This window comes from Cervus elaphus, chromosome 28 (assembly GCF_910594005.1).
Source record: "Cervus elaphus chromosome 28, mCerEla1.1, whole genome shotgun sequence".
Lineage (NCBI taxonomy): Eukaryota > Metazoa > Chordata > Mammalia > Artiodactyla > Cervidae > Cervus > Cervus elaphus.
The window spans coordinates 26,838,881-26,983,059 of NC_057842.1; the positions used below are offsets into that span (position 1 = coordinate 26,838,881).

General features: G+C 39.0%; 2 protein-coding genes across 10 annotated transcripts; one reads left to right on the top strand and one right to left on the bottom strand.

Annotated features, from left to right (window-relative positions):
- Window positions 1–29,281: 29,281 nt before the first annotated feature.
- Window positions 29,282–88,514, top strand: ECHDC1 (ethylmalonyl-CoA decarboxylase 1). 8 transcript variants are annotated; one of them, XM_043889780.1, is made up of 8 exons: window positions 34,323–34,376; window positions 38,933–38,980; window positions 45,048–45,085; window positions 45,521–45,742; window positions 53,838–53,980; window positions 69,348–69,400; window positions 74,118–74,198; window positions 86,704–88,514. In XM_043889780.1, the coding sequence occupies exons 4-8, from the start codon at window positions 45,523–45,525 to the stop codon at window positions 87,110–87,112; spliced, it is 906 nt and encodes a 301-aa protein (XP_043745715.1). In that variant the 5' UTR covers window positions 34,323–34,376; window positions 38,933–38,980; window positions 45,048–45,085; window positions 45,521–45,522; the 3' UTR covers window positions 87,113–88,514. The 8 variants fall into 8 exon arrangements, with proteins under 8 accessions (XP_043745719.1, XP_043745713.1, XP_043745716.1 ...); XM_043889778.1 differs by lacking the exons at window positions 34,323–34,376; window positions 38,933–38,980 and adding an exon at window positions 29,283–29,582; XM_043889781.1 differs by lacking the exons at window positions 34,323–34,376; window positions 38,933–38,980 and adding an exon at window positions 29,283–29,559.
- A 282-nt stretch (window positions 88,515–88,796) lies between these two features.
- On the bottom strand, window positions 88,797–109,555 carry RNF146 (ring finger protein 146). Of its 2 annotated transcripts, none has more exons than XM_043889776.1 (3): window positions 109,429–109,555; window positions 100,279–100,381; window positions 88,797–90,522 (listed from the first exon to the last, which is right to left on the bottom strand). In XM_043889776.1, coding segments are annotated over exons 2-3 (1,059 nt in total). In that variant the 5' UTR covers window positions 100,281–100,381; window positions 109,429–109,555; the 3' UTR covers window positions 88,797–89,465. The 2 variants fall into 2 exon arrangements, with proteins under 2 accessions (XP_043745711.1, XP_043745710.1); XM_043889775.1 differs by having other exon boundaries at window positions 100,279–100,386; window positions 109,429–109,549.
- Window positions 109,556–144,179: the final 34,624 nt, after the last annotated feature.

The following is a 144,179-nucleotide window of genomic DNA, read 5'->3' on the forward strand; positions in this document are numbered from 1 at the left end:
GTCAAGTGGTTTTTGCACTGCTTTAATTCTTTTATGTTTCCTTTAACATTTAAAGAGTTTCAAATATTTTTTTTATAAAATAGACAAGGTATCTTTTAGGAGCTCAAATTAATGTGGCAGGTATGAAAAATATTCAGTCTCAACACTAATGGCAAGTTCAGTTTATCAGTCAAAAAAATTTTTTTGTTTCAGAAGTCATCTTCTGCCTTAGTTGACTGTAACAAGAGTCTCAATCTTTGAGGAGTTTGTAGACAACTCATATGGTCAACTTACTTCCCAACAGAAGTGTGGTTTGTTGTGTTTTCCTTAGGCTCACACATTAAACACCACAGGGAGCAAGGGACCTTCTTTCTACCACCTACCATCCCCACCTATATTTCTACGTGTATCCACCTTTGGAAAATTAGACCCTAAGGCTATGTGTGCCTTACCATCTTTTATTTAGTCTTTCCTGAAAAAAATATTCTCAAAGATATCCAAAAGCCAAAGAAAAATTATGCTTTTTGTTGTTGTCATTATTATTCCATTTGTAATCTTTCATCTCTCACCATTGCAAAATGTACATATTCTAGAATGAACTAAAATTTATTTCTAGATAACAAGAATTTGTCAAAGGCCTATGATATCCAGATTTGTACAGAGTATCATGAAATTTAATAAAGCAATTAATTAAGTTCAATAAAGATGAAAAGTATACAAAAATAAGAAACCCAAATATAATTCTAGAGGTGAAGATATGCAATATAAGCAAGATAAAGAGGTATGTTTCTGGGCATGAAGTAAAATGTCGATGGGTGAATTGGCATTAGTCAGACAGTGTAGCATTTTAATTGATAGTGGAAACGTAGGAGATGTCTCTCATTGGGAAAACAGGATGAACAGAGAATATGCAGGGGAGAGAGAGGGAGGGTAATCTCTCTGAGAAGTATGTCAGGGAACAAGGAATCACAGGCCATTGTAAGGTAAGGGGAGTGGACAGGGCCACAGCATAGTGGTTAAGAGGTTCAGCTCCACAGCCATGTAGCTTGAGATAGTCTCTGAGGTGTATGAACAGAGGACTTAAACTTCAGGCTGGCACTTCTGAAAGATCATAAGGGATAATATTTCACTTAACTACATTTCAAAGTGGGTGGTGGTTATATTTTCTGTTCGTCTACCGTCTTTTAAAACATAAATTGCTGCTGCTGCTGCTAAGTCGCTTCAGTCGTGTCCGACTCTGTGCGACCCCATAGACGGCAGCCCACCAGGCTCCCCCGTCCCTGGGATTCTCCAGGCAAGAACACTGGAGTGGGTTGCCATTTCCTTCTCCAATTCATGAAAGTGAAAAGTGAAAGTGAAGTCGCTCCGTCGTGTCCGACTCTTAGCGACCCCGTGGACTGCAGCCTACCAGGCTCCTCCATCCATGGGATTTTCCAGGCAAGAGTATTGGAGTGGGGTGTCATTGCCTTCTCCGATAAATTGCTACATTCACCTAAACAAAAACAGTTGGTGATCAATTTAAAGACAGGCGGCACAGCCATTTTACCCTCCAAGTGTGACTTTTTTCCAATTGTGATATTTTCTTTCCTGAAATTCAATGTTTAAAGCTCTCAGTGGAAACATTTCTAAAATATAAATGATGATGGCAGTGGAGAAAAATAAACATACTGATTACTGAGTTTAACTGTAAGAGCAAATGCATTGCTGTGGGGTATGGTTTGTGTGACGACATGAGACCTGGTCGTGAGGTCAAGAGACCACAACGTCAAAGCCACCCTTACTTGTCTGAAGAGTCACTGGCTGCTTAGGCAATATTTTCACAACAATTTTATTCCTAGGAGCATTCCACAACCCAGTTCTACCAGAACTTTACACAATGTTCCTGCAGGGACAACAGAAAAGGTGCCCGTCACTCAAAACAATCCCCTGTCTATAGACTGACTTCTGATGTCTTTAAAATTTCTCTAAAAAGAGGACTTTTAAGTGAAGATACTCTCTGTGATATGGGCTTCCCAGGTGGCACTAGTGGTGAAGAACCTGCCTGCCAATGCAGGAGATGTTGAGAGGTGGGTTTGATCCCTGGATTGGGAAGATTCCCTGAAGGAGGGCATGGCAACCCACTCCAGTATTCTTGCCTGGAGAACCCCATGGACAGAGGAGCCTGGGGGGCTACAGTCCATAGGATCACAAAGAGTTGGATACAACTGAAGAGACAGCACACACATATGCACTCTCCATGATATAAGGAGTTGGTTTACATTTACTTGAAGATACAAATGAATGAGGTGGTTTCAGTCATGCCCGTCTCATGAGTGCTCATTTTGTATCTAATGGGATAATCTGACCTCATATCACAGCACTCTTCCCAGGGTGAGTTTGCATAGTAAATTTACATACTCTGTATGGTGTGGAATAGCAGGATTCACTCTGGATCATTTATTTACTTATGTAAATAACTTACTGAAGTACATTAGCAAATGCAGCTTGGGTTTTTCCTACCACTCTTTACAATAGAATCTGTGTTTTGAGTAACATTTAAATTGCAACCCCATGCCTTCTGATTAAAAATATAACAATAACTCATGCATGTCCGTCAATTTGGGCTTTCCAGGTAGCACCAGCAGTAAAGAGCCCATCTGCCAATACAGAAGACTTAAGAGCCATGGGTTCGATCCCTGGGTCAGGAGGATGCCCTGGAGGAGGGCATGCAATCCACTTCAGTATTCTCACCTGGAGAATCCCAAAGACAGAGGAGCCTGGAGGGCTCCAGTGCATAGGGTCACAAAGAGTTGGACACGACTGAATTGACTTAGCCCATATGCATGTTCATCAGTTTGGCAACTAGCTTAGTATCTTGTTACAATGCAATCTAGTATATATTTTATGAGCAATACCTGTACTTTAAGTATTGCAGTTGCAAACATGAGTTTCTTTGTTAAAACTGAAGTAAACACACCCAGAAATTACAGAAGTGAGACAAACATGATCATGTACTGCTGGTGGAAGAGTAAATTGGTCTAACCTTTCTAGAAAACAAACTGGAATCAAGTATCAAATGCCTTTAAAACTTGTTCATGGGATTTCCCTGGTGGTCCAGGGAAGAATCCACCTTGCAATGTAGGGAATCAGGTTCAATTCCTGGTCGAGGAACTAAGATCCCACATGCCACAGAGCAACTAAGCCCACATGCCAGGACCAGAGAGTCCTTGCACCATAACAAAAGATCTAGATATGATACAATGAAGTTCCTGCATGCCACAACTAAGACCCGAGGCAGCCAAATAAGTAAACAAATATGGGGAAAAAACACACCTTATTCGTGATATTTTAACATTTCCATCACTCTATCTAAGGAACTTGTCAGTGATCTTTTAAAATGAGAATATGGATGTTTTGCCCAGCATTCTTCTGAAGAGCAAAATTTAACTCTACAACAGGGGAATGGCTAAATAGATTGCTCCATTTCCACATGTAATATTGTGGAGCCCATAACCATGTTTTGAAAACCTAGTCTTATCTTTAAAGGCTTATGAGTTAATGTTAATTTTTTGTAATATGAGTAAAATTTTACATATGTGACCATTAAAGTTTATAAAAAAATAAATCCAATGATGATATTTCAGTTCTTCATATTTTCCACTGCCAGGCAACAACAGCTGCAATATTCATTGATGGATCATCCTTAATCCTGCTTATTTATGTCACATAGAACAAATTTATTTCAACTTCACCTTTCAAATATTAGAAAGGTGAGAGAGCTAGGTAGAGAGAACTGTCAGATAATGTCTACTCATTCCCAATTCTAACAAATGTCACAATTTCTCCAAGTTAAATATTCCTGATACCATCAGCCATTCCCTACATGACATTTTCTATTTATTTAGTTGACTGTATTTATATGAAATGCTTTCTATCTGCTGGTCACTCTTTCGTGTGCTTTACAAAGGCAAGTTAAAGTAGCCTTTATGGTATTTGCTGATCTAGGTTACTAGAGATTTGTGTTTCAAGTTCAGGAGTGAAAAGACAAATGAGACCTGGGGACCATTCCAGGTGGAGAGTTAAACTGAGTCCTGCCCTCCCACCCCTGCATGAAGTTGTGATCTTTGAAGGGCTATGCCCTCTGAAAAATGATAAATGAGGCAAAGTCTGTACAGCAAGAAAATGTATGTCTTAACTTGAGCTATGAGTGAGGAAAGAAATCTCCCTTGAGAATTGGTAAACACAGGCATGAGTCAGGCCTTCTTAGGGCTTTACCTTAAACAACTGGGATGGTTAAGTGCCAAATTGAGAAATATACTTGCACTGGCCCTCTTTCAGAGCCCAGGCAACATGCCCTGACAGTATGTCTTGCAAAACATACTCCCTTAAGGATGTAAATTTAATCCAAATTTGAATTAAAGCCTTGTAGTCTCAGAAGCCCAAAAGTTAAGCAAATAAAGTCAGAGTCAGCATGACTTCACATCTCATAATTACAAAACTCTCAAAGTTAAAAGTGTTTCAAATGCTTGAAGAAATAGTAAGAAACGAAAACTGAGCAATTAGCCAGGTATTATGCATATACATATCTATATAATCAAAAAAGACAATTTTAAAGATAGCATTCGTAATAGCAACAAAACATAAAAAATAACAAGGAGGAGTAGACCTAATAATATGAGTGTATAACTCAGTGGAGAAAATATGAACAGTTTGCTGGAAGACATTGAAGAGATAAATCAAGTACCTGCAGGAAAGATTTCTGCTGAACAGGAATAAACAAAGCTGATAAACAAAGCTCTTCATTATCATAGCATAATTTATAAATCTAATGTGAACTCCTTTCAAAATTCCACACAAGTTTGTTACGCAATTTGACAAACTTCTGAAAATGCAGACGTAACAGCTAATAGCCATGCACAGCCCAGACAATTCTGAAAATGAAGAACTAGAGGAGGATTTGCCCAGTTATATACCAATGCCTATTACAAAGCAATAATAATTGAGACAATGTTGTGTTGGCTCAGAAGAAAACCCAAGATCAAAGGAATGGAATAGTAAGCCTAGAAATTGAACCACACATAAACAAACTTCACATATGACATGTGGCATTGCTAATCCATAATGTAAGTAGGGACAATTCAATAAATGGTGCCAAATAATTGGTTATAAACATGGAAGATAAATTATATGTATGTCACACCATACCCAAAACTCAATACCAAATTCTAGTCTTAAATACAATGAAAACATAGTACAATAAGGGAAAGCATAAGACTTTTGAATAACGAGTATTGTATGATTTCAGGACAGACAAGAATAAATAAAGACGTTTAACACACTTACGGATCTAAAAATAAACCTAACAGAGGAGGAAGACATTTGCAGCATAGAGGAGTCTGGCTCCTGGTTGAAACTCTGCGTGTGATTTTTCAGGCCTGTCCACAGGCTGCGTGGAGCTACCTACCCTCCCCACACCAGAGCTAGCACAAAGCCCTTTGTCTGTGGCTTCTGAAGAGGGTCTCAGCCAATGACTCAGGCTCCCCGGCAGGTCTGCTCTCTCCATTTGTGCCTTCGTTCCCAAGCCTCTTCATCCGAGGCTCTGGGTGGGGGTCTTCTTTGGGCACCTCTGCTGGGACCCCCTTATCAGGGTGAGGAGGTTTAATTGTCAGTCATTTTACATTGATAAAATTCACAATGAACTCTGTGTGTGTGTATGTGTTTATGTGTGTTTACGGAGAACGCTCTATGTACTAAAATATCACCTGGCAATATAAGAAAGCAGAACTATCTTAACTGAAAGGAAAAAAAATTCCCAAAACATATTAGTAATAGAAAATACAAACATAGTTTTCAGTCCGTGATAAAGTAGGCAAAAATTATAATGATGGTGATCTGATAATGTAATTAATAAAATATATTAGTTAAATTTTCTAAACTTGGCCTTACAAACAAGACAACTTATTTCTAAATGACCATGAAATTTTTACAAAAATTGACTGTTTATTGGGCCACAAAGGAAGGCTCAAATTACAAAAGACGTAAACAGCATGGGATACATTCTCTGAAAAACAATGCAATAAAACCAATGAAATAGTGAACGTATAAACAACAACAAAAATCAATCACTTGAAAAGTTAAAACTTAGAGGTCTCATCACATTTTCATCCAAGAAGAAATCAAACCTGTATTTTATTTAAACTGTAATTTTCTTTAAAATTATAGCAGAAATTTCTTTATAAACATACATTTTTAAACCCGTAAATAAAAATTAAGAAAGTGAATTGTTATATGCTAAAAGTAAGAGATTCCAATCAAGAAGTACTAAAATGGTTTAGTATTAGAAAATTTATTCATATAATTAATTCAATCAATACATAAAAGTGAAAATTTTTACATTAAGAAGTCAAAGTAAAATTTGATAAAATTCAGTATATATGTCTCCTGAAAGAATAAGATAAAAAGATATTCTCTCCATGTGTTCATTAATATCTATATGGTGTTCTTGTTTCTGGTATTAGCAAAGCGCTTTATTGTAGACTAGCTCTCTTACTAGAACAATGAGAAAAGCTGGATAAAAATATAAAATGCTCAGATATGCACTGCAACAACCCTGCTAAGTGAGATGGCTCTGGGTTGCATGGAAAACTGATTGAGTACACTTCCAAACGCCACTTGGAGGGATGCTCAGTTCGATGGTCTCACGGTTTCCTACTCAGACTGGTGAAAATAGAAGGCTTGTACTTCACTGAAATACAGCAAAGCATAGCTCCATTTATGGTTCTTGAGAGAGGGGCAAGAAAAATGTTTCTCCCATTATCCTAGGCCAGTTAAGGATACCAGAATAAATCCAAGCCTGCCACACAGACCACTGGTCAAGTCACAAGTCCCAGAGAAGGGAAATTAATATTTACCACTGTCAGGAGTATGTGTCCAAAAATCTGTCACAATATTTCAAATAAAAAGTTGCAAAAGTGTCCTGTGAAGTTTACACTATATCCAAATTTTTCTTCCTTTTGCACCTTCAGGCTTGGCTACATAAACCTGCCAGTGTTATTAATGCAAGTCACTCTGTTATTCTTCGCTTTACTAAATATGGAAAGATCAGAGAAGCAGGTCCTTAAGAGAAGCAAATGTTATTCCTGTTGTGGAATGAATGAATGGTTCTGCCTTTCCCTTCCTCAATGTTTAAGGTGCTGCAGGCCTCCCATAGTGTGTGAGAAAGAAAATGTAAAAAGACAGAAAGCAAGGTCCATTGAATGCTCAAAAATGATCTATAGAACAAAAATGTACTTTTCCCAAATCTTAGAAAATATTTCACCCCAATAAAGAGCCTTCAGAGTATGCTGAAATTTTCATGCTATTCAGCTAGGAAAATTGTTTTGTCTTCCTAAACCATTTTGTTTACTTTGCCAACAAAGGTCCCTCTAGTCAAGGTTATAGTTTTTCCAGTAGTCATGTATGGATGTGGGAGTTGGACTATAAAGAAAGCTGAGCACAGAAGAATTGATGCTTTTGAATTGTGGTGTTGGAGAAGACTCTTGAGAGTCCCTTGGACTGCAAGGAGATCCAACCAGTCCATCCTAAAGGAGACCAGTCCTGGGTGTTCATTGGAAGGACTGAGGCTGAAGCTGGAACTCCAATACTTTGGCCACCTGATGCGAAGAACTGACTCATTTGAAAAGACCCTGATGCTGGGAAAGATTGAGGGAGGGAGGAGAAGAGGATGACAGAGGATGAGATGGTTAGATGGCATCACCAACTCGATGGACATGGGTTTGGGTGGACTCCAGGAGTTGGTGATGGACAGGGAGGCCTGGCGTGCTGCAGTTCATGGGGTTACAAAGAGTTGGACACGACTGAGTGACTGAACTGAACTGAACTGAAACCCTTTTTGGATACACAACTTTTAAGTTATTTAGATTTTTCCTCACATCATTTTCTTTCACATTCAAAAGCTAAATAAGCTGGAAATGACAAGTGTAGATGGATCCAGAAGCTTTATAACTATCATCCTCAAGCAGACTCTCTGTCCGGCAGGTGGATCCAAATGCTCTGTGTGCCCCTACTCCATCACACTGTGGCTGCCCTTACCTCTGCTCAGGTTTCTCAGGGCTCTAAGCAAGTGGGACCTGTTGCCTCCTTGTTTTCTCATAACAGATAGGCTTTGTTCACTCCTTCTGTATTGCTATCTCCCTGTCAAGAAGCAGCTCCTGAATTTCTTCTCTCTAAAGCAGAGTATCTTTTCCAGATCCTTTACTCTGGCCAATGGGATGTGAGTAAATGTAAGACAGGAACCTGAAATGTGTTTGAGGAGAAAGAGTTACCCTCTTGCATTTCCTGAAGGGCGCAGTGGTAAAGAATCCACCTGCAATGCAGGAGACGTGGGTTCAATCCCTGTGTAGGGTAGATCTTCTGAAGAAGGAAATGGCAACCCACTCCAGTATTCTGGCCTGGAGAACCCCCATGGACAGAGGAGCCTGGTGGGCTACAGAGTCGGACATGACTGAGTAAACTTTTATTACGGGGAGAGTCTCTCTTGGTCAGCTGCTGTCTCCTTTGCCTGGAATCCAGAATAAGGACACAGGAAAGGACACTGCAGCATTTGACCCCTGGATCAAGGAGTAAAGTACATGTTTGTTGCTTCATGCTATTGAGACACTGAGGTTTGTTTTTCTATAGTGTTGTAGAAAAGGTTAGCTGACACGGGGGGGGCCAACCCATAATACCTCTTTTTGCACCCTAATTTCAGAATCAATGGAAACAGAGAAAGAGATAAATAGAGATAGACAAGGAGGCTGAGACAGAGAGAGTATGAAAATCAGTCAGACGGACTCACTTCGGAGGATGGGGCTTAGAAGTGCTTGAATCCTGGCTTCATAATACCAACCACTGAATCACACAGTGCTCCGGAGCCAGCTAAGGCAGATTTAGTACACAGAGCTGACTTTTCCTTGAAACTCTAACAGAAGGAGGAGGGCAGAAGGGCTGTGTTTGGAGGCAGATCCCCGTAGCAGAAGGATAGGAAGGGGTAAGAAATGCAAAGTTAGCTTCCACTTTTGGGAAATAGCAAGAAGTTGAGTACAGAGATGAAGAATAGGGTCAATAATTCAACCCAACACACTAAAATTCTCAACAATTGTAATCCAGAAAATAGAGAAATGCAGGCTGCCAGGGTCCAGCCTCGGCAGGATCCAGGAGGTACCCTTGGGATGCACGGCGTCGGCGAGTGAAGACACGAGAGACCAGCCTTGATAGGGCCAAGTCTGTGTTTTACTTTTTGACCACAGTTCTTACACCCTCACTCAGAACATTTCCAAGGTACAAGATGCTTACTCATGCTTACACAGGATTAGTATTACATCAGTTTGTTTTTTAAGGAAGAGAAGGATGTTTTTTGCTTTCTAATTCTACAATAAATCTTAGCACATTATCTTCTGGCCCTGGGGCCCATTAACATTTTATGCAGGTCAGGTGCATGTAAACCTATTTTCCGTTTCTGTGGTGACCTTAACTGAAAGGTAGCAGTCTCATAGGGCAACAGTACAGAGTAGAAGTATAACCTTGTTAACACAAAAATTAATCCTTCTGCAGAAGTTGTCAGTTGCATTTATCTAAGAAGTTAACCCCACATTGACTCTGCGACTTTGGTGAGGCAGCTCCTGCCTAGCACTCCTGACTAATAATTAACAACCATTTCATTGTTACCACACTAGGGCTAAGCTCTTATTTTTCTAGATCTATAACTATATTAACAATGGTTTCTATAACACAACCTTAGCACATTAAGAGCAAAAACACAGCAAGCAAATGTTAACCCATTAACCACCTTTAGAATAATTTTTCTTATGTTTTCTAATAGGACTCCTTCACCCCTCAAAAAGGCTCTATGTCTATTAGGGCCTTTATATGATCAGGTTTTTTATGCTGTTTTATGATTAGGGTATTATGAGCAGTCATGCATATTAGTACCAAGGGCATAAACGCATTTGCCAAACAAACTAAAAAACCAGCAAAGGAGTTTAAATTAAAACACTCCTTTCCCCCTGGATAATCTCATAAAATACCACCACCTGGGAAACTTACTGATTAAAGTTCTAAATTGATTCTTATTTGGGAAGAGATGGGGGAAGGCCTTCTGCCTGTGTCACAGAAATTAGGGAGTAGTCTATTGAAGCAAGCATCAGAAGGACAGATATTATCTTTAAGGTGAGCACTGGGGGCAGCTTTTCGGAATTCCTGAAAACCTGATCTGCCTTGCCTGTCAGGTTTTCTCCCTCATGAACTTGTCATGGATAGGATTTCGTGTGTTGGCTCCCGGCAGCTAAGTAGGCCTTGAAATGTCTGTTATTGTCCCCACTTTGACTGTAGAGCTTTATTTCCAACTCACTGCATGAACCATACGGCTGCATACTTCCATATCTTTGCACACATTGTTTCCTATTTGAAATCCCTTTCTCTCCAACCTTCAGCCTAGTAAAATATTACAAAGCTTTCAAGGCTTGGGTCACATGATACTCCCAATTTTAAGTTTTCCATGATTTCCTACCTTGGAGTAATTTGTCATTATAAATCAATTTCCTTTACTACGTTTGTAGCTCATAACACTTGGAAAGAAACTCCAACTCACAAGGTATTTTTACAGACTGTATTTCACTGTATTCCCGCAAGCACTCTATGAGGAAGTCCTAAGGTTAAAAGGATCACAGAGATCTCAGCAACTTTGATTGTGTTGTCATTTAGCTTAATGAACCCACCAGTGTGAATTTATCCTGTAACTTCTCCACTTGCTTTTGTCTGTAAGACACTCACCTTGTAAGTGTGTATACACACACACATGCACACTCGTAAATTATATATACCAACTAAAAAGAACCTGAATTTCCATCATCTATCATGTTCTGGGTATTCAAAAGTTTTTTGATGACTTTGTAAGTCAGAACAGTGAAAAAGAAAGTGAAGTCGCTCAGTTGTGTCCGACTTTTTGCGACCCCATGGACTGTAGCCTACCAGGGCGCCTCCATCCATGGGATTTTCCAGGCAGGAATACTGGAGTGGGTTGCCATTTCCTTATCCAGAGGATCTTCCCAACCCAGGGATTGAACCCGGGTCTCCTGCATTGTAGGTAGAGGCTTTACAATCTGAGCCACTAGGGAAGTCCAAAACAGAGCCAGCAGTTATTACATTACTTCAACACTTTAAATCTGTTCATATTTGTCTGTTTGTTGTATTATGGTAAATATGTAGTGGACGCTCTCTTTAAAGGACAACTTAAATGACAAGACAAAATATTAAATAATTTTTTTGACAGCCCTTCAGTTGCCTTATCCCTCCTGTTCTAAAAGGAGCCACATGAGGGCTTTTTGCATGTGTTATGCAATGGGTCTGCTATTCTCTGGGCTATATACAGCTCACCTATTTCAATTTTGTGTGGATATAGGCATACACTGGAAATACTATAGGGTTGTTTCTGGCCACCACAATAAAGTAAATGTCTCAATAAGGTGAGTTACATGAATTTTTGGTTTCCCAGTGCATATAAAAGTTATGTTTACACTGTACTTGCAGTCTATTAAGTATGTAAAAGCATTGCCTGAAAAAATGTACATACTTTAATTAAAAAATACTTTATTTCTTAAAAATGCTTTTAGTGAATTATTTTGCAATGATCACATCAAAGATTTCTTATCACAGAATCCCATACCCAGAGGAATCGGGTGGAGAGGGAGGTGGGAGGGGGGATTGGGATGGGGAATACATGTAAATCCATGGCTGATTCATGTCAATGTATGACAAAAACCACTACAATATTGTAAAGTAATTCACCTCCAACTAATAAAAATAAATGGAAAAAAAAAGAAAACCAAAAAATATATAAATATAATAATAATAAAAAATAATTTGGAAATATTGTGAGAATTAACAAAATGTGATACAGAGACACCAGGTGAGCAAAGGCTATTTAGAAATGGTACCTGTAGACTTACTTGCTTCACACAGGGATGCCAACAACTTTCAATTTGTATAAAAACACAGTATTTTTGAAGTGCAACAGAGGTGAAGCACAATAAAAGAAGATATGTCTGTATTTTAAATTTAGACAATAGCTGGAAGTCTTTTTCCCCCTCACCCTAAATTGAGCATAAGAACATCTCAGGGTTGCATTTCAGATATATTACTGACATAAAAGAATTTGGATTCCAGAAGGCTATTTAATGTTGTGCAATTTCTTTACAAAAAGAGATCATTTTCAGTTCACTGTTTGTTGATGCTCACCAAATGATTTTGGCTTACTTTAAGTATTGTTTCACTTTCTCCTACTTAATTTTTGTAGGAATGGGGTGACTTTTTCACAATCGTGGCCAGGAGAAGACTGAGTGACATTTCCTGTCTTTCTTGCATCATGAGGCCCTCGTGCTGTCCTTATAAAAAAGGAAAAGGGAGGATACAGGATCCTCCAAAAATGTCAGGAGCATACACAGTGAGCTCTGCTGTGATGAAAACAGACCTGAAGAATCCAGAAACAATGCCCAAATTGTACTTCTGGAGAGACCACGCATGACTTTGCACTCTGAAAAAGTAACATATCTTTTAAGATTTATGAAATTTCAAAATAAATTCTTCCTCTCTTTCCTGCTTAGTAATATCATTTCAAACTGTTTGAATCACTGGTATGATTCAATCAAATTCAAATCGTTTGAGGTAAAAATGGCAGAAAGAGATAAGTTCCATGTTAAAATAAAACTAGTTCAGTGCTCACTTGGTTTTCCTCGAGTCCTATAAAGCTACATCAAGTTAAGCTTTCTCTCCATCAGCTTCTCGAGTGAGTTTCATAAGGTTTTTCTTTTTCCTTTTGATACATTCAAGTAATCCACTCTCATTTTAATCATTTGGGCAGATGTTATTTGATTTTTATATGAACTGACTTTTCTAGGTGCTGGAAAGATATGAGGACATATCATCAAGTGTAGCTTTGCTTTGTCTATTATCAGTTTACTTCATTCTTCTAAGGGAAGAATAAGAAATGAAGGGGTGACTGAGAGGCTTTCAGGAGAGAAAAACTACTGCACATCTTATCCATCTGTTCATTCAACAAATAATTATCAAGCACATCTCATCTGGTGATACAATGCAGAGCTAAAGGAGACAGCCATGATCTCTGCCTTCATGAAACAGTTTGGCTAAGAAGACATTTATTAAATATTGCCGGGGTCCAGCCCCGGCAAGATCCAGGGGTACCCTCAGGATGAACAGCGTCGGCGAGAGAGAGAGAGAGAGAGACCGAGAGACAGACAGACAGAGAGAGAGAGAGAGAGAGAAAGAGAGAAAGAGAGAGAGAGACAGAGAGAGACCAGACTGGGTGTGTGCAGCAGAGTCTGGCCATGCTTTATTTTTTACCGTAGCTTTTATACCCTAAGTTAGTACATTTCTAAGGGGAGGATAGTTTAACATTACATCAGCTTGTCCTTCATGAAACCAGGGTGTTTCCTGCATACTTCTTTGTTTATGAGCATCTTGTACATTATCTTCTGGCCTTGGGGCCCATTAACATTTTATGCAAGTCAGGTGAATGTAAACCTGTTTTCTGTTTCTGTGGTGACCTTAACTGAAAGGTAGCAGTCTCATAGGGCAACAGTACAGCATGTCACAACATAGTAGAAGCATAACCTTGTTAACATAAAAGTCAATTCTTCTGCAGAAGTTGTCAGTTGAATTTATCTAAGAGGTTTACCCCACACAGACTCTGTGGCTTCAGTGAGGCAGCTTCTGCCTAGCACTCCTGACTGACAATTAACAATCATCTCATTGTTACCACACTAGGGCTAAGCTCTTATTTTTCTAGATCTTTAACTGTATTGACAATGGTTTCCATAACACAAACTTAGCACATTAAGAGCAAAAACACACCAAGAAAATGTTAACTCAATAGCCACTTTTAGAATAATTTTTCTTGTGTTTTCTAATAGGGCTTCCTCACCCTCCGAAGGGCTCTATGTTTATTAGGGACCCTATATGGTCAGGTTCTTTATGCTGTTTTATGATTAGGGTATTATAAGCAGTCATGCATATTAGTACCAAGGGCATAGATGCATTTGCCAAACAAACTAAAATACCAGCAAAGGAGTTTAAATTAAAACACTCCTTTCCCCCTGGATAATCTCATAAAATACCACCACCTGGGAAACTTATTGATTAAAGTTCTAAATTGATTCTTATTTGGGAAGAGATCGGGGAAGGCCTTCTGCCTGTGTCACAGAAATTAGGGAGTAGTCTATTGAAGCAAGCATCAGAAAGGCAGACATCATCTTTAAGGTGAGTCCCTAAAAACCTGACCCACCTTGCCTGTCAGGTTTTCTCCTCATGACCTTGTCATGGGTGGGATCTCATGAGCTGGCTCCTGGCAAAATATATAATCACAAGCCCACTGAACTTTATAATGGAGTACAAAGTATATTGGGTATGTGTGAAGAGCTAATCAGGAAAACAAAAACCCCTTGAATGCATGGATGTGAGAGTTGGACTGTGAAGAAAGCTGAGCGCCGAAAAATTGATGCTTTTGAACTGTGGTGTTGAAGAAGACTCTTGAGAGTCCCTTGGACTGCAAGGAGATCCAACCAGTCCATCCTAGAGGAGACCAGTCCTGGGTGTTCATTGGAAGGACTGAGGCTGAAGCTGAAACTCCAATACTTTGGCCACCTCATGCAAAGAGTTGACTCATTGGAAAAGACCCTGATGCTGGGAGGGATTGGGGGCAGAAGGAGAAGGGGACAATAGAGGATGAGATGGCTGGATGGCATCACCGACTCGATGGACATGGCTTTGAGTAAACGCCGGGAGTTGGTGATGGACAGGGAGGCCTGGCGTGCTGCGATTCATGGGGTCGCAAAGAGTCGGACACGACTGAGCGACTGAACTGAACTGAGTGTTTAAAACAGCATGAATTTATTGCAAAGGGATGGTGATAAAGGTGATGAAAACTGAGATGCCCAACAGAGGACCACAAGGCTATCAAGCCAGAGGCTGGAACAATAGGAACCCATTCTCCTCCCACTTCAGTCTGAAGGGACATAAAGGCAGAGGTGGCATTATGAGAACACAGGGACCAAGGCCACCTGGCCAAGGCCTCCTGGAAGCTGGAGTCACATTAGGAAGCACAACTGCCACCAATTATGAAACCATGGGCCAGGAGATGGGGAAACGTCATCCCTCCTACCTTTTCCCCACCCTTCAGTTTGTCTACAGTAATCGTCACAGGCAGTGAACCATCTCCTGTCATTATGTTTGTGTGTTTGAGTGCTCAGTCATGTCTGGCTCTTTGTGACCCCATGGACTGTAGCCCGCCAGGCTCCTCCATCCATGAGATTTCCCAGGCGAGAATACTGGAGTGGGTGGCCATTTCCTTCTCAGGCCTGCCATTATATACATCTCTAAATGATGCGTCAGAAAATCTCCTTGCAACTGAGTCTTATAATTTCTCAGTCTCCATAGTTGCAAAACCTTCTGTCTCCACTTCACCTCTGTCACAGTCTTACATATCTGAATTGCTCCACGTTGAAGATTAAACCCCAAGGCTCCACTTCTATCTAATCTTTCCTTTTTCTCATATTTGTTGCCACTACTCTTCAAGACCTCTGGTTTTCTTTCCCCTTCTGTATTCTTTTAGTACATTAGAGCCCCTTTGACTTCTCTTCCTTTACTATTTAGCCTAATTTCACGCAAGCACATTTCAACTCTGCCCTTTTTTCGTGCATGCACACTTTAACTCTGACCTGTTTTCCCCAGTGCTTTTGAATCCCTAAACTCTGACCTTCCATCAACGTACAAAATCAGGTAAAAAATCTTGATAACTGCCACGCTCATACCCTTCTTTCCGTTAGAATGCTTGATGCTCCTGTATGTCAAAGATAATTCTGAATCATATGGATTCTTGCAATTTTCATCTCAGTTCCAGGAACCTTTTAATTCATTTCTTGTAGACTCAGAATCATATTTCCCAAGGTGACCTTAAAGACCACTTCTTGTCTGTGATTTTATAGCTGCCCTGTGTGTGTGTGTGTGCTAAGTTGCTTCAGTTGTGTCTGACTTTTTGTGACCCTATGGACTGTAGCCCACAAGGCTCCTCTGCCCATAGGATTCTGCAGGCAAGAATACTGGAGTGGGTTGTGTGCTCTCCTCCAGGGGATCTTTGCAACCCAGGGTCAAACCCGTGTCTCCTGCATTGGCAGGTGACTCTTTACCACTAGCACCACCTGGGAAGCCCTATAGCTACCCTACCTGCATCAAAACATCTAAAAGATTAGTTTCTAGCCTTTGCCTTCACTTCATTACCATCCTTTGAGTTTTTAATCAGTTGCACTGTTTCTTCCAACCTTAATGAAAACTGGTCTCTCAAAGGTAACCAGTTTCAGGACTCTCACTTCTAGAATGGCAGCATGAGTTCTATGGACCCATTCCCCAACCAAATAACCATAATTGGTAAAAACTGTTTTTAAAAGACAACCATTTAAAAAATAAATAAATAAAAGCCAACCATTTAATGTATATGGAAATTGGCATAAAGACATACAACAAATAAAGAAATATTTATTCAAGAAAATCTACTAAATGCAATAAGAACATTGAGAACCTGGGACATTTGTGCCGGGGTCCAGCCTCGGCAGGATCCAGGGGGTACCCTCAGGATGAACGGCATCGGTGGGAGAGAGAGAAGACACGTGAGACTAGCCTTGATAGGGCCAAGTCTGCGAGGGAGAGAGAGAGAAAGAGAGAGAGAGAGAGAGAATGACCAGATGGGGGTGTTTACAGGGTCTGGCAGAGTCTGGCCATGCTTTATTTTTTACCATAGCTTTTATACCCTAAGTTAGTACATTTTTAGGGGAAGAAAGTTTAACATTACATCATCTTGTCCCTCAGGAAACCAGGGTGTTTCCAGTAACTTCTTTGTGAGTGTCTTATACATTATCTTCTGGCCTCTGGGCCTATTGGCATTTTATGACCTAGGTGAATGCAAAGCTGTTTTCCTGTAATCTATTCTTTAATGAACACAAAGGTTAGTCCTTTTGCAGAAGTTATTAGTTGAATTTATCTAAAAGGTTTACAACACAAAGACTCTGCAGCTCCGGTGAGGCAGCCCCTGTTTAGCATTCCTGGTTAAAATGAACAATTCTAACCACTTTTAAAATAATATTTTTGTGTTACATTAATACGCATTTGCCAAGCAGGCTAGCAAAGGGGTCTAAATTGAAACACTCCTTTCATCCTGGATAATCTTATAGGATACCGCCATCCGGGGGACATGTTGATTAGAGTTCTAAGTTGATTCTGTTTGGAGAGAAATCGGGGAAGGCCTTCTACCTGTGTCACAGAAATTAGGGAGTAGTCTAATATAGCAAGCATCAGAAAGACAGACATCATCTTTAAGGTGCGTGCCGGGGCAGCTTTTTGAAATTCCTGAAGTCCTGATCTGCCTTGCTTGTCAGGCCTTCTCCTCATGACCTTGTCATGGGTGGGATCTCATGTGCTGGCTCCCGGCACATTTGAATTACAAGCTATTCCTCTGTCCCTTCTTCTGTTCCAGCTCAGCATGAAAGAAACCTCATTCCAGACAAATGCAGCCAAGAACATATAGTTCCCTCTCCCCTTTAGTGCTATGCAAGGGACAGGCTGCCAGTGTTTATCAAACACCCCAGCTACCCTTGGCAGAGTTTAAATTCCAGGTGACTACAGTAGAGGTCACAGGCTCTCTTCTTTCACCTAGCCTCAACTCATAGATCAGAGGTTCTACTACAAGTGTGGTAGGCTGAGAAGACTAGAACCTTGATTTCTCCCATGCTAGCTCCTTCAGAGGTGGGGGTTCCACTATAGGAGAGGCAAGTCAAGGGGACCAGAGGCTGCTGCATATACTTTGTACCCTCCTCCTAAAGGAAGAGAAGTACATAGAGAAGTTCCCATCCCTTGTTCCATGGCTCAGAGATTTATTTTCTCCTCGGGAGGACAAGTAGGCCTTTAGAACAGAAAGTTCTGAAGCTCTACAAAATGAACTAACTTTCTATGAAACAGAGTGTGGGGAAAGGTTGAACCTAAGTGTGCTCTCAGAAACAGTGGGGCTGTTTGTTGGGAGTGAGAATGACAAGCTAAAAGACTGTCCAGCAAGTTTGTTAGAGGGAAACAGGGGGAAAGTTACCTAAGGAAATCACTCCTGGGGTCAGAGCAATCTTCATACACTGGCTTCATACATCAGCCCTGTAATGAGGCCTGGATTTAACAGCATCAAACTGTGGAGGAATTTATGCCCAAGGGCATTATAGAAAAATACCGCAGATCAGCCAGAAATTAAAGGAGTCCAACATCTGAGTGTGATCAGGGAAAGAGAGAATCAAAAGAGAGCCCTGCTAAAACCACTATTATCCCAGGAACTGTCTGCAGTACCGTCTCCAGACAATATCAGAGTCTCCAAACTAAAATAGTAGCGCCAGTAGCTAAAGAAATAAACAGGCAAACAATGAAAAGCACCAAATGGGTGGGGGTGAATCATATGCAGAGTCGCTACAGTATATTGTCTAAAATGTAAAGTTAGAGACTTCCCTGGCAGTCCAGTGGTTAAGACTCTATGCTTCCAATGCAGGGGCACAGGTTTGATCCTTGGTCAGGGAACTAAAGTCCCACACGCCACACCATGCTGCCAAAAATAAATAAATAAATAGAATTTAAGACTAAAATGTAAATTTTAAAATAATGAGACATGCAAAGAAAATGTAAAGTGTGACACATATATTTTTTTATAAAGCAGACAATAGAAACTTTATTTGAGGGGGCCCAGATGTTGACCCGGAGAAGGCAATGGCAGCCCACTCCAGTGTTCTTGCCTGGAAAATCCCATGGACAGAGGAGCCTGATAGGCTGCAGTCCATGGGGTCACTAAGAGTTGGACACGACAGAGCAACTTCACTTTCACTTTTCGCTTTCATACATTGGAGAAGGAAATGCAACCAACTCCAGTGTTCTTGCCTGGAGAATCCCAGGGACGGGGGATCCTGGTGGGCTGCCGTCTATGGGGTCGCACAGAGTCGGACACGACTGAAGTGACTTAGCAGCAGCAGCAGCAAATGTTGACCACTGCAAAGACTTCAAAACAACTATCACAAATACCTTCAAAGAATCAAAGGACATCATCATGCCTAAGGAATTAAAGGAAGGTACAGTATTATGATGTCTCATTAAAGAGAGAATATCTAAAATGAGAAAGAAATTACAAAAAAAGAAAGAAATTCTAAAATTGAAAATACAATAACCACAAGAAAGAAAAATCACTACAGGGCTCAAATGCAGAATTGAGCTGGCTGAAGAAAAAAGCAGCAAATAAAAATAAAGGTTGACAGAGATTATGCAATCTGAAAAAACAGAGGGGAAAAGAAGAATGAAGGAAAAATGAACAGAGCCTAAGAGAAATGCATAGCAACACTGAGCTCACCAACATAATAGGATTACCAGAGCAGAGAAAGGGGAGAAAGAAGCAAGCAAACAAAACTACAAAAATGTATTCAAAGAAATCGTAACAATTTATTATATTTCATTAAAAAATTATCCAGGAGGCTCAACAAACTGCAAGTTGGAAAACACAAAGAGCGATTACCCAGAAACATGACAGTTAAATTCAAAGATATTTTTGTCTAAAGGGAAAAATTTGAAAGCAGCACAATGGAGCTCTAATAAACACAATGTCAGATTAACAAAAACTGAAAAAGATTCATTGGAAGTTCATCCAACTAACAGGAAATACTAGGAGAACTCCTTCAGGCTGAAAACAAGTGACCTCAGACAGTAGTTAGAAATCATATAAAAAAAATAAAAGAAAAAGATACTGGTAAGGATAATTAGGTAATGAAAAAAAAACGTTGAATCTGTATTGCTTCTCCTTTCTTCTCTTAGTTGATTTAAGAAGCAATTATGTAAAACAACATGTATATAAGTAGGTCTATAACATATAGAAATGTAACATTTGCACAGAGGAGATAGGTGGGAGCAAAGCCATACTGGAATAAGGCTCAAATTTTGAAGACAGCCATAAATGATAAACACAGTTTATATAATAAGTGCTATAAGTATATATTTGTTCTTCTCTCAGTTTCTTTAAAAGATATACAACTATATAAATTAACATTTATAACAATGTACTAGGGGTGTGTAACATTTGTAGATGAAATATGTAATAATTATGGAACCAAAAGGCAGAAAAAAAGAACTACATAGGAATAACATTTCTATACATTACAGGAATGAAGTTACTATAAATCTGAAGAAGACTCTGATAAGGTAAGATGCATATGGCAAATCCGAGAATGGCCATTAAGAAAATAATCCCCAAATAATTAAAAAATTGTAAAAGGGAAAAAAATGTGACAAGAGAAAACATTCATTAATGTAAAACTAAGAAGTGAAGGAAAAATAAAGAAAAAAAAAGACATGAGACAGAAAACAAAAGGTAAAATGACAAAGGTAAATCAACTATATCAATAATAGCATTAAATATGAGTGAATTAAACAATCCAATAAAAGGCAGAGATTTTGACACTGATTGAAAAAGCAACAACCAAGTATATGCTGCTAGAACAGACAAATTTAGACTTATGGATACAAATAAGTTGAAGGTAAAAAGATGGAAAATATGTATCATGTAAGCAATAACAACAAGAAACCTGGAATGCCTATTCTAATATAATGCAAATTGGACTTTCAGAAAAAATATTACAAGAGACAAAGAGGGATTTTTTAAAATGGTAGCAGAGTCATTCTTAGGAAGATAAAACATTTGTAACCATGTTTATCTAAAATTAGAGCCAAAAAATGCAGGAAGAATTCACAAAACTGAAGGGAGAAATAGACATAGAAAAACACAAATTCAACAGTAATAATTCAATATTACCCCACTTCCTTCTCTCTCCACAGATTTGTGGAAGTATAATTGACAAATAAAATTCTATATACTTAAAGTATATAATGTGATGCTTTGATATATGTATATATTGTGATATGATTACCACAATCAAGCTAATTAACTTGTCTATCACTTCATTCAGGGATGACTTAAATCCCTTATGATTATACAGTGGAAGTGACAAAGAGATTCAAGGGATTAGATCTGATAGACAGAGTGCCTGAAGAACTATAGACAGAGGTTTGTGACATTGTACAGGAGGCAGGGATCAAGACCACCTCCAAGAAAAAGAAATGCAAAAAGCCAAAAGGGTTTTCTGAGGAGGCCTTACAAATAGCTGAGGAAAAAAGAGAAGCAAAAGACAATGGAGAAAAGGAAAGATATCCCCATTTGAATGCAGAGTTCCAGAGAAGAGCTCGGAGAGATAAGAAAGCCTTCCTCAGTGATCAATGCAAAGAAATAGAGAAAAACAATAGAATGGGAAAGACTAGAAATTGCTTCAAGAAAATTAGAGATACCAAGGAAACATTTCATGCAAAGATGGGCACAATAAAGGACAGAAATGGTATGGATCCAACAGAAGTAGCAGATTTTAAAAAGAGGTGGCAAGAATACACAGAAGAACTATACAAAAAAGACCCTAATGACCCAGATAACCGTGATGGTGTGATTGCTCATCTAGAGGCAGACATCCCGGAATGTGAAGTCAAGTGGGCCTTAGGGAACATCACTACGAACAAAGCTAGTGGAGGTGATGGAATTCCAGTTGAGCTATTTCAAATCCTGAAAGATGATGCTGTGAAAGTACTGCACCCAATATGCCACAAATTTGGAAAACTCAGCAGTGACCACAGGACTGGAAAAGTTTAGTTTTCATTCCAATCTCAAAGAAAGGCAATGCCAAAGAATGTTTAAACTACTGCACAATTGCACTTATCTCACACGCTAGTAAAGTAAAGCTCAAAATTCTCCAAGCCAGGCTTCAACAGTATGTGAACCGTGAACTTCCAGATGTTCAAGTTGGATTTAGAAAAGGCAGAGGAACCAGAGACCAAATTGCCAACATCCGTTGGATCATTGGAAAAGCAAGAGAGTTCCAGAAAAACATCTACTTCTGCTTTATTGATTACGCCAAAGCCTTTGACTATGTGGATCACAACAAACTGTGGAAAATTCTGAAAGATATGGGAATACCAGGCCACCTGACTTGCTTCCTCAGAAATCTGTAAGCAGGTCAAGAAGCAACAGTTAGAACTGGGCATGGAACAAACAACAGACTGGATCCAAATTGGGAAAAAGGTTTGTCAAGGTTGTATATTGTCACCCTGCTTATTTAAGTTATATGCAGAGTATATCATGTGAAATGCTGGGCTGGATGAAGCACAAGCTGGAATCAAGATAGCCAGGAGGAATATCAATAACCTTATATACATAGATGACACCACACTTATGGCAGAAAGCGAAGAAGAACTAAAGGACCTCTTGACGAAAGTAGAAGAGGAGAGTGAAAAAGTTGGCTTAAAGCTCAACATTCAGAACACTAAGATCTTGGCATCTGATCCCATCACTTCATGGCAAATAGATGGGGAAACAATGGAAACAGCGAGAGACTTTATTTTTTGGGGCTCCAAAATCACTGCAGGTGGTGACTGCAGCCATGAAATGAAAAGACGCTTGCTCCTTGGAAGAAAAACTATGACCAACCTAGACAGCATATTTAAAAGCAGAGACGTTACTTTGCCAGCAAAGGTCTGTCAAAGCTATGGTTTTTCCAGTAGTCATGAATGGATGTGAAGAGTTGGACTATAAAGAAAGCTGAGCACAGAAGAATTGATGCTTTTGAACTGTGGTGTTAGAGAAGACTCTTGAGAGCCCCTTGGATTGCAAGGAGATCCAACCAGTCCATCCTAAAGGAAATCAGTCCTGAATATCCACTGGAAGGACTGATCCTGAAGCTGAAACTCCACTTTGGCCATTTGATGTGAAGAACTGACTCACTGATGCTGAGAAAGATTGAAGGGAGGAGGAGAAGGGGATGACACAGGATGAGATGGTTAGATGGCATCACTGACTCAATGGACATGAGTTTGAGCAAGCTTAGGGAGTTGGTGATGGGCAGGGACGCCTGGTGTGCTGCAGTCCGTGGGGTCTCAGAGGGTCAGACATGACTGAATGACTGAACAGAACTATTCTGAATCACTTCACAGTTATCTTGTGTGTGTGTGTATGTGTGTGGGGTGAGAACATATAATATCTACTCTTTTAGCAAATTTCAATTATACAACACAGTCATCATGCTATATGTTAGATCTCCAGGATTTAGTCATCCTATGTTTTTTAAATTTTGTATCTTTTGACCAATATCTTCTCATTTTCCCCATCCCCCAATCCCTGGTAACCACCTTTCTAGTATCAGTTTCCATGAGTTTGACTTTTTTTATACTTTACAAATAAGTGATTTTATGCAGTATTTTTCTTTTTTGTCTGTCTGACATTTCACTTACCATATCCCTCAAGATCCATTCATGTTGCAGCAAATGGAATGACTCCTTTCATTTCTACAGCTGAAAAATATTCTTTTATACATCTGTCTAGAATGTATAATATATATACTATACATAATGTATATATGTATAATATATAATAGAATATATTAATTTATATTTTTAGAATATGCTCATATATTAGCAGTTTTCACTGCGTGATGTGACTAGGGAATGTTTTTGTTGCTTTTTAAAAATTTTCCTATGTGCACAGTAACATTTTATTCCTAAGCAGAAAAAATAGTTACTTTTTTTTTTTTCTAAAGCCAGCAGAGAATTACACTCTGTTAAAAATAGATGGGAGGATACAAGGGAATATCTCTTGCTATCTTGGAAGTGAGGAAGTGTCCGGATGAGAGAGAAGGAGAGGGAAAGGCATGGACAAAAAAGAGGAGAGCAGAAAACAGCAAAGTAACAGAAGTTATAACCAATTGATGCCCCTCATATTTGATAAAAATATCTACATTTATTTCTCAATTGGGTTTCTCTTGGACATTCCAACTCTTTAGAAAAGGATGAATGGTGACCTATACAGATATAAAATTGGGTCAAAATACTTTTTAAGGTTTCAAAAAGTTTTCTGGGATTGTTATAAACACACACACACAGAAAGTAATTAAGCGTGACATAGAAAATTTTATGTGCCTCAAGATTGAAAGCTATTTTGAGCCAATCTCTCAGAAGAGTAGACATTCAAAAGTCTTGACTGCAGAACATGAGATGGAGTAAAAGGAAGAAAGGAAGGTAGAAAAGAAAATTTTATGTGCCTCAAGACTGAAAGCTATTTTGAGCCAATCTCTCAGAAGAGTAGACACTCAAAAATCTTGACTGCAGAACATGAGATGGAGTAAAAGGAAGAAAGGAAGTTTAACAGCAAGTCAAGTGAAGGGGGATAAGAATAACTGGATAGGTATTTTATGAAAACTCAAATGACGGGGGAGCCTGGTGGCCTGCTGTCTATGGGGTCTCACAGAATCAGACACGACTGAAGCGACTTAGCAGCAGCAGCAGGAAACGATTAAAGAAGTGACAAACAAATATTTGCAGATTGAGCCAGCAGAAGTGACAAACAAATATTTGCAGATTGAGCCAGCAGTTAAACGTGGACTAGGCAGTGACTTTGGCCACCTGATGTGAAGAACTGACTCACTGGAAAAGACCCTGATTCTGGGAAAGATTGTAGGCAGGAGGAGAAGGGGAAGGGAAGAGAAGGGATGACAGGATGAGATGGTTGAATGGCATCACTGAATCGATGAGCACAAGTCTGAGCAAGCTCCAGGAGTCGGTGATGGACAGGGAAGTCCATGGGGTCGCAAAGAGTTGGACACAACTGAGCGACTGAACTGAACTGAACTGAGGCACTGACATGGTAATATCACAGAGCATTAGTTTTTCAGTCTGTGGTTTGGAACAAAGGTTATTGCTAGAAAAGGTATATTTACACTAAGTTGTATGTAAAGATACACTGAAATGCTGTGCATACAGATGAGCAAACAGAACACTACTGGAAAACAAAAGGATGAGAAAGACTAGGTCTTGGAATAGAAAGCTTTATCCTACAGGATGTGAGAAGCAAATATCAGATATCCTGGTGTCAGCCTTCCCAGCTCCCACCTTCCTGTCCTCTCAGGACACTTAAATTCTTTTCTGTGGTTTAGACTCAAAATAGGTCCCAATTTATCAAGGCTAATTACCTGGTGGCTCGGCTGGTAAAGAATCTCCCTGCAAGGCAGAACACCCATGTTCGATCCCTGAGTGTTACTGCATGACACCACTGACATGTCACTGCGGATCCTCATCTTTCCCAATTACATGTCTATAGCTGTGGGTGAAGCGTGATAAGAGAAAAGAAACACTGGCTAATCTCTTAGCATATTAGTTACAGAACTGAAATGCGTATGTGTCATCTGTGCTACTTCCCATGATCTTCACTTGTTGCCAGACTTGTTCTTCCTCCAAACTCCTAAGTGCTGTGGACCCCTTTTGATTATGTATATAATTTTATAACCATATATATTAATACATGTATAAAATTTTACACATTTTATCTCGATTTGACACTAAATTCTTTGAGAACTGGCAAGTAACCAAATACTCAAAGAAAAGATAAGACAGTGGATAGACTCATCCTTAAATGACATACTTAAAGAAAGATGCTATCAGGGATCTACAAAAGCTGCTAAAGCTGCCAACCTTAGAAAAATGCAATATCCTGTATCAATACACAGAGCTGGTGCAACACCACATGTTTGATAAAAATTTATGGCACAAACCAGACATCTAGTTACTCCCATTCATTATGCAAACTAGTTAGTGCTCCTGAATCACCTTTTAATCAAGTGAATATCTTGTTCAACATCATGTAATGGCCCAAGTAGCCCATTTCATATTTACAAGTGTGTGCTCAGTCATGTCTCTTTGTGACTCCATGGACTGTAGTCTGCCAGGTTCCTCTGTCCATGGGATTTTCCAGGCAAGAATATTGGAGTGGGTTGTCATTTCCTCCTTCAGGAGATCTTCCCGACCCAGGGATCAAACACATGCCTCCTGCATCTCCTGCATTGCAGGCAGATTCTTTTACTGCTGAACCACTGGGGAAGCCCCCCATTTCATATTGCTAGGTAGGAATTTACTCATGAGAAAGGAGAGGTGGCCTAGCAGAAAGGGATACAAGCTGACCTTTAAGTCCCATCCAGGTACTCCCAGGAGAGCTCACAGATATGCTACAAAAATAACCACAGAGATTTTCCCAACTCCTGCACATACGCCCTAAGCACACAGTGGATACAAACTAACCATAGGGACTTCCTCAAGTAACCATAGGCAGCCAGGAGCCAAATAAGGGCTCATAAATAATCTATACATATACAAATCTGATTATAACAGACTGAATTATGGAAGACATACACAATTGAGACTGTTGTTATATAACTTGAAATTGCCAATTGGCCTTGAATATATGCCCATCTGTATTCCCTTTCTTGATTGGTGATATAAGCCTTATTTTGCACAGGGCACAACCAAAAGGAGGCTATGGGAAGTGTGAAAAGGGGGATGCCAAGAAGGAGTATGAAGACTATGACTCTTTCAGAGTTGGCCAGCTCCCATGTCTTAGGAAGGTCTAAGGAAAGATCTGCCTGTTTGAGTTGAACTGAGCTGTGACTTGTTTATTGCCTTAAACCCTTTAGCCTGTCATTCCAAATTTCTGTTGTGATAAGAACTGAGGAAGAGAAATGAACTGACCCGATCATATCATATTAAATAGAAATGAAACACTTCCAATAAGAACTTCTTCCTATTGGTTCTAACTTGGTTGCCACTTCCTCCTTATTGTACACACCCTGTTTATCAACCTGGTATTTACTGAGACCCACCTTCAGTTTCTCCTCTTTGACAGTTCAGTTCCTCAGTCGTGCTCAACTCTTTGCGACCCCGTGAACTGCATCACACTAGGCTTCCCTGTCCATCACCAACTCCCGGAGCTTACTCAAAATCATGTCCATCCAATCAGTGATGCCATCCAACCAACTCATCCTCTTTCTTCCTCTTCTCCTCCTTCCTTCAAACTTTCCCAGCACCAGGGTCTTTTCCAATGAGTCAGTTCTTTGCATCAGGTGACCAAAGTATTGGAATTTCAGCTTCAGCCTCAGTCCTTCCAATGAATATTCAGGAGTGAGTTCCTTTAGGATTGACTGGTTTGATCTCCTTTCAGTCCAAGAAACTCTCAAGAGTCTTCTCCAACACCACAGTTCAAAAGCATCAATTCTTCAGTGCTCAGCTTTCTTTATAGTCCAACTCTCACATTCATCCATGAGATCACATCCAGCCATCCTCTTTGACAAAAGAATCCCAAATCCCAATCCTGGAGAAACATAAGCCTCCTTTCAGCCACCTTCCAAAGCATCTCTGATTGGCAAAGAATTGTAAGCTTGTTGAGCAGTATACAAATTGCCAACATCCCTTGGATCATCAAAAAAGCAAGGGAGTTCCAGAAAAATATCTACTTCTGCTTTATTGACTATGCCAAAGCCTTTGATTGTGTGGATCACAATAAACTGTAGATAATTCTTAAAGAGATGGGAATACCAGACCACCCGACCTGCCTCCTGAGAAATCTGTATGCAGGTCAAGAAGCAACAGTTAGAACTGGGCATGGAACAACAGACAGGCTCCAAATCAGGAAAGGAGTACGTCAAGGTTGTATATTGTCACCCTGCTTATTTAACCTATGTGCAGAGTACATCATGAGAAATGCTGGACTGGATGAAGCACAAGCTGGAATCAAGGTTGCCAGGAGAAATATCAATAACTTCAGATATGCAGATGACACCACACTTATGGCAGAAAGCGAAGAAGAACTAAAGAGCCTCTTGATGAAAGTGAAAGAGGAGAGTGAAAAAGTTGGCTTAAAACTTAACATTCAGAAAACTAAGATCATGGCATCTGGTCCCATCACGTATTGGCAAATAGATGGGGAAATAGTGGAAATGAGAGACTTTATTTTTTGGGCTCCAAAATCTCTGCAGATGGTGACTGCAGCCTTGAAATTAAAAGATGCTTGCTCCTTGGAAGAAAAGTTATGACCACCCTAGACAGCATATTTAAAAGCAGAGACATTGCTTTGTCAACAAAAGTCCATCTAAACAAAGCTATGGTTTTCCCAGTAGTCATGTATGGGTGTGAGAGTTGCATTGTAAAGAAAGCTGAGTGCTGAAGAATTGACCCTTTTGAACTTTGGTGTTGGAGAAGACTCTTGAGAGTCCCTTGGACAGCAAGGAGATTGAACCAGTCCATCCTAAAATAAATCAGTCATGAACATCCATTCGAAGGACTGATGCTGAAGCTGAAACTCCAATACTTTGACCACCTAATGGGAAGAACTGACTCACTGGAAAAGACCCTGATGCTGGGAAAGATTGAAGGTGGGAGGAGAATGGGACAACAGAGGATGAGAAGGTTGAATGGCATCACCGACTCAATGGACACGAGTCTGAGTAAGCTCCGGGGAGTTGGTGATGGACAAGGAGGCCTGGCCTGCTGCAGTCCATGGGTTCTCAAAGAGTCAGAGAGGACTGAGCGACTGGACTGAACTGAGCAGCATAATGAAGCTTCCTGGTGGCTCAGACGATCAAGAATCTTCCTTCAGTGCAAGAGACTCAGGTTTGATCCCCTGGGTCCAGAAGATGCTCTGGAGAAGGGAATGGCAACCGATTCCAGTATTCTAGCCTAGAGAATTAGATGGACAGAGGAGCCTGGCAGGCTACAGTCCATGGGTTGCAAAGAGTCGGACATGATTGAGCGACTAATACAGACACACAGACACACACAATACCTTCATCACATGTGGTACGTATGCTCAGTCTTTAACAAATCAACAAAAAAACCTCTTTCTGCTCAAGAACGCAGAAGAGATGTTTAAGAAGGTACAGCCTTGGTAACTTCTCTTCCCTCCCCTTTGGAAATTCTGAACTGTGTTCCTTCTCCTCCACGTTTACATGGAAGCCTGAAAAAAGGCAGGACTGCAGGATTTCAGAGCTTCGAGGCCCCAGCCCTGCGTAGCGAAGCTCGGGACCAGGGACCGGCTTTCCGAATACACGAGCACCTGCGGGCACCTGGCAGAGAGCGGGGCGCTCCGCGTCGGGGGCCGGGCTCCTGGGTCTGGGGTGCCCTCCCAGGAGCGAAAAAGCCAGGCGCCCAGACAAGAAGCAGACACGTTAAGACACGAACTGGTTCGCCACTGGCCAGAGGAAGGGCTGCCAGCGCGGCGGGGGCGGGGCGGGGAAGCGGAAGGGGAGCCGGGCGGAGCGGAAGAGGGGCACGTTGGGGCGGAAGAGGGGCGCGACGGGGCGGTAGAGGGGCGCGGAGGGGCGGAAGGGGATGTCGTCTCCAGTGCGGTCTTCAGGGCCGTGTGGCTGCGGTCTGGCTGCCGGGGCTGCACTTTAAGGAGCATGTCTTGGCGAACCCTAGCAGTCGCTGTGTAATGGACTTTAGCGCTTCTTCACTGGAATTCCAGACGGCGACCCGCGGGGCTTCGGCGGCGCGGTCCGTGTGAGGCCGGGCCGCAGGCCCACTGCCCTGTGCTGGGCAGAGGGACGCCGTGCAGAGCGACGCAGAGCGTTTTCTCAGGTGAACGAAGGTGATGGGGAAAGGTCAGTGTAACTTTCCTGTGAAGGTGAAGAAATAGCTGATGTCGACATTTTCCAAAGGATAGAGACGCGTGATTTCAGTGCTGAATTTATTTATTTAAATTTCATTTAAATGCTGAACACTTTCCAATTCCTGTACTCAGCTGTTGTTGTTCAGTGGCTAAGTCGTGTCGGACTCTCTGGGACCCTGTGAAACTGCAGCACACCGGGCTTTCCGGTCCTTTAGTATCTCCTTGCGTTTGCACAATTTCATGTCCGTTTGAGTTTGTGATGCTATCTAACCATGTCATCCTCTGTCGCCGCCTTCTCCTCTTGTCCTCAATCTTTCTCAGTAGTGTTAAGAAAAAAAATAATAAAGACGGAAGAAGATAATTTAGGTGATACATTTAAGTTCACACTTCCATGAAGTGGGCAGCCTCCTTTTGGAGAAATGCAAAATAAAGTGGAAGGCATGAAGCTTTCACGATAAAAAATAAAACAGCCAGTTCTTTTACCAGCAAATTGGACTAAATTGGGAGTAGCCAAGGATTTGGAGTTGGGACAAGCGAACTGTAGAAAAAGTCATAGATAAGTTCAACAAAGAAGACGCCCATTATGTTAAAGAGAAGGAGGAGGAAGTTGGCAGGAGTTGCTTTGAAGAAAGTTCTGGGTTGAGGTGAGAATTCAGGTGGTGATGGTTTCTCATAGGCTAAGTAGCTAGGTACACAGGAAATGTCCCCTTCTAGTGGGTCTGTAAATGATGCTCTCTTGGTGGAGCATGTAATTAACAAGGAGAATTGATGCCTCCTTTGGTAGTGTGTCCTTCCAACTATTTAAAATGATGTTTTCTTTATTCAGTTTGACGTTTTGTACTTTTCTCTGAAAGCATCGCTGATGAAGAGTCAGGTTTTCCAGTTTCAGTGGCCCTTGTCCCTTGGTGCCAAGAAAGACTTCTTGGTCCACTTTGCACCCCACCTGGGAGAGGAAAGTGCACCGATTGGAAACCTACTGAGGAAACCTAAGGAGGAGTAGAAGGGAGAAATTGCGGTCTAATCTTAAGATCTTAAGCGTTAGAGAGCGTTCTGATCATTTTGAAATGTGGAGCAACCATCACCTTGTTGGACAAACTGGTTTTACAAAGATTTGACAGGCAGCAAAATACAGAACGTAAAATAGTTACACAAAGCAGAATTATAAATAAAAGTTTAGAACCAAATTGTATGATGTAGTTCTAAACTAGGACCGTAAGCCTGAGAGTAGCCAATAAAAGAAATCATGTTGGAGAAGGGGGAGTGTCAGGTGACCCTGTTGCAAGTGGTCTTTCTCTCTGATTCTTCTATGCAGTTGAGTTTCTGCTTCTCTAATCATGTTTTCTCTGACATTTACTTGAACCCAAGGGAAAAAAGGCTCATCCCACTGAGGCAAATCTGGTGTCAGGTATGCTTCCTGGAAGTTCCCACTCAGGGTGACCATGCATGCATACTAATTCATTTGAGTTGTCTTTGACTCTTTGCGACCCTATCGACTGTAGCCTGGCAGGTTCTTCTGTCTGTAGGATTCTCCTGACAAGAACACTGGAGTGGGTTGCCATGCCCTACTCCCAGGGGGTCTTCCCGACCCAGGGATCTAACCCACATCTCTTACATCTCCTTCACTGGCAGGTTCTTTACTACTAACACCACCTGGGAAGGCCATTAAAATAGTATTGTTATTTCGAAAGAACTGTTCAGAACCAAATGTATTACCCAGTAATACAGGCTATAAGGTTGCAAATTCAGAAACCATGACTCTAGATAAGAATCCAGAAATAGTTAATAGTCCAGACAAGGAAAAGCTTAAGTGAATTCTGAACCTTCTAACTCTTTAAAAAAAAGAAAAAAAAAAGCAAGTGAAAAGATTAATTTGTCATGGGGATTCTGAAAGACCATAATCAAAAGAAGAGGTTGTCCCCTTTTGCAATAATTTGAGAAGTACCAATAAGGGTATTGTCTTTCCGTGAAAGAGAGAAAGAGAAAAGCAACAGTGACCAAAAGGGTGTACAAGTCTGGTCAGGTCATCTTTGGAAAGCTGTCTGCCTCAGTTATTAGCTGCTTCTCTTTCTAGTCAGTTTGATTTGGATGTTTCCAGTGTTTTTATAGGACCATGTGTCAGGTGAAGTCTTCTTTAGCTGTGAGATGTGTACTCAAGTTTCAAGTCCCTGAAGTTTGGTTACCTGCCAGGTTGTGAGGAGGACCTGCTATAGACCGTTCCAAGGAAATTCAAGAGCAGTCTTTTTTCTTACTGATTTCAAACCAGAAAAGTGGAAGAAAATTGAAACCATTAGTTTGAAGAGGAGTAGCCAGACATTTAAAGATAGTAAAAATATTTGACCAAAGAGTTACTTTGGCCACCTGATCCCAAGAGCTGGCTCATTGGAAAAGACCCTGATTCTAGGAAAGACTGAGGACAGGATGAGAATGGGGCAACAGAAGTTGAGATGGTTGGGTTCCATCACCGACTCAATGGACATGAGTTTAAGCAAACTCTGGGAGATAGTGAAGGACAGAAAAGCCTGGTGTGCTGCAGTACATGGGGTCGCAAAGAGTCAGACATGGCTGAACAACAACAGCAGAAGAATTTGGGATCCAGTCCAGCATATAGGTATGTAACAAAACCTTGAAGATCACTGGTAGGACTGGAATTTAATATCTGTGTAAGTGAAAACATGATTTCTTTCTCCATGATTATCCTTTTATTATAGAAAATCATAGTAAAACTAACTTGTTGGTATTGAACTTGGTTTGATTATTTACATAAATGAAATGAGAATAGTGACTGATCATGTAAGTTCTTTTTCAAAATTGTTTTGCTTGAACCTTGTAAACAAGGTACCCGGCCAATTTATTTATTTGTTTTTCTTGAGTAGGTCCATAAAGCTGCCTGGTCATATCTGAGTCTATGTACACCTTTCTTGAATATAATACAGCCAAAGCCATGGTAATATAGCCAGTATTTCCAGTGGTGTCTTGTTATGACGAGAACAGATTCCCAGTGAATTTATGCAAATATACATATTGTCATGAAAAAAAAAATACTTGGGTTTTTAAATTCTGGAGGGATCAGAAAGGGAGGAAAAAAAAAATAAATGTTTTAACCCTTGTTGTAAAGATACATTTTCTTAAAGGAGAGGGGGAAAAAGGGTCCTTTACATCCAGTTCTGTGCAGTATTTTAAAATTATCTAACAATTTCATCCTAGAATATTTGTCAGGATCTTTTACATGAATTTCTTTGAAGATAAACACATTTGCCGAAGCCTCAGAGTATAAACAATAACTGTCTATAAATGACAAAAGACTTAAAAATAGTACTAATTAAAGATGAAGGTTCAATTTAATGTAATCAACAAGTCTATTTGGTCATTTCTGTGACCACATCTTTAAAACCATGGCTGTATATTGTCAGCCTACTTATTTAACTTATTTGCAGAGTACATCATGAGAAATGCTGGGCTGGATGAAGCACAAGCTAGAATCAAGATTTTTGGGAGGAATATCAGTAACGTCATTTATGCAGATGACACCACACTTATGGCAGAAAGCGAGGAAGAACTAAAGAGCCTCTTGATGAAAGTGAAAGAGGAGAGTGAAAAGGCTGGCTTAAAACTCAACATTCAAAAAACTAAGATCATAGCATCCAGTCCCATCACTTCATGGCAAATAGATGGGGAAACAATGGAAACAGTGAGAGACTTTATTTTTTTGGGCTCCAAAGTCACTGTAGATGGTGACTGCAGCCATGAAATTAAAAGATGATTGCTCCTTGGAAGAAAATCTATGACTAGTCTAGACAGCCTATTAAAAGCAGAGACAAAGGATGAAACAGAAGCATTTAAAAAAGACACATGTAGCTGAGAAATTAGTGTGTATGATAAAAACAATTCTAGTCAATCATGTAATTTATCTTAGCAAAACTCTGACATTTTAAGTAACCCCAAAAGATTTCAGTATGCCATTTTTAAGTACATGTATCGTAAAATATAACTGTTGCACCTAAAAACTCTTATCCCATTTTCATCTATCTGAATTATTTGTTCCCAATATTTATGTTTATTGTTACTAAGTTTTTTTTGTTATTAAGTTTTTATTATGTTATTAAGTTTTACTCACAAAAACTTAATGATTCATTAGACAAAGTCAGCCATCATCTCAAGCAATTTTTTTTTCTGACAGATTTGCAGCAGAGATAATGTGAATATCTGACTAGTAAACTCATGTGAAATAAAAGTATATTCAGTGCTGATGACTCAAGACATGCCTATTTCAATTAGACTAACAAATTTAAACTATCACATGAACCACAAAAGCATTCGTGTGAATTGCTCTTATATTTCTGATAATTTATATAAGTAACATTTTTAGACCAATTAAATGGAACTCTTTTTATAAATTAATTTTGTGCCTAGAAATTGATTTCAACAGTTGGTAACGTTCTCTGGGAACTCTATAATTGTCCTCACTGCCCATATTAATTATCTTGCTTAAGTAAAATTTGCATCATTCATTTCGTGCAGGCAGCTTTTCAACAACAAAAATGAATAGCTTGCTTTTGGTAAATGTTCTTTCATTCTAGTATTCTTTTTGAGCCTCCACAATTCTTTTAATGCTGCACACATACATGTAATTGTGAAATCAGCTGGGGGAGGGAGGAGCATAGTAATAAAACAGCCGATCTTTTCTTGATATTTTATTGGTCTGACCTGAAAGATAAGTAGATCTTAGGTAGCTGGTGAGTTGGCAGTGATCAGCATTCCAAGAAGAGAGACCAGCTTGCAGAGAAAGGTGAGTGGTGGGATTAATGAACAGGGTAGGTAGAGTTGACTTGTGGACAGATTCTTTTGCCTTGTCTCGTGTTGTGGATTCTCAAGCCTTGTGTACCAAATTGTTATTGGCAAATATTTGTCAAGTACTGTACCAAACATTGCAAATGTCCTCTTGCAGCTAAATCTAGTGGGAAGATTTGGTTAAAGTAGTTACAGCAAAGTGTGAGTGAGGGTTAAGGAAGGATCTAAGCATTGTGAGAGCAGACAGAGTATTTTGTGTAGTTGAGAGTATTAGAGGAGTTGATTTGGAGTTGCTTTGAGGAAGAAAAAAGTGTAATGGGGAATCACATACTCAGAGGGTTGGAATGAATAGAACACCTGAAGGATATGAAAAACTGGAAGAAGTTCATTTTGGCCGGGAGGAAAAAAGGTATGTGTGGCATACTCACTACATACATAGTAGTGTTCAGCTCAAGTAGTGAAACTTGAAAGGTAGGTTAATTAAGAAAGAAAGAAAGTGAAGTCGTTCAGTCGTGTCTGACTCTTTGTGACCCCATGGACTATAGCCTACCACGCTTCTCCGTCCATGGGATTTTTCAGGAAGAGTACTGGAGCGGGTTGCCATTTCCTTCTCCAGAGGATCTTCCTGACCCAGGGGTCGAACCTGGGTCTCCTGCATTGTAGGCAGACGCTTTACCGTCTGAGCCACCAGAGAAGTGAAGTGTTAATTAATGAGAGCCTAAAACCAAATTCAGATGCCGAAAACCGGTCATATGCTGACAGTCTGAAGTGGAATAGTTCTGATTTTTTGTTGTTTACTCCCTGCCTTATGCTTATTGTTTTCTTGCTCAGTATGTGTTTGTGTTTACTTTCTGGATATTTCCAGCACCTGATGAATCAGGTTACAGCTTTTAAGAGAACTGAGAGCTTAGTCTCTGTGTGGGGAGGGGAGCTTGTTTGCCTTTGAAAAAGTTAGAAAACATGGAGAGAGTGAAACCTTTGATCTCTGCTCTCTTCTCTTTCCACTTTCCGATGGCGTGATTGTAAGCTTGTTCAGCTGGGCTGAATCTGCTGTGGTAGGGCAGTAAAGCAACAGCCAGACGAGTTAGCAACCCTGACAGGCTACAGTCCATGGGGTTGTGAAGAGTCAGACATGACTGAGTGACTGAACTGAACTGATCCATGTAATAAGTGGTAAGTTGTTCAGTCGTGTCCAATTCTCTGCAACCCCAAGGACTGTAGCCTGTCAGACTCCTTTGTCCATGGGGATTCTCCAGGCAAGATACTGAAGTGGGTTGCTTTGCCATTCTCCAGAAAGTATTCATAATAGGCTCTTATCCAGTGTCAAGGATTGGACCCCTAATCTTGGGGTTAGCAAACTTGAGAGGCTTAGCAATGTCCTTGAGTTTCTCAGGTACTACTCTCTGCCACAGACAAGGGGCTATGAGGAGAGGAAAGAAGGGAGAGTTAGTGGAAGGAGGACAGGAGTTTGGGAGGCAAAAAAAAAAAAAAAAAAAATGGAATCAATAGAGAAAAGCATCCATGAGGTTTTTATTATGAGGATTCCATGGAAAAATCATGTCCAATGAGGCAAAAATATTAGTGACATAATGTTTAAATTTGGTACTGATTTAAGTGTAAAGAGGTACAGATCTGATGATGTCTATACTGATTGCCCTTGTTTTGGATATTGGAGCGAGGTGCCATGCTAAGTCACTTTAGTTGTGTCTGACTCTTTACAACACTATGGGCTGTATCCCAGCAGGCTCCTCTGTCCATGGGATTCTCCAGACAAGAATACTGGAGTGGGTTGCCATTTCCTTCTCCAGGGGATCTTCCGACCCTGCGTCTCTTAATCTCCTGCATTGGCAGGTGAATTCCTTTACCACTGGCGCCACCTGGGAAGCCTCATTGGAGGTGGTGGTGGGGTCTGTTTGTGAAGACAAAACAGACATACTCCTTACAATGAGAAAAGATATGTTGTTTATTGATTCTATAATCTCTTTATAATAATTAAAAATGCTAATGATTTTACAAGTCTTATTCCTTCTTATTTTCTAGTTTAACTCTTTATTTTCCCTAAACAGAATACTATGGAAAACATAGGCACCTTTTTTCTTTTTTTAAATAGCCATCTAAGTTCTCATCAAGTTTCTTTGGCATAGTTCTCTTACATTAAAGTCACAGTCAACATGAAAAAGACCTCACCCTGAAATGAATTTTCCGTTTAATGGTCTCTTCTATACATGACTTACCACTAGGGGCAAAACATGCAGAGAGCACATTGTAGGCAAAAGCCAGCTTGGTCATGTTGTGTTTGGCTCTCTCTGTGTAGGCCTCTCAGTTTTGTGAACTGATCTGGCCAGTGACCTTGAGAGCTTATTTTTCCTAGACTAGAAGCAGGCCTAAGGAACCCTGAGCCCTACAGCTTTAATCTTCTTCAAACGCTTTCCCAAGATAAAGGCAGCCCCTCGTTCCATGTCCCACATAAGCTGAGAGGCAGGGGAGCGTGAGAGAGAAGGCAGTAGAGATGAAAAGGAGGAAAGAAGGGAAATCAGAACAAAGAAAATCCAAAGTGGCAGCAGTACCAGTGGAAATAGTTTCACGTTGTTGCCTTCTACAGAGAGCTGTAGTGCTGTGACTGAATTACTTATCTTGGCTCAAAACCAATAGTTTCGTTCTTTGGAAGAAGGACCAGGGAAAGTAGGGGAAAGTAGATGAAGTCATGGGTTCTCCACTTACGTTTCCCACTGACAGTTACTAGGTCTTAGCCTCAGTACTCCCTGGGTAAAATGCCTCTGATTCTGAGAAAGTCAGAGAATGTAACTGCCTCGCTCTAACCCTTGTGAGAGAAATCTGTTATATAGTTAAAGTATGAAGTACACTACTAACCAAATCCTTGTAAAATGTGAACCACTAACCACAGACATTATAAGTAGGTAATGTCTTATTATCTATAACTTAACCTCATTTCTTAAAAAAAGTCAGTATTTTTATTAATGATCTGGTAGAGATTGTGTTGTATGCAAACCTGATTTGTATACCTGGGAAAAAAAAAAATCAGACCCACAGCTCTTGTCCTTCTTGTGAAGAGCGGTAGGGACTCCTAAGCTGGGAATGATAGTGGAGTGGTGGTTCTGCATCAAACTGACCAGGGGCCAGTGAAAAGGAGACCTTCTTCTCTGGCTGACTATAATACCCTTAAGCACTTGGAGCTACATATTCTGGACTTGGAATTCCTAGAATCCCCACAGTGAAATAACTTTTTCTGTCTGGCAAATAGAGATCTTTTATTTAGTTTGGGAAATGATGGTTAGGTCTAGGTGGCTCTAGGGGTGAAGAATCCCCTGCCAGTGCAGGAGATGCAGGTTTGGTCCCTGGGTGGGCAAGATTCCCTGGAGGAGGAAATGGCAACCCACTTCAGTATTCTTGCTTGGAAAATTCCATGAACAGAGGAGCCTGGAGGGCTAACAGTCCATGGGTCACAAAGAGTTGGACACGACTGAGCATACAACAATAACAAGAACTATAGTAATCCCTATACAGTAATAACCACATTAGGTATCATTTAGTACCACAAATGTTAAATGTAAAAACTCTGTGTGCTAAAACCTTGAATAAGACGTGGTCCCTGCTGATAGGAGTTTTTTAATTTACTGGAGGCAGGAGCGTGATTATGAGTCATTATAATTTACTGGAGGCAGGAGCGTGATTATGAGTCATTATAATTTACTGGAGGCAGGAGCGTCTCTGATTCTTTCTTACCTGGTTTCTGGTCATACATCAAGTTTTAAGAAATGTTATTACCTTTAACGAGGACACTTCTTAGTTTTCAGAATTGCCAGAGACTCCAGATACCTATGTGGCCACCTGTAGCAATATAGCAATATTTGTGTTCTTTATTAAATATCTTCTATGCAAAAAAACAGAATACTTAGAAAAATTAGTTTTGAAATTGGTGTTTTAGAAGATTGGGAGAGATTATTGGCAAAGGCAGAGATACCTCTCCATTCCAAATTGGAAATGTTATCCTTTAGCGGGTGATGCGAACTGGAGTCTTGAGTCGGGAAGAAAAAAAAAAGAAATGGTATCCTTTAATAAGAAAAAAGTTTAATGAGAAATGTGGCATACTTGCCCATAGTTAAAAAAGCATAAGAAGAGTTTAAAGAACAGCAACAAGAAAAATAAATACCTGTGTATCCATTGTCTAGGTTAAGAAATACAACACGCTCATTCTGAAACCTAACTTTTTCAAAAGTATCTTAGGTTAGGTTTCTTCATGTCTACGTTTATTTTAATTCTAGCCACAGTAATAAAACCTGATTTCAAATTTAAGACAGTAGTCTTTTATAGAAGTAATTTAGGAATAATCATGTCATGGTCTCATAACATAAATATTGTTATTTCATCAGATACATATTTCAAAAGATTTGTGATTGTGGGCAGCTATTTAATTACTTGAAGTGATGCCTCAAGTTTTAAAGCTTTTTAATAAATTAATATTCTGCTATAAAAATATATGTATTTATTTGGAGAAAAAGAGTAAGAACTTTGAGATCTCTCCTGTTGTTTCAGAATTTGACAGTAAGTAGGTGACTCCCTAGAGGAAAGCTTCACACATAGGTAAGCTTTCATTACTTGTGAAATGGAAGTGTGGGTCTTGTTTCCTGTTTTCCTAGATTTGTTTTGGAAGGGGAGTGGGGCTGTATCATTTTCGTTCTAATTGGTTAGTGCTAAAATAGATAGGTGAAGAACTGATACTCTGAAAGTATGTAAGATGAGAGTTTCTTAAAGGTAGCCACCTCTGCCAATATTTTGGTCTCTACAGTATTTGGTATCTACAAGACATTGTAGAGAAAAGCTAATCTGAGTTTACTTTTTCGTTACTCCCCAGCAAATTAGGATGTTGCTTAATTTTTGTTCTACTACTGCTTAAAATGTGAAAACTTGGAAAGAATGAAGGGAAATAAAATATCATAATCCTGTGCATTGATTTAGTATCTTCAGGTCCCTTTCTGCCTACAGAAAATTCTTAGACTTCATGATAAAAGTTTACTGGTGAAGAGAGGAAAAAAAATCAAGTCTCTAATAAAGCTTAGGAGTACGTCAAGGCTGTATATTGTCACCCTGCTTATTTAACTTACATGCAGAGTACATCTTGAGGAACGCTGGGCTGGAAGAAGTACAAGCTGGAATCAAGATTGCTGGGAGAAATATCAATATCCTCAGATATGCAGATGACACCACCCTTAGGGCAGAAAGTGAAGAACTAAAGAGTCTCTTGATGAAAGTGAAAGAGGAGAGTGAAAAAGTTGGCTTAAAGCTCAACATTCAGAAAATTAAGATCATGGCATCTGATCCCATCACTTCATGGCAAATAGATGGGGAAACAGTGGAAACAGTGACAGACTTTATTTTGGGGGCTCCAAAATCACTACAGATGGTGATTGTAGCCATGAAATTAAAAGACGCTTACAATGCGGGAGACCTGGGTTCGATCTCTGGGTCGGGAAGATCCCCTGGAGAAGGAAATGGCAACCCACTCCAGTATTCTTGCCTGGGAAATCCCATGGATGGAGGAGCCTGGTGAGCCAGGAGGAGCCTGGTGGGCCATAGTCCACAGGGTCGCAAAGAGTCAGACACGACTGAGCAACTTCACTTTCACTCCTTGAAAGGAAAGTTATGACCAACCTAGATAGCATATTAAAAAGCAGAGATATTACTTTGCCTATAAAGGTCCGTCTAGTCAAGGCTATGGTTTTTCCAGTGGTCATGTATGGATGTGAGAGTTGGACTGTGAAGAAGGCTGAGCGCCGAAAAATTGATGCTTTTGAACTGTGGTATTGGAGAAGACTCCTGAGAGTCCCTTGGACTGCAAGGAGATCCAACCAGTCCATCCTAAAGGAGATCAGTCCTGGGTGTTCATTGGAAGGACTGATGCTGAAGCTGAAACTCCAGCACTTTGGCCACCTCATGTGAAGAGTTGGCTCTTTGGAAAAGACCCTGATGCTGGGAGGGATTGGGGGCAGGAGGAGAAGGGGATGACAGAGGATGAGATGGCTGGATGGCATCACTGACTCGATGGACATGGGTTTGAGTAAACTCCAGGAGTTTGTGATGGACAGGGAGGCCTGGCGTGCTGCGATTCATGGGGTTGCAGAGTCGGACACGACTGAGCGACTGAACTGAACTGAATAAAGCTTAATAAAAGGAAGAATTTTGTTCTGTTTTCAATTAGAGAATTGAGTTATTTTTGCTTAATGTGTACATACTTCGTTTCTTTGATAAAACTGAAAATTTGTTGAGGGTAAAATTTTTTTTTCCTCCTGAAATAGCTAGTTAATAAAGGGGAGATGACTAATAAGAACTCAGTTAATTTCCATTGAACTGTTATCAATTATGTCTTACCAAATATATCTTATCATATGCACATGTGTTTATATACTAGGATCCCAGTCCTATGAATTTCTTGACTATAAAAACCTACATGTAGTGTGTAATTTACTTAATGGCTCTTATGCACAGAATTCTTCAACCCATTTTTTATTCTTAGAATGAAACTATTGTCTACTTTAAATAATCCAATAAAGAATCCTGTCCTGTTTTTAAAGATTTATCTTAATTGCTAATCTAGTAGTTGTGTATGTTTCTCAGATTTTATCTTCAAAAAAGCAAAAAGGCTTCCAAACTCATTTTGAAATGATGTACAGTATTTTCATCTGTTTCTTTACTTTTCCCACAAACATTGATCACTGAGCTTGAATCTGGGGATAGTGAAAGGGGAGATGAAAGAGAAAGAACAGTGTTTGGGGTCGAGATGGATTTTTTATGCACGTGGCTGGAGTTGTGAGCTTATGTATGTTGCAGGAAAGGGTCTGCAGGAAGGGAGATGCCTTACAGGGTCCAAGAGTAGGCGCTGCGTGTCTAACACTTAGAAGTGAATTGTTCCAGAAGATAAATGTGTTGACAAAGCAAGAGACTTCACTGGGAAGTGGCCCCCAGGTGAAGAGCAGCAGGGTAAGGGAACCCAGAACTGCTCTGCCATGTGGCTTGTAGTGTTGGGTTTTATGGTAATGGAGGTAGTTTCTGGGTTGTCTCTGGCTAATCATTCTGACTCAGGTTCCTTCCTGGTGGCCTGTGCATTGTTCAGCCAAGATGGATTCCAGCGAGAAGGATGCTGGGAGGTTGGCAGGACATATGAATTGGTGTCTCACTACTTTTGACTTTTCCCGAGTTCTTCCAGTTGGTGGTAGCTTCCGTGTTCCCTACCAAGGTCTCCTGTTGTAAGATAACTCATGCAAGTGGTTACTGTCAACCCTGGCCAGGGTAGGTGGTTTTGGGCAGTGGTTCCCCTAATATATATGATGTATATATAACATATAGGCATTAGAATATAAGCTTTGTTTGCTCACTTAATTTGTTTCTAGCCCCATTGCTTGTCATTTCTCAACAGCTCCTGAAATTTTTAGTGTAGATTTCCTCTGCTAGCTAAGAGAATCTTGAGAAAACTTGATATTTACATTTAGTCAATAATTTAGAAAGCCTTTAAAATCCTTTATTTTTTCATAGCTATTTCATATTTTAATTAGTATATTTTTGAACTTCACCTTTCATTTCCCATAGACTTAAGTTTATCAACCTTTATCACTTTATTTCTTCTTCATTTTTTAGGTTCATGCTCAAGTCCTGAGAAGTCACCCTATTTTAAATCTTTTCAGTTTCTTTGAAAATGTATTTGTAGATTTGTGCTTTTAAGAGCATACAGTAGAAAGATAGCTCTGATTTTAAGGAGTAATGTGAAACTAATGGTGGCCATTGTATTCATCCAGAGACATAGGTTTGAACTTTGTTGTAGGGGAAATAAAGGATTGGAAAAATAAAAAAGATAGATTGCACATGAGAAATGAAGGAGGGGGAGGAGATTGGGTTTTCTACTCTGGCTTTCTGTGTTGTTGATACTACATATAGTTAAGGGAAGGAATAAAGTAGTTACAGGTTTTAGTAGTGTGAGTTCAGGTTTAAACTGATTTTGAGAAGCCTGTGGTACATCTAGAGGTAAGGAACAAGGAAGTTGATTTTTGTTTGATTTAGGAGTACACAGGCATAACATTTCCAGTGGGGATGGAAATGCAGGATTTATTGTCTTAAGAGTTTTAATAAAAGCTATAGGCAAATGAATAAAAGAATTTCTACAAGTTAGTAGTAAAAGGTTCAGTTCAGTTCAGTGCAGTCACTCAGTCGTGTCCAACTCTCTGCGACCCCATGAGCTGCAGCATGCCAGGCTTCCCTGTCCAACACCAACTCCCGGAGCCTACCCAAACTCATGTCCATCGAGTCGGTGATGCCATCCAACCATCTCATCCTCTGTTGTCCCTTCTCCTCCTGTCCTCAGTCTTTCCCAACATCAGGGTCTTTTCAAATGAGTCAGTTCTTTGCATCAGGTGGCCAAAGTATTGGAGTTTCAGCTTCAACATTAGTCTTTCTAATGAACATCCAGGACTGATCTCCTTTAGGATGGACTGGTTGGATCTCCTTGCAGTCCAAGGGACTCTCAAGAGTCTTCTCCAACACCACAGTTCAAAAGCATCAATTCTTTGGCACTCAGCTTTCTTTCTAGTCTAACTCTCACATCCATACATGACTACTGGAAAAACCATAGCCTTGACTAGACGGACCTTTGTTGACAAAATAATGTCTCTGCTTTTTAAATGCTGTCTAGGTTGGTAATAACTTTCCTTACAAGGAGTAAGCGTCTTTTAATTTCATGGCTGCAATCACCATCTGTAGTGATTCTGGAGCCCCCAAAATAAAGTCTCTCACTGTTTCCCCATCTATTTCCCATGAAGTGATGGGACCAGATGCCATGATCTTAGTTTTCTGAATGTTAAGCTTTAAGCCAACTTTCTCACTCTCCTTTTTCACTTTCATCAAGAGGCTCTTTAGTTCTTCTTCACTTTCTGCCCTAAGGGTGGTGTCATCTGCATATCTGACGATATTAATATTTCTCCCAGCAATCTTGATTCCAGCTTGTGCTGGAAAAAAAAGATAAATAAATAGAAAAAATGGGTAAAAAAACTTGGAAGAGGCACTTTACAAAAGATGATATGCAAATAACAGATTAGCATATGAAAATGGAACTTCACTTCATTAGATGTCATAGAAATGCAAAGTGATACCACAATGACTGTACCACTATCTAGAATGCCTAAAATGGAAAGAAAGAAAATAAAAAGACATTAGCAAGTGATTAATAAGATCATGGAGCAACTGGAGTGTTCACTCTCTGTGGATATGAAAACTCTTAGTAGCCAGTATCTCTTAAAGTGGAAAAAATGAACAGATGTGATCATTATGACCAGTCCTTGGAAAATGGAAAATGGCAATGTGTGTGTGATGTGTGTGAGTTTGAGAAAGAGAGAGAGATTGATATGTAGAGTTTGCTAATATGTTCACCACGAGTAATTTCTGTGGGAAGTAAAGCCCACTGGCCCAGACTGAAAGAATGGACTTGGAGACACTAGGTGCAGCTAGAAGAGAGGCTTTAATGACGGTCTTGCAAGATCTGGTGTCTGGTGGGCAGGCATTCCCAGTGTCATTAAAACAAGCAATTTTATCCCCTAGCATGCAAATCCTTCCCCCAGTTCCTTCTTGGCTGAGAACTGTGGGGTGAACAGTCTTCCCTGACGTTTCCTAGGTTTGTTCCCTCTCTGTTTATGGGCTGGCCCCTCCCCAACATCTTGTTTCTTCCTTTTCTGTGCACCTATTCCTGTTTTTCTGTTTTGAATTCACCAGTAGAATGAGCCTCCACGAAAATCCTAGACATTCCACCCTCCCTTTGTTTGCCTGGACTTTCCAGTTTTATAACCCTTATGGTTACTACATCAGTAAGCTGTTGGGCAACTTTGGCTGATAGTAATTTTTCCACCCAAAGCCAGCACCCTTGAAAATGGACTATTTTAAGTTTTTTTATTTCTTACAATTTCAAGCTATCAGTGGTTTAAAAAAAAACAACTTGCAAAATTCTTCAATGTTTAACAATCAGTTTTAGCCAGCTGCTGCCTAATCCAGTACTTCTATTTTTAGATATAGCCAAGAGAAGTGCATATGTGTTGACCCAAAAGACAGATACTAAAATGTTCACAGCAGGTGTATGCCAAATGCCCAGAATGCCAAAACCCAGAAACAACCTTAATGTCAATTACATTGGAATTGATGAATAGTGGTATATTCACATAATGAAATGCAACAATGAAAAGAATGGACTATTTAGAATCTCATTACACATAATAACAGTAATAGGTGTCACAATCATAGTTGAAACCAGACAAAAGAATATATACCATATTTTTTAATTTATATAAAGTTCAATAGCAGGCCAACTAATCTTGAGTGTTAGGAGTCAAGATAGTTGTTATCCTTATTTGGAGTCGTGACCAAAATGTGGCACCATGAATGGTGGACCTTGTAAGGTTCATGTTCTGTTTCTTGATCTGAGTGCTATTTACTTGAATGTATTTGCCTTGTGAAAATTTATTAAGTGTAACTTATAATTTGTATCATTTCTGAGTGTATTTTTTATGTCAACAAAAATACTTACAAAAAGATATATAAAATGAGAAGAGTTGACAGAACTTTGGGGGATGCAGAAACCTTACACATGTGTTCCTATTTCTTTCCCCATTTTCCTCAGGACTCCTTCCAGCTTTTTCTGTGAAAGCATTACAGAAGGTAAGGTTAATACCAAGAATACTGCTCTGTTGCATTTCTGCCTAGAGGTTGTTCCCAAAGGGACTTTTGGACTGAATTTTTTCTTAGATTTAGAGTTAGAAGAACTGCCATCATGGAAGAAGACTCCCTGAAGGCAGGAGATGGTGCTAACTACAGAATAGCAACAGTTTTCTAAACCCTCCTAGTGTGTTGGATTTCAGTAAATGCCCTGTAACTATGTCATCATCTCCCACTGATGTACTGAAATAATGTACTTTGTGAATTTTTTGGTTTGAGAAGCTGGGAGAAGGGAAGCAATCTTGTACTTAGAGTGCTTTGAGAAGTAGGGAAGTCCTTCCAGTAAACAGAAAGGTATCTCGCTAAAGCCTGTTAATGTATTATATTAGAAAAGTGTCTGTTTAGCTAGACTACTGCATACTTCTCTCTTTTTTCCAGAAATGGCAAGAAGTCTTTTGAAGACATCGCCTAACCCTGTAAAGACAAAATTGCTGCATCAGATAGGATTGTCACTTTATAATACTTCTCATGGCTTCCATGAAGAAGAAGTGAAAAAAAAACTTGAACAGTTTCCTGGTGGATCTGTTGACCTTCAGAAGGAAAACAATGGCATTGGCATTCTTACGCTGAACAATCCAAGTAAAATGAATGCCTTCTCAGGTATAGAGATCTTTCTTATGTTAAAGAATGATGCCAAATCTAACCTGCTATCCTGTGATCTTTATCCTTAAACTCTGTAGACAGAATTCTTGAAAGTCATGGTACTCTTTGTAGAACATGAAAAAACAAAAAGTTGTCACATGAACCAGGAATATTTTTAAAATTTATTTATTTTTAATTGGAGGATAACTATGTTATAATATTGTGTTGGTTTCCGCCATACATCAATCAGTCATAGTTATACGTATTTCTCCTTCCTCCTGAACCCCCCTCTCACCTCCCACCTGATCCCCTCTCTGTTGCCACACAACACTAGTTTGAGCTCCCTGCATCAAACAGAAAATTCCCACTGGCTATCTGTTTTACGTATGGTAATGTATATGATTCCATGCTACTCTCTAAATTTCTCCCAGCTTCTCCTTCCCCTACTGTGTCCACAAGTCTGTTCTCTATATATGTATTAATATATGATACTTGTTTTTCTCCTTCTGACTTCACTCTGTATATTAGGCTCTAGGTTCATCCATCTCATTAGAACTGACTCAAATGCATTCCTTTTTATGACAGTAATATTTCATTGTATATATGTACCACATCTTCTTTATCCATTCATCTATTGATGGGCTTCTAGGTTGCTTCCCTATCCTAGCTATTGTAAATAGTGCTGCAGTGGATATTGGGGTACATGTGTCTCTTTCAGTTTTGGTTTTCTCAGGGTATATGCCCAGTAGTACGATTGCTGGGTCATATGTAGTTTTATTCCTAGTTTTTTAAGGAATCTCCATACTGTGCTCCATAGTGGCTGTACCAGTTTACATTCCCACCAACAGTGCTAGAGGGTTTCCTTTTCTCCATACCCTCTCTAACTTTATTTTTTGTAGTTTTTTCATGATGGCCCATTCGGACCAGTGTGAGGTGATACCTCGCTGTTTTGATTTGCATTTCTCTAATTATAATACGTGAACTGTGAACTTCCAGATGTTCAAGCTGCTTTTAGAAAAGGCAGAGGAACCACAGATCAAATTGCCAACATCTGCTCGATCATCAAAAAAGCAAGAGGGTTCCAGAAAAACATCTATTTCTGCTTTATTGACTACGTCAAAGCCTTCGACTGTGTGGATCACAATAAACTATGGAAAATTCTGAAGGAGATGGGAATACCAGACCACCTGACCTGCCTCTTGAGAAACCTGTATGCAGGTCAGGAAGCAACAGTTAGAGCGGGACATGGGACAACAGACTGGTTCCAAATAGGAAAAGGAGTATGTCAAAGCTGCATATTGTCACCCTGCTTATTTAACTTATATGCGGAGTACATCATGAGAAATGCTGGGCTGGAAGAAGCACAAGCTGGAATCAAGATTGCCGTGAGAAATATCAATAACCTCAGATATGCAGATGACACCACCCTTATGGCAGAAAGTGAAGAGGAACTAAAAAGCTTCTTGATGAAAGTGAAAGAGGAGAGTGAAAAAGTTGGCTTAAAGCTTAACATTCAGAAAACTAAGATCATGGCATCTGGTCCCATCACTTCATGGGAAATAGATGGGGAGAAGTGGAAACAATGTCAGGCTTTATTTTTTTGGGCTCCAAAATCACTACAGATGGTGACTACAGCCATGAAATTAAAAGACACTTACTCCTTGGAAGGAAAGTTATGACCAACCTAAATAGCGTATTAAAAAGCATTACTTTGTAGCCAACAAAGGTCCGTCTAGTCAAGGCTGTGGTTTTTCCAGTGGTCATGTATGGATGTGAGAGTTGGACTGTGAAGAAGGCTGAGCGCCGAAGAATTGATGCTTTTGAACTGTGGTGTTGGAGAAGACTCTTGAGAGTCCTTGGACTGCAAGGAGATCCAACCAGTCCATCCTAAAGGAGATCAGTCCTGGATGTTCATTGGAAGGACCGATGCTGAAGCTGAAACTCCAGTACTTTGGCCATCTCATGTGAAGTTGACTCTTTGGAAAAGACCCTGATGCTGGGAGGGATTGGGGGCAGGAGGAGAAGGGGATGACAGAGGATGAGAAAACTGAACTGAATTATGAACGACATTGAGCATCTTTTCATATGTTTATTCAGTTCGTTTCAGTTCAGTCGCTCAGTCGTGTCCGACTCTTTGCGACCCCATGAATCGCAGCATGCCAGGCCTCCCTGTCCATCACAAACTCCCGGAGTTTACTCAAATCCATGCCCATCGAATCGGTGATGCCATCCAGCCATCTCATCCTCTGTCATCCCCTTCTCCTCCTGCCCCCAATCCCTCCCAGCATCAGGGTCTTTTCCAAAGAGCCAACTCTTCACATGAGGTGGCCAAAGTATTGGAGTTTCAGCTTCAGCATCGGTCCTTTCAATGAACACCTAGGACTTATCTCCTTTAGGATGGACTGGTTGGATCTCCTTGCAGTCCAAGGGACTCTCAAGAGTCTTCTCCAACACCACAGTTCAAAAGCATCAATTTTTCGGTGCCCAGCTTTCTTCACAGGCCAACTCTCACATCCATACACGACCACTGGAAAAACCATAGCCTTGACCAGACGGAGCTTTATTGGCAAAGTAATGTCTCTGCTTTCTAATATGCTATCTAGGTTGGTCATAACTTTCCTTCCAAGGAGTAAGCGTCTTTTAATTTCATGGCTACAGTCACCACCTGCAGTGATTTTGGAGCCCAAAAAAATAAAGTTTGACACTGTTTCCACTTCTCCCCATCTATTTCCCATGAAGTGATGGGACCAGATGCCATGATCTTAGTTTTCTGAATGTTAAGCTTTAAGCCAACTTTTTCACTCTCCTCTTTCACTTTCATCAAGAAGCTTTTTAGTTCCTCTTCACTTTCTGCCATAAGGGTGGTGTCATCTGCATATCTGAGGTTATTGATATTTCTCACGGCAATCTTGATTCCAGCTTGTGCTTCTTCCAGCCCAGCATTTCTCATGATGTACTCCGCATATAAGTTAAATAAGCAGGGTGACAATATGCAGCTTTGACATACTCCTTTTCCTATTTGGAACCAGTCTGTTGTCCCATGTCCCGCTCTAACTGTTGCTTCCTGACCTGCATACAGGTTTCTCAAGAGGCAGGTCAGGTGGTCTGGTATTCCCATCTCCTTCAGAATTTTCCATAGTTTATTGTGATCCACACAGTCGAAGGCTTTGACGTAGTCAATAAAGCAGAAATAGATGTTTTTCTGGAACCCTCTTGCTTTTTTGATGATCGAGCAGATGTTGGCAATTTGATCTGTGGTTCCTCTGCCTTTTCTAAAAGCAGCTTGAACATCTGGAAGTTCTCGGTTCACGTATTGCTGACGCCTGGCTTAGAGAATTTTGAGCATTACCTTACTAGCGTGTGAGATGAGTGCAATTGTGTGGTAGTTTGAGCATTCTTTGGAATTGCCTTTCTTAGGGATTGGAATGAAAACTGACCTTTTCCAGTCCTGTGGCCACTGCTGAGTTTTCCAAATTTGTTGGCATATTGAGTGCAGCACTTTCACAGCATCATCTTTAAGGATTTGAAATAGCTCAACTGGAATTCCATCACATCCACTAGCTTTGTTCATAGTGATGCTTTCTAAGGCCCACTTGACTTCACATTCCAGGATGTCTGGCTCTAGGTTAGTGATCACACCATTGTGATTATCTGGGTCTTGAAGATCTTTTTTGTACAGTTCTTCTGTGTATTCTTGCCACCTCTCCTTAATATCTTCTGCTTCTTTTAGGTCCATACCATTTCTGTCCTTTATTGAGCCCATTTTTGCATGAAATGTTCCCTTGGTATCTCTAATTTTCTTGAAGAGATCTCTAGTCTTTCCCATTCTGTTGTTTTTCTCTATTTCTTTGCATTGATCGCTGAGGAAGGCTTTCTTATTTCTCCTGGCTATTCTTTGGAACTCTGCATTCAAATGGGAATATCTTTCCTTTTCTCCTTGGCTTTTCGCTTCTCTTCATTTCACAGCTATTTGTAAGGCCTCCTCAGACAGTCATTTTGCCTTTTTGCATTTCTTTTCCGTGGGGATGGTCTTGATCCCTGTCTCCTGTACAATGTCGCGAACTTCCGTCCATAGTTCATCAGGCTCTCTGTCTATCAGATCTAGTCCCTTAAATCTATTTCTCACTTCCACTGTATAGTCATAAAGGATTTGATTTAGGTCATACCTGAATGGTCTAGTGGTTTTCCCTACTTTCTTCAGTTTAAGTCTGAATTTGGCAATAAGGAATTCATGATCTGAGCCATAGTCTGCTCCTGGTCTTGTTTTTGGTGACTGTATAGAGCTTCTCCATCTTTGGCTGCAAAGAATATAATCAATCTGATTTCGGCGTTGACCATCTGGTGATGTCCATGTGTAGAGTCTTCTCTTGTGTTGCTGGAAGAGGGTGTTTGCTATGACCAGTGCATTCTCTTGGCAAAACTCTATTAGCCTTTAGCTATGTGTATATCTTCTTTGGAAAAATGTCTGTTTAGGTATTCTGCTCAGTTTTTGGTTGAGTTGTTTGTTTTTCTGGTATTGAGCTGCATGAGCTACTTATCTATTTTGGAGATTAATCCTTTGTTAGTTGTTTCATTAGCTGTTTTTTTCTCCCATTCTGACAGTTGTGTTTAGTTGTCTTTATACCTTGTTTATAGTTTCCTTTGCTGTGCAAAAAATTTGAAGTTTTATAAGGTCTCCCTTGTTTGTTTTTGTTTTTATTTCCCTTAATCTAGAAGGTGGGTCATAGAGGATCTTGCTGTGATTTATGTATTCTGCGTATGTTTTCCTCTTAAGAGTTTTATAGTTTCTTGTCTTACATTTAGTTCTTTAATCCATTTTGAGTTTATCTTTGTGTATTGTGTTAGGAAATGTTCTAATTTCATTCTTTCACATGTGGCTGTCCAGTTTTCCCACCACCACTTATTGAAGAGACTGTCTCTTCTCCATTGTATATTCTTGCCTCCTTTGTCAAAGATAATGTGCCCATAGGTATGTGGGTTTATCTCTGAGCTTTCTATCTTGCTCCACTGGTCTATATTTCTCTTTTTGTGCCAGTACCATACTGTCTTGATGACTATAGCTTTGTAGTATAGTCTGAAATCAGGAAGGTTGATTCCTCCAGCTCCATTCTTCTTTCTCAAGAATTTTTTGGCTACTCATGGTGTTTTGTGTTTCCATACAAATTGTGAGATTTTTTTTTGTTGTTTTTCTAGTTCTGTGGAAAAAGCCATTGATAATTTGATAGGGATGCATTGAATCTGTTGATTGCTTTGGGGAGTATAGTCATTTTCACAATATTGATTCTTCCAATCCAAAAATGTGGTATCTCTCTCCATCCGTTTATGTTGTCTTTGATTTTTTCATCAGCGTCTTACAGTTTTCTGTATACAGCTGTTTTGTCTCCCTTAGGTAGGTTTATTCCTAGGTATTTTATTCTTTTTGTTGCAGTGGTAAGTGGGATTGATTCCTTAATTTCTCTTTGATTTTTCATTGTTATTATATAGGAATGCAAATAATTTCTGTGTATTGATTGATTTTGTATCCTGTGACTTCACTAAATTCACTGATTGACTCTAGTAATTTTCTAGTAATATCTTTGGGATTTTCTATGTATAGTATCATGTTGTCTGTAAGCAGTAAGAGTTTTACTACTTCTTTTCCAATCTGGATCCTTTTCTTTCTTTTTCTTTTGTGATTGCTGTGGCAAGTACTTATAGAACTATGTTGAATAATAGTGGCGATAGTGGGCACCATTGTCTTGTTTGAACTAGGAACATTTTTTACTAATTGTGTATGTTTTAATGTTTTTATATATATATGAATACAGATGTTGATAAAATTAATCAAATTGAGCTTGATTATTTTTTCCATGGAAATTTTAAGTGCTTAATAACTTCATTTGTGTTCAGCTAATATCACTTGGAGATAAAAGGAAGGATATTTCAGAGATTGAAAACTAAAGAGAAAACCCTAAAATGAAAAAAAAAATTTAGTTTAATTTTTTTGTGAACTAAAATAAGACTGTCATTTTAACCGTGTAATTCTAATAATCAGTAAAAGCACTGTACTTGCCTATTTGTTGCCCCTTTTCTAACTCTGAGATACAGGTAAATACCTTCTATTGCTAGGCAACACTCTTGGCATATAAAAATTTTACATTTAAGAGACTTCAAGGTCTAGGACCTGGATAATTTGTAATTTTTTGCCAAAGCTCAAATTTGAGCTATTCTACCATGATGTAATACAGAAGCCAATGAATAACCTTGCTGACTACCCAACACTCATGTTTCAAGGTGATTTTGGCAGTCTCTGTTTATCAGTTACATGCTTCATAGAGGGAGGGGGTTGTGAATTATATTTTGTAGTAGCATTTGAAATATTGGGTTCAAAAATATCCCAATAGTTTTGTCTTTACATAATCATAACTATAGATGTAATTCGATAGACTGTAAACTTTGTAAATTATCAGTGATGAGTCTTTAAACACAAGATGACTTTTCTTTACACTCAGCAGAATCCAGGGATATATCTTGCTATAAATGTTAACAAATAGAAATATAATGCAGGACACAAGTGTCAGCTATATATATCATTTAAAATTTTCTGGTAGCCCTAGTTTTAAAAGGAAAAAGAAGGGTTAAATTAACTTTAATAATATTGTGTTTAGTCAGTGTATTCAGAATATTGCAACTTGTGATTGATATAAAAAGTATCAATGAGATATTTTCCTCTTTTTTACTACCAGGTCTTTGAAATCTGCTATGTATTTTATACTACTGTTAGCGAGTTGGGTCTGGCTGCTTGCTACTCAAAAATCAGCATTCAAGACAAGTGTTGTTAGGAAAGAAAGTTGCTTTTTAGTCAGAATTCTGGCAGTCTGGGAAGATGGTGGACTCAGTGTCCCACAAAAACCACCTCTGAAGATTCTGCTCAGCCATGAAAGTTTTAAAGGAAAAAGGGGACATAATCTCAGTCACTGAGATAAAGTGTCTGAGTCATTGCCACCCCCCACTGTGTGCTGGCTTGTTGAATTTTTGTGAGTTTTCTTTAGATGCTCTCGTTCACATAGTTTGTTTGCATGGATTCGTTCCTGAGATTTCTGAAGAAGAAGCTAGGGAAGAGATCTAGTCCTCTGTTACTTATTCTTCACCTCTACTTATCTGATCTATGGAAAGAACCAACAGGTTAGGCAATGTACTGTGTCATCCAGAGATCTGATAGTTGTGCCTAAGGCCAGAGATGAGCAGAGGATGGCGTTGCCTGGCCTAAGGTTAGTGACAAGACAGAAGAGACTTCCTGTAGAGAGCTCTTTCCTGCCAAAATCTGTTTACACTACTGCACATCTCAGTTTAGACTAGCGATATTTCAGGTGCTCAGTGACTTCATGTGGGTGTGGCTACTTCATTGGACAGTGCAGCTCCATACCTTCATTTGGTTCAGAGAATAAAAGGCAACTTTTATATGAGCCTATAAAAAAATAAAATTAGGTAAGACTGTTCTAGAGATTTTAGATTAGATAGCTACTAATTTTAACTAACTACTGAATAACTATACTTTATGATTTATCTTAGTAAAGCTTTTTATTCAAATGGAAACAAGTATTAATTTGATGCCTAGTGTTTAAAACTGACACAAGCAGAGCTACTTTGTTTTTTTTTTTTTTAGAGCTACTTTGATTAGAGTGATGGGGTGGGGTTGGGTTGAGAGATGATAAATGAGCCCTACACTCACAACTCTCAGGTCCTTGCCTGAAGATCATCCAAGCAGATACCCCATGGTCCATTTCATCTCTTACATTTATTTCACAGAGTCAGTAAGATTAGTTTAACTACTGGTGTAGGTTTCTCATATTCAGGGCTAGCTTTTTTTCCTACCTAACCACATATTTATGTGGCTTCTTAATTAAGGAGGAAAGAGAGAGATCACTAACAAATTGTAAATTTTTAAAGCAGAGAGACTGTCATGCTTATCTTCTTTGTATATACTCAGTACCAACATTATAGGCATTTGATAGACATTCAGTATTTGTAAAATTCGTGATCTAAGAGTCTTTTTTGATACCTTACAGTTCTAAATTATTTCTATTTGTCCAATATTTTATGTGTCTGTGATTCCCCCTCCCCTCTCTGGCAGGCGTTATGATGCTACAACTTCTAGAAAAAGTGATTGAGTTGGAAAACTGGACAGAGGGGAAAGGTCTCATCATCCGTGGGGCAAAAAATACTTTTTCTTCAGGATCTGATCTGAATGCTGTGAAAGCACTAGGAACTCCAGAGGCAAGTATTGTATGAATTAAGCAGTAGATTCTACATGTTTGTCAGCCATCTATGGCTAAGATGTTTATATTTTACTTACATGGTTATTATGATGACAGCTATTCTCTAATAGCTTTCCAAAGATAAGAGTTTTTGTTTTGTATCTAAAAGACTAGCTTGTAATAGTGTGAAGTAATGGCAGAAAAATGAAGGACAGGAAGGTTGGCAGTAAAACATCCACTATTAAAACCAGCAAGGATGTGAATTTTTTAAGTGGAAGCCCCTTAGCATCTCATGATACGGAGTTTTGCCTGTGGTACATATATGAAATATCTAGCATGGTTTTGGCAATTGGTAGGCTCCAACAAATGCTGGGAGTTGAAACATTTGCTTTTGAATTATGGTGACAGAAAAGCAGTTGGAATCATCTCTCAGTATTTGTCCTCCAAGGAAGCTGTTTTTCGTGAATTCAGCCCTGCACTAACATTCCCTAGGCAGGAAAAAAAAAAAGCAGATGAAAGAGAGAGAGGAAAAAGGGAGAAAAATGTATCTGTTACCATTTAATGACAGATGTGAACTGTATGTAGTTAATGTTTTAATTATAGAGTGGTGCTCTTGCACCACTCTATGTAGTATAAGGATTTCTGTTTGCATAATATATGTAACTTCTGTTTGCATAGATATATGAGGAAAGATCTATCTTTTCCTAATTTTGATAGATTTATATTTGAAAGTTGGTTTCAACATTTTCTGGCAGGCAGGAGGGTGCCAGCCTAAGAACTGAGTGAGCTACAGTTTTATAATCTAAGGGAAAGTGGAGACAGAGAGAAGACCACCATCTTCCGTATTCTTGAGGATTCCTTCATCAGTTCCTCCTCTGTGTTGGGTGGGGGTTTTTCTTGTCCCTATGTGGTCAAACTGGCACTGTCATGGTGCAATGGAAATGAGCAAAAGGAGCTAACATATGCCAAAATATGGTAAATCATCTCAGGTTTCAGTATAATATCACCTTTTCCTTATATTTTTGTTTTTACTGTGTATAGAGAACCACATCATAGAAGTCATTAACTTACTATGCTTACTGGGCAGGATGTGGGTCTCATTCCACCATTACTTTATAATTTTGGGGCACGTCTTATGCTTCTGTTGCATGCTTTTACTGCTAAGGAAGCCTGTTTGGTTTTGTGGTAAAGTGAAACTGCTGTCTTAAATGATCATTAACTTACTAACTCTCCCACACTTTGGTTTTATTTACAGTCCCCTCTTGGGATTAATTATTTAACCACTTGCTTTGTCCCTTTACTTTATCCCTATCAAGAATACTAAGCCAGCAATTTGAATATATGGATTCTTACCCAGGCTTTACTAGTAATTTTACTATGGGGCCTGCAAGTCATTTGCTTATAATTTTTCACCTCTAGAATGATTCTGTTGCTAGACATCTTATTTCTGTTCACAAAAGACACTATAAAGATAGAATGAGATACTAATGATAGATTATTGTGGGTCTGGTATAAGTCAGTGTTGGGTTCTACTCTCAGGCCTGGAAAGCCCACACTTGCCCAGCTTCAAGACCAAAGAAAGAGCCTGGGTTCAGTGACAGCTATCAGTGGGCCAGTGAAAAGAGGGAGCTTACATGTCTGAAGCAAAGTCCTGAGGCAACACCCCACCAGCTGCAGCAGGCAGGGCAGGACAGTCTTTGCTTCATGGAAGAGGGGAGCCACTTATAAGGGGAATGAGCTTCACGTTGGCTCATTGGTTACCAGGGAACTAGCAGAATGCCCCTCACTGCACCTTTGAGGAGAACAGTGACTTGCAGGTATGTAGAAAGGTCAGCCATGTGAGTAGGGTGTAAACGAAGCAAGCACTGGTTGAGGAAGGGATGTACAGAGAGCCAGGGAAGAGCCACCTTGAGTGGCCTGACCTTACAGTCAGATAGGAAATCATCCCTAAAAATGCAAAAGGTTATTTTGCTCTCTTTTAGTTGGAAGGTTGTTTCTGTCTCTTTAGATCATGTGGCCAGCATTTTTTTTTCTTCTATATATGTAAAAACTACAAGTGGAAACATGCTAATTGTTCACACACATATATATAGTGGGCCTGATGTAAATCAAATAGGAAAATATCAGACTTCAAATAAGATATCACTTAATAAAGTTTATTCTTTCCAGTGAGGACCTTCTCCAGATAACTTGCTGTCTTGAATGTTAGCAGTAGAGTGAGTGTGGATTTTGATCTACAGCTGACAACTCAGGTGATGTGACCCCAGTGCTTAAATAGCACTGCAGGTGTCCATCCCTTGTAGTCACGCACATCTGCCAATATGGATTAAAAAAAAAAAACACACCTTGAAATCGTGATTCTGCTTTACAGTGTGTTATTTTCAGGCCCAGAGTGGTTTTAAAATACCTTATTTCAAAATATTTTCTTGTGTAGATGAATCCTTTATTGTACTTCTATGAAATATCATTAGTCATGGTTATAGGAAATATATAGCATAGAAATAGACAATTTGAATAAATTCTCTTTATGGATAATATTGGGCTTCCCAGGTGGCATGGTGATAGAGAATCCACCAGCCGATGCAGGAGATGCAGGAGACATGGGTTTGATCCTTGGGTTGGGAAGATCCCCTGGAAGAGGAAAGGGCAACCCACTGAAGTATTCTTGCCTGAAAAATTCCATGGACAGAGGAGCCTGGCAGATTGCAGTCCACGGGGGTCTTAAAAGAGTCAGACATGACTTAGCACACGCGTGTGTAATGTACATGTGTGCGTGCTGTATTTGTCACATGATGACTTTAAAATTAACAAGACCTAGAAACAGTTTAAATAAAATTCCTGATGACTGTTTCCATTTCTCATATAGAGCTTATTTCTGTATGCCTGAAAAGTAACTAGAAATGTGTAAAACTGAAATTTTAAATAGCCTTGGGATTTTTAAGGCTCATACATGTTTATGAATTGCAGCTGCACATGTGAACACACCTGTTCCTCACAGCTAAGAAATTCTGAGATGCTTAACATGACTTAAAGTTATACACAGCCTTTCTCTGAACAAAGCTCTTTTTTATCTAGCATACTTACTCTTTGTTCTCAGAGATGTGTCACTGCATCTGCTTGTTTGGTGAATTCACTCTTCTGAGGATGGATAAGTAAAATAGATGATGATTTCAGTAATTGGATTGTTTTTCCTTCAGATTATTAATAAGGTACTCGAAAGTGATTATTAAATGCCTTTTTTGGAAAAATAATTATATTGATGTTTTTGCCACTGTGTTTTTTCCAAGCTTTGAAAAATATTTTGTTAATGAAAATTACCAAATACTAACAAAAGTAGATTTGTTGACTGAAAGAAGATGGGCAACCTAGAAGTTGCGAGTTAACGTTTTATTCTGCGGACATTCTTAGGACTTCAAACCTAAGGGGAGACAGTGTCTCATAACCCTGAGAAATTGCTCTGATGCTCTGAAGGGGAGCCAAGATATATGGGTGTGTTTGCAACAAAGGGCAAGTAGCCAGGAGATTACTGTTAACTAAAGAAAGCCAGACATCTGAAGTTAAGGAATTCAGCACTTTTCTGTGTCCGGGAAGATTCAAGAGTCTGGGCTCACTGAAATCATTTCCTTTGGTATGTACCTCAGCTCTGGGGGCCAGTGTCCTGTTTTCTCATCCTGAGTTCCCTCAAGCTGCCCTGTTGGGAGTGGCTGCAGTCCGATGACTGCTCGATGGGGGTGCATTCTTTGTTTCCATTCTAAGCTCCCTTAGGCGCTCACCATCAGGGTTGACTGTGATCGCTGATGACTGCTCCATCCTTTGTTTACCTATAGGATAGGCAGTATTTTGTTTTTCAGACTAATATGTTGAAACCCTCCTGTACTCAGAATGAATGATCATCAACATTGTATTTGCTTATCTGTTGTTAGTTTTTTTTTACCTTTAGGACCTGGTCTCGAGAGGTTGATTTCATTTTGATACCCTTTGTTTAATGAGCAGAGAAAAAAGCTCTCATTGTTCCTAGTGAAAGAAAGTGAAAGTCATTCACTCATGTCTGACTCTTTGCCACCCCTATGGACTATACCGTCCATGGAATTATCTAGGTCAGAATACTGGAGTGGGTAGCCGTTCCCTTCTCCAGGGGATCTTCCCAAGCCAGGGATCGAACCCAGGTCTCTTGCATTGCGGGCGGATTCTTTACCGTCTGGGCCACCAGGGAAGCCCCTAATTGTTCCTGTTAGACAGTTAATCCTTCATTAAGATGGTCCAAGCAGAGAGATGAATTAGCATAACACAAGCATTAGTCCTGAAAAGTTATGGAATAGAAAAAAAGAATAAAAGAGGAAAAAAATCTAGTGCAGTATTAACCCACTTCTAAGATGTGAGTTGATGCTGCAGATGTTCTGCAGACTCTGAGAAGTCTTTTTTCAGAGGACAGAAATAATAAAAATCCAGTTGAAGCTTTAAATTTGGGGGTGGGGGGAGCAGGAAATAAAAACCTTCTTACTCTGCAGTGAATGGGTTTAATATCTTGAGGAAAAGTTTGGCCTTTTAGAAACCTGTATATTCTGTATCTACCTTGAAGATAGTAGACTTCTTTGTTGAATGACTTCCCTTGTTAAGTTTTGGCCAGTCTGTTGCCCTCTATTTCTCTGTTGCCTGAATTTTTGCAGCAACCTCAAAGTTCTTGTCTAACTTCTTTGCTTTTGCTGTGATTATTGTACAGTTCCATTGTAGCCTTATTGCTTTGTAGACAAGCTGTTATAAATTTCTCAAAACCCTTCTGTGTATTTTGAAGAAACTAGTAAATTCATACAATAGGCACTTAGGGAAAAAAAGGAAGGCTCATTTATGGTTCTCTTACTGGAAGGGGGACCGTTTCCAGGGCCCAAGAGTGAGCTCCTGTCTAACACTTGGAAATGAATTGTCCAAGGAGATACGCATGCTGACAAAGCAGAATGCTTTATTGGGAAGGGATGCCCGGGCAGAGAACAGCAGGGTAAAGGGACCCGGGAGGACTGCTCCGCCACATGCTTCTCAGTCTCAGGTTTTATTGTAACTGGGAGTTAGCTTTCCAGGTTATCTCCGGCCAGTCATCTTGCTTATATCCACATTTGGTCTGATTCCTGGCAGCACTTACATCTCTCAGTCTCGATGGTGTCCGGCAAAAGGATTTCCGGGAGGTTGGCAGAACGTATTATGGGCTGGCATCTCCTCCCTCCTGTTGGCCCCTCCCAAATTCTTCCCAGCTGTATCATACTGGTTTTTACTACTCATTGATTGCCTTTGTTTTATGAATCAATGTAGTTCTCCACCTCAAATTCATCTGAGTCAGTTAACTTCAACAAGCACATACTATATGCAGAATGTTGATTACACTGCTAGCTTCTGAGGATAAAGAAGGCGTTTTGTCAGCTGCAAATTATCTAGCAAATGCCATCTCCTCTTCTCCTCCGTAAAGCCTCCTCAACTACTCCAACCCAGTGCATTGTTTCTTCAGACATGTGGAGTGGGTAACTGTTCCCCTCTCCAGGGATCTTCCCAACCCAGGGATCGAACCCAGGTCTCCCGCATTGCAGGCGGATCCTTTACCAGCTGAGCCACAAGGGAAGCCCTGCATTGTTTCTTATTTGCCACTATTCTCAGCTTGTTTAGCATTTCTCAGAATGCTTAATGTACTATACCTTGATGCATGATGCATTTCTTTTTTCTCACAAGATTTTTGAAGACTGGGAACCGGGGCCACATTCTACTGATCACGTTCCCTGTTTTTATCTTGTATAGATGATGTAACTAATAATAAATCTAAACACAATGTATACAATCTATAAATTCTCTAGTTAAGTTAGAAAAATGAAAATACTACAGAAACACAAAGGAGAAAGCTGTTACTGTGGGATTTAGAAAATCTTGTTGGAAAAATCTTTGATTCAGGCATTCCTTGAAATAGGTAGAGAAAAGGACCAGCTGTTCCAAATAGTGGGAATGACATGAGCCAAGACATAGAAAAACAGTAAATGTAAGGTGTTAAAGGAATGGCAAATAGGTTGTTGCAGAAGAAGTTAGGATGCTTGAATGAAGGGTACAGTAGTCAATAAAGTTGGTAAAATAGTTTGGGATCAATCCTTCCCAAGGAATTCTGACCTTATTTTATTGGTGATATGAAATTATCATCCTATAAGAAGGTTTTTCAGGCAGGATGCAAGATATATTACAGAGGAAAAAGAAATTAAATACAGAGAGGCCAGTTAGGAAACAAGGCTGTTGTGATAATCTAAGCATGAGTAACAAGTTCAAACTTGTAACAGTAGAAGAAGGGATTTAAATTGGAAATATTTCAAAAGAAGGTTTGAGGGGACATGCTTGGTAACTCAGCAAGCACAGGAAAACTGTGAAATGGAAGAGTTAAAGATAATACCAGGAATTCTGAACCTTTTGAACTAGAAAAACCATTCCTGTTAATTCAGAACTCACTGTGATCTATTACAGAGCATCTAGGTACATTTCCATTTTTCCAACCGTTTTTTAAATAGAACAGTTTTTAAAATTTTCCGTTCCTTCCTTATTGTGTAAGAAAACTGAAGCTCACAGTTTTGACTTGCTCAAGTTTATGTTTTTATTATGTGGTAATACTTGGGTTAAAAGTTAGCTTTTTCATAACCAGTTGGTTTTGCCATGCCAAATTGGAAATATTGGCAGAATATGAAATTTCTTAGTAGGTTTTGGGACTCTAAAGGAAACAGTAGTTGAAGCAATGGGAATGGATGAGACTTCCAAGGAAGAAATTGTAGATAAGGGAGAGAAAGATAATCATGGATTGGAATTTTGGTAACGTGTATTTAGCTGAATTAAAAAGAGACAAAGAAGAAAACTTAGAATATAGTAATCAAAGAAATAGGAAGAGGATCAGGAGTTGAAGTGTTGCTAGAAACTGAGACTATCGAAAAAACTGATCAAAGGAAGATGCTATATATGTTATGGTGATACAGAAGGAGATGAGAATAAGGAAAAGCCATTTAATTTAACAAATAGGAGATTGTTAGAAACCTTTGAGGAAAGTCTTTTGAGAGAAGACTGAAGACCACATTATACTTGGTTTAAGAAAGTATAAGGGGAACTTGAGGAGGAGCCAAGATGGCGGAGGAATAGGACGGGGAGACCACTTTCTCTCCTACAAATTCATCAAAAGAATAATTGAACGCAGAGCAAACTTCACAAAACAACTTCTGATCGCTAGCTGAGGTCATCAGGCGCCCAGAAAAGCAACCCATTGTTTTCAAAAGGAGGTAGGACAAAATATAAAAGATAAAAAGAGAGACAAAAGAGCTAAGGATAGAGATCCGTCCCGGGAAGGGAGTCTTAATAGAGGAAGTTTCTAAGCACCAGGAAACCCTCGCACTGGTGGGTCTGGGGGAAGTTTTTGAATCTCGGAGGGCAACCTGACTGGGAGGGGAACAATAAATAAAACCCACAGATTACGTGCCTAAAAGCAACTCCCAGCAGAAAAGTACTCCAGATGCCTGCATCCGCCACCAGCAAGTGGGGGTGGAACGGAGAGGAGCAGGCGGCATTGCTTAGGGTAAGGACCGGGCCTGAGTGCCCTGAGGACAATCGGAGGGAGCTTTTGTGAGTTACCAACTTAAATTGTGGGATAGCAAGAGAGAGAGTGATAATTAACTGGCCTGAATACACAGCCGGCTGTTCGCAGAACAGAGGGTCTGAGCAAGTCCAGAGAAGAGCTTTCAGGCTGCAGACCGGCCCAGCCCCTCCGGAGGCAGAGGGGAGGGGAAAGGGGCAGGCTCGGCCCCAAGGACCGCATCCCCTACCGCACTGCAAACAGGCCTCCAGTTTCTAATCAGAGACCTCCTGAGATTCTGGATGGTCGACATCCGCCGGGAGGGTCGCGGCGAGACACAGGGTGCAGGCACCCGACTGGCACGGGCGGGGACTGGGGCTGGGTACGCGAAGGGCAGAAGGCGCACGCACCGGACTGGCACGGGCGGAAACAGACTGGGACCGTGGAGGGGAGAAGGCGCGCCGCACCCAGGGGGAGTGCGCCCGTCAAGCTCCTGGCTGCCTGAGCTGCCCGAACGTGGAAGGCACAAAAAGCAGGCGCAGCATTTTGTTCCGTGCTTTTGTGGAACACCCAAGGGCTGGAACCGCGCACAGGGCAGGGCACGCTCCATACAGAACAGCTGGGAGCCTGAGCAGCGTAGAAGGGGAAAGCAGCGCCAGCCCCTCTCCGCAGCGCGATGGAACTAGCAACCTGAATAAGAGACCACCTCCGCCTGCCTGTGTCAGGGTGGAAATTAGGCACTGAAGAGATCAGCAAACAGAAGCCAAATAAACAAAGGGAACCGCTTCAGAAGGGACCGGTGCAACAGATTAAAATCCCTGTAGATAACACCAACTACACTGGAAGGGGGTTGTAGATATCGAGAAGTGTAAGCTGGAACAAGGAGCTATCTGAAACTGAACTGAACCCACACTGACTGCAACAGCTCCAGAGAAATTCCTAGATATATTTTTACTTTTTTTTTTTTTAAGTTAAAAAAAATTTTTTTTTCTTTTTTGTTTTTTCTCTTTTACTTTCCTTTAAAATTCCCTATTACTCCCCCATTACACCTTAACTTTCATTTTCATAGATTTTTTATGATTTTTTTAATTAAGAAAAATTTTTTTTCTTGTTTTTTTTTTCCTTTTTCTCTTCTGTTTTCTATTTTTCTTTTTCTCTTATTTCCTTCTAAAGTCCTCTTATTACTCATCTACTACTCCTTAATTTTCATTTTCATTACACTATAACCTTACCAAAAAAAAAAAAAAGAGAAGCCCTATTTTTAAACCGAACTTCATATATATTTCTAAAATTTTTTCTTGTGTTTTGGTTTTTGTTTTTAATATTGTATTTTTAAGAGTCTAACCTCTACTCTAGATTTTTAATCTTTGTTTTTCAGTATGTGATATAAATTGTGGGCATTTAAGAATCCAATATTCAGTTCCCATTTTTATTCAGGAGTGTGTTGATTACTCTCCCCCAATCTTGACTCTCCGTTTTCTACCTCAGAACACCTCTATTTCCTCCTTTCCCCTTCTCTTCCTAATCCAATTCTGTGAATCTTTGTGGGTGTCAGGGCTATGGAGAACACTCTGGGAAAAGACAACTGCGTAGATCTGTCTCTACGTAGATCTGTCTCTCTTGAGTCCCCCTTTTTCTCCTCCTGCTCATCTCTATCTCCCTCCTCCCTCTCCTCTTCTTCATGTAACTCTGTGAACCTCTCTGGGTGTCCCTCACGGGGGAGAATCTTTTCGCCATTAACCTAGAAAGTTTATTATCAGTGCTGTATAGTTGGAGAAGTCTTGAGACTACTGTAAGAATAAAACTGAAATCCAGAGGCAGGAGACTTAAGCCCCAAACCTGAGAACACCAGAAAACTCCTGACTACATGGAACTTTAAGTAATAAGAGACCGTCCAAAAGCCTCCATACCTACACTGAAACCAACCACCACCAAGAGCCAATAAGTTTTAGAGCAAGACATATCACGCAAATTCTCCAGCAACGCAGGAACATAGCCCTGAACGTCAACATACAGGCTGCCCAAGGTCACACCTAACACATAGACCCATCTCAAAACTCATTACTGGGCACTCCATTGCACTCCAGAGAGAAGAAATCTAGTTCCACGCACCAGAACACTGACGCAAGCTTCCCTAACCAGGAAACCTTGACAAGCCAATCGTCCAACCCCACCCACTGGGTAAAACCTCCACAATAAAAAGGAACCACAGACCTCCAGAATACAGAAAGCCCACTCCAGACACAGCAATCTAAACAAGATGAAAAGGCAGAGAAATACCCAACAGGTAAAGGAACATGAAAAATGCCCACCAAGTCAAACAAAAGAGGAGGAGATAGGGAATCTACCTGAAAAAGAATTTAGAATAATGATAATAAAAATGATCAAAATCTTGAAAACAAAATGGAGTTACAGATAAATAGCCTGGAGACAAAGATTGAAAATATGCAAGAAATGTTTAATAAAGACCTAGAAGAAATAATAAAGAATCAATTAAAAATGAATAATGGAATAAATGATCAAAAACACTCTGGCGGGAACCAAGGGTAGAATAACGGAGAGAGAAGATAGGATAAGTGAGGTAGAAGATAAAATGGTGGAAATAAATGAAGCAGAGAGGAAAAAAGAAAGAATCAAAAGAAATGAGGACAACCTCAGGGACCTCTGGGACAATGTGAAACGCCCCAACATTTGAATCATAGGAGTCCCAGAAGAAGAAGACAAAAAGAAAGGCCATGAGAAAATACTCAAGGAGGTAATAGCTGAAAACTTCCCTAAAATGGGAAAGGAAATAGCCACCCAAGTCCAAGAAACCCAGAGAGTCCCAAACAGGATAAACCCAAGGCGAAACACCCCAAGACACATATTAATCAAATTAACAAAGATCAAACACAAAGAACAAATATTAAAAGCAGCAAGGGAGAAACAACAAATAACACACAAAGGGATTCCCATAAGGATAACAGCTGATCTATCAATAGAAACCCTCCAGGCCAGAAGGGAATGGCAGGATGTACTGAAAGTAATGAAAGAGAATAACCTACAACCTAGATTACTGTACCCAGCAAAGATCTCATTCAGATATGAAGCACAATTCAAAAGCTTTACAGACAAGCAAAAGCTGAGAGAATTCAGCACCACCAAACCAGCTCTTCAACAAATGCTAAAGGATCTTCTCTAGACAGGAAATGCAGAAAGGTTGTATAAACGTGAACCCAAAACAACAAAGTAAATGGCAACGGGACCACACCTATCAATAATTACCTTAAATGTAAATGGGTTGAATGCCCCAACCAAAAGACAAAGACTGGCTGAATGGATACAAAAACAAGACCCCTATATATGCTGTCTACAAGAGACCCACCTCAAAACAAGAGACGCATACAGACTAAAAGTGAAGGGCTGGAAAAAAATATTTCACGCAAACAGAGACCAAAAGAAAGCAGGAGTCACAATACTCATATCAGATAAAATAGACTTTCAAATAAAGGATGTGAAAAGAGACAAAGAAGGACACTACATAATGATCAAAGGATCAATCCAAGAAGAAGATATAACAATTATAAATATATATGCACCCAACATAGGAGCACCGCAATATGTACGGCAAACACTAACGAGTATGAAAGAGGAAATTAATAGTAACACAATAATAGTGGGAGACTTTAATACCCCACTCACAACTATGGATAGATCAACTAAACAGAAAATTAACAAGGAAACACAAACCTTAAATGACACAATGGACCAGCTAGACCTAATTGATATCTATAGGACATTTCACCCCAAAACAATCAACTTCACCTTTTTCTCAAGTGCACACGGAACCTTCTCCAGAATAGATCACATCCTGGGCCATAAATCTGGTCTTGGAAAATTCAAAAAAATTGAAATCATTCCAGTCATCTTTTCTGACCACAGTGCAGTAAGATTAGATCTCAATTACAGGAAAAAAATTGTTAAAAATTCAAACATATGGAGGCTAAATAACACGCTTCTGAATAACCAAGAAATCATAGAAGAAGTCAAAAAAAATCAAAATATGCATAGAAATGAATGAAAATGAAAACACAACAACCCAAAACCTATGGGACACTGTAAAAGCAGTGCTAAGGGGAAGGTTCATAGCATTACAGGCTTACCTCAAGAAACAGGAAAAAAGCCAAATAAATAACCTAACTCTACACCTAAAGCAATTAGAGAAGGAAGAAATGAAGAACCCCAGGGTTAGCAGAAGGAAAGAAATCTTAAAAATCAGGGCAGAAATAAATGCAATAGAAACTAAAGAGACCATAGCAAAAATCAACAAAGCTAAAAGCTAGTTTTTTGAAAAAATAAACAAAATTGACAAACCATTAGCAAGACTCATTAAGAAACAGAGAAGAACCAAATTAACAAAATTAGAAATGAAAATGGAGAGATCACAACAGACAACACTGAAATACAAAGGATAATAAGGGACTACTACCAGCAGCTCTATGCCAATAAAATGGACAACTTGGAAGAAATGGACAAATTCTTAGAAAAGTATAACTTTCCAAAACTGAACCAGGAAGAAATAGAAGATCTTAACAGAGCCATCACAAGCAAGGAAATCAAAACTGTAATCAGAAATCTTCCAGCAAACAAAAGCCCAGGACCAGATGGCTTCACAGCTGAATTCTACCAAAAATTTAGAGAAGAGCTAACACCTATCTTACTCAAACTCTTCCAGAAAATTGCAGATGAAGGTAAACGTCCAAACTCATTCTATGAGGCCACCATCACCCTAATTCCAAAACCAGACAAAGATGCCACAAAAAAAGAAAACTACAGGCCAATATCACTGATGAACATAGATGCAAAAATCCTTAACAAAATTCTAGCAAACAGAATCCAACAACATATTAAAAAAATCATACACCATGACCAAGTGGGCTGTATCCCAGGAATGCAAGGATTCTTTAATATCCGCAAATCAATCAATGTAATACACCACATTAACAAATTCAAAGATAAAAACCATATGATTATCTCAATAGATGCAGAGAAAGCCTTTGACAAAATTCAACATTGATTTATGATTAAAACTCTCCAGAAAGCAGGAATAGAAGGAACATACCTCAACATAATAAAAGCTATATATGACAAACCCACAGCAAGCATTACCCTCAATGGTGAAAAATTGAAAGCATTTCCCCTGAAATCAGGAACAAGACAAGGGTGCCCACTCTCACCACTACTATTCAACATAGTTTTGGAAGTTTTGGCCACAGCAATAAGAGCAGATAAAGAAGTAAAAGGAATCCAGATAGGAAAAGAAGAAGTGAAACTCTCACTGTTTGCAGATGACATGATCCTCTACATAGAAAACCCTAAAGACTCTTCCAGAAAATTACTAGAGCTAATCAATGAATATAGTAAAGTTGCAGGATATAAAATTAACACACAGAAATCCCTTGCATTCCTATACACTAACAATGAGAAAACAAAGAGAAATTAAGGAAACAATACCATTCACCATTGCAACGAAAAGAATAAAATACTTAGGAGTATATCTACCTAAAGAAACAAAAGACCTATACATAGAAAACTATAAAACACTGATGAAAGAAATCAAAGAGGACACAAACAGATGGAGAAACATACTGTGTTCATGGATTGGAAGAATCAATATTGTCAAAATGGCTATTCTACCCAAAGCAATCTATAGATTCAATGCAATCCCTATCAAGCTACCAACGGTATTTTTCACAGAACTAGAACAAATAATTTCACAATTTGTATGGAAATACAAAAAACCTCGAGTAGCCAAAGTAATCTTGAGAAAGAAGAATGGAACTGGAGGAATCAACCTGCCTGACTTCAGACTATACTACAAAGCCACAGTCATCAAGACAGTATGGTACTGGCACAAAGACAGAAATACAGATCAATGGAACAGAATAGAAAGCCCAGAGATAAATCCACGAACCTATGGACAACTTATCTTCGACAAAGGAGGCAAGGATATACAATGGAAAAAAGACAACCTCTTTAACAAGTGGTGCTGGGAAAACTGGTCAACCACTTGTAAAAGAATGAAACTAGAACACTTTCTAACACCATACACAAAAATAAACTCAAAATGGCTTAAAGATCTAAATGTAAGACCAGAAACTATAAAACTCCTAGAGGAGAACATAGGAAAAACACTCTCCGACATAAATCACAGCAGGATCCTCTATGACCCACCTCCCAGAATATTGGAAATAAATGCAAAAATAAACAAATGGGACCTAATGAAACTTAAAAGCTTTTGCACAACAAAGGAAACTATAAGCAAGGTGAAAAGACAGCCCTCAGATTGGGAGAAAATAATAGCAAATGAAGCAACAGACAAAGGATTAATCTCAAAAATATACAAGCAACTCCTGCAGCTCAATTCCAGAAAAATAAATGACCCAATCAAAAAATGGACCAAAGAACTAAACAGACATTTCTCCAAAGAAGACATACAGATGGCTAACAAACACATGAAAAGATGCTCAACATCACTCATTATCAGGGAAATGCAAATCAAAACCACAATAAGGTACCATTACACACCAGTCAGGATGGCTGCTATCCAAAAGTCTACAAGCAATAAATGCTGGAGAGGGTGTGGAGAAAAGGGAACCCTCTTACACTGTTGGTGGGAATGCAAACTAGTACAGCCACTATGGAGAACAGTGTGGAGATTTCTTAAAAAACTGGAAATAGAACTGCCATATGACCCAACAATCCCACTCCTGGGCATACACACTGAGGAAACCAGATCTGAAAGAGACACGTGCACCCCAATGTTCATTGCAGCACTGTTTATAATAGCCAGGACATGGAAGCAACCTAGATGCCCATCAGCAGACGAATGGATAAGGAAGCTGTGGTACATATACACAGTGGAATATTACTCAGCTGTTAAAAAGAATTCATTTGAGTCAGTCCTAATGAGATGGATGAAACTGGAGCCCATTATACAGAGTGAAGTAAGCCAGAAAGATAAAGAACATTACAGCATACTAACACATATATATGGAATTTAGAAAGATGGTAACGATAACCCTATATGCAAAACGGAAAAAGAGACACAGAAATACAGAACAGACTTTTGAACTCTGTGGGAGAAGGCGAGGGTGGGATGTTTCGAAAGAATAGCGTGTATATTATCTACGGTGAAACAGATCACCAGCCCAGGTGGGATGCATGAGACAAGTGCTCGGGCCTGGTGCACTGGGAAGACCCAGAGGAATCGTGTGGAGAGGGAGGTGGGAGGGGGGATCGGGATGGGGAATACAGGTAACTCCATGGCTGATTCATGTCAATGTATGACAAAACCCACTGCAATGTTGTGAAGTAATTAGCCTCCAACTAATAAAAATAAATGGAAAAAAAAAAAAGTATAAGGGTAAAAAGAAGAGACAATTAATTTATACTACTATTAAGAAATTTGTTTTTTATATGTTTATATTCTTAGGGGATCAGAGTTTGGGATAATAGGTGGGTATGTCTTACGCCTTGTCCTTCCAAATTACCCTGGGTAGAACTCTACACTTTTCTAGACCTGACTCTTACACCTAAGTTCATGGTAATAGCTCATACAAAGCTGAGTTCAAAGAACCCTTGAAGAGCAACACAATAAATACAGTATCATTTGCATTTCAGACAGCTTCAAAGAGTTTTTAAATGAAAATCTCATTTTAAAAATTTCATTATTTTTGGCTCTATTACTTTCTAAATCCTGAAAGTGTTGTTTTTTTTTTTAAATTTCTTATGTGAAACATTTACATTGTATCTTTGTGTTTATTCTTATTTAAAGGATGGAGTGGCCTTATGCATGTTCATGCAAAACACCTTAACACGATTTATGAGGTAATGTTTCTTTGTTTTTAAAACATGATTTCTTTGCTTTCTTCTCTGTAACCACCTCTGTGTTTTTTCAGTCTTCTAACTTTACTGAGGCTTTGAGTGGCTAAGTCAAAGATCTATCTTGGTAAATGTCACATGGTACTTGAAAGTATATGGGTTGTTTTCAAATATCTTTTGATACTGATTTTTAGCATCATTTCACAGTGGTAAGAGAAGAGACTTTGATTTTGATACCTTTAGACCATGAAATTTTTGCACCTTGTTTTATGTCCCTGGATATGTTCCAGGGTCTCCTAGTTTATAGTTTATGAGAACTTGAATAGAATTTGTATCCTCCTGTTGTGTGAAAATTGTATAAATCTTAATTATGTTGAATTGGTTCATGGTGCCTTTCAGGTCTACTGTATCCTTCTACTTTTCTGTATATTCAGTCCATTAATTTTTGAGAGTTTGATATTGAAACTCCAACTAAAAATCTTTATCTATTAAAAAATAATTGTAATATATAGTGGAACTGTATGTAACTTTGTTCTGTATTTTCCAAGTCTCCTATAAATGTGTTATATTTTCATAATTTAAAAAATAAAAAAGGCAATTATTTAAAAAAACACAGTTTCTAAAAAACCCAAAATAACTATTATTCTATGCTTTGCACTAGTTAAAAAATAGTCACTGATAGTCTATTCATATTTAGAATATATGAATTCAATATTCATATATTTTGGTTCATATTTATTTTTGCCATCAAGGACAGTCATATAATCAGTTGTTAGTGAAGTACATACAAATATTTTAAAAATAAGAGCCTTGAGACGTAAAAAGAGTTTAAGACTTAGCTCTTTTCCCTGAAGAGTTTGTATTTTGTTGTAAGCTGGCTATATTTAAGTATAGACATGTGAAAGTTAAATACTGATACTAAAGCAGAAAAGACACATAAAGATAACCTAATATTCAAAATTAGTAGAATGTATAGTGAAGTGATCTGTATCCACAAGGAGAGAGAAAAAGAGTTATCAGTTGGAGAAAGCTTTTACATACTTCTGAGAAAGATGGATTCACTTTGCACCTAGAAGAGGAAGAAAAGGGAAAAAATTTGGGTCCTGCCATTATGCATTTGGGGTTACAAACTTACATGATTGGGGTGATTAGCTTTCTACTTCCATATTCTGAATGTAAAAAAAGTTAAAATTCAGGGAAACTAAGGAAATAAATACTTGTTTACACACTTATTAATTGGACATCAATGTATTTTTGTTGCTCTTTATATGTGAGAGTCTAGGGAGAGTGAATACTGTCTTCATTGTCTTACTTCCTGTTCACCTACTTCTTACCACATTTGACCTTTTCTTAAGTAAATCTTAGAAGTTTTTTTCTTTAGGTAATTCTTTTTATTTGGAAGCAGTGTGTGTTAAGAAATGTGCAATTTCTTTAGACCTGCATCTTTTCATTTTGGTTAGACCCACTAAAAGTTATATATTTTCAAAACATTTTAAATTCACCTTTTAATACACAGTTCTGCAAAATGGGTCTTTGCAAACATGAAAGGTAAAGACTTTTTACTTCAGAACCATTCTTTTATGTAGAATCAGTCTCTGGATCATTTGAATGAGGAATGAAAAGATTTTTGATAGGAACCTTCCATACCACATTTCTTCCTTTTTGATACAGCCTTAATTTTCCCATCTGTAATTTGATATCAACAAAAATGGACTAAGACTGAGTAATTCCCAATTGTCAGGTGCTTAGAAGTTCCAGGAGCTCTCTACAAGCTTGTTAGTCAGTCAGTCAGTCCTGTCCAACTCTTTGGACCCCATGAACTGTAGCCTGCCAGGCTTCTCTGTCCATGGAATTCTCCAGGCAAGAATATTGGAGCGGGTTGCCATTGCCTTCTCCAGGGAATTGTCCCTGTGCAGGGATCAAACCTGGGTCTTCTGCATCGCAGGCAGACTCTTTACCTGTGAGCCCCCCAGGGAGCCTGTATACAGGCTTACCTCGGAGACATTGCAGGTTAGGTTCCACACCGCCACAACAAAGTGGTGTCAAAATAAAGCAAGTCACAGAATTTTTTGGTTTTCCAGTGCATATGAAAGTTATATTTATACTCTACTGTAGTCTATTAAGTATGTGATAGCATTATGTCTTAAAAAATGTACATATTAATTTAGAAACACTTTATTGCTAAAAAATGCCAATCGTCATCTGAGCCTTCAGTGAATCTTAATCTCTTTGATGGTGTAGGGTCAGTATTAATGGCTGCTAACTGATCAAGGTGGTAGTTGCTAAAGGTTGGGGTAGCTGTGGAAATTTCTTGAAATAAGACAACAGTGAAGTTTTCAACTTCACTTGACTCTTCCTTTGATTTCTCTGTAACATCCAGTGCTGTTTGACAGCATTTTACTCAGAGGAACTTCTTTCAGAATTGGAGTCAATCCTCTCAAACCCTGTGGCAGCTTTATCAAATATGTTTACTTAATATTTAAAATCTTTTGTTGTCATTTCAACAGTCACAACATCTTCACCAGGAGTAGATTCCATCTCAAGAAAACACTCTCTGCTCATCCATGAGAAGCAACTCCTCATCTGTTTATCATGAGATTGCAGCAGAATCCGTCACATTTTCAGGCTCCACTTCTTGTTCTCTTGCTGTTTCCATCACATCTGCAGTTATTTCCTCTAATGATGTCTTGAACGCCTCAAAGTCATCCAAGAGGTTTGGAATCAGCTTCTTCCAAACTCCTGTTAATGATGATGAGTTCTTCCCACAAATCACAGATGTTTTTAATAATGTCACCAGGCTCCTCTGCCCATGAAATTTTCCAGGCAAAAATACTGGCATTGGTTGCCATTTCTTCCTCCAGGGAATCTTCCCGACCCAGGGATCGAACTGCAGTCTCCTGGGTCTCCTGCATCACAGACAGATTCTTTACCTGCTGAGCCATTGGGGAAGCCCCAACAGCATCTTGAATAGTGAATCCTTTCCAGAAGGTTTTCAATTTACTTTCTCCAGATCCATCAGAAGAATCACTCTCTGTGGAAGCTAAAAGACTAATGAATTGTATTTTTTAAATAATGAGACTTGAAAGTTAAAATTACTAACTTGATCCACAGGCTGCAGAATGGATATTGTATTAGCAGGCATGGAAAACAGCTTTTATTTCACTGTACACCTTCATCAGAGCTCTTGGGTGACCAGTGCATTTCATTGTCAATGGGCAGTAATGGTTTGCAAGAAATCTGTTTTTTCTGAGCAGTAAATCAGCAGTGGACTTAAAATATTTAGTAAACCACGTTGTAAACCGATATGCTCACCCAGCCTTTGTTGTTCCATTTACATAACACTGAGTAGATTGAGCATAATTCTTAAGAGCCCTCAGATTTTCAGAGTGGTAAATGAGCATTTAGTTTCAACTAGTAACGAGCTGCCCCTAAACAGAGAGTCAGCCTGTCCTTTGAAGCTTTGAAGCCAGGCATTGACGTCTCTCTGTAGCCGTGAATTTCAGTCCTAGATGGCATCTTCTTCTAATATAAGGTTGTTTTGTCTGTGTCCTCACCTTCATGAATTATCTTAGTTAGATCTTCAGGATGACTTGCTGCAGCTGGCGTCTGATCTGCATCAGCACGTGCTGCCTTACCTAGCACATTTATGTTATGGAGACGGCTTCAGCCTCTGCTAGCTTCAGACTTTTCTTCTGTGTCTTCCACATCTCTCTCAGCCTTCATAAAACTGAAGAGAGTTAGGACCTTGCTCTGGATTAGGCTTTGGCTTAAGGAAATGTGGGTAGTTTGATCTAATATCTGAACCAATAAGACTTTCTTCCTATTAGCAATAAAGTTGTTTTGCTTTCTTATCTTTCCTGTGTTCACTGGAGGAGCACTGTTAATTTCCTTCAAGAACTTTTACTTTGCATTCACAACTTGGCTAACTGTTAGCCAAAGCCTAATCTAGCACAATAAGTGAAAGTAAAAGTTGCTCAGTCGTGTCCGACTCTTTGCAACCTCGTGGACTATATACAGTCCATGGATTTCTCCAGGCCAGAATACTGGAGAGGGTAGCCTTTTCCTTCTCCAGGGGATCTTCCCAACCCAGGGATCGAACCCAAGTTTCCCACATTGAAGGTGGATTCTTTACCAGCTGAGCCACCAGGGAAGCCCAGTAAAGTGAAGTGCAATAAAATGAGATGTGCTTGCATTACACAGAAACAACTGTTTATTTGGAAGAAAGTTAATATGCCTGTAGTTTAAAATAAATAATGATTTGGAGAGGTATGTTGATCAGTTTGGGGCTTCCCTGGTGGCTCAGAATGGTAAAGATGGCAGTGCAGGAGACCCAGGTTTGATCCCTGGGTCAGGAAGATCCCCTGAAGAAGGGAATGGCTACCCATTCCAGCATTCTTGCCTGGAGAATTCCATGGATAGAGGAAGTTGGCAGGCTACAGTTCATGGGGTGGCACAGAGTCAGACACAACTTAGCTACTAACACCTTCACTTTGACAAGTTTGCATATCATTTAGTATGAATTATTATATCTTCATTATTATACTGTTTTGCTTCTCATGGTTACAGGCTAATGGTTCTATTGTACTTTGAGGTGTGCTTGTTTTTATAAACATAGATCAATAATTTTGTTTCTACTATATCTCAAGTTTTTTAAATACTTGTAGATTAATATCAAAATTTAAAATATTAACATCCATTTTTTCCTTCTTCCTTCAATACATAGACTTCCTTTAATAAGTGTTGCACTGGTTCAAGGTCGGGCATTGGGTGGAGGAGCAGAAGTTACTACTGCGTGTGATTTCAGGTAGGGTAAACATTGTATTGCTCCTTGCACAAATATAATTAATGTGTGAAATTTATTTCTTTGCCCAAATTATAGGTATTTTATATATTTTTAAATAGGATGATCGATGAGCAAATATTTTCTTTCTGCCAATCATATCATTAAAGTAGATAATCTTAATCAGTCTAATGTAACTCCATAATTACTTCACTGCTGTGCATTTCAGAAAGTTAACAAAACAAAATGGTTTTGAAAGAAACAAATCCATATTAACAAAGTCCCTGGGGAATGAAGCCGAGGAAATACATGAAACTTTAAGAGTCATAGGAATTATACAAGAAAAGAACTAAAAAATAAAACCAAAGAAATAAAGAGAATGGGGAAAGGGTCTGCCTAAGTGTTCCTCTTACTAATAACAAGAGGTTTTCTCAGACCCTGTCTCTACTGTGATTTGTAGAAACTTTGTGGGGAGTTTGGGCTGATTAGAGAATTCATTTAGAGAAAATTATTTGGTACCAATTAACCCTTTAATCCTAGGATTCTTTTTAGTATTGGATAGCTATACTTTAGGAGAAGGGAATGGCAATCCACTCGTTTTCTTGCCTGGAGAATTCCATGGATGGAGAAGCCTGGTGGGCTACAGTTTGTGGGGTTGCAGAGTCTAATACGACTGAGTGACTAACACACGAAGCTGTACTTTATAGGAATGATACAGTTTTTGTAAGGCTTTCTATATTTTGGTTTTGTGTGTATAAAACATAAATGTCAGTTTAATGACTTGCTACAAAATAGGAAGCTATGTAACCATCTTATAGGTCAAGAATTGAAACATTATCAGCATTCCTGAACTCCCTAAGGCATAACCCCTTCATTTCCGTCTAAGAAAGTATTACCCTAAATTTTATAATTACTTTCTCATTTTCCTTTATAGTTTTATAAGTTAACTATTCTATAACCAATATATTCTATTTATTTTCCTTTTGAACTAAATATAAATAGCATACTAACAGAAATACTGTGAGGAAAGATTCAGTTAGCTAATTTATGCAAAAGAGGTAACTTTTTTCAATTTATGATTCAGGTTTCAGTTTATAAGTTGAAACATGTCACTTTGTAGTCAAATAAATTGAGATTTTAAAATAGTTTGGGTGTATAAGACAAATGACAAAGATCCCAGTCTCTTTGAAAACTGTGCTAAAGTTGCTTTAGTTGTGTCTGACTCTCTGTGACCATATGGACTGTAGCCTGCCCGGCTCCTCTGTCCATGGGATTCTCCAGGCAAGCATACTGGAGTGGACTGCTATGCTCTACTCCAGGGGATCTTCCCGACCCAGGGATTGAACCTGCTTCTCCTACATTACACGCAGATTCTTTACCTTTGAGCCACCGCCACCTGGAGAAGCCAGTTTGAAAACTAGTACTTCCTAACTGGGGAGGATTCTTGTAGCAACAAAAACTGGTCATTTCCCATGACACCGCCCTCTGCTGTCGCCAGTGCAGATTGCATTCAGTTCACTTCAGTCACTCAGTTGTGTTCGACTCTTTGCGACCCCATGGACTGTGCACAGCACGCCAGGCCTCCCTGTCCATCACCAGCTCCTGGAGCTTACTCAAACTCATGTCCATTGAGTCAGTGATGCCATCCAACCATCTCATCCTCTGCTGTCCCCTTCTCCTCCCACCTTCAGTCTTTCCCAGCATCAGGGTCTTTTCCAAGGAGTCAGTTCTTTGCATCAGGTGGCCAGAGTATTGGAGTTTCAGCTTCAGCATCAGTCCTTCCAATGAATATTCAGGACTGATTTCCTTTAGGATTGACTGTTTTGATCTCCTTGCAGTCTAAGGGACTCTCACGTGTCTTCTCCAACACCACAGTTCAAAAGCATTAATTCTTCAGTGCTCAGCTTTCTTTATGGTCCAACTCTCACATTCATACATTTCTACTGGAAAAACCATAGCTTTTACTATATGGACCCAATTCCAGATTCTATCAGGAAGCTACATTTCATTCTGTGAGGAGGAAGGAGTTATATTGGCTTTATGGACAACATGAGACTAAATTGAAAATGTGTGTGAAAGGATTAAATGCTTTTCTCGCTTTACCCTGAAATAAAGGTACTTATGAAATATATCATTTAAATATAAAATTATATAATATATAAATATAAAGTATATATTTAGATATAATGTAATATATCTAAAGAATCCTAAGCTATATGTAAGTATACATTATTACACTTAAAAATCCTCTACATAAAAGTAAGTGAAAATTAAAACTTTATAGATGTACTCTCTAACACAGAGTCGTGTGCTCATCTTTAAGCATTTGTTAGACTTTTGTTTCATCTTTTATACTCATTCCTGATCTGTGTTTCGGTGGAGTTAGGGTTCAGGACAAAAGGCAAAATCACAGAAGAAATAATTAAAGATTACTTAGTCCTTTAATACTATGTTTGCTATGTTTTTCTATAAATGAAGTGTCTTATGTCCTAGAACCTCATAAAATGCTGAGTTTTTTTTTGATTATGAGAAATCTGAGGGTACTACCCTCATCAGATATATTCAGTATCATAAACAGATGCAGTCACTTTTCCATGAAGACATATTCATTTGTGGATCAACTACTTGGCTTGTATAGATCCTTGTTTTAAGCTGCATTCAGTAGAGTCATTCATTAAACATATGTTTATCACACATTTATGCTAGCTTGGTGCTGCCATTCAAGAAAGTTGTGCGTCTTGATTTTTTGTTTAGTATTTTTAGTAATACAGTTTTATTACATTTTATAAAATTGTTGGTTCACCACTTACAAGAAGTTTAAAAAACATAGAAACTGATCCTTCACAATAGAAGCGTGAAAACACTCTCTTAGACTATTCAGCTCTTTTAAATGTACACACTCAATACAAGAGTTCTTAAAGGTAAAGGGTAGTAGAGAGTCTTGTATAACTGAAGTACATTCCTAACCACTAGTTATAAGGTAGTGATGAATCAGTATAAATTACTCTAGCTGATCTTCCACCTAACTTTATCATTGCTCTGTCGATTATTTTCTATAACAAACTGTAAACTATTTCAGGAGATGAGAAATACTTTTTTTTTGAGAAATACTTTTAATATGAATATTCCTAATAAATGAGCTTATACAGCATTCCAGCATTACCCCCCTCCTTGCCCCAAAACCCTTTAAGCACCAGCTGATAATACATGTAATAAATTAATACGTCAGAAGCACTCAGATCTACATGACATATATAGACTCTTAGACTGAATTGCCTCCAGTTGAGTCACAATTTTTATGTAAAACTTGCTTAGAGAAAATGGCTTTTAAAAAACATTTTCTAAAGCTGGTAACTTAAAAATTGGCATTCCACAGTGCTCAAAAACTCGTCATTCAAACATTATGTTTCTCTTTAGTGACAAAATTGATGAGAAAATGAAAAGCTAGAACTGTGATAAAATCATCTGCTTCTGACTTTTAAATTTGTCTTGATTAAATGAAACACAAATTAAGAAAATATGTATTTGAATATTAATTTTCTATTGCAGCCATAACAAATCACCTCAAATTTAGTGGCTTATAACAGCACCCGTTTATCTCACAGATACATAAGTTGGAAGTCTGGCTGGGCCAAACTGGCTTCTCTAAACCTGGTCACGCATGGCCCAAGTCAGTAGGTTGACCGGACTGAGCTCTAAGGACTCGGGGGAGCGTGCACGTCCAGGCTCATCCTGGTCACAGTTGGCAGAATCCAGTCCTATGCACTTGTAAGACTGAGGTCTCTGTTTTTCTGTCAGCATGCCAGCCAGGGGTCAGTCTTCACTCTTGGAGGATGCCTGTATTCCTTCTCATGTTTTCCATGTGACCCCCTTCAGCAGTGGGGGGGTTAAGTTCCTTTCACACTTTAAATCTTTCTCACTTTTCCCTCTGCTGCATCTTTCCGACTCCAGCTGGAGAAAGTTTTCTGCTTTTAAGAGCTCACTGGTTAGAATGAGCCCACTCAGATAATGCCTGGGATAATGCCTCTATATATATATATATATAAGAGGTTTTATATATATATATATATATATATAAAACCTTAATTAGATCTTAATTTTATCATGTAAAGTAACGTATGCACAGCTTCCTGGGATTAGGGCCTGGACGTCTTTGTGGGACCATTCTACCTCCGTCACAAGGGCTTGTCATAGAGAATATAGTTGTCAGTTTTTTGGTTTTTTTTTTGCTAACTTTTATATTCCTATTTGGTCACCAATTAAAATTGGTAACTTTGTTACTCCAAGTTACCTTTGTGAACTGCATCTTTTTAAACTTGTAAATTTAGATACACCAAATTGATAAAGGTTCGTTGTTCCAAAAATTACTTAATGTGTTACTGTATTATAGTTTCTTAGATTGGTTTCAAGCTCAAGATTCTAGAGTGTGCTTTAGGAGGTGCTTAGAACACTCATTCCTTGAATCCCCTTGTCTTATTCCCTATCATTCAACAAAAGGAAGGGGGTGGGAGAGGCAAGGGGAAAGGAAAGAAAATCTCTCAGAAATATCCTCGAAAATAGAAAATGACAAACTCAGACTGCTTGAGTTTTCACTGTCAACTTTTGGCAGTCAGAAACATGTGAACAGTTTAATTTCTTGTCTGTTATTCAGTTTTTGCTGCTTAATTTGGTATAAGAGAGAAATTGGAATTGTGTTTTTGGTTTGAAATTACGGTCAGCCCTCTGTATCTGTGGGTTTCAAATTCAAGATTTCAACCAAGGATTGAAAATACTCTGGAAAAAAAATTCCAGAAAATTTCAAAAAGCAAAACTTGAATTTGCCATGTGCTTGCAACTACTGATGTTCCTTTTACACTGAATTAGGTAATCTAGAGATATTTAAACTATATGGGAGGACGTGTACAGTTTATATAAAAATACTGCACCATTTTGTATAAGGAAATTAAGCATCTGAAGATTCTGATATCTGTGAGGGATCCTGGAACCAGTTGTGGAATGGACAAAGACTCCCTGTACCATTTTATAATGTAACTTCACCAATTTTTAACATTTTGCTCTTCTGTTTTTCACCTCTTATGTGTGTGTGTATATGTATGTTTTATATATGTATATACATACACATATATGTAGAATAGTTTTTTATGAGAAATTTGAGAGTAGGTTGCAAACATCTTACCCTTTTACTCCCTTATACACCCACACACACATACATAAATATATATTCTTTTTTCAAGAACTAGTTGCTCAGTTGTGTCCGACTCTTTGCAACCCCATGGACTGCAGCACGCCAGGCTTCCCTGTCCATCACCAACTCCTGGAGTTTGCTCAAACTCATGTCCATTGAGTTAGTGATGCCATTCAACCATCTCATCCTCTGTCATCCCCTTCTCCTTCTGCCGCAATCTTTCCTAGCATCAGGGCCTTTTCCAGTGAGTTGGCTCTTCACGTCAAGTGGCCAAAGGATTGGAGCTTCAGCTTCAGCATCAGTCCTTCCAAAGAATATTCAGGACTGATTTCCTTTAGGACTGACTGGTTGTCTCCTTGCAGTCTAAAGGACTCTCAAGAGTCTTTTCCAACACCACAGTTCAAAAGCATCAATTCTTCAGCCCTCAGCCTTTTTTATGGTCCAACTCTCATATCCATACATGACTAGTGGAAAAACCATAGCTTTGACCAGATGGACCTTTGTCAGCAAGAGTCCATATAGTAAGTTACTGTACTCTAATGAAGAACTAGAGTGTTCTTTATATAACCATAGCACACAGTTGTCAAATGCAAGAAGTTTACCATTGATACCATACTTTCGTCTAGTATACTTTCCACATTCTAATTGTGTCAGTTTGGCAATAATGGCCTTTATAGCACTCCTGGACATTTCCTCTACTGCAGGGTCATGTACTACACTTAGTTTTCAGAACTCTTCATGTTCAGAACTGAGATAATGTTTTTTAAGCCACTAAGTTTGTGTGATAACATCAATAGTAAGTAATACAGATGATGATACTTTAAAAATGTTTACTGTGCTTTCTGGTTGTAAAAGGATATTGTGTGCATTCTGGTGAATATGAATCGCCTGAGGATTTTATTGAAATGCAGTTCTGACTTCATCTCAGGGGTGAAGCCTGAGTTGATACTGATATTACTGGTTCACAGACCACACATTGAATAGCTACGTTCTAGGTTATTTTGTGTGTTGGTCATTCAGTCATGTCCACTCTTTGTGATCCCATGGACTGCAGCCTGCCAGGCTCCTCTGTCCATGGGATTCTCCAGGCAAGAATACTGCAGTGGGTAGCCATTCCCTTCTCCAGGAGATCTTTCTGACCCAGGGATTGAACCTGGGTCTCCCACACTGCAGGCATATTCTTTACCATATGAGCCACCAGGGAAGATTATTTTGAAAATACTTATTTTGAACTATTGTAAATATTGTAATAATAAAATATACCTTACTGTATTTAAAAAAGTTTTAAGAATATAGTTAGCTATAGCATAAAAATTAAAGTTACAGCAAAGATAATTAGCACTAGCACTGCAGTGTGCTTTCTTCATGGCTTTTTAAAATAGACATATAATTTTCTATTTTTTGAAAATTAGGATCATATGATCTATAGTTTATATTTAATGAAAGTGTTCCCATACCACTTGTGTATTTGATAAATATGAATTTAAAATTTTTAAAAATATTCCATCAGTTTGGATGTACTAAAATATCCTCTTTTGACTGTTCCTAATTTTCCTCTATTATGATTAATGCTGTGATAACTGCTTGATATGTAAGACTTTGTCATTTTGGATTATTTTCTTTGATTTATTCTATAAATCCTAACACTTACTAAGTAGTTCAGGTACTTAGTCAAAGAATGTGAACATGTTTAAGAGTTCTGATATATAGTGCCAGGTTACCCTCTAGGAAAGATTCTGCCAGTTTATGCTGTCACCAGCAGTATATGAGTGTCTGTCTGAGAGCATCCTTTTTTACAATAAGTACTACTCTTTTAAAAGCTCTCTTCTAACTTTGATAATCAAAAATTAAATTTTATTTTGTGCTTTTTAAGGTTTTGGTGAGGCATAAATTTTCATATGTTCATTGATGTGTATCTGTGTGAATTACCTGCATTTTCTTTTTGTTTTCTTTGGAGTATCTTAAGATTTTGCTGTTTATACACTGGATGAAAAACACATTTTTATTCCATCATCTCCCTAGAGGAATAAAATTCTCAATTATGCAATTTAGAGCCTGCTATTTAATTTGTTTTCAATCTTGAACATTGATTTCATGAATATAAATAGCTCTCAGCCAAAGGTATTAGCATTTCCAGCTGCTACCTATTAGTTCAAAGTCTATTACAAAGAAAGGGAGCTGGAAACAGGCTTGTCCCAAGGGAGCTACTGTACGTAGCCCTTTTCTTAAAATACTAACCTAATAAGTCAAACACGAAATACAACATAATACTCATGCTTGCACAAATGTGCACACAAACATGCACACACACACCAACCAACACATCCCAGAGTCATTAAAAAGCAAATTCCATTTTTACTGTGGCAGTGCCTGTACTCTGAATATGAGATGTCCACCGCAGGAAGCAGTCACATTTCCTGTGCGTGTTGCTTTGTTCTGTAGTTAGCACTGTATTATGTGAAAAGTCTTACTTCAGAGCTTGTAACATCAAGAACATCCCCTTCTCTGAGCATGCTAGGATTACAACTGAATATTAAAATCAGACTTTATATTCCCCAAACATTCTCCTGTTTGTTTCTCTTTCACTGTACCGCCACCATCACACACAAATGCACACGTGCACAAATAGAAAAAAACTTCATTCAACCACATACTTTCTTACTCAAGCAGTCTCTTTACATAAAGTACATGGAGCCTCATGAGACCAATCAGCCAAGAGCAGGAAATCAGAGAGGTGAGGTAAGGGGAGGATCTTTGAGATCTTTCCCTCTATTTTCTATAATTTGTCTTGTGATGTGATGGCAGGTAGACAGCAGGAGGAAGAAAATGCCAGGAACGTACATGCACAAACAGATACATGTCTGTGTTCAAGGCATGGTTCTAAAAAGTTTGAACCATATTTCCCCATGTCACTACAGTTTGCTTTATTGTATTTGCTTTGTTCTCCATGCCACGTAAATGACCAGCAATTTCTGACCCTAAAACTTTATTTAAATCAATGATTCCAGACTTTAAATTTATGATATCATGTGATTTAATTTTGTAACAGGACTGTTGTCTTTAAAATTTTAAATATTTATGCTTTTACTTATATTGCATAATATTCCTTTAGTTAGTCTTAGGTATCTGTCTATGTTTTTTTAAAAAAAAGTCAACTTGGAATCTTCCACTTCAGCCATATCTATAACAGAACACAGTATTATTTCTACCTTTATTTGAAAATTAAGAATTTCATATACTTTGTAGTCTCCATTAACAGATATTGAGGAAAGGTAGTGTATCATTATTTGCTGGGCTTCCAGTGCAAGTATAGCTCTTTTACATTTCAGTACTTTAGGGAACCTGAATTTAGTCCAGGAAAAAACTTTATAATGCCATTCTAGCAGAAACACTGCTATTATTTGTAGTGACTTACCTATTAAGGCAACCAAATTGATAATAATGAAAACTAGTACATAGAGAATGTAGTGTGTGTACTGTGAGGCTATAAAATACATAATTTTTGTATACCAAATAAAAGTATAAATAATACTGTGTTCTATAGATGTGGCAGAGGCAGAAAAATTCACACTGATATTTTTTTTTTGATGTGGACTATTTTTTTTTTTTTTGATGTGGACTATTTTTAAAGTCTTTATTGAATTGGTTACGATATTGCTTTTGTTTTATAGTTTGATTTCTTGGCCAGGAGGCATGTGGGATCTTAGGTCACTAATCAGGGATCAAAGCCACATACTCTGCACAGGAAGGTGAAGTCTTAACCACTGAACTGCCAGGGAAGTCCCACACTGATTTTTTTAAAAAATATATATAAACAAGTTCCTCTAGGATTAACAGAATTGTGGCGTATATATGTCCTAAGCAACTTTCATATATTAACTCATTTATTGTAGTACTCATGGAAATTCTAAGGCATAAATACTGCCTTTATTTGCTGAACAAGCATACAGAGGCCCAGGGATGTTAGATAGTGTGCCCTTCCTCATCCTCTTTAACAAGGTGTAAAACACAGCCGGTCTAGTGGTCAGGCCTGGCAGTCTGGCTTAAGCTATTCTCTTTCCCACTGCAGTTATGTATGTGTTTCTTGTTTCTTTGCCATGGAGTACCTTCTTTGCCATGAAAAGTACCTTTCTTTAATAATAAACATTTTTAACACTTTTAAAAAATAACTTCTACTAAAAAGTTTCCTATTTTAGTACAGTTTGGTAATTGTTTTTCTTGAATACGTTTGTTCAAAGTCCTGAAGCTTATAGCTAAATTCATCAGAAATTAGTAGCAAAATGAACAGCCCTTTCAGGTATCAACATTGACTTTGCAACACCTGTCAAAAGATACTCTTTCACAAGTTATGGTTAGTTTTTCCTGATATATCCATACCACAACACCAGGTATATCTAAGTTAGATTAATTTCCTCATCACCCCTCTCAGTGGGTGTCACAGGAATTTTCAACCTTGCCGATGATAATGACACTAAGAGACAGCCAGAGGATACTTACAGTTCTTTTACTCATCAAAATAAGAGAGTTAATATGGTTTAGTGAGTCTGCTGTAAGGCTTCAGAATTTTAAGATTTGGGTCTTCCAGTTTTCTACATAGATTAATAGATTATCACTTGCAATAAACTACATTATAGGTGGTACCAGATAACTGCATCTAAACTAGCAGGAATTAGTGTATAATCCTATAAGGGCTCTTAGGAAGAAGTTTCTATTTTTGGATATATCTTGTTGATATGACATTTTATTCATAAAATCTGATTATCACTATTGAAAATTTTATATTTGAACTTTTAGATTAATAAAGAGTCTTGTGAAAGGTTATCATCTGAATGTCCCATATTTCTCTCATTGTTAAACTACGTTGTGTTCTTTTGTCACTAATAAAATTTTTGGTCATATTTACTAATGTAATACGCACTTCAGTTCACAAGTACACCCTAGGCAAGATGTATAAAGAATGGATGTCAGAGTTTGATGACAAGAGGTGTTTGTACAAGGACAACCTCAGGATTTGTTCGAGTCATTTACAAGTGATACCTCACCTTATAAAATGTGGCAAAAGGAAAACAACCACACATGGTATAAAGATGATAATAAACATTATTCTTTAGAAACAATTCCAAATATATATATATATATATATGCTTTATACATAATGACTTTTGTTGTCATAAATTCATCTGCATTAGCCCAACATCTAGGACTTTAACCAGCTTTTATGTTCAGCTGATTTTAAGTGAAGTTTTTCCTGACATAGTCCTTCTTTGTATTGTAGACATAGCTCTGAGCCATCAATGTCAGTTCCAGAGTGTAACTAGGAACTGTGACAATTTTATCTGTGAAAAGCTTTATAGAATTTTCAATATTAATAATATTCTTATTTCCAGGTCTATTAGACATTACTGTAATTTCTTTCTTTTGACCTTGATTTCTGTTTAACGAAGCTGTTCTTCCCTCACAATTTGGGGCTAGTTGAGATTCTTAAGACACTTAGTTCCTTCTTCCCTCACATTTGAAAATTATATATTGAAAACTACTACTTTCATGGCTGTTTTCTTCTAAAAGCAGTGGTTCATAATTGAGGCAGATTTCCCCTCATAGAAATTCACAGCTGCAAGACGTCCTCTTTCCCAGTGGGTTAGTAAATAGGCTTTTGTGAGAATTCTCTATTGGAATATTTCTCTTGATTAAAGGGTCAAAGACTGAGAGTCTGTTGTTCTTGGTGCTAAAAGAACCAACCACCTGCAGCTGGGCATTGAACACTTTGGAATTGCAGAACTTAGTCTTCGTTTTTGTAATGAGTAGCTTGAAAGCAACAATTTTTCTTAAAAAATTAAATTCAGACATGACCTTTAGACCAAATTAGATTTTAATAGTGAATGCATTGAGGCATGCAATCAAAATACTGATAGGCTGCATTCCCTAAACAGTGTAGCTTTATGCAGCCTATTAATAACAGCATACACATATTTAACTGGCAAATGTGATTGCTGTGCCTACTAGTCTCGTTTATTCCCTTTTTATTGTTCCACTTGATTAATCACCCTGTACATAAAAGTCCCAATATTTGGGGAAAATGTATCCCTGCTGTAGGAAATCATCCCTTGCAAGTCCAACGCAAGCCACTGTCAACTTTCTTACTGGCTTGCCCGCTTCCACTCTCCTCTAGTTACCTGTTGTATGTAGTGGGAGGTTAAGAGCACGCATGGGGAAGCTAACTTACTTGGATTTAAAATTCTGGCCCTGCTATAGCTGCATGGCCTTGACTGTGCTGTTTATTTAATCTGTTGCCTCTGTTTCTGTCTGCAAAACGAGCATTACTATACCTCCAGGGTTGTTCCAAGGATTAGTTAACATAAAGTTCCTTAAAATAGTTGGTGTGCTGTTAAATGCTAAATAGGCAACTCTTACAAAATAAGATACTGCTCCTTTGGACAGCTTCCTCCTAAAGATCCTCACACTTGAAAAATAAAATCTGACCTCCTATCCAAGTGCCTATAAGCTTGCTCTGATCTCATCCCCCATTTCTCTCTGTTGGCTCTATTCCTGCTACATAAGCCTGTCCCGAGAGACACTAAGCAGTTCTGCTTCAAGGCCTTTGCACTTGTAATTCCCTCTTCCTGGAATTCCCTTCCAGAATTTTGCATTGCTCACTCACTTGGGTAGTTGCTCAAAAATTCAGAGGCCTTTTCCATGCACACACCCAACACGTGTATCCTCATTCTCTAGTCCCTTGCCCCGTTTTCTTTGTAGCATTTATCACCACTGACATTATATTGTTGTTCAGTGTCTTTCTTTCCTAACAGGAGTGTAAACTGAGCAGAGAGATTTTATTTTGGTCATTCCTGTAGTCCTGCATCTAGACCACTTGGCATTGGTAGAACTTAGTAAATACTTGTGGGAAGAGTGGAGTTAAAAAACAAATCCCAAGTTAGAGAACAGTATTTTTACCTTGAGGACTACTGACTTTAACTTATTATACATTTTTTTTTGTACTGTGCACCTAACATTCCCTACTCCCATACCTTCACTTTACTCCAGGCTGTCTCATCAGGCTACCACTCACTTTAGATTGGGTTTTCAGAATAAATGTGAAGATTAGATTCCTATATCCAAAGTAAGAGATAAGCGAACACAAGATTGGTGACCTTGTTTTCAGACAGAAGCACTAAATGCTGTGTAGTAAACTGAAGTCTATACTTAGCCAGGTTTTTTGAACATTATTTTTAATGACACAGCTACCTATAAAGATCTATGAAGATTTCAGGTCAGATTATGAATAGGTAGTACTTTGTGACTAAAGCATACATACTTTCAATTAGTTTTTTCTTTTCTTTTTTGCAGGTTAATGACTACAGACAGTGAGATCAGATTTGTCCACAAGGAGATGGGCATAATACCAAGCTGGGGTGGTGCCACCCGGCTGGTTAAGATCATCGGCAGTAGACAAGCTCTCAAAGTATTAAGTGGGGCCCTTAAGCTGGATTCAGAAAAAGCATTACGCATAGGAATGGTGGAGGACATCTTGCAAGCTTCAGACGAAACCGAATGTCTCAAAGAAGCGCAAGAGTGGCTACAGCAGTTTATCAAAGGGCCACCAGAAGTAATCAGAGCTTTGAAAAAATCTGTTTCTTCATGCAGAGAGCTTTGTTTAGAGGAGGCATTACAGAGCGAGAGAGATCTTCTAGGAACACTTTGGGGTGGACCAGCAAATTTAGAGGCTGTTGCTAGGAAGGGAAAGTTTAATAAGTAATTTTTAAAAATACATAAGTAAAGTCGCTCAGTCGTCTCCGACTCTTTGCGACCCCATGGACTGTAGCCTACCAGGCTTCTCCCACAGGATTTTCCAGGCAAGAGTACTGGAGTGGGTTGCCAGTTCCTTCTCCAGAAGATCTTCCCCACCCAGGGATCGAACCCGGGCCTCCTGCATTGTAGGCAGACGCTTTACTGTCTGAGCCACCAGGGAAGTCTTAAAAATACACACTGCAAGTTAAAACCCCAGTGATTAATATGTATAAAAGTTGAATGGTATCAAATATCAGTGTTAAAACTACTTAGAAGGTAGTAAAGTATTTGTAATATTAGTATAACAACTGTTTGACTGAACTCAGCTGGTCTAATTTTCAGTTTATTCAGGTAGTTGCTAATTTTGAACCTCTTAATACACAACACTTTTGGCTTAAACATAATCATTAATTCCCAGATTCCCATGATAGTTATTAGGCTATAACCAAAGGCTAGTTTTTAGGAAAAACTACACAAAACCTATTCCTGGTGTTCTTTCTCATAAAGTCTTAACCTGAAGTAATTTACAAAAATAATATAATGAAGCTTAGAGAACAAAAGTGGAAAGGGGTCGGGGGACAGGAAGATATGTAGTTATGATTAGTCCTTTCTTCTGTTCCATGCAGCTGCATTAAGGAAGTCATGGACTGGTCCTTCTTTTAAGGATGCTCCTCACCCCACCCTTCTACAAATTTGGACCTTATTTGATCTTATTAAATAATTGCTAGATTTTTATTTTTGGTTATCTACGAAATGATGGCCACCATACAAAAAGTCTGACTCTACAAAATTGGCCAGTTGATTTGTATGCACCAGAATTTCCAAGCTAGCAGTTACTATAGTTTATGTAGTAATCAACTTGTCTTTGATCAGAGACTCATGAAGCATCGTGTTACACATGAATCAGATTTGTTTTTTTTTTTTTTTTGCTGAGAAATAGCTATCTTTTCTTCTTTTAGAACTAGGTATATTTAAAAGTAAATTTAATAATGATGGATGACAGACTTTTATGATCTTAGTAATAGACTTAAAAAAAAAATCTAAGTCAAGGAATTAAGTCCTAATCTTATCACAAGAGGTAAAAGGTAATTTTATTAAAGTAATGACAGTTTATATTTACTATTGTAATATTCAATTCACATTTGATAAATTGTACTAAAGACAACTTGCATATGCTTCATCAACATAATCCTGCTGTTTTGATTTAGGAAAATATAGAAGGTAAACTCATGTTACTTTTCTGCAGAATCAAATTCTGATTACCAAATTAACCCAGCATTTCCAACCTTGCTGTAGATTCTACAACATTCTGTGTTGAGTCAGTTTGTGTCTACTACTGCTGTTTAGAAATAAACCTACCATTTAATTCATATTGGTGCTAGCCATTAATGAAGACTGGCAAGGAAAACCCAGTATATACATAGCCTCTACTATCAAGTTATTTAAGACAGGCTTTAGGTTTATTTCCACACATAATTATTCCATGAAAATTCCCTGGAGACTGTTTAAATATTCTCTATGAAGAAATCATACTTTTCTGAGCAAGTAACCATGTGAGCTGAATACAACCACCAATTCAAACCACCACCTTTTTAGTGACCTTTTGGCCACAAAACGTTTCCATCCCCTTCCAGATTCAAACAAGAGACAGATTGATAAATTCTAGTATTTATTAAATTATAAAGTCTGTAATCAAAAAAAAATGTGGATCAAGAGAAACCTCTAACTACAAGGACTAGACAGCCTATGGGAACGCCATGAAGTGTGTTACAGACAAGATTCTGAAACATAAGTTATAAGCTGTTTTCTTTACATTTCCATTTCAGTTAACTTTACTATTAAATAGTTGCTGTTATTCTATTTTAAAACCCCAAATTCACATTTGTTCTCACATTAAGCTTTCTGTTCATACTGATACCAGACTTCTTGTAGGTGCCAAATTTTAGTAATGGTTTTATGTCAATCCATGCAGAAAAATAGGAACCAATGCAGTAGTCAGATAAGGACCATTAATGCACAGATAATACACACACGCTGGCCAAAAGAACTGAAGGTATTTTTAAAAAACTATAAAATAAACAGACCTCAAGAAAACTGGGTTATTACTAAACAGCTCTCAACTATTAACACCCAAGTTCCTTATATTAAATAAATTTCTCAACAGAGATGTGTTAGACATTTTAATTACAGGTCTATCCTTCCCATACCCCTTCCCACCCCAACTCCCAAAATGCACTACTAGGGATGAGTATAATGTTACGTGGGCAGAAATTTACAGATAACCATTTTCATCTTGAGCATGGATCTGAAAACCTTTTTATTTAAACTTCCGTTACTGTGCACTGTCCATCAGGCCTTCGAGATCTGACACTCACTGTTCCACCCGCTGCCACTGATCGATCAGTTCCTGACCGATCAGATACTGTCTGATTTGGATTAGGAACCAAAAGTCTCTGTTGGGTCAAGGAGTGTTGTGCAACAAGCGCAGATACATCCTCACTATCACTACTGGCATCGGATTCGGTTTCTTCAATCGAAGTGTCTGGTGCTGGTACCCTGCCTGAAGATGGCAATTCATGCTCTTCTTCTCCTTCCCCTCTATGACTCCTTTCCGCTATGCTGTCTCCACTGAGTTGTAAATGTGCAAAAGAGTCTTCCAGAGAAGTGCTTGCATCAGGGGATGGCGTGGCGGGGCTTGTTAGCTGACCATCTACTGACGTCAGGGGCCTCACAGAAGAAGACTGAACAGAAGCTCCGCTCTGAGCCGGTACACTGTCCGCTCCATCAGCAGAGCTCTCTCTCGCTAGGTTTACGGTATTAGCATCACAGTCCAGCCTAAGTCCAGCTACTCCCTTCTTTGGTATATCTATTATATCCCGCTTGATCTTCCTGCGACGTCCATGTTCGTTTCTCCTATACTGTACCATATTTTCAAGATCGGCAACATACAGAAACCCGGCAATTAACATTTCAGTGCTCTTTTTACCTTTGGAAAAAGCATCTTCCAGCTCTCTGCTAGTGCGCTCATCATACTGCCACCACCCATTTCTTCCTTCATAATACCAGGCATATTCACCATTTCCTCTACTTGCTGCTTTGAGTTCTTCTGGTGACAACAAGGTTGGCTTATCAAGGAAATCTTCGGGAATTTCTTGTCGACAGAGGGCACATCGCTTTCCAAGCCACGAAGCTCCCTTCACACATAGATAGCAGAAAACATGCTTACAAGGCAGACTGACTGGGTGAACACATGTCTGCAGACAAATGGCACATTCAGGGACAGTTAGAGAAGGTGCAGTATTAGGACAGGACTCATTTGCTTTCCTGTTCGTAGGAAGCATGTTTATAGAGTGATCAATTTCTCCACAGCCAGCCATCCTGAGAAAATGAGAGAAAATACGTATAATATTAAAATCTTGTTTTAACTCTTTCAAAATCTTAATTCAACATTCAGAAAACACTTATTAAGCACCAATTATATGCAAGTCATGTCCTAGATAATGGTGACACGAAACTGAAAGAGAAAAAACTTATGTAGAAAAATATTTTTGATTTGAATTTATTCTTATTTGGGGGGGGGGGCAGTGAGGCACAAATAAAAAGGTACAACCAAAGTATAGATTTGAAATAAACATACCATTTTTATTCACAGAATAGAACTAAATGCAAAGATTTTAAAATGTACAATCCATCTAGACTTTTAAAATCAGTCTGGAAAGTAGAGAAAAACAAAAAAATGGTTAAAAATAATTCAGATTACAATCACAGAAAGTAAATTTTGTAGCCTTTTAGGATACCACTAAGTGCAATTTTGCAATACTTCCATGTATTAATGTACTTCTGTCACTTGACAAGTAGACCATATAAAATGACTAGAGCTGAAATCCTAGAAACCCGAGAAACTCTCTTTCTCTGCTGTATAATCTTAAAAACACTGGTTAAACCAGTCATCTCATTCCCCCTCTGTGAAACACCTTTTAGTGACCTTTTTTATTGCTGCTGGCTTTTTCTAAACCACACATACGTTCCTTTTGCTGTACTCTTTCAAGATGATCTCATCTACATTCATGGCTTCAATTATTACCAACTCCTAAACTGATAATCACCAGCCCACGTCTTTCATTTTAGCCCTAGAACTATCTTAATTGCCTACTTTAGTGCTCTTCTTGGCTGTCTTAAAGGGACAAAAACTGAATTTGTGATGTTTCCTCCTTATTTACTTACTCCCTAAATGCCCCTCTGGAGACACCTCTATTCATTTGCTTTTCAAGCCAGAAATCCATCACTGAAGCTGTCCTCCTAACCCCTCCCCATTCAAAACATCAGCAAGTCTTAGATATTATCTCCTAAATATCCCCTAGATCCAACTACAGTCCATCTCTGCCCTTCTCAAGTCATCAAGTAAACACTATTTATTAAATTACTGTATATGCCTTTTTAATGGGTCCGGCCTTATGTCTTGTTAAAAAGTTGGTTTCAGGTTAGAGACCAGGATCTATATGCCCTGCACAGTCTGTCTGGACACCAGCTCCCATGCCAGCTTCGTCTCACACCATGCTTCCTGGACTTCAGTTTTCTTATCAGTAAAATGTTTTGACTCAATTCCCTTTTCTAAGATCTAATACACGCTTGCCACACACTACATAATAAATACTTGCTAAACTGAATTTAGCTCCTCTCGTTTCTGTTTATTGGCAAAAGCTATATACATATTGTTCTCAGAAAAAAACTGAAAACAGTTGTAAGGCACTGACTGACTAGGTTTCATTCATTAGGTCCTACTGCTACATTTACACCACAGAATAACTTGAAACATTCTACTAACAAAAAGAACTAAAATTAAAATTAGCTAGAGAAAGGGTGTACAATGTATTGTTTTGTCCCTTTCAGTTTAAAAAAATTCACTGTCAAAGAAATTCTGAAAAATCTTTTAAATTTTCACATTTCAGTTCAGTTCAGTCGCTCAGTCGTGTCCGACTCTTTGCGACTCCATGAATCGCAGCACGCCAGGCCTCCCTGTCCATCACCAACTCCAGGAGTTTATTCAAACTCAGGTCCACCGAGTCGGTGATGCCATCCAGACATCTCATCCTCTGTCGTCCCCTTCTCCTCCTGCCCCCAATCCCTCCCAGCATCAGAGTCTTTTCCAATGAGTCAACTCTTCACATGAGGTGGCCAAAGTACTGGAGTTTCAGCTCCAGCATCAATCCTTCCAATGAACACCCAGGACTGATCTCCTTTAGGATGGACTGGTTGGATCTCCTTGCAATCCAAAGGACTCTCAAGAGTCTTTCCACATTTAAGGCCCAATTAAAAATAAGGAAGTCCTTCATCCACAAGTAATAATTTAACTGAGTAAGAGAGATGTTTGATTCTACTTGTAAGACAAAATGTTTAAATGAGCTACTGCTCATCACTACTTTGGAAAAACAACAGCAACATCTCATATACAGTAAGTCCATATCCTAAATGATCTAGGTAGCTTCTGGACAAAAGAAAGGCCAATAGATTTAAAAATTTTTTAAAGAAAAATAGAAGTCTAGTAAAATGTAAATAAAGTATCTAATAGTACAACCTGGATGAATGCCATACTTTTAAAACATACATAGTCTCAAACCCTGTTGTATTATAAGTAAAATTAACCCCAAATATCAATTTTCCATTAGATGCAGTTACCTTATCTATGAAAAAGAAAGTTTTCAACCTAAAAGCATTACTCTCCATCCTGACCAATACTCTTGTATGCATAAATAAATGTATAATTAACAAAGTAAAAAAAAAAAAAAAAAAGATAGCCATCCCAGAGAAGACATGAACTGTGAAAGTAACATACTTGGAAAGGCAAAACAATTCTTTTCGGGCAGGTATTCTGGTTCCCTCATTAGAATGAGATAAAACTGGATAAACATCATCAGAAAACAGGTAGAAGATAGTTAAAGCTTAATTATTTTACCTAAAGAACTTTCAATTATCAAGATCTCTTCAATAAAGTTGAAGATATCAAGGGAACCTTTCATGCAAGGACAGGCATGAAGGGCAGAAACACTAAGGACCTAAGAGAACAGAAAGAGGCGGCAAGAATACACAGAACTAGACAAAAAAAGTCTTAATGACCCAGATAACCACAATGGTGTGGTCACTCACCTAGAGCCAGACAACCTGGAGTGTGAAGTCAAGTGGGTCATACGTAGAAAGCATTACTACGAACAAAACTAGTGAAGGTGATGGAATTCCAGCTGAGCTATTTCAAATCCTAAAGCTGATGCTGTTAAAAGTGCTGCACTCAGTATGTCAGTTTTCATTCCAATCCCAAAGAAGGGAAATGCCGAAGACTGTTCAAACTGCCAAACAATTCTGCTCATTTCATATGCTAGCAAAATTTTGCTCAAAATCCTTCAAGCCAGACTTCAATAGTAAGTGAACTGAGAACTTCCAGATGTACAAGCTAGGTTTCAAAGAGGCAGAGGAACCAGAAATCAAATTGCCAATATGTGATGGATCATGGAGAAAGCAAGGGAATTCCAGAAAAAAAATCTGCTTCATAGACTATGCTAAAGCCTTTGGCTGTGTGGATCACAACAAATTGTGGAAATTCTTAAAGAGATGGGAATTCCAGACCATCTTACCTGCCTCCTGGGAAACCTGTATGCAGGTTAGAACTGGACATGGAACAACAGACTGGTTCAAAATTGGGAAAGGATTATGTCAAGGCTGTACATTGTTACCTTGCTTATTTAACTCTATGCAGAGTACATCATGTGAAATACCAGGCTGGATGAATCACAAGATGGAATCAAGATTGCCAAGAGAAAGATCAATAGTCTCAGATATGCAGATGATACCGATCTAAAGGCAGAAAGTGAAGAGGAACTAAAAAGCCTCTTGATGAGGGTGAAAGAAGACAGTGAAAAAGCTGGCTTGTAAGTCTACATTCAAAAAAAAAAAGTCTACATTCAAAAAAACAGATCATGGCATCCAGTCCCATCACTTCATGGTAAATAGAAGGGGAAACAATGAAAACAGTGACAGATTTTATTTTCTTGGGACTCCAAAAATCACTGTGGACGGTGACTGCAGCCATGAAATTAAAAGACGCTTGCTTGGAAGGAAAGCTGTAACAAACCCAGACAGTGTATTAAAAAGCAGAGACATCACTTTGTCAACAAAGTCTGTATAGTTAAAGCTATGGTTTTTCCAGTAGTCATGTATGGATATGAGTGTTGGACCATGAAGAAGGCTGAGCACTAAAGAATTGATGCTTTCAAACTGTAGTGCTGGGGAAGACTTGAGAGTCTCTTGAACAGCAAGATCAAACCAGTCAATCTTAAAGGAAATCAACAATGAATACCCTTTGAAAGAACTGTTGCTAAAGCTCCAATACTTTGGCCACCTGATGTGAATAGCTGACTCACTGCAAAAGACCCTGATGCTGGGAAAGAGGAAGGCAAAAGGAGAAGGGAGCAGAGGATGAGATGGTCAGACAGCATCACCGACTCAATGGACATGAATTTGAGCAAACTCTGGGAGCAAGTAGAGGACAGGAAAGCCTGGCGTGCTGCAGTCCACGGGGTCACAAAGAGTCAGATATGACTTAGGGACTGAATAACAACACTTTTCAACTATCAATCTGCCATGGCAAATACCAAATTCTGATTCTGTGTAGCCCCCAAGTATACTCCTAGTGTATCCCAGGGAAGACATGGGGAAGAAAAACTTTAAGTACTTTTTACATAATTCTGTATTAAGTACATGCAGTAGACAAGATACCATTAAGATATGTAACAAGATGAAGACAAAGCAACCCAAGCCACCAGCCTGCCCATCTGTAAGACACACTCCGTGCATATGTGCTGTCGCTTCAGCCGTGTCCAGCTCTGCGACACTACGGACTGTAGCTTGTGAGCCTCCTCTGTCCATGGGAGTCTCCAGGCAAGAACACTGGAGTGGGTTGCCATGCCCTCCTCCAGGGGATCTTCCTGACCCAGGGATCAAACCTGCATTTCCTACGTCACCTGCATTGGCAGGCAGGTTCTTTACCACTGACACGACCTGGGAAGACTTCGATGATCTTCAAATAGGCTGGGGGCTAAATTTGTGCAGAGGATCATACGAGTAAGTAAGTAAGAAGTGCTGCTTTTTCTTTCCTTTTTGTAGAGCAAGGATTTGATAAAGGGAGTGCTAATTAAAGAGAAATATTCCCTAAGTAATAAATGTCTTAGGAAACTTTAGAGACCATTTTAAAAAATGGAATTCATTTCCTGGTTACTAAATTAATATGTAGAAATTTGGAATGAAGTTAGTCCAACTCTACTGAAGAACATAAATGTATCACTCATTTCCCAAGACATTTTTTTTTTTTACCAACTGAACCCTTAATGTGCTATTATTACTTTTATGCATAAATTCCATTCTTCTAAATGATGTAAAATATTTCTGGAAGACGAAAAAAATGTCTATTAATGCTACTTAAGACTTCTTTGCAACAAGACCAAATATAGAGGGATATAGGCACATTCAGTGGAAATCTGTAAGTATTCAGATTTTGTTTAATCTTCTTAAAGATATTTAATCAAAAGAAATGTAAAATTACAACAAATGAGAAAGATCTTTAGCTTACATAGTATTGAAGAACTTTCTGCCACCAATAGAAACTACAAATACTGAAAAATGGATTTTTTAAAAGTATGGGCTCAGAACCCAATTAAAAACATGAAAGAGAACGAAGAATAACATACTACATCATCTTTTGTGGAGACCTATCAAAAAAGAATGTCATCTTCCTTTCCAAAACTTTGACTGTTTTTTTTTTTTTAAAATTCCTCAAATCTTTACTTCTGTTGGAATATAAAGAGTTTGAACTTTAATACAAGTTAAAAATTTAATATTAAAATTTTAACAATGACTATTCCTAAGTCCTTAAGACAAAATCCCTAACTTTTCCTGTTGTACAGTGTCTTGTAATTGGTAGGTGTTTAATTTCTGTTGGATGTCTACTGATGCATGTTTTATTATAGTAAACTATTTAACAACTAACAGTTACTGATTGCATAATATGTGGCAGATATTTTGTGCAATACTTTAATCCTCCTATCACCCTACAAACTGGGTCTGTTATTTTCCTTTTTACAGATGAGGAAACTGAGGTACAAAAAGCTCAGATGATATACCCAAAGTCATAGTTCATTAAGTGATTGAGCCAGCCTCAAATCTAGGTTCCATAATCCAGGTGATCTGACTTCAGAGTCTTTACTCTTAACTGCTACATATTGTTTCTAAAACAACAATGTCTATCCAAATATAAGAGCCACCATCAGTAATTTTAGGAAAGGTAAGGCTTCAGGAAGTTACAAGAAATTTCACAGACAGAAGAATGACATCTTATCACCTGCTGCAAGAGCTGTCACGTATTTCTCCTTATTCCTTTTCAATTTTGAACAGAGAACGTGATCTACCATGCCCATGGCACTAGGAAGGGAAATGCATAATAAAGTCTGCCATCAAAGTTAAAGAACACTGCATTACCTAATGATTTTTTGCTAAGTGTAACAGATACCAGGGAGTACAAAGGAAGAAATACCAACTAGCAAGGAGGGGATAGATACATTTTGAATAGATGAAAAGTACTGTGCAAAGAAGTACAGCAGACCTATATTATGGTATCTTTAAATAAAGTTTAAACATTTTAAACGCAAACGGTTCGTAAACACTTCTGGTCACAGCCTTATTAAAAACTTAGTGAAATTTTACATATAATTTAAGGAGTTCAAGGATCTCTTTGAAGCTGGTCCTTATACTAACTCCTAAGGAGTCAACAGGAATTCACTGAAAGGTTATGTTAGGAAGTGACAAGTTGGTTTACTAGTTTATCAAGACCAGCTGGACAGAAGTTTGGAGAAAGACTTGGCAGCATGAGGCCAAAAGCAAACTAGAATTTATAATAATCCAGGTAAAAGATAATGGGAAGGAAGGGACAGATGTAAGGTTCTAACAGTAGAACATAAGAAATACTAAGGAAATAGAAATGAAAGCACTTAGTTACTGATGGATGATCAAGATTCAGAATCTGAGGTGAGTTCTGACATTGTAATTTCGAGATATTTATAAAGTCTTCAGATGAAGACAGGCAGATGACAGTTGAGTTTACTGGACAGGTACGCTCAAGAAATCTAAGCAGAAAGAAGTGTGTTGAGTCACCAACACATACATGATTACTGAGACATGAAAATGGATGAATGCCCAAATTAAATCTGCACAGACAGCATACAAAAGGGCTAATCACAGAACCTTGGATTACTCCAACATTTTTAAGTGAGGCAGTGGACAAGAAGAATGGCAGAGAAGAATGGGGAATAAAGTGAAACTACACCCTCAAAAGCCACAAGGGGAGACATTTGCAAAAAAAAAAGGATCAAGCAAGGAGCAAAGTTACAAGTTACTCTTCAACTTATGAAAATTTCCACAATTGTAGTGAAATATATGGTGCAAAATATGTGAACACCACACACTGATTAGCTATTTTGAGTTCCCAGAACCCATTGTGCCTGGTATCAATTACTTTTTACTTAGCCAAGACACCTTTTTCTTTCCCTATTGTCCCAAAGACTGTTATAAAACTTTCCCCTCTTAGTTAAGAGATATCCTGAACCCTTATATTAAGAAATTAGGTATGAGTGACTCCTCAGCATTTATCTTTATCTTCATTCTATCTTATTCCTCTTGGCTCAGGATGGAGTACTGGTAGCTTTCCAAGCTAAACCATCCCAATTCCTCTACGATTTCAATTAATATTCTATTCATAAATTTCAAAATCAACTAACATGCTAAGTCTAATGTTCTCTTTCAGTCTTATCTATTTGATTCCACTGCACTAAATGATATTATTAACCACATAAATCTAAAAATTTATATTATTCATTTCCATGATGGTACTCTCTCCCAGTTACCACGCCCCACTCCCCCAACCTTCTTTAGTTTCCCTGAAATACCAGTATTCCTCACAGAGGCTCTAAAGTGACCAAATTTTCAATATTACATTTTATGCCTAGACAATCTACAGAATATTCCAAATTTATATGTATGAATATAAATCTCATATCCCCAAATGTAATATCCATAACTGTTCTGGATTTCTAAGAGCTATTATTTCCAATTCTGTATTCAAAAGGTCTACCTCAATATTCTCCAGTCACCTGAAATCAAACATGACTAAAACCAAAATTATCTACTCCCTTAAACCCACATCCTCTTCTTATGGTCTCTATCTTGGATAAAACATGGGAGTCATCCTCAGCGCTCCCCTATTCCTTGGCCACTTGGCTTTTCTGCAACAAAAACCTTTATAGAATGTGTCCCCTTTGTTACTAAAGCCTGTGACCTTAATTTTGGCCTCCTGGGCACACTCTTATACAAAATACTGACCTCTCAAGTGGCCTTCCTGACCTCAAGTCTTTTCTTCCTCTCATCTTTCCTCAGTTTAATTATGTCTAATTAGTCTTTCCTCCACTCAGTCTTCAGTAGTTTTCTATTGCCTACATAATGTCATCAAAATTGCTAAGCACTGACTTTCAAGTACACTGACACAGACTTCAGAGTAAAACAAGACTTAGTTAAAAATTCATCATTTATTCTTACTATGTTGACCTAGAACAGTGTTTTCCCAAACTTCTCCAAAAATAAGAATTAGCTGGTGTGCTATCTCTTGGAAATTTGGACTCATCTGCGTTAGAGTCTAAAAATCTGTTTTTAGTAAGTGCCCTAGCAGATAATTCTGAGAAATCTGGTAAACACTGACACAGGGAAAATGAGTTTATCTAATTCTGTTTCCTCATCAGTAAATAAGGCTACTATAATCTTGCAATTGAGTTCAATAATCCAAGTAAAACATCCAGTAAGCACCAGGCAACAAGTAGGTATAAATAAACATACTCATTCCCTTTACTAACTGTGAAGTCTCTATTTCCCATTGACCTTCACACATAGGATTGTTACCTGACTCCCCCAAGATGCTTGAAGATTTAGGCAGCTGTGCCATTTCCCATTTCCGTGGCTTGAAAAATAATTCCTAATTTTCTCGGATTGTTAAAATTCTATTCATTCTTTAAGACCAAACCAAGAGTTCCCCTGTTCACTCTGAACTCTTCAGATGGAATAAATTCTCTCAGTTCTGAAAGTGTTTTACTGGTGCAATAAGTATTTCTTCCACTGTATTAATTATATATGTGTCTTACTTACTAGACTACAGTCTAATTCCTTGATGGCAGAGATAGTCTGATGGTCAGACTATCTGACCTACAGGATTAAAAAATATACAGAAGTATATAGACAGACAGATAACATGTAAACAGGGTTAAATTAAAATTATATTTGTCCCAATTTTAAAGAAAAATGCTTACTGGTTTCATTTGTCTTTTATTAAAATTCTCAACACTGAAAATATCATAATACTTTTAATCAGGGTATATAATCAAAGCATCATACTGGAAAAGTAGATAACAACAGTTACATGTCAAACGGGGAGAACATATGAAATAGTATCTATAAGGGTTACTCTTTGGTCAAGTATTTTAACTACTGTAATCACCAAAACTGTCAACTTGGAAGATGGAAATATGATGTTCATTGTGTAAAAAAGTTTCATCAATAACAGACTAAAGTTCAATATGGCCAAGATAGAGGTAGTGTTAACATTTTAAAGCATATTTCACAAAGAGAAACTGATAGGAAAATAGAACTAGTAAAACTGGGGACTAGAGTGGCTCCAGTAAGAATTAAAATGCAATGATGTACTTTTTTAAAAAATAAATTAACTTTGGTTATTTAAATAAATTACTATATAAAGAATAAGTAGAACCTAGAAGACCTGGAGATCTTTCCAGTTTTTTAGCCTTCTATGTGCAAATTTCTCTGTCTTCAGTTTCACTTTTATAGGGATTATTCCCTATGAAGAGATTTTTTTTTTTGGAAGCCTATATTAAAAGTAATTAAATGTGAATAAACTTTTCAATTCAATTAAAGATCTAAAAGTCAATATAAAACATTCATTTTGTTTGATTAAAACTGATATTTGATTTATGACATTTTATACCAGTCATTTAACTTGTTGCAGCTTTGTAAAAACCATGATGCCATACTTACATTTCTATTACAGACCCCACAGATGCCTGCCACAAAAATAAAATCTCATCTTCATGAGTAATCAGCCAGTTTGCAGTATTTTCTCCTCCATTGCTGGATCATCCTGTGCTGCAAAAGAAAAATTTCAAAATCAACTTCTCAACAAAATTAGGCAATTATGTATGACTCTTTCATTTAACAAAATTCAGTGGCAAATTTTATCTCAAAACTGGAAAAATTTCAAGACAAGGATGCCTGCTTTCCCCACTGCTATTCAACACTTTAGTGGAAGTTTTAGCCAGAGCAATCAGATCAGAAAAAGATATGAGAGGCATACAAATTGGTCAAGAAAAAGTAAAACCAGATCTATTTGCAGAGATAGTAAAATTTTCTCTGTTCTCTATACAGAAAATTCCAGAGAATCCCCAAAAAAGCTGTTAACCGTAAAACAAACTTAGCATAGGTGCACTTTATAAGTTCAATGCACAAAAAGTCAGTTCTGTTTCTGTATCAACAATTCAAACAAGAAATCAAGAAAGCATTCTCACTTATAATAGCATCTGAAGGAATGAAATACCTTAACCAAGGAGGTGAAAGACTTACAGGCTGAAAAACTACACGCATTGCTTAAAGAGATTAAGAACTAAATAACGTAAACACAACTGGTGTTCATAGACTGGAAAACTATGAAGATGACAGAACTATCCAAAGTGATCTAAAGATTCAACGTAATTCTTATCAAAATCCTAATAGTTTTTTTTTTTCCCCCAGAAATGAAGAAACTCATCCTCCAATTCATATGGAATTGAAAGGGGCCCCAAAAAGCCAACACAATTTTGAAAAGGAACAAAGATGGTGAATTCACACTTATAGATTTCAAAACTTATTACAAAACTACAGTAATATAAGTGTGGTTTTGGCATAAGAATAGACAAATACACCAACAAAAGAGAGAGTGCAGAAATAACCATCTCTATGGCCAACTGATTATATTTTACAAAAAAAAAAAAAAGAATTTTTTTTAAAGTGAAACAAGTTCTATATGGACATGATATGTATTTCACAGCCTCTGCCTTCCTATACAAGGTAATGTGTGGGAAGGCAAGGTCATCACATTACCTAGGACCTCCAGGTACCTATATGAATGTCCCAGTTTACAAACCATTCAACCTTCTGAAGATGCCTGCTGTCCAGGAAATCCAGAGGAACCAACCAAAACATCATCTCAGTCATTAGTCCTCTTTCTTCACAGTTAGTGTTGCCTCCATCCACTTCACGCCCACTACAGGAGGCTCACTTACTGCAAAGAACATACATGATGATGACAGAGACAGGCTTTACAGTAACAAGACAGAAGAGACAACTATTCTTTCAGTTCCATGCACCTCTTATAGTGTGGGAATCTATCTCCCTAAAAAACTTGGAATTTTAGTATTTAAGATTTTTTAGATATATGCCCTTTTAAGATAAGCCAGCATATCTCACCAAATATTTAACAGATCAGACCAAACAATATGTAATCTGTCTCAAAGCTGAAGACTTTTCAAAGTAACTGACTAGAAAGGGTTTATAAACAACTCGACTTTTTATTTTACTCTGACTTTAGAACTTAGTTTTTCCATGACAAGGACTCCACTGTCCTGACTTCCCTCCACAACCCGTACACTTTCCTCTCTAAGTGCCTACAACTTCAATGGCACCAAAAAGGACTCTCATTCACTTCCCTCCTATAGTCTACTCAAAATATTAGAAACCGCCCACTTTCGCACATAGGATAATAGGAAACAGTCTACTATTCTAACATCATTACTCTTAAACACAAACAAAACCCCACTTAATTCTTCTAAGTCTCTAACCATTGGCTGTAATCCCCTAAAGCTATTCTCTTAACCCTTAAGATACTGAAAGTCTACTCACTACTGGTCATCCAATTCATTATAATTCCTGACACCTGACTATGAATTTATTAAATATCCTTAAGAATAAACCGTTCAACACCTAACTCAGAGGTTCTCAAACGTCGCCACAGAGACTGCTTGTTAGAAACACACATCCTCAGACTCTAACCCAAGATACTGTAGGCTAGTAGACATGGGTTTCAGCCCAGGAATCTCACCTCAAGTGATGCTGATGCAAGCAGTACATCAAATACAATGTGAGAAACACTCCTTATTTTTCAATTCCTAAATACAATAAACTTCACCCTCTGCTCCAACAAAATATGATGGCCACGTTTGGAACTAGATGCCACCTAAAACTGCTGCCTCTCTAAAATCTTAAACTCACTCTCAGACCACAAGCTCTGGTTCTTCCAGCTCACTTCCTCCCTCATTCTCACACCTGCTCTTTAATTCCAAGTGCCTCTCCAGTCTCTTGCCCACCTCCTTTCCTTTCTCCAATAGCTGACCCCATTTCCTTTTCTGCCCAATCTGGAGTCCAACCATTTTAACTTCTTGAGAGAATGCTTGGCTCTCTCACATCTGTCTCTCATCTACACATACTCTACACACCCCCACCTCTGCATGTATCTTACAACGTGACAGCTCGGCTTCTATGCCTTAACCAATGAGTGCCAATGGAGAAATACAAAATTATTTTTCTCACTCCCCTTTCAACACGTTACATCAAATTGCCAACTTTTAGCCCTAACACCTTTGGAATCTATCCTCCATTCTCTTGCCATTGCTAGTGCCCTAGTTCAGACTTTTACCATCACTGGACTACTGCTCCATCTGATTATTCTGCTTCAGTATCATCCCTTAAATTAAGTCTCTGAATGTGATACACTAAAAAAGAAAAATGAACCCTCCATATGTGAAGCCCTATATGGGCTCTCCAGCCTATACAATAAACTAAAGCTCCTCAGACAATATTCAACAGCCTTAAAGACCTGAAACCTAAGTAAGTCTCTAGTCTTATTTATCTCCCACAACCACTCTCATAGATGAACACTCTAGTTACAGCAAATTACTCAGTTCTCCAAACTTTCCTTTGTAACTCTGTATTTCCTCCTACCTGTATAGTCTTTAAGGTTTATGAATTCTACTGCCTTTCTCTGACTGCCTCTGGAAAAGCTGTTCCTTCCCCTATGGTTTGTAATTCTTTACTACTGAATTTATCACATGCATTGCGATTATCTGTTTGCTTCTGACTCTTCCAGTAAACCATGAGACCCCTGAGATAAGGATTACTTATATCTCTAAGTGGCTAGTCAACTGCCAATCAGTTGTTGCTGTCTTGAGCTGGTATTTCTTGGATGAATGAAAAACTAAATTCATATAATCACCTAAACAATATTGACATTCTGTGAACAGGCACCCAGCCACAAAAGCTATAAAGGTATACAACTTTCAATTTTTCCTTTAAACAACTTAAAATCCAACAGAGGGAGTTACCACATTTACAAATATAAAATTGATGCCATCTTTATATCTTTTGACAAGTATATAATTTACCCAGCTATTATTCACTGGCAGTGAATTCTCCAGAATGCAGATAAAAATCCAGGAATAAAACCGATTTTAGTAAATCTTGTCAGCTCCAGGGACCTTTCCAATCACTATCTCCCATGGCTAAAATTTCAAAGCTGGCTGTAAATGGATAATAGCTGAGGGGAGAAAAATGAACTAAAACCTATATAGTAATCTAGACTTCCAGATATGACAACTGTGGTCCTCAACCAGCAGTATCAGTATTACCTGAAAGTTCTTTACAAACAAATATCCAAAGCCCCACTCTCCACCAAGAGAATCAGATCTCCAGGTAGTTCATATGCATATTGAAGGTCACTAAGTAGACGCATTATACCACTGAATCCTCAAAATGACTCTGTGGGAAATTTTATAAATGAGGAAACCCAAGCCCACAAGGATTTAGCCCCAATTCACAAAGCTATCAATACTGGGAGATGAGATTCAAATTCAAGTATATCTTTAAAAAAAATTTTTTTCCTCAATGTGCTGTATCTCAAAGAATATCATTATCTAATAGAAATACCATGCAAGTCACATAGGTAATTTCACATTTTCTATTAATGTCAACAATAAGAAACAAGCAAATTTAGAGAGTATATTTCATTTAACCCAATATATTCAAACCATTACCATTTCCACATGTACTTTACATAAATTATTAATGTGGTATGTTATACTTGTGTGTGTGTACACTCCTTGAAAGCTGATGCATGTTTTTACTTTATAACACAACTCAGTTCAGACTAGCCACACAGCTTGCTCAATAGCTCCATGTGGCTAGTGGCTAGCATACTTGCAATGCAGGTTTAGAATGTCTTGCATACCAACAGTCTTTAAAAAAAAAAAAGAACCTGCAATTTAGTGCAAGAATTGTTGAACAAAGAAAATGAACTCCATGCTCCTTTACTCACAACTTTGCTTGCATAGATTAAAAAAATAATCATATATTCTACTGTGATCAAAACTGACTGGTTTAGGTATCCCAATTCCACCAATTAGATCCATCAGCTCTAGCCTCTGAGAACTGTAATGCCAACTGGGCACAGCATATGGTATGGTGTGTAATATTCAGAATAGTCAGGTGTAATATTCAGAACAGTCGAGTGGCCCTCAGAAAACTTATACATTTGAAATCAAAGAATTTTTTTAAGGGAGGGAGGGGGAGTCTTTTACTTTTAACCAAAGATAAAAGAATAGTGTAATTCTAACTGCAGACCACAATTAATTTGGCAAACATAAATAACTCAAACACATAATTCATTCTGCAATGAATAATTTGTAAATTATCACCAAACTAAATTTGAATTATTCAGTAAAATTTACCATTATATTTTGACATGCATCTATCAATTAGTTAATGGGTTAAGTTTCCTTCTTAAGGTGCAAATTTACACAGAAACAGACTATTAGGAAGGTAACATAAAAAGAGAAAAGATTTGAAACTAAACCACTTATTTCTGCACCTTAACAATTCTAAAGGAAAAAAAGTGGCAGACTATTTTTTTAAAATATATAAAAGTTTAGAGATTAACAGTGAACTTAAATCATTTACCCATTCAACCAATCAAGTTTAACTGAAAATGAATATTGTATTATTTGTTATTTTGTGACCTCTCAACAAATTCATGCGCCTATTATTTGTACCCACTGTTATTTTCTCTGAAAATATTTAGGATTAATTACGATTCTACTTTTCAAATCAGTCATGGACCAAGTTTTTTTTAGACAATAGATTCAAATAAATGATTATCTTTTTTAAAATAAAATCAAAGAAAAGGTAAGCATGTAACAGTTAAAGTATCAATTATAAAGATCTGAAGATTTCCTGTATTTTCCAATTATTAACAGCTATAATAAAAGTTATTACTCTTTATTCAAAATATACAAAACAGGAAATGTTCTACATAAAAGTATCAGTGACAGAAAAGAAAAATACTACACATCTTACAACTTTTGTTACACAGTCAAAAAAGAAAAAGGAATAAAAAAAAAAATTAAGGGCCAGGAAAAGGAACAGAGAGAGAGTGGGTGTAATTTAGCAAATACATCTTAGAGCTTCTTAAGAGAGAGTCCCAAATTGAGAGATGTAACAAAATGCCCTAATGTTTTTCCATTTTTAGCTTTCCTTCTCATCTCCTGTTAAAACAGCTTACAGAAAGCACAAGTCATACTAGGAAACAAAAGTCTTCAGTCAAAACTCACTTCTACTAAATGGGGTCCAATATTTTACACTACTCTGTGTTAAAGAATTATTTCCACCACTTCATTTAATATTTCCCATAAAAAATAGTTACTGTATGACAATCTCTGGGCTTCACAATCTTCATATCCAAGCATTACAGCTTTACACTTCTCACCCCAAAATGTGGGCTTTGCATTTTAACATTAAATGTGAAAGTGAATGAATAATGTCTTTTAATCACATCAAACAGAAGTTGCATAGTCTGAAACCATTTTGTAAAGAAGAAAGGTTCTGCTGCTAATTACCTGTGTGCCCTTGGTCAAGTCACAACTCCCATGTCTTAGTTATTTCACTCTATTCTACACTTGCAGAATTCTAAATACTTAAATTAGCAGGCAGTTAACAACAGGTTCCGTTTTAATTAACCCAAAAGGTAGTAAGCCCTGATCACTCAGCACTGCATAAATAAGCACAGGCGGTTGCAGCAGAATGTAAATAAGGTGGTTTCCATACCATGCAAAGACTGTTTCTAATCCAGCTGGTCATACAAAATCAGGTTCCTTGGGCACAATCAAAAACCAGGCAACAGAATGGAAAAGGTTCAGCCCCAGCCTTTACTAACACTGACGGAGAAGCTACTATCCAACTGAGTGTGTCAGGTGTGTCACGCTAGTCAATGTATCACACACAAGATAACATTCTCTAAGCAGACCAATATTGTGAAACGATTCAATACTTTTTTCTACTATGGAGAAATCATTTTTAGATCATGTCCCAAAAAAAAAATCTGCCTTATCCTCCTGACAATTCAAAAAAAAAAAAATACTTTACCAGTTGATACATGTTTCCTTTAAAAAAAAAATCTTTTTTTCCCTCCTCTTATCTAATAACCAACTATTTAGAAGAACAGTATTCCTGATGATTATAATTCTATCAAGTTTTTAACAATGAGTAAATAAAAAAATTCTACAAATGTTTACTACCAGGTAAACATTTGCAGAATTATTTTCATTTTGCCCACAATTTACATTGGCCCATTTGAAACAAAATTCTAAATCAAAGACCGAGCTTAACAAACGCTACACTTTAAGACGTACAAGCAAAAGCAAAAACATCCAAAATCTATTTTTAGAGTGGTTTTTCACTCTTCCGGTTTGCTCTTTAAAATTAGATTTACTGGACATATTTTCATGTTTTGTTAGTGCACTCCACAGACTCCCAGACACTCAACACAAACAATATTTGCTGGTCACAAAAACAGCAAAGCTAACATCATAAATCCCGTTACTTGAGCAGGTGATTTTCTTCCTGTGTCCTATATATCAAGTCTTTTAAAAGTATGAATATAGAATCACTTATTAAAAAACAAAATAGCCTTAAGTCTTCCAATTTCTGGAAATGTATACTGCTTTCAATGACATATCATATTTTCAAACCCTATTTTAAAAGTACACACATTGTAAGCACTTCCACTTACCACATCACTCTGCTTGACCACCCAAATTGTATGTAATTATTTTATAGTTAAGTTAATCATGTTCCCATTATGGCTTGCAATTGTAATTATCTTTTACCTTGCCACTGACTGGGAAAACTGATAACATCTTTCACTATTGTGATTATGTAACTATTACTCACTTATTATTTATGATTGATCAACAGAAAAATAATAGAACTCTGAATCACCAAAACTATGATTTAATAGAAAAACCTGTATCACTTTTTAATATCCAGATGCATATCCAAATTATCTTGAAATTTTTTGAAAAATATAAATGCCCAGGTATTGCTTTTTTTTCTCCAGAGCTCCAGATATGTTTCTAATGAGCAGTCATGTTTAAAAACAACTGGACTATATGACCATCTTTTACTTTTATCTAGTTTGTTTCACTTTTTCTATTTCATATTCAGTGCTCCCACTTCACTTATATTTTCCAATTTCTCCATGTTTTCTTTTTGATGTTCTTTCTCAAATCTTTATCAAGCGTAGTAGAAAAGCTTTTGTATACATATATACAATATGCATATTTTAGAAAATGTGAATTTTTGACTAAAAAATTTAGGACATTTTGATTCCACTTGCTTGACTCACTATGCATAGAATGTGGATTTCTAATTTAAAAAAATAAGTACGCAACAAGCAACACGAAACTACAGTGTCTTGTAATAACCTATGATGGGAAATAACTTCAAAAATAATGTATGTATAACTGAATCACCTTGTTGTGCACCTGAATCAGCGTTAAGTCAACTATACTTCAATAAAATGTTAAGTGAAAAAAAAAACCGTGAACTTAATCAGAAAAAAAAAAAGTACACACATTGGAGGGGCACCTGAAAATGTCAATCACAAAGACAATGCGATTTTCTACTATTTCTTGGCTTTCTTCTCTCAATTCCAGTTTCACTATTACTTAACAAACAAAATGTACCTACTTTAGCAACTTGAGAAATAAGTGCTCAGTAAAATGGCACTTAGGGAACAGAAAGCAAGCCATACTAAATTTGATATCAAGAGAAAAAGACCTAGTTGCCAGAAGTGTGTGTAAACTCGAAACAATTTTTCTGCCTTTCTCTAGGTGCCCACAGAAAACAAAAAATAGCGGCCACAATGGAACATCCATTTACCCTTTCAGACGGGATTGGGGGGGGGGGGGGTGGGTAGGGAGAGAACTCCGCACCCAGCAACCAGAACAAAGCAATAGCCTCGTCTTTTAAGATGCACTTAGGTTTTGGAGGCTCACCGGGTACTGAGACACCTCTCAGTAGTTCTGATGCTTTAACAACAGTGCTGGGCTTTAACCCAGACAAGACGAGGGACTGGACTGCTCGTCGGATTAGGCAAGACCCAAGAACTGAGCAGAGGGAGAGAGGAGAGAGAAAGATGCCAAACACACTCCGGAAAAACAAAATGCAAGAACTGTACGTCCGGACCCAAGGCCCGGGTGGACGCCTCCGCACGGGTTATTGGGGGGGGGGGGGTTACCCCTCCAACCATCGCCGCCTCTGCATCTTGAGGCCCATAAAGTCCCCAAGTAGAGGCCTGACACCCGCGCTGAAGGGACAGGAACGGGACCTGGCTGCCACCAAAGGCAGCGACGAGGACCCCGGCGGAAGAGGCTGCGCAGTAATGGCCGCTGCTCCGCCTCTCGCACCCCGACCGTGACCAGCTCCGGGCTCTCGCCCAGGGCAGCGGCTGCGGCGGCCACGGACAACGCGGCGTCCGTCACAGTCTTCCTGCCTCTGACAGCAACCAAGCTGGGGGCGGCGGAAAGGGCTGAGCTGTGCCACGCCGGCTCGGCTGCACGGCCGCGGCCGCGCCGGCCCAAGGGCGTCCACCCACGTCCCAGCCCCTGACCCCGCCGCCGCCCCTCTCAGGCCCGGAGAGCAGGGCCGACCCGGGGAGTGCCGCGCTTGGAGGTGATGCTGCGGGCCATCACTCCTCTCCCCGAGTAGGCCCCAGGAGTGGCTTGACTTTCACCCTGCCCTTCTAGTGGGCTTCGCCCCGACTCCCACCTCTGTGGACACAGCCGAAGCCGCCTCGCCGTCTTTTCTCTTCGGCCTCCGAGCCCGCAGCGGCCGGGCACGAGCGCGCGCGTGCGCGCGCGCGGTCGTCACGTGACCGCCGGTCGCGGCGCGGGGGTGGGGCCACGCGAGGCGGAAGCAGCGCCACGCCACGGGAGCTCGCGCCGGCCCCGCCCCACGGGAGCTCGCGCCGGCCCCGCCCCACGGGAGCTCGCGCCGGCCCCGCCCCCGTCTTATTTCCCCACGCCCCGCCCCCGAAGCCCGCCGCGGGTTGCTAGTCTTCTCGGATGTTTCCGGAGGTGCAGTTTCGCGGCTTGAGTCTTTCTAACTGCTTTTTATTTTGCTGTGCTTGTAATTAGGTGCCGAAGAATTCTGAGCGACTGCAAGTCCACCACCAGAGAGATTGGGGGCCGAGGAAGTAAGACGCGTGTAGGGCCAGCAGGTGGTGCTGCTCAGAAACCCAGCTTCCATACCCAGGAGAACCCCTTGGGCGCCTAGCTGGATTTGGGGTTGAAGAGTCTGTGGCAACACTGCGCGTTCTCATTCAAAGAAAGCCCAGTTTATTCCTCTTTTGAACCACTGAGCAATTTAATCGGCAAAAAAGAATTACTTTCCTTCTGGGCCCATTTATCTTAGACTGGATCACATGTGTGAAAGTCGCTCAGTCGTGTCCGATTCTTTGCGACCCAATGGACTGTAGCCCGCTAGGCTCCTCTGTCCATGGAATTCTCCCGGCAAGAATACTGGAGTGGGTTTCGAGTTCCTCTTTCTGGGGATCTTCCCAACACAAGGATCCGACCCAGGTGTCCCGCGTTGCAGGGGGATTCTTTAAAGTCTGAGCCAGCAGAGAAACGGAGAAGCTGGGGAAAAAAAAAAAAATTAATCAGTATACAAATCTAAAAACTACAGAAATGGCTTAATTTGTTGGACGTGTGTGGTTTTAAACATCAAACTCCTGGCTGTATCCTCCATTTCATTTGGGCCTGTACGTTGTCTTTTTTGGAACTGATTGTAGTTTCTTAATTCTTAGTAAAATAAGGTGGAAGAGCATAGTTTCTTACCTTTAAAAGAACACTATATATTTCAACATTTTTTGCCAGTATCTTCTTACTTGCAATGGTGTTGAATTTCCAACTCTCATTAACTGTTTAGTCACGGTTGGAAAATTTTCATTTCTTATATGTAGAGAAATAAGTGCATTTTCTTTTATTCTGTTTATCTGTCTGCTGTTCCATCCATCTGCATGCAGAAACGGAATTAGTCGACAGGAATCTCACTAAAATGCCCTTATGGGCTTCAAGCTCTGTCTCAGCTGCACTTATAGTGTTCGTCATTTCAGTAGCTCCATCTTTCCTTGTTCAAACTGAGGCAGGATGTAGCTGCCCCACTGCCCCTCCTAAGGTAAAGGGATTGGCCATTCATCCCTGTGGTTGAAACTCCAAGAGGAAAGTTTTGTTGTTCAGTTCCGCAATCATGTCCGACTCTTTGTGACCCCATGGACTGCAGCATGCCAGGATTCCCTGTCCTTCACCATCTCCAGGAGCTTGCTCAAGGTCACATCCATTGAGTCGGTGATGCCATCCATCTCATCCTCTGTTGTCCCCTTCTCCTCCTGCCTCAATACTTCCCAGCATCAGGGTCTTTTCCAATGAGTCAGCTCTTCCCATCAGGTGGTCAAAGTACTGGAGCTTCAGCTTCAGCATCAGTCCTGCTAATGAATATTCAGGGTTGATTTCCTCAGACATTACTTTGGCCAACATGAGAATGGCAGGACAACTGAGAGAGGAGGCTGGGGCCTGCCCAGACACCATATTAATGTTGCTTATTCTTTAAGTCAGGAAACCTCCCTGACCAGAGGCAGAAAGGCTCCTTGGAGGTCAAAGGGCTGTGGTGTGAAGAGATGCTTTACCCAGAGGCCTCTTTAATAGAATCCTTTTTAGTGAAGAGACTTGAGTGCACACATGCTAGGGGCCTGAGATATACCAAATATGGACTCTGAACCAAGGCAAATCAAAATGACTGACCAAAGGAAAATCAGAAGAAATGGCCCATTAAAGAAATTCAGATTGCCATTGGGTTCCACTTAGAAACTCTGAGTCTGCCTGTGTGTCTATCCACACATACTATACTCTTTTTCCTCTCCCAAAATACTTGCTTCATTACATTCTGTCTTTGTGGGAATTCTTTTCTGCAAAGCCAAAAAGCCAGGGCCCTTGTCACTGACCACTGGTCCAGTGGTTAGGATTTGCTGCTCTCACTGCCGCGACCAGCCTCTATCTCTACTTGGGAACCCAAGCTCCACTTCAAGTCATTGCAGGCTGAGGCCTTCCGAGATCAAAGCCTATCTTTAATTTCTCTCTTATGCCCCATATCCACTTTGCAAATAATCTGTTGGCTCTTCCTTCAAAACACATTCAGAATTGGACTCCTGACTTCCTCTCCTACAACCTAACTTATGTCTTTCAAATGGTTTACTGAAAGAGGTTAAATCACAGTCCAACAGATTCAAGACATTTCTGTAATAATGTTACTATCATTGGCATTCTATTTTGCTTCATTGAATCAGAGAGAAAGGAGTGGCAACAGACTGCTAGGACCTGCTCACTATTCACAACTCTTTCCCATAAGTATATAAAATGTGTTCATAAATACCACATATCTCAGGCACCCCTTCTTCCCCATACTATCCCCCCAACATTTAAAAAATGTTTGATGTTGTTAGTTTAATGATCAAAATACTCTGGTTAATTCTGAAGACATCCATGAAAATATGCTTGAGACGATTATATGTGTTTCAGTGGAAAATGTGTTGAAAACTATTGCCTAAACTAGTTTAGGGCAGTGGTTTTCAGAGTGTTTCCTCATGTTCCCTGGAGGTTGTTGAGATGCTTTCAGAGGGTCCTAGAGGTAAAAAATTATCTGGATAATAATACAAACAAAAACTCTAAGTGCCTTGTTTCTCTTTCCGTTTCTCCCACCCTTCTCCTTTCACTTTACCACAGTGACGTTTTCCAGAGGTCACATGATGTGTGACCATCTGTGTAGCCGACTGAATATAGAAGCAGATTCTAGAATTTGCCTATATTAATTAGGCTAGGCACTAAATAAATTTGGTAAAAGGTAAGCTAATACTGTTCTTTCTCACTGTTAACTTTGCTTTGAAAAATATAGTTATTTTTCAGGAAATATTTATGTACTTACTTTAACATTAATGGGATTATTATTTTAAATGACTTAATTTTAATTGAATTAATTTTAATGACTGTGAAGTATTCATGAATATTTTAAACAGTTCTCAGTTTTAGTTTGTTAACTAGTGATAGGTTAACATATATAAAACAGTTCTTTTGAGGCTTCTATAATTTTTAGGAGTATAAAAAGTTCCCAAGACCAAGAAATTTGAGAACTCTAGCACTAGTATAGTCTAGAATAGTCTGGGACCATTTTGTGCACCAGCCCTAAGCTAGATTTCTTCCCACATGCCAGCAATCATCTGATAACTGTGGACACAAATTTCTAATGTGTTTGGAAACAGAACAAACCAGTTTCAGGAATGCACCCAGTCATTATAGCTAGCAGATGAATAGAAATAAAGCCAAGAGGAAGTTTTGGAAAGCAAACTCTTCCATTTCCAGTTGAAGATTTTGCTTCAAGAGTTGTTGTATAGCTTGGTCTCTGTCCTACTATTCGACATGTTGTTCAGTAATCAAAAATATTTACTCTTTGAGTAGAATTCCTTTGTAAATAGTCGCAGCCTGGACAGTTTTGCTTGTGCTCATCGTTTACCTAGCATGATTACTAGTGCTCTTCCATGGCTCATTCTTAGTGTTTCTAGAGCAGCCCTGGAAGCTACAGCTGAGTACTGACAATTTTATGCCTGGGAAATAGCCCAACACAAAACAGTCCCTGAGTAAGATGTTATAGTTTGACTGTAAAGGCAAGCACGCCTTTCCTAACCTTGACTGTATGTGTACATTATATATGTATTAGTTTTTCGATGTCTTATATTGACAACATTAGCTATTATCTCCAAAGTTCATATTTGCTTCATTGGACATGACCTCATTGAGCATTATGTTGAATAACTACTCTATTTTATTTATTTGTAGAATTGCTTATTATTTTAAAGCTAAATCAATATTTTAATAAAACGGACACAGTGCACTCTGTTGCATAAAGGACATAGCTTACAGGGCAACAAATATGTTCTGCAATGCCACATTTTCCTCCAAATGGTTAGGATTTAGGAAAGCAATGTAGAGTAGTTTTAAAATTATGCATATTTGAATTTTTATTTATGTAGGAATTATATACATATCAATGATCAGTTCAGTTCAGTTTAGTTCAGTTGCTCAGTCGTCTCTGACTCTTTGCGACCCCATGAATCGCAGCACGCCAGGCCTCCCTGTCCATCACCAACTCCCGGAGTTTATTCAAACTCATGTCCATCGAGTCGGTGATGCCATCCAGCCATCTCATCCCTTGTCGTCCCCTTCTCCTCCTGCCCCTAATCCCTCCCAACATCAGGGTCTTTTCCAATGTGTCAACTCTTCGCATGAGGTGGCCAAAGTACTGGAGTTTCAGCCTCAGCATCAGTCCTTCCAATGAACACCCAGGATTGATCTCCTTTAGGATAGACTGGTTGGATCTCCTTGCAGTCCAAGGGACTCTCAAGAGTCCCTTCTCCAACATCACAGTTCAAAAGCATCAATTTTTTGGCACTCAGCTTTCCTCACAGTCCAACTCTCACATCCATACATGACCACTGGAAAACCATAGCCTTGACTAGACTGACTTTTGTTGGCAAAGTAATGTCTCTACTTTTTAATATGCTATCAATTTGGTCATAACTTTCCTTCCAAGGAGTAAGTGTCTTTTAATTTCTTGGCTGCAATCACCATCTGCAGTGATTTTAGAGCCCCAAAAAATAAAGTCTGACACTGTTTCCACTGTTTCCCCATCTATTTCCCATGAAGTGATAGGACCAGATGCCATGATCTTAGTTTTCTGAATGTTGAGCTTTAAGCCAACTTTTTCACTCTCCTCTTTCACTTTCATCAAGAGGCTTTTTAGTTCCTCTTCACTTTCTGCCATAAGGGTGGTGTCATCTGCATATCTGAGGTTACTTATATTTCTCCCGGCAATCTTGATTCCAGCTTGTGCTTCTTCCAGCTCAGCATTTCTCATGATGTACTCTGCATATAAATTAAATAAGCAGGGTGACAATATGCAGCTTTGACGTACTCCTTTTCCTATTTGGAACCAGTCTGTTGTTCCATGTCCAGGTCTAACTGTTGCTTCCTGACCTGCATATAGGTTTCTCAAGAGGCAGTACAGGTGGTCTGGTATGCCCATCTCTTTCAGAATTTTCCACAGTTTATTGTGATCCACACAGTCAAAGGCTTTGGCATAGACAATAAAGCAGAAATAGATGGAACTCTCTTGCTTTTTTGATGATCCAGTGGATGTTGGCAATTTGATCTCTGGTTCCTCTGCCTTTTCTAAAACCAGCTTGAACATCTGAAGTTCGCGGTTCACATATTGCTGAAGCCTGGCTTGGAGAATTTTGATCATTACTTTACTAGCGTGTGAGATGAGTGCAATATCAATGATCAGTTTAATACATTTATAACCTAGAAGCTTGAAATATTTTTCACAGTGGTATATCCGTTAGGGTCCTGTTTGAAAAACTGACACCACCGTAAGTATTTCAAACAAAGGGACTTTAATGCAGTGAATTGGCTGCAATATATTATGAAACTGGAGGGCCCCAAAAAAGAAAGATGAGGATACCCTGAAATCAGTAACTGTGGACACTCACAAGCTCCCCTAAGGATGGAGGAGCAAAGTTTTCACTGATGTTTCCAGGAGCCTATTCATATCCTCCCATAGGTTGCTCAAGCACCTCTGTATGAACTGCTGCAGGAGGAAGCCAGGACTCATAAGCTCGCTGAGCCTATAGGAACTCATGGTGATTAGCAGTCGCCTACTATCACGGGCTTCCTTGGTGGCTCAGAGGGTTAAAGCGTATGCCTGCAATGTGGGAGACCTGGGTTCTATCCCTGGGTTGTGAAGATCCCCTGGAGAAGGAAATGGCACGCACTCTAGTATTCTTGCCTGGAAAATCCCATGGACGGAGAAGCCTGGTGGGCTACAGTGCATGGGGTCGCAGAGTCGGACACAACTGAGTGACTTCACTTCACTATCACTGCAGATTGTGATTGCAGCCATGAAATTAAAAGACGCTTACTCCTTGGAAGGAAAGTTATGACCAACCTAGATAGCAGATTAAAAAGCAGAGACATTACTTTGCCAACAAAGGTCCATCTAGCCAAGGCAATGGTTTTTCCAGTGGTAATGTATGGATGTGAGAGTTGGTCTGTGAAGAAAGCTGAGTACCGAAGAATTGATGCTTTTGGACTGTGGTGTTGGAGAAGACTCTTGAGAGTCCCTTGGACTGCAAGAAGATCCAACCAGTCCATCCTAAAGGAGATTGGTCCTGGGTGTTCATTGGAAGGACTGATGCTGAAGCTGAAACTCCAATACTTTGGCCACCTCGTGTGAAGGATTGACTCATTGGAAAAGACCCTGATGCTGGGAGGGATTAGGGGCAGGAGGAGAAGGGGATGACAAAGGATGGGATGGCTGGATGGCATAATAGACTTGATGGACATGAGTTTGAGTAAATTCTGGGAGTTGGTGATGGACAGGGAGGCCTGGCGTGCTGCGATTCATGGGGTCACAAAAAGTCGGACACGACTGAGCGACTGAACTGAACTGACTGACCCCGCCACTGCCAGAGCCAGGAACAAGAAAAGAATCACATTCTCCCTCCCCCTCCTTCTATTTCATATAAGTTCCTTCCATTACTAGAACCACACAGGAAACCAGTGGTCAGTGGCTTCTGGGAAATAACTTTTCCAGCTCCCTTTGATAGAAAACAGAATATACAAGTGCCAGTGAGAGGCTGGGCATCAACAGACAGGGAATTTGCTGCTACTCTGACTAGATTGAGTTCCCCTTTTTGTCCCCTGATATCCATATCAGTCCATGAGATTCTGGGTAATATTACTTCATTCTTGTAAATGGAGAATGTAACCTAGATGAAGTCATTGAGGACACACCAACCCCTGGCTAAAGACTGTAAGATGTGACATTTGACCCAAGATGGTGCTATCACCTGAAATTTGAGGACATTTACAGAGAGTTTGGGGATAGGGAGCCTCTGCTTCTTCACATGGCGTCAAGTGCAGCTGAGACACGTGACCCGCCTCATCCATGTTGATATCCTGAGGAAAACCATCCTGAAGGGGAAACTAATAGATAGAGGACAGAAGGGCTGACAGAACGGCAAAGGCCTCACCGAAGCACACAGAAAAGCTGTCCTTTCTCCGAACTTCTCAATTTTCAGAGTTCTTATATAGCCCTTATGTTATTTGTCAGTTTGAGTTAGTTGTTCATGTAGTATTTGCAACAAAAATACAATCTAATACATGATTCAGTTCCTGGATCTAGCAAAAAATGGTTGCATACTTGAGCTATAAACTTTCATATTTCTGGCTCTCACACTTTCATAATCCTTCTAAACTGTTAGAAGTGTAAGATAAGTGTGGGAAAAAAAACTGTTTTGCACAACTGATTCATCTTTCAACCTTCCACAGAGTACACAGGAAAAAAGAAGATAGTGATAAGGAGAAATTGCATGATCATTTAAGTCTGAATCAACGGATATATAATAAACTTTATGTCTATGAGAATATATAACTTATATTCAGATGGCCATGTAATAATTACTAAACAGAGAAAGAAGAGAAAGACTCATGAACTTAAACTACAAAGAATGTTTCAATAAATTTCTCAATGTTTTATTGGGTTATATTTTTTCTGATAGCAATGTAGTTAAACTGTATTAATAAGAAGTATTAATAAGAAGTATTAGTAAGAAACTATTAAATGGGAAAAAATTTGGTATCATTTCAAAATTCCAAGTCTCTAAATCTTGGACCGATAATAAAATTAGTATTGTAATTTGAGACAATCTTGAAACAAGAATAACAAGAACATAATGTATTAGCACTTCTTGAACGTGGGCAAAACTAAACTCAGAGAAAATTTCATAGACTTAAAATGTCTTATTGCTAAAAATAAAGAATAAAACTAGGAATATTTAAAAGGACACAAGAATAGAGAAATAAAATTGTAGGTATAAAACTCCAAGAAGGATCAATAATCCAAAAGTTTTCTTTGATTTAGAAATAAATGCACAATATAACAGATAAATTTAGACAAATTTTATTAAGAAGAGATGTAAAGTACAAATAAGCATTATTATGTAGAATAAGAAAAAGAGCCACATATAACGGGAGAAGTTAGCATCATTAGACAACAGTATACTAATAAATCTAAACCTTCTAGTGACTTGAGTAACTTGGAACATATCAATCTCTGTGTGCACAGAAATTTTTCCTACATTTTGAACTAACTGTGTCTTCTACGTAAAATCTTGCTATGGTCTGAATATTTGTGCATAGCCAAAATTCAGATTGAAATCCTAAATTCACAAAGGCAATGATATTAGTAGGTGGGGACTTTAAGGTCTTGAGGGTAGAGCTCTCTTTAATGGGATTAGTGCTCTTATAAGAGACCTTACAGAGCTCCCTACAGCCAGACATCCTGGAGTGCAATGTTAAGTGGGCCTAGGAAGCATCGCGACTAACAAAGCTAGCGGAAGTGATGGAATTCCAGCTGAGCTATTTCAAATCCTAAAACACAATGCTGTTAAAGTGCTGCACTCAATATGCCATCAAATTTGGAAAACTCAGCAGTGGCCACAGGACTGCAAAAGGTCAGCTTTCATTCCAATTCCAAAGAAAGGCAATGCTAATGAATGTTCAAACTACCAGACAATTGCACTCATTTTACACGCTAGTGTTCAAACTCGTTTTAGAAAAGGCAGAGGAACTTGCCAACATCCGCTGGATCATCGAAAAAGCAAGAGAGTTCCAGAAAAACATTTATTTCTGCTTTATTGACTATGCCAAAGCCTTTGACTGTGTGGTTCACAGCAAACTGTGGAAATTTCTGAAAGAGATGGGAATACCAGACCACCTGACCTGCCTCTTGAGAAACCTGTATGCAGGTCAGGAAGCAACAGTTGGAACTGGACATGGAACAACAGACTGGTTCCAAATAGGAACAGGAGTACATCAAGACTGTATATTTTCACCCTGTTTATTTAACTTATATACAGAGTACATCATAAGAAATGCTGGGCTGGAGGAAGCACAAGCTAGAATCAAGATTGCCGGGAGAAATGTCAGTAACCTCAGATATGCAGATGACACCACCCTTATGGCAGAAAGCAAAGAGCAACAAAAAAGCCTCTTGATGAAGGTGAAAGAGGAAAGTGAAAAAACTGACTTAAAACTCAGCATTCAAAAACCGAAGATCATGGCATCTAGTCCCATCACTTGATGGCAAATAGATGGGAAAGCAATGAAAATAGTGAAAGACTTAATTTTCTTGAGCTCCAAAATCAGTACAGATGGTGACTGCAGCCATGAAATTAAAAGACGCTTGCTCCTTGGAAGAAAAGCTATGACCAACTTACACAGCATATTAAAAAGCAGAGACATTACTTTGCTGACAAATGTCCACGTAGTCAAAGCTATTGTTTCTCCAGTGGTCATGTATGGATGTGAGAGTTGGACCATAAAGAAAGTGAGCACCAGAGACTTGATGCTTTTGAACTGTGGTGTTGGAGAAGACTCTTGAGAGTCCCTTGGACTGCAAGGAGATCACATCAGTCAATCCTAAAGGAAATCAGACCTGAATATTCATTGGAAGGACAGATGCTGAAGCTGAAACGCCAATACTTTGGCCACCTGATGTGAAGAAAGTGACTCACTGGAAAAGGCCCTGATGCTGGGAAAGACTGAAGGCAGAAGGAGAAGTGGATGACAGAGGAGGAGATGGTTGGATGCATTACTGACTCAATGGACATGAGTTTGAGCAAGCTTCTGGAGATGGTAAAGGACAGGGAAGCCTGGCGTGCTGCAGTCCATGGGTTGCAAAGACTCAGACATGACTGAATGACTGAACAACAGCAGAGCTCCTTAGCCCTTCCACCCGGGGGGCTACAAGGCAGAGGTTTGCAGCCTTTTAGAAGGCTCTCACCCAGCCATGCTGGCACCTTAATCTTGGATTTACAGCCTCCAGAACTGTGGGTGTAGGTTTCTGTTGTTTATAAGCTACCCAGTTTGCGGTATTTTGGTTAGCAGCCCAGATGCTGTTCAGTTGCGAAGTTGTGTCCTACTCTTTGTGACCCCATGGACTGCAGCATGCCAGGCTTCTCTGTTCTTCACTATCTCCCAGGGATTGCTCAGATTCATGCCCACTGAGTTGCTGATGCTATCTAACCATCTCATTTTCTGCCATCCTCTTCTCCTTTTGCCTTCACTCTTTCCCAGCATCAGGGTCTTTTTCAATTAGTCGGCTCTTCACATCCAGTGTCCAAAGTATTAGAGCTTCAGCTTCAGCATCAGTTCTTCCAATGAATCTTCAGGGTTGATTTCCCTTAGGATTGATTGGTTTGATCCCCTTGCAGCCCAAATGGACTAAGACAAATGTCTTTCCCTTGATCTTTGTTGGTTCTTTCTCGTCAATGATGTCTTAGCCTTAACTGTCACTTGCTCATAGAAGCTTTCTTCTGACTCTCCAAGATTCTTCAGCATCCCTCAGCCTGTCATTCCCTATTATATCACATCCCTATTTTCACCAAAATATTTTTGTTAACTTGATATTTAAAAATTTTTTTCTTAATTTATGATGCTTTTTCTTCTGAGAATGTAAGTCTTTTGAGATTAGGAAACTTGTAAACCTTTATTGCCCAAAGCTCATAGAATAGAGGCACAGAGCTGGTATCAATAAAAGTCTTAAATAATTAAAATCACTTTTAGAAAAGTAAAAAATCATAAAAATCACAAAATATACATGCAATAATCATTACTTTAAAAAATAGTTTCAAGGCATGACAGTGTTAATATTGAACCCTCTAAATCTTCGATAAATAAAAACTCTCTGTGTTATGTAAAATGTTTGATAGCACAGAAAATGATGACCATTTATTCAGTTATACATTAAAAAAAAAAACCCCAAAAAATAACTTTCAAAATACTTATAACTAGAAAAAACTTAAGTCAAATATTTAGACATAGAATAGATGATAAAATATTAAAGTTTTATTAAAGTAGCAAAAAGAAATATTATTTATTTTATAAATATTGTTTGAATTAATATGATAAAATATTAAAGTTTTATTAAAGTAGCAAAAAGAAATATTATTTATTTTATAAATATTGTTTGAATTAATAATGGTTTACTTTGAAATTAAAATTTCAAATCAAAATCTGAAAAGATGTTGTTGGAGATGGACAAGTTAGTCTTAAATTTACCCAAATATGTTGGTAGCTCAGCTGGTAAAGAATCTGCCTGCAATGCGGGAGAACTGGGTTTCTCTCCCTGGGTTGGGAAGATTCCCCTGGAGGAGGGCATGGCAACCTACTCCAGTATTCTCCTCTGGAGAATCCCCATGGACAGAGGAGCCTGGCGGGCTGCAGTCCATGGGGTGGAAAAGAGTGAGGTATGACTGAGCAACTAAGCATGCACGCAGGCAGTAAATAATAGACAGTGGCTAGTAAACAAGTGTACAGTGTCTGATGAAGCAAGAAAAAGATCTTAAGAAAGTCTGTGTTTTCAGCAACCAGCTTGGGGGGGAAATTGCATACCTGAAGAAAAAAAATCTTCTCTCCACCCCTTGTACTGTAAAGCCAAGATTACAAACTGCCACCGTTTTACCGTAATTGGGCCACAAATGTATATGTTTATTGCATTGTATTTTAAAAATCAGAAAATTTTACATCAAAATATAAAAGTTAAAAAAAATAAAAAAGAACCGCTTGGGAAGAAAAAGTAAACCGGAAGGTGGAGCAAGGCTGGACCCACATTTCCAGATGGCAGTAATTGGCAGGAAGAGAGGAGCTCAGCAATTTGGCACAGCGCTTCCTGCCGCCTGGGCTATGCCAGCTTGCCTCACGTGTTTATATGAGTGGCTCCAGTCCTGTAGCCATTTGAGATGAAAAGCGCCAGATGGATCAAGAGTTAGATGTGAAAGATGAAACCATGAAATAAATTAGAAGAAAACACAGGTGGATATTTAACTGGTTCTCAAGAGCTGGACTAACTCTTCGATTATTCTTGTTGATGAATGGTAGGCTCCAAGGGTTAGGGGGTGAGTGAGGATTAAGTACTTCCTCACACCTCTCTATCAGATTCTAGAGAAAGCAATCCTCCCACCAAATTCTTCTCCACAAGCAGCCATTTATCCAGCAGTTTTTATGAGAAAGTTGGCAAAACATCTCATTAGGATAAATGCTGTGCTGTGCTTAGTCACTCAGTTGTGTCTGACTCTTTGCGACCCCATGGACTGCAGCCTGCCAGGCTCCTCTGTCCATGAGGATTCTCCAGGCGGAAGGCTCAAGTGGGTTGCCATGTCCTCCTCCAGGGCATTAAGATATATAGGGCTCCCTAAATTCTTTTTTTTTTTTTTCCCCTAAATTCTTACATACGTGCTTCCCAGGTGGCTCAGTGAATCTACCTACCAATGCAGGAGACATGGATTCGATCCCTCGGTCTAGAAGATCCCCTGGAGGAGGAAATGGCAACCTACTCCATTCTTGCCTAGAGAATCCCATGGACTGGGGTTGCAGAGTCAGATATGACTCAGCAAGTGAACAAGCAAATTTTTATATCCTATTTAAATAAGAGTAGGAAGTGTCCCTGAAATTTTTTATCCAATGTGCATATCTCAAATGCCATTAATTTCACCAATAAGATGAGTTCACCAATAAGAACTCATCTCACCAATAAATACCCTTTTCCACAATTTGTATATTGGTTAGCCAAAGTTCTAGCAGTATTAGAGACAAACTCACTGAAGCATTCTTTGGAGTGAGGCCTTTCTGACTGTTAGTTAATCACCATTTGGATGGGAAATTCTAATTAGAACAAATAGCTACACGTAAGGAGTAGCTTAAGCCAAGGAGCGTGTACCTCATAGCACCCTGTCTATGCTCAGGTTCTTCAAAGTGAAGTATAAACACCACCACTGAAAAAGTGGTGCAGAAAAAGCCCTTTCTAAGAATAAAAGAAATGGAAGAAATTGCAAGAGGAAAGGACAATATTTGATGCTACAAAAATGACAAGTTTCTGTACATCAAAAATACCTTAAATTAAAAGGTGAATGAAAAACTGCTGGGATTATTAGGAGCAGTTATTTCTTAAGTGAAATACACATTTACATGTTACACACATGTGTGTGTTTCTAGTTTCCTCTTTGTCTTTTTATATGAATCTCATTGTGCAAGAAATTGTTACATGAATTTTCACTAAATGTTTGCTTCGAACTCAGCAGTTTCCTTCACGCCAGCATTCTCATCTGGCTTCTATGCTGTGTTGCTGCTGCTGATTCTCTTGAGTGTTACTCTGCTGGCCACAAACCATCTATTGGTCACTGTTGAGGAAACCCCTTCCTGATCTTAAGAAAAGAAAAAACTTCTGCAGTCCAAATGATTGCAGTTTTTGTTTTGTTGGAGAGAGCAGTTTTGGGGGGATGTGTTTATTTTATGTTTTATGGTTTGTTTGTTTGTTTTGCCATGCCCAGTTATCACTGACCTGATGGACATGAGTTTGAGCAAGATCCGGAAGTTGGTGATGGACAGGGAAGCCTGGTGTGCTGCAGTCCATGGGGTCGCAAAGAGTTGGACATGACTTCGACTGAACTGAGTTATTACTCAGAGGTGCCTTCCATGACACAGAAGAATTCTACAACCACTATCACAGATATAGAAAGCTCCAGAAAGTAGCTTATCTTTCTTCATTGTTGCTGTTGCACCGCACACAGCACACAGAGATTCCCAGAAGCCACCCTAGGCAGAAGTAGTTCTAGGATAGCATCTTGGTGTCATCATGATGCCTTCAACTCCAAAGAGTGAAGAAAAACCCTTCTTCTCCCAGATAGAGGCTCATCTTATTTCCTCCTCTAGTATTAACCACTTCCTAGAATGACTGATCTTGAAAAATCCTTTCTCTTATTAAAAAATATCATGGTCGCGCACCAAGATTCAACTTCATCACAACGTTGTTCTATATTGGTACAATTCCCAAAACCTGTGTTATTCAGTCATGCACTAGACATCTGTTGTTTAAGGCTGCCAAAAATCCACTTCCCCTTCTTTTGAAATGATGCCCTGAACTTAACATTGGGAAAACTACTCCTCCACTATTAGTTGCAACCTTGGAATGATCAATCAAGATGTCCCCATTTCCCCTGGCCAAGGGATGGACACGTGACCCAATCTATACCAACCAGATCCTTTCTCTTCTTGGAATTTGAAGCTCATATGGGATGTGGGGAAAGGTGGAAAAAGCAGTTGGAGTGGATCAACTCCATCTGGCTGTGACTTTTCATTCCTTTTCATTTTTGCTGAAGAAACTTTGGCTTCTGACTTTTCCAGGATTGACTCTGAAGTTGTGTAAAGATGCCCCATGTTCCTCAATCCTCCAGTATATTCCTCTATGGTTGCTTCTTGCACCTGAAATTCTAAGTAGTACAAGTTCTACTCATAATTAGTTTTTATGCAAGTGTGCTTTTTCTCTAAACTTCCTGTTGTGTGTGTGTGTGTGTGAGTGTGTGTGTGTGTTTGTGTTAGTCTCCCATTCATGTCCAACACTTTGCTATGCTGTGGACTATAGCCCGACAGGCAACTCTGTTCATAGAATTCTCCAGACAAGAATACTGCAGTGGGTTGCCATTCCCTTCTCTAGGGATCTTCTGGACCCAGTGATCGAACCCAGATCTCCTGCATTGCAGGGGGATTCTTTACTGTCTGAGCCACCAGAGAAGCCCAAATTCCTGTTACTCAGCTGCATCTACCAGGATGGAATTCTACATTGATCTTCCCAACTCCATTCACCCATCTGGTCTACTTTTCTCTTGAGATGTTGGATCTATCCCAGCATGAGGCCAAGATCAGATCATGCCTGGAATGTGGTTGGTAAGGTAAAATAACTCTCAGGACTCATTTTCAAGTAACAATACTTTCATTTTTGCTTTTTTATTGCTTCAAATCAAAAGCACTCTTTGAGTCCCTGACTGAAAGAGAAGAAAAGAATGGAAATAATGACCAGAGATGTGGAAGGTCTTTCCCCTGTCCTTGCCACCCAGCAGGAAAGAATAGGTCAGTGCAAGTGAAATCAGAACTGAGGCTTATGAGTTCTGGGTGAAAAATTGAGTTTATCTTTGAGCAAGACAGTCCCTTGTTTTGTATTGGACTTCTTAAAAATATCTCTTTATAAGTATTTCTTTAATCTCTTTGGTGGTGGTGGTCTAAATTTAAAGTGAAAGTGTTAGTAGCTCAGTCGTGTCCAACTCTTTGCTATCCCATGGGCTGTAGCCTGCCAGGTACCTCTGTCCATGGGATTCTCCAGGCAAGAATACTGGAGTGGGTTTCCATTTCCTTCTCCAGGGCATCTTCTTAACCCAGGGGTCAAATCTGGGTCTCCTGCATTGGAGGCAGATTCTTTACCACTTGAGTCACCAGGGAAGCCCCGAGGGTGATCTAACGGCTAAGTCGTATCTGACTCTTTGAGACCCCAGTGACTGTAGACCACCAGGCTCCTCTGCCCATAGGATTTCCCAGGCAAGAATACTGGAGTGGGTTGCCATTTTGTACTCCAGGGGATCTTCCTGACCTAGAGATTGAACCCATGTCTCTTGCATCACAGGTGGTCTCCTGCATTGCAGACAGATTCTTCACCGTTGAGCTGCCAGGGAAGCCCTAATTGCTTTAATCACAGTTATAAAGCAAAAATCTGTGAGATGATAGAAAAAAATTAAGTGTGTTTGTGGGTCTGCCTTGGGTTCCTGGCACAAAGCTCCTAAAATTCTTGTAACTTCCTAAGTGATAATGGAGCTAGGAGTATCCTTTTTTTCTAATATTTGGTACCTTATTCCTAACTCAGAGTTCCTAAATCCCTTGGAATCTCCTGGGTGATAACAGTGTCTTTCACTCTAATGAGGTGACTCCTGACGGGCTCCTCAATGTGTTAGTGATGATCGTGTCTACATGATGAAGTCTTTGTAAAAATCCCCCCAAAATACTAGGTTCAGGGATCTTCTGGGTTCTAAACAACATGGAGGTGCTGGGAAATTGGTGTGCTTGAGAGAGCTTGGATGCCCCACACTACTTCCCACATACCTTTCCTTTTGTATCTCTTCCATCTGGCTGTTCTGTATTCTTTCTCATATTCTTTTAAAATAAACTGGTAAATAGTAATTAAACTCTTTTCCCAAATTCTGTTAACAGCTATAGAAAATGAATTGAACCTGAGGAGGTCGTTACAGAAACTCTGATTTATAGCTGATCAGTCAGAAGTGCAGCTAACAGCCTGGACTCTGGACATGCTGTTAGCTTCTGAGGATGCGGGCAGCTTTGTGCGATTGATCCCTTAGCTTGTGGCATAAGATGCTCTTAGCAGATAGTGTCAGAATTGAATTCAATTGTAGGACACACAGATGGTGTCACAGAATTGCTCGGTGTTTGGAAAACCCCCACACATCTGGTGTCACAAGTATTGTGAGTCTCATACATACTTCCCAATATTCATTGCAGCACTATTTACAGTAGCCAGGATGTGAAAGCAACTAAATGTCCATCCACAGAGGAATTGTTTGTTACAGAGAAGAACTGATTCTGATTCCATGCTGGAACCATTTCTTTGATTTGCTTTTTGTTGCTATTGTTATAATCATACATAATGGACTGCCTCAAAGGACCCTGCCCTCTGCCTGACTGTTAAAGTGCCTTTGTTCAGCTCTTAGAGAGATAATCTGACCCTGCCCACCTGTGAATAGAAGGGGTTACCACACCGTTTCTAAAGGCTGGCCCTTCCCAAAGATGTTTTCAAGACTGCAGACCCTTTTTACTTTACCTCCTCACTGCCTTTTCCTCTCTAATCTGCCTTTTGACTTTAGTGCCTCATTGCTTCTCAAATCTCTAGTTCTATGAAAGGACCTGCATCCAGACCCAGACAAGATGATTACTTTGAGACATTAGTCTGCCGTTTTCTTGGTCAGCCAGCTTTCCAAATAATGTCATATTCTTTGCCTCAACGCCTCCGTCTCTTGGATTCATTGGCCTGTCCTGTGGTGAGCAGAGCAAGCTTGGACTTGGTAAAAGAATGGATAAAGAAGATGTGGTGCAGATATACAATGAGATGTTACTTGGCCATAAAAAGAATGAAATAATGCCATTGACAGAAACGTGGATGGATCTAGAGATCGTTGTACCGAGGGAAACAGACAAGAAATATACTGAGCGAAAAGACAAAGACAAGTATATGGTATCACTTACATGTGGAATCTAAAAAAAATGGTACAAATGAACTTGTTTACAAAACAGAAATGGAGTCACTGATGTAATAAACAAACTATGGTTGCAGGGGAGAGATAAATTGGGAGATTGGGATTGTCACAGACACACTACTATATATAAAATAGATGACAACAAGGAAGGACCTACTGTGTAACATAGGGGACCCAACTCAGTACTCTGTAATGACCTATATGGGAAAAGAACCTAGAGAAGGGTTGATTTATGTATGTTCATAACTGATTCACTTTGCTCTAGAGCAGAAACTACAGACCATTGTAGATCAACTATACTCTAATAAAAATTTTAAAATGTGAAATACTGTGAGTCTGATAGTAATATGAGAGTAAAGGAGAAACACAGGAATAGTATAGATTTTCTTTACATTATCCATTATTCTTAGAAAAGCCATGTTCATATTTAATCTATTGCATGTTTTACTCCTCCATATGATTTTTAGGATTATTTCTAAATTTCATTAAAAACCTGTTGGGATTATTTTGGATCATACTCAATTAACAGATGAATATATTTTAGAGTTACCCAGTAAAATCCAAGATGTTCAGTTAAATTTGAAGTTCAGATAATCAAAATATATGTATTTATTTGTATAATTGTTGTATGTATATAATTTTTTAGTATAAATACACCCCATATAGGGCTTCCATGTTGACTCAGATGGTAAAGAATCTACCTACAATGCAGGACACCCAGGTTTGATCCCTGGGTCAGGAAAATCCCTTGGAGAAGGGAATGGCTACCCACTCCAGTATTCTTGCCTGGAGAATTCCATGGACAGAGGAGCCTGGCAGGCTCCAGTCCATCGGATCACAAAGAGTATAATACTTGGGACATATTTATACAAAAGAGCCTTTTTATTATTCATTTGAAATTGAAGTTTAACTATTTTCTATTCTAACTTGATAACTCTGGCAATGTAATCTGGGAAGAAATGACATCTTTAAAATACTGTCATCATTTTCACAAATACTATATCCTTTCCACCTATTTAGTGTTTGTATCACTAAATCATTGTCGTTGTATATCTGTCTCATTTTGTTATTCCTAGGTGACTTAAAATTTTTCAAGTTATTTTAAATGAGAAAATTTGTTACTGCCCAGAAATTCTATTAATTTTTGTTTAGTGATCTCATATTTAGCAGTCTTGTTGAACTTTATTAATATATTTGTCTATAAACTATCCTGAATTTTTGTATTTACAATAACATCACTTAAAAAGAATGAGCTTAAATAAAGGAGTAAATAACTTCTTTCTAATCCATATCATTTTTATCGTGTTTTAAATATATATATATATATATTTAAATTTGGCTATACTGGATCTTAATTGTGGCACACAGGATCTTTAGTTGCAGCATGTGAACTCTTAGTTGCAGTTTGCGAACTTTTAGTTCAGCATATGTGATCTAGTTCCCTGACCCGGTATTGAACCCAAGCCCCCTGCATTGGAAGCTCTAAGTTTTAGCCACTGGACCACTATGTAAGTCCCTAATCCATATCGTTTTTGTTTTTTCTTTAACTGCACAGACAGGATCTCCAGTACAATGCTGGGAAGAAGAAGTGGCAATAGCAGGTATCTTTGTCTTGTTTCAATCAAAAAAGAAATCATGTCTATAATTTTATCAAATTATTGAAGGTCTTTAATAAATAATTCCTATCAGGCTAAAATTTTTCTATTTCTAGATATATCTATTTAAAAAAAAAACCTTTTATTGGAGTATAGTTGATTTACAATACTGTTAGTTTCAGATGTACAGCAGATTTAACCTGTTCAACATATACATATATCCACTCTTTTTTAGCTTCTTATCCCATGTAGGCTATTACACACTGCTGAGAAGAGTTCCTTGTGCTATTCAACAGGCTGTTATTAGTTATCTGTCTTACATATAGTACTGTGTATATATCAATCCCAGCCTTCTAAATTATCCTTACTTCCTGTTACTCCCGGTAACCATAAGTTTATTTCCTACATCTGTAATTCTGTGTCTATTTTGTATTTGTAGCCTTTTTTTTTTTAAGATACCATGTGTAAGTGATATCATATGATATTTGTCTTTCTCTGTCTGACTTACTTCACTCGGTATGACAGTCTCTACATCCATTCATGCTGCTGCAAATGGCATTATTTTGTCCTTTCTATGGCTGAGGAAATTTTCCATGGTTTATACATACCACATCTTCTTTATCCATTCCTCCATGTTGATGGACATAGAAGCATGGATAAATGTTGATGGACGTTTAGGTTGCTTCTATGTCTTGGTTATTGTAAATAATGCTGCAAATTGGGATGCATCTTTTCAAATTATGGGTTTCTTTGGATATATGCAGAGAAGTGAGATTGCTGGATCATATGGCAGCTCTATCTTTAGTTTTTAAAGGAACCTCCATACTTTTCTCCCTAGTGATTGTACCAGTTTACATTCCTACCAACAGTGTAGGAGGGTTCCCTTTTCTTCAAACCCTCTCCAGCACTATTTGTAGATATTATGATGATGGCCATTCTGACCTGTGTGAGGTGATACATCACTGTAGTTTTGATTTGCATTTCTCCAATGATTAGTAATGTTGAGCATCTTTTCATGTGTTTTTTTGTCATCTGTATGTCTTCTTTGGAGAAATGTTTATTTAGATCTTCCAATTTTTTGATTGATTTTTTTTAATATTGAGCTGCATAAGCTGTTTGCATGTTTTGGAGCTTAATCCCTTGTCGGTTGCCTCATTTATAAATGAAATATCACATAAATCTTGATGAAAATCAAGTTTCCACAGTTTCAAAGTAAATCTTTAAAATTTGTACTTCATACATCTATAGATTCTCAGAATTTAAAAGGGAAAATTAGCTTTTACTTATATTTTAAAAATTTTGTGAGCATGTAATTTTTTAAAAAATACAATTTAAAATGTTTAACTAGAACTTTCTCTTCGAGTCACAATGAACTAATAGAGACCAGATTGCCTTCATAACCAGAAACCCACACCCCTTGCCTTAAACAACCAGAAAAAGAGACACATGAGACATATACGGTTTTGGACATTGGACAGCAAATAGCACAGGACTATGACTCCTGAGAGAAGGGAAACAAACAGTGCAAGACTTATGCTTTTACCAATTTATTCTCACAGATACTTTTCATGCTGCAATACAGTTAGAGGAAACTGAATAACCCAGGTCTTACTAAATTGAAGAGAAAAAAAGCAAGAATTTGGGAGCCTGAATTGACTAGAATTTGCTGATAAAATTTCTGAAGAGATAAAAAGCTGCACAAAAAGAGTTCCAGAGATTTTTCAGAGGGATCTCTTGAGTTTTTAGCTGAGAAGCAACCTACACATAAATAAGAAAAACTATCTGAGAACTGTCATGAAGAAGTAAACAGAATAATTCCTAGAGATCACTCATGGATGGGAATTGTTCATGTTCTTAGCAACAAATGTGTAAATATCATACAATACAAAGTTCATCAGATGACATTCTCTGAAGAGCATCACGTTAGTGGGACATTGTTCTGATGACCTCCTATTTAGCCTGTTGATGAAGGAGGGTGACTTCACCTTAAATAGTAGGAAGTGGCCAAACACATGACACTCAACAATGGACAGAGGAGATTGGCAGAGGTTTATTGGCCACATAAACTCACATCTTGGGAGTGGACATGTGTGCACGCTATGTCGCTTCAGTTGTATCTGACTCTTTGCAATGCTGTGGATGTGTAGCCCACCAGGCTCCTCTGTCTATGGGTTTCTCTAGGCAAGAATACTGGAATGGGTTGCCCTCCTCAAGGGGGTCTTCCTAACCCAGGGATTGAACCCAAGTCTCCTTATGCCATATAGGGATACATGGGGGGGGTGTATGTGGGGGCAAAGTAATCCCAAAGGGCCATGGGAAGCAGTTTCCAGGCTGTGGAGAGGGAGGAAATTGTTAAATTGAAAGACGTCAATCACCAAAGCTCACTCAAGCAGGAACAGATAATTTGAATGCTCCTACATCTGTTAAAGAGATAACAATTATAGAACTTATAATCATCTAGCTTATATAATTATATAACAATTATATAACTTCCCACAAAGATAGTAAAGCTACCACTAAAGTGATATCAAAACCAAACAAAGTTGTGCCGAGAAACAAAAGAAAACAAGAAAACAATGGATCAACATGCCTTATAAGCATCTATAAAAAACTCCAAACAAAATTTTAGCAAATTGAGCCCCTAAATATATTAAATGGATAATATATCATCATGAAATGGGTTTTATCATAGGAATAGAAAGCTGGTTTTACAGAAAATAAATCAGTGTATTCACTAAATTAAAAGTTAAAAAAGAAAAATCATATCAAAAACATTTCAACAAATGGAAAGAATGCTTGACAAAATTACATCTATTCCTGGTAAAGAAATAACAGAAGCATATTCCCACAACCTGAAAAAGGAAATCTGTAAAAAGAAAAAAAAAAAACAACAAAACAAAACCTACAGCTGATGTAATACTTAATGGTAAAAGAACAAATGTTTTTCCTCTAAGGGCAGGAACAAGACATAAATGTTGGCTCTTCCTAAATTCATCATTGGGAGGAAGGGCTACATCTGACAGAGTTGCATATCTGAAGTGAAATTTCCCTTGTTTATATCTGTGAGAATACATGCAAGTGCCTAACTGTTTATTGCTCAGTGATAGAATGAATAGGGAGGTCACATATAGGAGGATTCCTTCCCAGAAGCCAAAAGAATACAACCTTCCCATGCTTTTTAAGAACTTTTGGTTAACCTGACAATTTTTAACAAACGATGATTTTATTTTGGGTCCCAAATTCTGCCTGACACTGATTCAATTTTAATTCAGTTCAATTCAAATTCTACATAGTATAAGCCCAAAGTCTTTTTGTTTTGCTTAAGAGGAGATGATTTTTTTTTTTAGGGAGGTTACACTGAAAAAACAAAATAAAATAAAACACTGGTCTGGAAACAAAAGCTCTGATTGTGATGTTGGTTCTGCCATTCAGGCAATTACCTTATCCTTTCTTAGCCTCAATTTCTCATCCAATAAGTAAGTAAAAGGCTAGACTCAAAAGATCCTCTAACTCTCTTCCAGCATAGAGTTTTTCTTTTTCTAAAAAAAAAATAAGTATTTAACAGTATCTTTCATGCTTTAACAGGCAACAAAATCACCCAGTGAATTTGTTAAAACATAGATTCCTGATTTCTGCATTGAGAGTTTCTGATTCAGTGGATCTGTGGTGAAGCCAGATACTTTGCATTTCTGACAAATTCTGAGGTCAAGATGCTATTGTGGTCTTCAGGCTATACTTGGAGTAACACTGGTCTAAACTCTAGAAATCATAGTTGCAATTCTTTTTCAAGACACTAGATGATATATTTTTGGATTAAAACTAGTCAGAAATACTCCAGTAAGGACAGTGTTTTGAATAGTTCATCATAAAAATATTTCTGTTGCTATAAAAAGCCAGTATTTACTGTTTTATATTATTATGTGGTTTTGGTTGGTTAATGAAGTACATGCTTAGTTTATGTGTATGCTTTAGGAAATTTAACCCCTTTTATTGAATAACTTTTATGTACAAAGATTCTTGACTTGTATTTTGGGCTGTATTTTGAGCATAGGTTAACGTCTTTAATCTTTCATGAACTCATTAGTAAGTGGGGGACACAGGCAAAAAACAAACAGCTTTATATAAAGCATCAAATAAAAATGTTAAAATAGTTCTTTAAAAAACACAATATACCCCCTTTAAAAACAGAGGAGGATGAAGGAGAGATTAATTCTAACTGGAGTGTACAGAGACGAGGTAACAAATAATATGTTACAACCTGGTGACCAGATCCTGGTCATAGAGAAAGTAGAAAATGTTAGTGTAAGGGAACCTATAAAATAGATACGGGGACGCCTATTTTATTTTTTAATATTTAGTTACTTGACTGTGTCAGGTCTTAGTTGTGGCACATGGGACCTGTGTTACATCACACAGGATCTTTCATTGCAGAGCAGGGGCTCGGTAGTTGCTCTATCCCATGTCCCCCAACCAGGGATTGAACCTTCATCTCCTGCATTGCAAGGCAGATTTTTAACCACTGGACCACCAGAGAAGTCCCTATAGGGACCTATTTTAAATTCTCTTCTATATTAGAAGACTCACTTTTTGGGGTCTTCTTTTGTAGTGCTACACACGTTTTTCAAGTGTATTCCTTTTAAATATACTGGGGATGATCTAGAAATAATCCATCAAGCAGTCATTATGATCTTAAAAAGTCACTTTTAAATCTATTGCTTCTCATTAACAGTAATATCTTCTACACTTTCATGTTAATGAAGAATGGATAAGCAAATAGATAATCAGTGAAATCAGACACTAGTCAAATCAAATTTGCAACAGAATGAACAATATTTCTAAAAACAAATTTTGGTGAAAACTTCAATGTAATGTGTGTTTTCTGATTTAAGGAGAGTACATACTCATATGAGTTATACATATAAACTATCTATATAATATTCATGTAATTATATGAGTTGAACTATAAAATAAGTAAAATATTAGAAATTAAAGTTCCAGAGGCAAAGAGGTTTAACTGGATCCAAGGGCTACACCTGTAGGTTTTATTCTTTTTTTTTTTTTTTAGTTGGAGGCTAATTACTTCACAGCATTTCAGTGGGTTTTGTCATACGTTGATATGAATCAGCCATAGATTTACACGTATAGAAATTAAAGTTCCAAAGGCAAAGAGGTTTAACTGGATCCAAGGGCTACACCTGTAGGTTTTATTCTTTTATTCTAGTTCCCTACTTGCATTGTGATATTGAGTTGTTATGATATTCATAATGATCAGTACAATATGTTGAATGACTATTATGTGCTATCCACATAACGTGCATTTTCTTGAATAATCCCAACAATCCTAGAAAATAAATATTACTAACTTCATATTAAATATAAAATAAAAAAGTTACTTTTCAAATGGCATGGTAGATTTATACTTGACTCCAGAGTGAGTACTTTGCCCGCACCATTTACTTTGTTTCGAATTATTTTATTTTCACCTTGGAAGAAGAAAATCTTGCTGATTTAATTACTAATTGATCAGTACTACCAGCTTCCCTGGTGGCTCAGTGGTAAAGACTCCACCTGCCAATGCAGGACACAAGAGAGATGCAGGTTTGATCCCTGAGTCATGAAGATCCCCTGAGTAGGAAATGGCAGCCCACTCCAGAATTATTGCCTAGAAAATTCCATCGACAGAGGAGCCTGGCAGTTTACAACTACAGTTCATGGGGTTGCAAAGAGTTGGACATGACTGAGCAGCAGTACTGTTATCAGGCATGTATCCACTTTGTGTGTGACTTAAAAAAAAAGTCTTTATTTGTTTGGCTGCACCAGGTTTTAGCTGAGGCATGCAGGATGTAGTTCCCAAGCCAGGGACCGAACTCCAGCCCCTGCACTGGGGGCAAGGAGTCTCAGCCCCCAACCATTGGACCAACCACCAAGGAAGTCCTTGTTTGTGTCTTCTGATTAACAAATCAAGCAGGGACAGGGGGAATAAGATGATGGAGGAATCGGTGGACATGGCGTACATCTCTCTCCTCGGATACCTCAGGACCAAATCAAGCAGAAGAGTTATCCTGATGGTGCTATATGTGTGTACGTGCATGCATGCTAAGTCTCTTCAGTTGTGTCTGACTCTTTGCAACCCTATGGACTGTAGCCAGCCAGGCTCCTCTGTCCACGGGGTTCTCCAAGCAAGAATACTGGGGTGGGTAGCCATGCCCTTCTCCAGGGGATCTTCCTGACTAGGGGATCGAAACTGGGTCTCCTGCATTGCAGGCAAATTCTTTACTGTCTGAGCCACCAGAGAAGCCCCAATGGTTCCCTTCAAATCACACCAACAAAGCCAGTCCTGCACTAGATAAAGGTCTCTGCCTGAATTCCAGTTCTCGGTCTCCTTTAGTGGCCCATCATCACATTCTGCCGAGTCCTGCTTGTTTATATGTATGTATGCCCCTTTCTGTCTTGGTTTGTATATTGATGTGTCTATAAAATGTATTTTATAAAGTACATGCTTCTCTCATATGTGTGGATCTCTCTTTGTGATTGTGTTACCATATGAATTTTTTAATATCAATTTCCCGTTGCCTCTCTGGGATGTGTTTGTGCTTCTCTCTGTTCATCCCTTCCTGCCCAATCCTTTATCTTTATGTATGCGTCCATTTTTACATGTTGAATTCACTTTCTCTTTTTTTCCTTTTCTGTCTCTGCCACTTTCTACTTACTTCTCTCACCCTCTCCCAGGGCAGGTCGTACAGCAGAGTGGGTTAGAAGACATACACTGAAGTCTATTGCCTGGGACCAGACCTCAGCTCTGCCACATACTGTGAGATGACCTTGGACAAATATCTCCACATCTCAGAGTTGCAGTTTTCCCATTTGAAGTATGCTGATGATAACAGAGCCCAATCATAGTCACAGACAAACTTCAAGATGGTCTGTCAAAAACTGTTCAGGACTCCAAGTTCACCCACAGAGTCGTCCCTCCTGGAATGCCATCTGTCAGAGGTGTCACTCCAAAAGAAAGCTTACAATCCCTCCACAGTTAAGCCTGGATGGAGAATCTTTTTAACATATTCAGTCTCTGTGCCTTGGGAGAGAGAAAAAAGTTTATCAGTTTCTCTTCTATTCAAGATAACATGTTGTCTTAGGCCAAGTTTCTGAGAAGCACAGGAGGCCCCAGGTTCATGATTTGAAAAGGAAGTGCTCAGAGACCACAGGAAGGGAGCCATGTCAGCAGGACAGGGAGCCATGTTAGCAGGACAGGGAAGCGAAAGAAACCAGGGAGGAGCCTCACCCTGATTTGAGGAAATGTCCGGTTTCCCAGAATGCAAATTTCGCCTCAACATTTGTCCTGACTGGAGGGGGAAAGAACTGGGCTTTCGTATTTCTATGTCAGTAGTTACAAGGGCTGGGACCGTGGGAGGTACATAAGCTCTCAGGAGCCTTCGCTTCTTCGCTCCTAGTCTACAGGCCAACAGCTTCAGGTGGCCGTAGGCAGTTTTCTGAGGAGACTCAGGTACAGGCTAGAAATGGGCAGAGGGCCACTCAGGGAAGGTAACAGGGACCCAAGGAGCTCTAGGCAGAACACTGACAATGTCCCCAGCCCTACACATGCCAAAATGCAGGATGAATTGACAACAATTTTATTTTAGGAATAAAATTTGAATAAGTTCAAATTTACTTTAAAATTTTAGTCCTTCATAAGTGTTGGTGCTTTATCACAGGTGGCATTTCCCACACCTGGTTGTTCTACTTCTTGAGTCGTGACAACACATACCTAGTTAGATTAGACACTAGTTCCGTTTTTTAAGAATAGTAACTATAGTCTGTCTGAAACTTAATTCAGACTCACTTTTCTTATAATTATACTTACAAGTTGGCACAAGTGATAATGATGTAGGAAAGAGAAGAGGTTTTCCAAGGTTAGTACATATCATAGGCTCATTAACATTTTCAGGTTAAGAAGTCTTCTAAATAAGGGTGTGGTGGTGGTTTAGTCACTAAATTGTGTCCGACTCTTGTGACCGCATGGATTGTAGCCTGCCAGGCTCCTCTGTCCATGGAATTCTCCAGGCAAGAATACTGGAGTGGGTTGTCATTTCCTTCCCGGGGGGATCTTCCCAACCCAGGGACCAAACCCAGGTCTCCCGCATTGCAGGCAGATTGTTTACCCACTGAGGTACAAGGGAAGCCCAAATGAGGGGGCAAGAGGTAACTTCTAATGACTGTGCTGGGCTCTCTGACAGGGGCCAGGCCACCACAAAATAATGGAAGTTAAGGGAGATGCCATCTCTTACTGATTCTTTGATTTCAAATGTACCAAATGGATCATTCAATTCACTCCTAGGCCCTGCAAAATCTTTCCCCACCTCATTCCAAAGGCCCAGAAAAGGCCAAGCAATGAGGCAGTAAAGTTTATACTTGGCAGCCTCAGTCTCTTTTATCTGAGCCTTTTTTTTTTGCCTCAGCTGGGGCTCCTGTGGATTTATCCTCAACCAATAGAGAAGTAAACTGAATTTTAACTATGTTCAACCTCTTTGGTATTGTGTGTGAAGCTGTTAAATAGATACATCTTCAACTGCTATAGCCTGTGTTGACATAGGACATGTCATATATGATACTCATGTTTTAATCAATACCTAAGTTGTTATCAACCCATCTGGAGATAACCTGTCTTGCCAATGTCTACAGAACTTTTCTCTCTGAGAACTTTCTTTTTTTTGTTCCTTCCTTTCTTTCTGTTTTCTTCCCTCCCTCCTTTCCTATCCATCCACTGTCCATCCATCCATCCATCCATCCATCCATCCATCCATCCATCCATCCATCCATCCATCCATTCACCCAGGGAAGAAACAGATAGGGAAGAGACAGAGAGAGGGAGGGAGGGAGAGGAAGAGGCGTAAGAAGAGAGAGAAGGTGCATTTCAAGGTTAAGAAGTAAAGCAGGCTGAAAGCATTTTATGGAACAAATTAGAGGAATCAACTCTCCATAGAAATCAACTGGTAGTGAAATCTGAGCATGTAGATAGAAAAAATGAAGATACTCTGAAAATAGTAATGAGGGCTTTCAAATAAGAAATACACAAATCCCAATGTAGGTGGCCTGATAAAACTATCACAGCCATAGAAGAGAATACAAAAGACTTCCAGATTGAAGCAGTATATGTACTATGTATTCTCATCTAGACTCATAAGCTCCTCAGTAAAAAGGAACTAAACATCTGTTTTAGAAGTATATCAGTCATGTCTGACTCTTGTGACCCCATGTGCTGTATGTAGCCCACCAGGCTCTACTGTCCTTGGGATTTCCCAGGCAAGGATACTGCAGGGGGTAGACGTTTCCTTCTCCAGGGGATCATCCTGACCTGGGGATGGAACCTGCATCTCTTCTGTCTCTTACGTTGTAAATGACCTCCTACATTGCAGGCAGATGCTTTACTGCTGAGCCACCAGGCACAGCTGTATAAAAGTATATGAGTGTGTGAGTGTCCATATATACGTATGTGTGAACTGCAACTGACTTTCATGGAAAGAGACCTGGTTGGCGGAGACAGAGGACTTTAATTCTACTCTTAACAGGTGAAAGTGAAAGTGACTCAGTCATGTACGACTCTTTGTGGCCCCATGGACTGTGTAGCCTGCCAGGTTCCTCTGTCCGTGGAATTCTCCAGCCAGAATACTGGCATGGGTAGCCGTTCCCTTCTCCAGGAGATCTTCCCAACCCTGGTCTCCCACATTGCAGGCAGATTCTTTACTATCTGAGTCACCAGGGAAGCCCAAGAATGCTAGAGTGAGTAGCCTATCCCTTCTCCAGTGGATCTTCCCTACCCAGGAATTGAACCAGAGTCTCCTGTATTGCAGGCAGATTCTTTACAAGCTGAGCAACCTATCCATAATAAAACCAAAAACTCCCAAGCCACAGACAAAAAAATAAGCAGAGGAACACTCTTGTTATCAGATGTTGATTCCAAAGTCCCATGGGGATCTTCAGTGGCTGGGCTAGCCTAGACCATACACTGATTCTTTTGACTTGGCTGATTGGTCCTAAGTGGCCTAGGACCAAGTCCAGAGGAAGACTTTCTTTACTTCTAGGTCCAAGGTTTAAATCTGAATTCTGAATATCAGCACTCAAGGAAAGCATATCATCTAGCAACAAACAGGAAGAAAGCACAAAAATCAAGAAAGTATTTGGCTCAAGGCATAAGGCAAAGCTGGTTGGATTCCCTCCTTCTGCATTTTTTTGGGTTGTCTGGGAGAGGAACTCAGTGAAGATCCCTTGGCTTTTCTTATGCAGCTGGGTGGAAGAACTATTCAGGGTTATGCAACATATACCAGATGAAAGCCTCGTTCAGTTATATGAGGCCAGAAATATGAAGTGTCTGAAAATAGTTTGCTTTCTATAAAACTAAGCAAAATGAACCTGTTCTCTTAATAAAGAATACTCTTTGTTATCACAGGAGAATGACTCTCTGTGCCTCTATGGACTATACAGTCCAAGGAATTCTCCAGGCCAGAATACTGGAGTGCGTAGGCTTTCCCTTCTCCAGGAGATCTTCCCAACCCAGGGATCGAACCCAGGTCTCCCACATTGCAGGCGGATTCTTTACCAGCTGAGCCACAAGGGAAGCCCAAAGGGGTCTTACTCTCAAATTATTCCTGAAGAAATATTAAAATTCTAAAACATATACAGAACCATCTATACTCTTTCAGCCTCTCACTCTGATGTTAAAACCAATGTACAGGACTTTCAAAACTGTAATATATCAGCTCCAAGTCTAGCAACTTTTGCTGAGTTTATTTGCTCGGTTGTTTTCCTGCTTCTTCATATACAGCTCCCATTTACTACTGTTTTTGTCTGTTTGGTTCACTTCGGGGCTGACAGTGATTGGTCCATGGATGGTAATATTTCCCAGAATGGGCAAATCAGTCTCTTTCTAGGCAAATTAATCTCTTTCTATCTTCTCTCTGGTCAGAAGCTATAGGATGTAAGTAAATAGTCAGAAAGCATTCTACATCTTGAGCAGAATGAGAAATCCAGGAAAACAAAGCTAATTCCTTCCCCTCAATACAGAGGTGAGAAGTAGGGAGAATGTCTTGAGAATATTACCATATACAGATGAGTCCTTCAGTATTGGTTTATTCTTGAAGCTAGTTCAACACCCATTCTTCCAAAGTCTTGATTGTTTTCTAAGTTCTGAACATTCAACAAATACCCTTCCATTAAAACTTCCCCTTTTGCTCAAGCTAGTTCAAGGTGGGTTTCTGTCACTTATATGTGATAGAATCCTGACTAATACATCAAGACTTTCAGTTCTATTTTTTCTAACATAAAAGTGGCTGAATTACCCTGGTGGCCCAGTGGTTAAGAATCCACCTACCAATGCAGAGGACACGGGTTCGATTCTTGGTCCAGGAAAATTCCACATGCTTCAGGGCTGCTAAGCCCATGCACCATAAGTAATGAAGCTGGCATGCCCTAAAGTCTGTGATGCCCCTGCAATGAGAAGCCCATGCACTGCAACTAGAGAAAGCCTGCATGCAGTAACTGACCCAGTGCAATCCCCCCCCCAAATTGCTCTGAGTCCTCATTGGCTTCAACCTTTAGATTCTGTGCTGAGAATGCTAGTTGATGGTGCTGGCCCAGGTAGAGCACCCTTATTGTCTAGACCAAGTTAGCCTGAGTGACCCAAAACAAAACTGGCCCAAAGGGGAGGACTTTGCCTATTCCACCCAAACTCATGCCTTGGCTTAGACCTCATGGCAGAAACTGCTAGTTGCCTACTCTACTTTTCATTCCCTGTTTCTTCCTTGTATGAAAACTGTGGCTTTTAGATGGAAACATGATTGCCTGGGGAAGAAGAAAGCTCTACTTTGTAATCTTCCCTGCAGCTAGGTATGGCATGCGATAGAAGTGAATGATATGTAAGCAGAAGGTTTTTTGTTGTTGTTTTTTTTGTTTTTACAGTTTCTCAAATCCCTTCTTCACTGATCAGCTGGTATGTGTCCTTTGCCCCCTTTCTTCTTCAAGCCTCCCTCTTTTCGACTGGCTTTTCCCTCTTACCAGTTCCCAGGGAACTTGACTGGTTCCCTTGCACAGACAAGTTCCCTTGCACCATGAGGTGGAAGGCATGAGCTTTCATTGATGAAACCTGAGTCTATGATATCATGGAGCTCCGTATCAGTGCTGGCATACATATCTTCAGGCATTTTTTTAAACATGAGAGAGAAATAAATTTATTTTTTGTTTAAGTCAATATTACTTTGTTATATGCAGCCAAACTAATCCTAAATGATGAGCCATTCCAGTTGGAGAAAATTCTAATTAAGATCACATGCAAAAATATCCAGAGATTAAAGAAGAGACTTGAGTGACTAGACTGGAGCAGACACCTAGGACTGTGGCACAAGCTCGGTGCTCTGAGGCTTGAATTAAATTAGACTACAGTTGTTCTGCATTGTGAGTAGAATTTAAGGTAGGCTTATGAGAGACACTTGAGTCCTCCCAAAGGCAATGTATTTATGTTTATGTGTGGTAAAAAGTCCCAAATTCACATTTCATGAAAAAGTCGAATCAATCTCAACAAACATTAATCTCTTCATAATGTTCAGTGTTATTTTCAAAAATGCCATCTGAGTAATATCACCATTCTACTAAAAGCCCTTTGATGACTGAAAGCTCTTAACATAATTAGCAAAGATTGTATCTATTTGTTTCCTTATTTTTTGGGGGTTTTTGTTTGTTTTATTATCTCAGGACTAACTATAAGCTCAGTGAAGGCTGAGCTATGCCTATGTTATTCTGTCACCAGTGCCTAGCATATGTCACCAATGCTTAGCATTGTGCCTAATATATAGTAAATAGTCAACAAATATTTGCTAAATGAATGACAGATGAATGAAGAAAGCAAAAATTCATGAATATGAGAAATCCTTTAGGTAGCATTATTCTATCATTATGCAGAGTGAACCAGTCAAGATTTGGTGTGCCAAAAGATTAAACCAAATTGTACTTTTTATAAAACTTTGCTCTAATTGTTTATATGTGAGAAGTGGCTGTAATGATATGCTGCATAAATAGACAGGATTCTAGACTAATACCCAAGGATCCATCACCTTGTATGGCCTCCACCCTTTGAGTGTGGGTAAAACTGTGAATATGGTGGGGTATCACTCTTATGACTAGATTACTAACTAGTTGACTGACCAATCTCAAGATGGAGATTATCTTTGTAAAATGAAAATAGCTCCTGCCATATCAATAAATAAGAATTATCACAGCCACTTTCAGAAATCACTTTCAGTGATTTCTGGCTTCCAAATGTAAATGAGGGCTCCCCAAACTGTGATCCAGCAGATGCTGCCACCCCCACGGTGATTGCTGAGGAGCTGGGGGAATCCAAGAAGCAGACATCTGCCACTCCTCAAGGTGAAAAAGGAAACAGGATTTGGCCCCAGACAACTGAGGTGCATGGGGCTTCCCAGGTGGTGCTAGTGGTAAAGAGCCTGCCTGCCAATGCAGGAGACATAAGAGAAGCGCGTTCCTTTCCTGGGTGCAGAAGATCCTCTTGAGGAAGAAATGGCAACCTTTTCAGTATTCTTGCCTGGAGAACCCACGGATAGAGGAGCCTGGCAGGCTGCAATCCATAAGGTCCCACAGAGTCGGACAGGACTGAAACGTCTTAGCACGGCACAGCACACAGCTGAGATGCACATGGAAGGAATGAATTCAGTGACCCCAGAGGCTTGCAACTTCTCATACGTAGAATGCTAAATTGCTTAACTTGATACCTGAGTTTTCTTACCTCACAATAATTTTTGATGTTCAGACTCTGCTCCCTTTGTTGCAAACTTGGATATAGCCTGATTCCCCCTCCTGTCTCCTTGGAGTAGTTTTCTCAGGGCTACTGAGATGCTATCTGCCTGCCTCAGGGTCCTTAACATTCTCACCAAATAAAATAACTCTCTACTTTCAGGTTGTGACTATATTTTTTAGTTGACATCCTCAGTGAGCTTGACCTAATAGAGTGAGCTCTTAAAAGATGTAAGGAACATCAGAAGATAAACTAGACGAAAGCAAACTTTGGTATTGTGGACTCATTATGGGAGACACGTGACAAGGAACTTTGAATGGCTTTGGATCACCAGTCAATAGCTAGAAAGAAAATGGGCGCCTCAGTCCTACAACTGCAAGGAACTGAGATCTCCCATAAATGAGTAAGTTTGGAAGAGAAGCCTGAGCTCCAAAGGAGAATAGCATCATGACCAGCACCTTGATTGCAGTTTTATGAGACTCTGAGCAGTGGATCCAGTTAAGCTATGCCCAGACAATTCATCCTGGGGAATTTGAAATAATACATTTGTGTTGTTTTAAGCCTCTAGGTATATGACAGTATTGTTATATAGTAATAGAGAACTATGACAAACACTTTTACATATATTACTTCATTCTCTGGGAGATGAACAGATTTATGTTTTTACTTTAGTGTTTACAGATAGTGAAACTGACCTCAGAGAGGTTAAACAACTGGTCAGTGTTTGCCAACTTAGTAAGTGTATGGACGGATGAGGAGAGTTTAATAGAAAGATCATATTAGAGGTGGGAATACCCACATCATGTATGCATGTATGCAAGTGATGGAGTAGACTAAGAACTAAGGTTGCAAACACCTCCTTAAAGTGGTATAATTGCTTCTATGCAGATGACAGTGTTGATTTATATCTTTATAAAAAGATATATTTTATATCTTTATTCTAATTATAGCATAGTAAACTAAGCCAAATCTTTTCAACTTTTATTGGGAAAACTGATGCTGAAACTCTAATACTTTGGTTATCTGATGCAAAGAGCCAACTCATTGAAAAAGACCCTGCTGCTGGGAAAGATTGTGGGTGGGAGGAGAAAGGATGACAGAGGATGAGATGGTTGGATGGCATCACTGATTCAATGGATATGAGTTTGAGCAAACTCCAGGAGATAATGAAGGACAGGAAAGCCTGGCGTGCTGCAGTCCGTGGGGTTGCAAACTATTACAGCTCTGTCAGTGCTTTTTAGGTTACTTATTTGGACTCCTGGCTTCTTACTCCTATTTTCATTTTTCTGTTTTTTACTCGGTATGTTTGTTTTGAAATCTGCCTTAAATTCTACAAGGCATGAAGTATAATAGGAAGAAGAAGGAAAGGAAGAAAGAAGGTAGGAAGGAAGGTAAAGAGAGAGAAGAAGAGGTAGAAAGAGGAAGTGGAAGAAAGTAAAGATGAAAGGGAGGAGAAAAATAAGATAAGCAGGAGGAAAAGAAAGACAAAAACTACAGAATGATGCCTTACAACTCACATGACTCAGATTAAATGACTTGCCTGAATTCAGTTTACAAGCTATAATGTGTAGTTCCCAAGTCTTCTGGCTTTAAAATGTATGCTTTCTTTTTCTTTTTTTTTTTCTTTTTTTTTCAGGCTGACATAAATATTTGATTATCCTTATCCTGGGACTTTCTATTTGTAAAAGAGTGTGTGTACTTTGCTTGAGCAAATGAGGCAAATACCTATTTCACCTACTCTCAATGAAAAGAATTATCAGTGCCTCTCTGTTACCAGTTAGGTTTTGTAGTAGATTTGGGTCTTTTGTATTGCTAATAGAAACAGGCTGATGAAAATAAGACATGATGAATTTGGATGAGTTTCATC

Excerpts from the sequence above, each read along its gene's own strand:
- ECHDC1 (XM_043889777.1), top strand. Across the intron at positions 69,401-74,117 it reads ACCTTAACACGATTTATGAG|ACTTCCTTTAATAAGTGTTG; the intron begins GTAATGTTTCTT and ends TTCAATACATAG. Across the intron at positions 74,199-86,703 it reads ACTACTGCGTGTGATTTCAG|GTTAATGACTACAGACAGTG; the intron begins GTAGGGTAAACA and ends TCTTTTTTGCAG.